Consider the following 124,721-nt stretch of genomic DNA (forward strand, 5'->3'; position numbering starts at 1 on the left):
GGGGATTTAGGATTAGGCACCCCTCCCGGGATGGTTAGGTTAGGGGAAGGGGGGGTTAGGATTAGGCACCCCCGGGGGAGGTTAGGGTTAGGCACCCCCCCCCCCCCGGGAGGGTTAGGTTTAGGCTGCGGGGATGGGGGAGTTAGGTTTAGGCCCTTACAGAGGGGTTAGGGTAGGCACTAGCGGGGGAGGTTAAGATTAGGCACCCCTAATGGAGGGTTTAGGGGGGAGAGGATTAGGTTTAGTTAGTATACTTACCGATCGGGATCTTCACTCCTGACGGTCTTCTGGTATCGGAATTTGAACCGCTGGGCATAGGTCCGGCGGTCATTCATACCGATTCCCTTCTGCAGTATTGGGCTGTTTGACTGAATGCAACTAACAACCCAATAATTTCCCATATTCTAATCATGATACAGTATATACAAACCGCAATGTGAAAATTGTTAAGCTCAATAAATTAACATTTGTAGACAATGGGAAATCAATTAAACGGAAGGACTGTTGCAAAGCTGAGACCTGACCAAAAAAGATAAATAATCTCTGGTGTCAGATTTGTGCCATCCCACCATATGAAATACATTTTTTTGTGCTAAACTTAGTAAGTCTGGACCCCGACAGGTGTTGTAAAAATGTGGTGAGATGCGTTCTAATCTGACCAGGAGAGGGTAGATTTCTTGCTTCCTCTTGATTATTCAGAGAGGTAAGGAGGGTTATCCACAAAGGAAATCACCGGTGTTTTAGAATGAAGTTTCAATTTATTTGGAAACAAGCCTATTCACCAGTTTTCATAACAGTTTCTCAGAAAATATTAACACACATAAGTTTGGTAACAGTTGGTTACATGGAATATTACACCCTGACACAAATAAAATGATTTATATTGCAGGAACAATGGAACTTAAGCTTGCAGGAGGAATGAATGGCTAGTCTAGCAAAATCTTACTACTAAGTAAAAACAGTAACACTCTATTGAATTTACCTAGCATAACCGTAACAGTAATAGTTGCTGCAATATCTAATACTCGCACTGTTTACAGTGTTTATTACACAAGTAGTAAACACCCATTTGTTGTAATCGCCTTTCTACAATGAATCACACATATGCAAGTAATTTATAGTCCAGATGTACAGTTGTCGTCCATTGGGGAATAACAGATGACCTGCCAAATAAGTTATTTGTCATATTTAGCCTAAAAAAAACACTATCCAATGTTCTTATATATATTCATATATATTTATATATTTACTTCATAAGCGAAGAGGGCTCCTTTTTATTTAATTTGTTGAGTGAGATTAAACATGAGCCTCTCCTTATGTACTGATAAATTAGGTTGTGTTTCTCCTGCTACAGATAAGCTGAGGGAGGCTGCTGATCCCTTGCTGGGTATAGGGAAAGGTACAATGCCTGTTGGTACACAGATGTCAATTTATCCCTGCGCTGCTGCTGGTACTAGCTCTCTGACGTGATAAATAATTATCTGAGGTACCTTAGATGATAATCACCTTCTAGCTCTGGATTTACTGTCAGCTAGAGATATATGATTACAGGGGTAAGGAGAGTTGAAAGCTACTTATAACATAGTTTATAGCTGCCTCTCCTCACTATAACTGCAGTGACCAGGCCGGTAATTATGAGCCCTCTATACCACAATCCTGCAGTGGGAAGGGCTGGGGGCTGCACCCTATGCTTCATTTCAATAGTGGGACCTGTGGGCCTGATTCACTATGGAACGCAACTGCGAATGCAATAGCGATTACGCATGCAGTTCAACTGCGATAGTATGCTAATCCTTTCCAATCTCTATGTCACCGCAGCACAACATAAGGATGTCCACCTTACTTTACACACATATGTAATGTTTAGCCAGACTGCAAAACCATCGGTACAACTGAGTACCATCGCAGCCTCACGGACACTTGCACAAGGTCTGACCTTACTCAGGAATTGCTGACTTCCACGCATGCTATCAGGCCTCAGGCTGCCTATGGAATCGCAATGGCTACTTTATGCATGCCCCTGCAATGGCGTTCAAACGCACCGACACGCCTGCGTTTCGCTGACCACCCCCCGCAGGGGCTGGCTGGCAACTTGCCAGCAACTTGACCAGCTTTTCTACTGGCGAATGCAATTTTAAAAATGGGCGTGACAATAATGTTGGGGGTGTGTACCACGGACTGATGACAAAGTAGTCTATACATGCCTGATTTTTGAACCTATATGGTACACATAATAATTACCTTTTTTTACTTCAATGACACTGAATTTATTACACTATAAGGCGCTTGTTTTCCAGCTTTTGTCAAATATACTGAATATATATTTTTTCTGTGCATCCTTGAAATTCCTGTGAGTGCCACCTACAGTTCTCTCTCTCTCTCTCTCTTACTCTCTCTCTATATATATACAGGGGCATCTTAAGAGAGGAGGGGGCCCGTGTGCACTCCCTGTGCGGGGCCCCCTCCTCTCTCCCCGGTGGCCGTCAGCAAACTGACGCGGCTAGCCAGCCACCGGAGCCTTAGTAGACTCCGGGCACTAGAGTGTACCTGGAGTCTACTGCGCATGCGCAGAACACCAGAAAATTGGCCGCAGGAGCCATTTTCCGGTGTCCTGAGCAGCAGCCATTTTCCGGTGTTCTAAGCAGCGCAGACACCCGACGTGAGACCATGGACAGGTAAGTCTAAAATAATATGGGTGCAGTGTGTATGGTGCGGGGCCCCCCTGAATCAGGGGAGGCCGGGGCTGGGACTATCACTGTCTCAGCACCGGTCACCAAGCAGCTGCATGTTTAAATTTTACTCCGGCCACGAGCCAATCATGGTTAATGGACTGGCAGTCAATCAGAAGCGGCCACTTGGCTGCCCCCGATTGGCTGCCGGTACACGAGCTGTCATTTGCTCACAGCCGCTGCTGAATTCAAAATGCCAGTGCCACCAGGTAGAAAGATTGGGGAAGGGCCCAGGGAAGGGACCGCCGCAGTCACCAGAGCAGAGCAGGGTGAGGCGGGCAGAGTGCTGTGGTGTGAAGTATGCTATGAGCTATGGTGTATGGTGTGGTGTGCTGTGGCTGTGAGGGAAGGTGTGCTTTGTTCAGGAGGAAGTGGGGGTATGGAGATATCAGGGGGCTCAGGATTTGGGCCTGCCTAAGTAAAGCCTGATATTTCCATACCCCCACCTCAAAATGTCCACTTCGACCACATATATATATATATATATATATATATATATATATATATATATACAGTCAGGTGCATAAATATTGGGACATTGACAGAATTTTAAAATTTTGGCCCCTATTCACCACCACAATGGCTTTGAAATTAAACAAACAAGATGTGCTTTAACTGCAGATTTAATTTGAGGGTAATTACATCCAAATCAGGTGAACAGTGTAGGAATTACAACGGTTTCTATATGCGCCTCCCACTTTTTAAGGGGCCAAAAGTAATGGGACTATGAACTCAAAAGCTATTTCATGGACAGGTGTGGGCTATTCCCTCGTTATTTCATTATCAATTAAGCAGGTAAAAGGTCTGGAGTTGATTCTAGGTGTGACATTTGCATTTGGAATCAGTTGCTGTCGACTCTCAATATGAGATCCAAAGATCTGTCACTATCAGTGAAGCAAGCCATCATTAGGCTGCAAAATCAAAACAAACCCATCAGAGAGATAGCAAAAACATTAGGTGTGGCCAAATCAGCTGTTTGGAACATTCTTAAAAAGAAAGAATGCACCGGAGAGCTCAGCAACACCAAAAGACCCGGAAGACCACGGAAAACAACTGTGGTGGATGACAGAAGAATTATTTCCCTGGTGAAGAAAAACCCCTTCACAACAGTTGGCCAAATCAAGAACACTCTCCAGGAGGTAGGTGTATATGTGTCAAAGTCAACAATCAAGAGAAGACTTCACAAGAGTGAATATAGTGGGTTCACCACAAGATGTAAACCATTGGTGAGCCACAAAAACAGGAAGACCAGATTAGAGTTTGCCAAACAACATCTAAAAAAGCCATTACAGTTCTGGAACAACATCCTATGGACAGATGAGTCAAAGATCAACTTGTAACAGAGTGATGGGAAGAGAAGAGTATGGAGAAGGAAAGGAACTGCTCATGATCCAAAACATACCACCTCATCAGTGAAGCATGGTGTTGGTAGTGTCATTGCGTGGGCATGTATGGCTGCCAATGGAACTGGTTCCCTTGTATTTATTGATGATGTGACTGCTGACAAAAGCAGCAGAATGAATTCTGAAGTGTTTCGGGCAATATTATATGCTCAAATTCAGTCAAATGCTTCAGAACTCATTGGACGGCGCTTCACAGTGCAGATGGACAATGACCCGAAGCATACTGCAAAAGCAACCAAAGAGATTTTTAAGGCTAAAAAGAGGAATGTTATGCAATGGCCAAGTCAATCCCCTGACCTGAATCTGATTGAGCATGCATTTCACTTGATGAAGACAAAACTGAAGGGAAAATGCCCCAAGAACAAGCAGGAACTGAAGACATTTGCAGTAGAGGCCTGGCAGAGCATCACCAGGGATGAAACCCAGCGTCTGGTGATGTCTATGCGTTCCAGACTTCAGGCTGTAATTGCCTGCAAAGGATTTGCAACAAAGTATTAAAAAGTGAAAGTTAGATTTAGGATTGTTTACTTTTGGCCCCTTAAAAAGTGGAAGGCACATATAGAAACCGTTGTGATTCCTACACCGTTCACCTGATTTGGATGTAATTACCTTCAAATTAAATCTGAAAGTCTGCAGTTAAAGCACATCTTGTTTGTTTCATTTCACAGCCATTGTGGTGGTGAATAGAGGCCAAAATATGAAAATTCTGTCAATGTCCCAATATTTATGCACCTGACTGTATATATATATATATAATATATACAGTATATATATATATATATATATATATATATATATATATACATACAAACATACATACTCACACACACACATACAGTCACACTTAGGGCCTGATTCAGAGCCGAACGCTCTGACCAGAGCGCACGCTCTGAATCAGTGCCCTCCTCCCTAAAAATGGAGCGGCCTCTTGCACGCTCGCATAGCTGTGGGCTACCACCCACAGCTTATGCGAGCGTCCATGATGATGGTCGCGATGGTCAAGACTATCGCGACCATCGGGCTTGCGACGAGACCCTGCGGTAGGGTCTCGCTGCCGCAAGCCCTGGAGTGATTTTGGCTCTATCAGAGCCAAAATCATTCAGACTATGTCAGTGGGGCCGGACCCAGATGGTAGGCGTTCCCATGGGAATGCCTTCGTCTGGGCAGCCACGCCCCGGCACGCCCACCAAAGGGGGCGTGCTGTCACTCACCATCGACAGCACGCCCCCTTTGGTGCGAGACCCCGAGCGACGTATTCCTCGTCGCTCGCCGGGTCTCGCGCATGCGCCCAACATCGACCCGCTTGCGAGCGTCCTTCGCTCGCGAGCGGGTCTGAATGACCCACTTAGTCAGCACACACATGATTTAAATAACAAAACAATGCAAAGTTTATGCCACTGTGTCACACTACATATATATGACCCACTCCACCCTCCACTTACCTGGTATGGGTGTAGAAGACATGAAGCAGGCACTCCTCATCTCTGCCCTCTCTCCTCCATGGGTGTAATAAAAAAATAATTTTATCATTCAGCTCCTCTTAGGCTGTTCCCACTTCCCCGATAGGCCACGACCCCTTTCCCATTCTCCAGCCTCTTGGAATTGTGGGTAGGGAACCTGTCTCCCCATTGGTCGACAGTGGCCATCTTTTTTTAGTCTGATATGGGGGCAGCCATTTTATTTTAGCCCCTGTTATTTGAATCGGATCGCTATCTGGGCAAGAGGCACGGGAGCCAGAGCATCGCATCCTCTGCCTGCCTGCCGCGGCCTTGTGGCCCTGAAACACTAGAATTGTACCGGCCCGGGGGGCAGGTGGCACCATGCAACCCCCGGCCCAGCCCACCACTGACCCCCTCCCCCTGTCACCACCCACAAACGGCACTTCCTGTCAATCACTCTGTGATGGGTCTGCGTAGACACTGCGGTCGCAGTCCTGATCACAATGGCCAGCTCGCACACTACGATGCATACGCATGTGCAGAATGCAACAATCGGCCGATTGTGTGCGTAATCGCAGTTGCGATCGATAATGAATCTGGCGCTATGTTCAGTCAGATGTAGGTGCAGGAAGGAGGTGAGTGATGTGGATGGTGTGACCTCGGTTACTGAGGAATCACCTCCTTCTGACCTGGTGCTTTTTACCATCGATGGTGGAGAACCAGATGGTTTCCCTCTATCGATGGAAAAGCACAACCGAAGGTTTTTTTTTTTTGTTGTTTACAAGGTGCCGGGACATGGAGCATAGCTCTGGCCCCGACACCCGCAAAGCCCACGGGCCAGTCAGTCAAGGAATATTGATGACCATCGGTTGGTGAAACCATTGATGGTCATACATGGCATAGTTGGTTACTATCAATGACCACTTGCTATTTTTTTATTGATGGTAACCATCGATGGTATCCACACCGATGGCCATCCCTAATACTGCCACTCTCACACACGGCATCTGTAGCGCAGCTCCTGCTCTGTCCTCACAGTTATCTCAGGACCCTCTGTCACTGCCTTAACAGGCCAACTCCGCCCACTCCAGCTAGTTCCAGCAGGTTCTGAGTAATGTGACCTGCTGCTGACTCACCATTGGTCCAGCAGCTGGGCATTTTATAACCTCCCTCCAGTCCCTTGGTTCTCTTTCTTGGTGCAGAGAATAAACATATTTTTGTCCATAATATTGGGCTAAACTATATACAAATGCTTACGCTCACAGGGCCTTATTCAGACCCGGTCGCAAGCGCTGAGGGCTCGCAACCAGGTCGATGTTTGCCCACTGGGCATGCGCACGTTGGAGCCGGCTCCGACGTGCGCATGCGCAAGACCCAGCTTGCGACGGTCGCTCCATTGCTACGGGTCTCGCACCAAAGGGGGCGAGCTGTCGGTGGTGATTGACAGCTCGCCCTGTTTGGGAGGCGGGCAGGGGGCATGGCCGGCCAAACGGAGGCGTTCCCGATGGAACACTTGCCGTTTGGGTGCGGCCCCACTGACATCAGCAATGATGTCAGTGGGGAGCTTGCTGCTCAATTAGAGCAGGAAGCTCCCTGGGGCTTGCCGAGACCCAACCTTAGGGTCTCGTCGCAAGCCCCGATGGTCACCCTGGTCAGTCGCTAAGCTGTGGGTGGTAACCCACAGCTTAGCTAGCGACCAGGAGGCCGCACTTAAACAAACAAGCGGCCGCCCTCATTCAGACAGGAAATGTTTCCATATATTGAAATTTGCTTATGTACTCTTTTTACAGCTATATATATATATGTTTCTTAGGGCACTCTTACAAAGGTGGTATACCCAGGTTCTGTGGTATCACATTAGCAATGCTACTTTTTCAACAGTGGCATAATTTCTCTCATGTATATTCAGTTTACTACTTAAATAAAAGAGGATGCTCTTCACCATGTTTTGTTTGGGGCAACACAGCTCCTGTCCCTACATCTGATGCATCTGTCTGCATGACAAATTCATTTTTAAGGTCAGCTGTCATCAAAACTGAGTGCACAATGCTACCTTCAAGACCTGAAAAGCCTTTGCTGCCTCAGGATTCCACCTAACCACAACTGACTGTTTACCATTGGCAAGGTCAGTCAAAGGGACAGCAATGGATGCAAAATTGGGTATAAGTTAGAGATGTGCGGTTCGGTTCTCCAGAAATCTGAATCCACCCAAATTTCGTGAGTCCGGGTAAGTCTGAGTAGCGGTTCTGATCTTTTTTGCAGTTCGGAATTTGGATTTTAAATCTGAATTTCGGGTTTTTTAATAAATCCAGATCCATTACCAAAACAGTTGAGAGTGGTTTTCCAAAACCAAAACACGAAAATGAATCCACATCCAAAACCAAAACACAGGGGTCAGCGCACATCTCTAGTATAAATTTCTATAATAACCTGCACAGGGCCGCAATTAGGGGGGGCTGGAGGTGCACGTGCACTGGGTGCGACTCTGCACCCGCTGCCAGTGTCCTCCAGCCTGGTGCCGCAGGGAGGCTCCAAGCTGGACGCCCACTGAGATTTTATTACCAGCGGGCGCCCGGCTCCTTCCCTGTAGTGCCGTGGTAGCCGGAGGCTGGAGTTCTCTCCTGAACTCCAGCTTCCGGCTCTCCCCACGGGCACTATGGGTGACACGTCATGACGTCTCTCCCATAGTTCTGAAGAGCAGCCGGGCGGACCGGACGGTGGACATAGGAGCGGGCTTTAAGGTAAGTATTGTTTTTTTTTGTGCAAGTGGCACTACAGGGGCATTACTATGGGGGCATTACCATATGGGCACTACTACAGGGGCATTACTATGGGGGCACTACTACACGGGCATTACTATATGGGCACTACTACATGGGAATTACTATGGGGCATTACTATATGGGCACTACTACAGGGGCATTACCATATGGGCACTACTACAGGGGCATTACTATGAGGGCATTACTATATGGGCACCACTACAGGGGCATTACAATGGGGGCACTACTACATGGGAATTACTATGGGAGCATTATGGGCACTACTACAGGGGCATAACTATATGGGCACTACAAAAGAAGCATTACTATGAGGGTATTGCCATATGGGCACTACTACAGGGACATTACCTCAAGGGGCATCACTATAGGTGCACTGCTGTAGGGGGCATTACTATAGGTGCACTGCTGCAGGGGACTATACTATGGGGGAATTACCAGGGGCAGCGCCAAATTACTGTCTTGTCCCGGGTGACAAAAATCCTAGTTTTGTCCCTGCCCTGTGATACCTAAAAAAATACCTCTTATAGCCCCTTATTTAGGGGTCATGACCCATTTTGTATTGCTTCAATTTAATAAATTTGGGGCTTTATCAAACCTCTGCCTATGATGTATCCAAGATACATCACCTCTTCCATCCCTAAGCAACACTTTTTTGTGTCGGCTGTCAATCCTGATTCACACTGCTTGTACCCGAGTGAGACTATAGATGACTACATCATAGAGATAAGCAGCAACATGGTGAACCCTTAGAATTTTATCTATCATCCTCTGAAAGGAACAGATCCTCCGGTACAGAAAAAGCTGTCTTTTCTTTTGCCTTGTCATTCAATGGTATTTGCCAGTACTCTTTAGTTAAGCTTAGAGTGGTTAAGTACTATGCCGTTCCCAGCCTTATCAGTAAGGTCATCCACACAAGGCATTGGGTAGGCACCAAACTTAGATACACTACCCAATTTACGAAAATCATTGCAGAAGTGTAACTCTTCAATTATATCTAATTCACCCATTTCTTTAATTTCTTTAGATACCAGTTCTCATTAAGATTCTGGTATTCTAGATGGCTTTATGTTAACCATAACCCCTGGTTCAGTGATTCTGTCATGTTTAATGACTGTTGTTTTACCAGGTATGTCAGAAAACAAATCTCTATTTCATATGAGAAATGATTTAGCCTCATACTGTTGAATAGATAAGACGGTTTTGGCAATTGTTACTTCAGGAACCAAAGGTACTGCAGTTACCAGATGGACCAGGACGGCTGACAGAGCTACTCTATCTCTCCAATGTTTTATAAGGTTTACATGGTAGATCTGATCTGGCTTTCTTTTCCCAGGCTGCTGCATCTTATATTAATGCAACCAAGTGATAGGTGCTCAGGAAGAAATAAATAAAAAAAGATACGTTCCTTTATGGAGTTTAAAAGTTCATAGTCTTTCAGGTACAGTATGTTCCTCAGTCCATCAATGTTACCATTCGATTGGTGATAGATATGAATGGGGCACTTCTATTTGTCCATAGTCTTAAATAATCCCATAAAAAGTCTCCAATTCTTCTCCTCCTTAGGAAGTGTTAACGTCAAGTTTTATTAAAATGCTGTACTCACATCTTAGTCCTGATTGTAGGAGCTCAGCAAATGTGGTAACATAAGTGCCGGTACGGTATGCATTGCACTGTAAGTATAGCTGTGGGGCCTGTGGTAAACTGAATAAAAGTCTGCACTGCAGAGAGCACCATTCTACTATTTGGACTGCCATGTGAGGGTATGACAACCTGCTATTGTCATGACCAGGGTTTCGTGGCGTGGAGGTTGTGGTCCTTGCCGGTGGGAGCGCTGTGGCACGGTCCTTCCAGTGAGGGAGCTGGTGTATGGAGACTGGCATTGGGTGTATGTGGGGGTCTGCCAGCATTGGACCATCCTGGCAAGGGAAAGTCTAGCACCGTCTCAGCATCACAGGTACATGGGAGCGGCCATCTTGCCTCAGGTCATGTGACATAGTGGGCCTATCCTGATGTGTCAGGTGATTTCTCCAGCCACTAACGCTCTGCTGCTGGGTACTTAAGAGGGTTTGGAGCTCCCTGTAGTTGCCAGTGCAACGTGTTTCACAGTGTCTGCTTTGTGAGAGTTCCTGCACTCCTGGACCTTAGTCTTGTGCTCCGATGCTTGCCCTAACTCAGTGTTGGCTAACCTTGACACTCCAGCTGTTATGGAACTACATAACCCAGTATGCACTGCTACAGTTTTGCTATTAGGGCATGCTAAAACTGTGGCAGGGCATGCTGGGATATATAGTTCCACAACAGCTGGAGTGTCAAGGTTAGCCAACACTGCCCTAACTCCTTGTTGGCCGCTGGCTTCCTGCATAGCTGTACCACTGCTTTGCCTTGCTCCACCAGACCCACTCCTGCCTGAACCTGTCTCCTCAGTTAACCCATTCCTGCGCAGTAATCTCTCAGCATTTCTGGATTTCTCTTCAGCCAATATCACAGCATTTCTGGATTTCCCTCCAGCCATTATCACAGCATCTCTGGATTTCCCTTCAGCCATTGTCACCGTATTACCAGATTTTCCCTCAGCCATTATTACAGCATCAGCATTACTGGATTTCCCTCTCAGTTACTGTTCAGCATACTTGGATATTTACTTCACTTCCACTGCCTAATTAGACTCACCTGATTCATCTGTCACTGATCTGGACATTTGTTTACTTCCATCCACCTCAGTCTCCTTCAGTCACATATTACTCTATCATTACTGGACTTAAGTATATAATTGTTCATGTCTACCAACAGTCACATTAAATAACCCACCTTTCCGTTTAAATCAGTTCTGGTGTCTGCTCCTGTTTCCACAACAAACACAGGGCCTGATTCAGAGCTGGACGCTATTTGCGGACGGTCGTTCCTAAAAAGGGCCGGCTATTTAAATTAAGCGCTCGCTCATTGCGGTTTGTTGACGCCTCTATGTCTGAGCGAGCGAATGAAAAATGCGCTCGCTATTTTGTAAAGACGCCCCTTTGCCGTTCGCATCACACGTCATCTCCGGTATTTATTTGATTAATCGGGTACATTGAAAGGTATCTGAACTGCTCGCAGTGCTTGTGGTAGGTTTATCCTACCGCAATCACTGCGAGCAGTTCAGGCTAAAAGACAACCAAGTGACGTGGTCGATGACGCTCCTTTACTAATTATGCACTCCCATTAAACGCCCTTTTTACCGTTAGGCACGCCTGCGTTCGGATCTCCACTCCCCCGTTTTCAAGCACCTTCCCCTGTTACCACCCACAAACGGTACATTCTGTCAATCAAATTAGCAGCCCCTCGCTGTTTTGCGAGTGCTCGATTTCCGATCGCAATGACTGGTTTGCGCATGCGCATTACGACCCATACGCATGCGCAGTTGTGTGAACATCGCTCATAGCGAACGAGCGTCCGCTTACGAGCGGCTCTGAATCAGGCCCACAGGTCCTAACAGCTATCAGGCTCTACTGGGGTTCCATCAACCTCTGTTACATTCTCTCTACCTTTGGCCAGAGCAGTGGCGTAACTAGGGTATTTGGAGCCCAGGGCAAATTTGAAAAGGGAGCCCCCCCCCAACAACCCGAGATGTGCGTGGAAAAAACTGGGCGTGGTCACTTAAAAATGGGGCGTGTCAACATTACACACCCCTTTATTTTCACGCTGAACATTCCTATCCATATGCACCTTAACCCCAGTAGTACCCCTTATACAGTACCCCCAGTATGCAGTTGTGGTCGCTCTTATGCAGGCCCATAGTAGTGCCCCTTATACGGTATCCCCAGTAGTGGTCCCCCTTATACAGCCCCCAATTAGTTCCCCTTACTCAGTGCCCCCAGTAGTGGTCCCCCCAAATGCAGTGCCCTATGTAGTGTTCCCCCTTATGCAGTGCCCCCAGTAGCAGTCCCCACAATGCAGTGCACCCAGTAGTGGTATCCCCCCAGTAGTAGTCCCCCCCCTATGCAGTGCCCTTTATATAGTGCCCCCAGCAGTAGTCCCCCCATGCAGTTTTCCCAGTAGTGGTCCCCCTTATGCAGGCACCCAATAGTGATCCCCCCTATCTAGTGCCCCCTGTAGTGGTCCCCGCAGTGCCCCTAGCAGTAAGCCCCTTATATAGTGCCCCCAGCAGTAGTCCCCCCCCTCCCATGCAGTGCCCCCAGTAGTGGTCCCCCTGATGCAGGCCCCCAGTAGTGACCCCCCCTATCCAGTGGTCCCTGTAGTGGTCCTTCCTGTTATTGCCCCCAGTTGTGGTACCCCCAGTGCAGTGCCCCTAGTAGTAGGCCCCTTTTATAATGCCCCCAGTAGTAGTTCCCCCCAATTAGTGGTCCCCAGTTGAGGTTCCCCCTCCCAATTAAGTGCCCCCTGTAATAGCCCCCCCCAGTAGAGGTTCTCCCAATAATGGTGCCCCCAGTATTAGCCCCCCCCAGTAGAGGTCCTCCCAATAATGGTGCCCCCAGTAGTAGCCACCCCCCTCCCCCGTTGTGCCCCCAATAGTGCTGACAGGTTTTTTAAAAAATATATATAAAAACATACTTACCTGAATCCACGCTGCTGCTCCGGACCGCTACACCGCTCTCGCCGCCGCCGCCCGCCAGTCCACCCGTGCTGGCGCGCTCAGCATAATGGGAGAGACGTCATGATGTCATGACGTATGTCCCATTACCCACTGCAGGAGCCGGACGGAAGTCCGGCTCTTGCAGTGGGTGCTACAGCAGTCAATGAGAGTCTATCTGACTCTCATTGGCTGCTGTTTAACACACGCATCGCCGCCAGTGCTGGCGGCGATGTGTGTGTTATGCACAGCCTGAGCCCACCTCCTGGCGCTATTGGGCAAGCGCTCAGGGGGAGGGAACGGGCTCAGGTGTGCAGCACAGGACCGGCGCTGGAAGCCTAGCACCGGTCCTGTGTAAATGTGTAGCGCTGACCGCACTCACTGCGGTCGGCGCTACACTGGTGGCTAACTAGGGCGGGCCAGACCGTGGCCGGCGGCGCCCCCCCGTGCCACCGGTCCCACGGCACCCAGGGCACGCGCCCTGCCCTAGTTACGCCACTGATTAGAGGAAATGCTTCTTACTGCTGGATGTGGAGATGGAGGAGCAGAAGGTTGGGGCTCAGGAGATGCAGGAGGAGGAGAGTGTTGAACCCTGGGCATAGACAGACTTACTCCTGTGCTGTACCAGGGCACCTGTGCATCCTAGTCTGGCACCCTCCAGCCCTGGCGCACGTGACATCACACCGTAATCTCTTAGGGAGAAATAGAGGCGCAGGAAGGTACATTGTGGTTCTTAGATATGCATCCCACAAAGTAAAACAAGGTGGTGCTGTACTATCTGGGGGCCAACCATGCTGCCCCCTTAGTCTTGTACCCTTGGCAGCAGCGCTGATTGCACACTCCTCATTATGACCCTGTTCTACTCTGCTGCCATGTCTCTTATTTCTATCTTAGCTATGATTTTACTGATCCATCTTGGGGTTGTCTTTACCATTAGTGGCAGGGTGGTAGGTTACCATTAGTGGCAAAGTGGTGGGTTATGATTAGTGGCAGGGTGGTGGGTTACTGTTAGCAACCTACATATGGTCACTAGACGACCCCTGAGTGCTGACTGCACACTAGCTGTAGGAGAGTAGTCACTGCTACCAGCAGGCTCATCAGCACCGGGAACCCCTTACTTCTGCCTGTTGCTGGTAACTGTGTGTCACAACTCTCGGGTAGATAATGGATGCAACCCGTATTTAGGGAATTGCGTGACCTATTTCTGAGGCACGGAGCCTAATGTGCCGGCGGTATTTACCAGGGACCCTCGCAAGAATGTTTGGACTTGGCTGCGTCCAACACACAGGTCGCGGCCCCCAGAATAGGTTCAGGATAGGTTTCTGCTGGGAAACTCTGGATAGAGCATAGAGAATATTCAGCGTAGTCGACAGGCCGGGTCAGAACCAACAGACAATACGGTACCAGGGAGCAGACGAAAAAGCGGGTCTCAGGGAATAGCCGAGGTCAGTACCAAATATAAACGCAGTACCAAGTAAGCCAAAGGTCAGGAAAGGAGCCTATACTCTGTCACAGGAGCGCTCCAAGGGACTTCCTTAAATAGGCAGGTTTGAAACTGGCGCCTACTGTGACGTCACCCCTACATGTGTATGGCCCTTTAAATATCCTTACAGGTCGGCACGTGCCCTCCTAGGAGCCGCAGCCGCCTGTAGTTCACCAGCCGCCCAGCAGGGGGAGCCATAGCCATCCTCCATAGATGCCGCACACACGAGGAGTGGGCGCCGGAGACACACTGCCCGGAACTCCAGCATCGCCGGACCCGGTAAGTGACAGCCAGTGTCCGGCGCGCTGTGACACTGTGGCTGGTTCCTACTGACCGCTTTGGCTCAGGACTACAGGGGAGCAGGCAGACAGTGGACTCAGGCTTTGGGTTTAACACAACTCAGCTGGCCAGGATTAGAGTGTTTGCTCTTATCTGTAGGTTATGGGATTACAGCAGGTAATAGGTGTCATGCAGAATATTGTAGGAAGAATAGTGCTTGTTGCTCATATTTAAATAGACCTTATTTCTAGTGATGTATCACCAGGTGGAATACAAGAATGCACACCCACAATATAGAGGCTCTTTATATGGTATACAATCGGGAAACCGGCTACCTTAATACCGGCAGCTGGGTTAGGTTTAGGGCACCCGGGGGGGATTTAGGGTTAGGCACCCCCCAGGGAGGGTTAGGGTTAGGCTAGCGGGAGGGAGGGTTAGGGTTAGGCACCCCTGGGGGGGATTTAGGGTTAGGCACCCCCCCGGGGGACATAGGTTTAGGCAGTGGGGAAGGGGGGGATTAAGGCTAGGCACTTGGGGGGTAGGTTAGGGTTAGGCACCCCTAAGGAGGGTTAGGGTTAGGGGGTTAGGTTAGGTTAGTTTATACTTACCTAGGGACGATCGGGATTTCCAGCGCTGTCGGGCTTCCGCTGCCAGGCTCTGCTCATCTGTCAGCCAGGCGCTGCCGGGAATCGAACCGCCGGCCATGCGGCCGGCAGTATTTCATACCGATTGCCTTTATATACAAATTCATATTCACATAAGCACTTTTACAATTTTCTAATTCTAGTGGATGTGTGAGTGAGGTGACCAAACTAGTGCAGGGGCTGGACTGCACTGAGCCAACCAATCAGAACTAGGTTCAAGTGGGCAAATGGAGAGAGGCTTATGATGATGTAGAATTAATTTCTTCCCTGATCAGCCATGAGGGGAGACCTCCCTCTTACACACAGGATAGCTTACAGCACAGGGATATTACATATTAATGTTTAGCATAAGGGAGTAGCTCTGGCAACATGAACCAATTCATTATCTAAGATTTCATGTAAACACAATTTATTGTACAGTAACTTGGAATTGCCAGAGCTGCATGTTTAATAATTTCATCATTGTCCCTATTACCCCTAACACGGATGCACAGAGACAACCCCTGGTGTGCATTCACACAAAGCAATGCAGTGTCCTCCCACTACCTGGTTGTGATTTCCAATGGAATATATTTAAATTGTATCCTTATAAATATGTATAATAATATTGCAATAAATATCCACTTCTCAAACAACACTGAGAGAAGCCAGGAGTTACAGCAAGAGTTACTAAGAAGGAAAGAAATATTACATAATATACAGTCAGGTGCATAAATATTGGGACATTGACAGACTTTTCATATTTTGGCCTCTATTCACCACCACAATGGCTTTGAAATGAAACAAACAAGATGTGCTTTAACTACAGACTTTCAGATTTAATTTGAGGGTAATTACATCCAAATCAGGTGATCGGTGTAGGAATTACAACGGTTTCTATATGTGCCTCCCACTTTTTAAGGGGCCAAAAGTAATGGGACAAACTAAACAATCCTAAATCTAACTTTCACTTTTTAATACTTTGTTGCAAATCCTTTCCAGGCAATTACAGCCTGAAATCTGGAACGCATAGACATCACCAGACGCTGGGTTTCCTCCCTGGTGATGCTCTGCCAGGCCTCTACTGCAACTGTCTTCAGTTCCTGCTTGTTCTTGGGGCATTTTCCCTTCAGTTTTGTCTTCATCAAGTGAAATGCATGCTCAATCGGATTCAGGTCAGAGGATTGACTGCATAACATTCCACTTTTTAGCCTTAAACTCTTTTGTTGCTTTTGCAGTATGCTTCGGGTCATTGTCCATCTGCACTGTGAAGCGCCGTCCAATGAGTTCTGAAGCATTTGACTGAATATGAGCATATAATATTGCCCGAAACACTTCAGAATTCATTCTGCTGCTTTTGTCAGCAGTCACATCATCAATAAATACAAGGGAACCAGTTCAATTGGCAGCCCATGCCATGACACTACCACCACCATGCTTCACTGATGAGGTGGTATGTTTTGGATCATGAGCAGTTCCTTTCCTTCACCATACTCTTCTCTTCCCATCACTCTGGTACAAGTTGATTTTTGTCTCATCTGTCCATAGGATGTTGTTCCAGAACTGTAATGGCTGTTTTAGATGTTGTTTAGCAAACTCTAATCTGGTCTTCCTATTTTTGTGGCTCACCATTGGTTTACATCTTGTGGTGAACCCTCTATATTCACTCTTGTGAAGTCTTCCCTTGATTGTTGACTTTGACACATATACACCTACCTCCTGAAGAGTGTTCTTGATTTGGCCAACTGTTGTGAAGGGGTTTTTCTTTACCAGGGAAATAATTCTTCTGTCATCCACCACAGTTGTTTTCTGTGGTCTTTTGGTGTTGCTGAGCACTCCGGTGCGTTCTTTCTTTTTAAGAATGTTCCAAACTGTTGATTTGGCCACACCTAATGTTTTTTCTATCTCTCTAATGGGTTTGTTTTGATTTTTCAGCCTAATGATGGCTTGCTTCACTGATAGTGACAGCTCTTTGGATCGCATATTGAGAGTCGACAGCAACTAATTCCAAATGCAAATGTCACACCTAGAATCAACTCCAGACCTTTTGCCGTCTTAATTGATAATGAAATAACGAGGGAATAGCCCACACCTGTCCATGAAATAGCTTTTGAGTTGATAGTCCCATTACTTTTGGCCCCTTAAAAAGTGGGAGGCACATATAGAAACCGTTGTAATTCCTACACCGTTCACCTGATTTGGATGTAATTACCCTCAAATTAAATCTGAAAGTCTGCAGTTAAAGCACATCTTGTTTGTTTCATTTCAAAGCCATTGTGGTGGTCAATAGAGGCCCAAATATGAAAATTCTGTCAATGTCCCAATATTTATGCACCTGACTGTATATTGTTATACTAAATACCACACTAAGGACCTGATTCAGACCCGCTCGCTCTGAGCGATTTTCGACCATCTGCGCATGCGTATAATTTGCAATGCGCGTGCGCAAGCCATTCATTGCGATCTGACTTTGGTAGCTCATAAGCACTATCAGGTCACTGCTTTGAGTGACAGATAGTGCCGTTTGTGGGTAGTAACAGGGGAAGGTGTTTGTGAACGGGGGAGTGGATGTGCGAACGCAGGCGTGTCAGGCCGCCAAAACGCTGTTTAAACGGCATGCATAATTAGCAAAGTAGCATCATTGTACATGTCACCTGCATGTATTTCAGCCAGCACTGATCACTGTGCTTGCGGCAGGCTAAGGCAACCCCAAGAGCTGTGAGCAGCTCCTATGGCTCACGATGGTTCCGATTAATCCTTCATTTCCCGGAGATGACGTGTGTTGCGAGTGGCAAGGGGGCGTCTTCAGACATTTGCGAGTGCACTTCCCGTAGCTCGCTAAAACATAGTGGGCGTCCTTACGCGATGCACTGAAAGTGCTTAATTTAAATAACCGGACCCTTTTTGCCAGCGAGCGATCGCATCTTGCGAGCGGGTCTGAATGAGCTCCTAAATACTTTGCTTCTTATTTACAGGACCCTGCAGAGGTAGACAGTGGACACAAGACAAAGGCCATCATAGTACGTCATGATCATATGTGGCCTGTTTTATTTTTCATCTAAAGCAGTGTTCATCCTGCCACCTGTCATCTCTACTGTAACAGCCTCCTCACTGTGCTCATGGCTGCCTCATTTAATATCTACCCAGCAGCCCCCCTCACTGTCTCAGGCTGCCTCATTTAATATCTACTATAGCAGCCCCCCTCACTGTCTGAGGCTGCCTCATTTAATATCTACCCCAGTAGCCCACCTCACTGTCTCAGGCTGCCTCATTTAATATCTACTATAGCAGCCCTTTTCACTGTGCTCATGCTGCCTCCTTTAACATCTTCCCCAGCAGCCCTCCTCACTGTGCTCATGGCTGCCTCCTTTAACATCTACCCCAGCAGCCCTCCTCACTGTGCTCATGCTGCCTCCTTTAACATCTACGCCAGCAGCCCTCCTCACTGTGCTCATGCTGCCTCCTTTAACATCTACCCCCACAGCCCTCCTCACTGTGCTTATGCTGCCTCCTTTAACATCTACCCCAGCAGCCCTCCTCACTGTGCTCATGGCTGCTCCCTTTAATATCTACTACAGCAGCCCTCACTGTGCTTATGCTGCCACCTTTAACATCTACCCCAGCAGCCCTCCTCACTGTGTTTATGCTGCCTCCTTTAATATCTACTACAGCAGCCCTCACTGTGCTCATGGCTGCCTCCTTTAACATCTACCCCAGCAGCCCTCTTCACTGTGCTCATGCTGCCTCCTTTAATATCTACTACAGAGGCCCTCACTGTGCACATGGCTGCCTTCTTTAACATCTATTCCAGCAGCCCTCACTGTACTCATGGCTGCCTCCTTTAACATCTATTCCAGCAGCCCTCACTGTACTCATGGCTGCCTCATTTAACATCTATTCAAGCAGCCCTCACTGTGCTCATGGCTGCCTCCTTTAACATCTACCCCAGCAGCCCTCCTCACTGTGCTCAGGGCTGCCTCCTTTAACATCTACTCCAGCAGCCCTCCTCACTGTGCTCATGCTGCCTCCTTTAACATCTATTCCAGCAGCCCTCACTGTACTCATGGCTGCCTCCTTTAATATCTACCCCAGCAGCCCTCCTCACTGTGCTCAGGGCTGCCTCCTTTAACATCTATTCTAGCAACCCTCCTCACTGTGCTCATGGCTGTCTCCTATGATCTCTATGCCAGAAGCCCTACTCTCAGTGCTCATGGCTGCCCCTGTGATCTCTATGCCAGAAGCCCTCCTCTTAGTGCTCATTGTTGGTGTGTGGCAATGGAATACCATAGGTGTGCAGCGGGAGGTCTCATACATTAAAGATCATCACAGGGAGTTACCTTACAATCAGACAGGATGAGTCTTGAAAGATATAACTTCTTTATATAGTACTGGGTAGCAGGATCAATATAAAGATGACAAACATCAGCTTTTAGTAACAGCTTCTTAAACACAACATGTTTATCACATGAGCTTCATGGCTCACTTTCATTTCTCGTTAGGTCTCATTTCCTAGAGCACACATGGGAGAAGAGGTACAAGCAAGTACAGGAATATAAAGCAGATAAACAATACACATGTATATGAATAAATCACCATCTACTGTCCCTCCAAGATAGGTACATGCATATGAATAAACCCACAGTCTGTTGTACATATTCTCAATAGACTAGGGGGTCTATTTACTAAGCAATGTTAGGAGACAGAGTGAAAAGTGATAAGGTGCCAGCCAATCAGCCCCCAAATATTATTTTTCAAACACAGCCTGTGAGATGGTAGTTAGGAGCTGATTGGCTGGCACCTTATCAATTTTCTCTCTGTCTACTAACACTGCTTAGTAAATAGACCCCTAGGTTTCTTCAAATAAAACCATTTTAGATGTAAATCTCCAATGTCTGTCCCTGACAAGAGGTTTAGGGCCTGATTCAGACCCACTCGCGAGCGGCTGTCCGCTCGCAAGTGGGTCGATGTTCTGCACTGAGCATGCGCACGACGGAGGGAGCTCCGTTGTGCGCATGCGCCAGACGCGACGAGCGAAGGACTTTCCTTCGCTCGTTGTGTCTGATCAAAGGGGGCATGCTGTCGATGTTGATTGACAGCACGCCCCCTTTGGTGGGCATGCCGGGGGCGTGCCTCCCTGACGGGGGCGTTCCTAAGGGAACGCCTACCGTCAGAAGCCGGCCCACTGACATCACTAGTGATGTCAGTGGGAGTGATTTGGGCTCTGATAGAGCCAAAATCACTCCGGGCCTTGCGGTTGAAAACCTCAACCGCAGCCTCCGGCTCGCAGTTTCGATGGTCGCGATGGCCAAGACCATCGCGGCCATCAAACTGCACGCTCGTATAGGCTGTGGGTGGTGACCCACAGCTATACGAGCGTCCAGGAGGACGCTCCATAGTTATGGAGGATGGCCCTCATTCAGAGCGTGCACTCTGCTCAGAGCGTACGGCTCTGAATGAGGGCCTTAGTCAGGATATCAGCTGTCATATCTTCTGTTGGACAATAGTTCAGCTCTATAACATCTTGTTCTTGTAGATCCCTTAAAAAATGATGCTTGACATCAATATGCTTGGTCCTTGGATTCACTCTTCCGTTTGTGCTAATGCAAGGCATCCTTGATTATCCTCATATATCTTGATAGGTTCTTCTTGATGCATTCCTTGGTCTGATAGTAGTTGCATTAACCATATCACTTCTTGACTTGCCTGAGCCGCCACGATATATTCAGCCTCTGTAGCTGACAGTGCTATAAAAGACTGTTTCTTGCTTGTCCAGCTGATTAATCCTTTTCCGATTGAGAATAAATATCCACTTGTGGATTTTCTATCATTTGGGTCTCCAGGCCAGTCTGAGTCAACATATCCTGTTATTTTGTGACTTGTGCTTGCTGAGAGTTTAAGCTTCTTGTTAATTGTTCCTTTGAAGTAATGAATAACCCTCTTGACTGCGTTCCAGTCCATCTGTGTTGGGATCTTGAGCAGAAAAGTTTCCAAACCAACTGCTGTGTAAATATCTGGTTTGGTGACAGTTGCAATGTATAGCAATTTACCTATAGCTTTTCTATTTAGATTATTTTCTTGTAACAGTTTACTCTGATTGTATGATCCCTTTACATAACTTGTCTCCATAGGAGTGCTTGCTATCTTTGCTTCTTGCATACCTAATTATTATTATCATTTATTTATATGGCGTCACAAGTGTTCCGCAGCGCCTTACAAGGTACATAACCAAAAAGTGACTTACAGTAAAATACAATACAATGAAGGACAAGGACATGCATAATATACATTAATACATAGGTGGCCATAACACCCAATTAAGCAACAAAGCATAGGCACCAAGTGTTAGGTGTCCTAGTGGTGAGTAAGAAGTAGATGAACATAAAGTAAGGAGAAGCACAAGAGGGTAGAGGGCCCTGCTCGCAAGAGTTTACATTCTCAAGGGGAGGGGCAGATAGATGGCATGATACAGATGGGGAAGACAGGGAGGAGGGTTAGGATGAGAGCTGGAAAGCTGGGGAAGACAGGTAGGAGGGTTAGGGTGAGAGCTGGAAAGCATTGATGAAGTAGTGGGTCTTGAGAGCCTGTTTGAAGGATTGTAGAGAGGTGGAGAGTCTGATGGGGAGAGGGAGAGAGTTCCAAAGGTGGGGAGCAGCATGGGCAAAGTCTTGGAGTCGGGAGTGGGAGGAAGTAATCAGTTGGCATGAGAGGCGGTGTGCATTTGTTGAATGAAGAGGGCAGACAGGAGAGTGAAGGGAGATGAGGTCAGAGATATAAATGGGTGAGGAGTGTGTGAGGGCTTTGTAAGCAAGTGTGATAACCTTGAATTGGGTTCTGAAGGGGAAGGGGAGCCAGTGGAGGGCTTGTAAGAGAGGGGAGGCAGATGAAGAGCGTTTGGAGAGAAAGATGAGTCGAGCGGCAGCATTGAGGATAGACTGGAGTGGAGAGAGATGGGAGTTGGGGAGGCCAGATAGGAGAAGGTTACAGTAATCCAATCTGGAGATGACCAGTGAGTGTATTAAGGTCTTAGTAGCATCCTGGGTAAGAAAGGGTCTGTTCCTGGAAATATTTTTAAAATGGAAATGACAGGACTGTGAGAGGTTCTGGATATGTGGTTTGAAGGAGAGGGAGGAGTCCAGAATAACTCCAAGACAGCGCACTTTGGGGCTAGAGGAGATAGTTGTGCCATAAATTGATAAAGAAATAGTGGGAGGTGAGGTTATGTGGGAGGGTGGGAAGATGATCATCTCAGTCTTAGACATATTAAGTTTAAGAAATCGCTGGGACATCCAGAAAGATATAGCAGAAAGACAGTTGGAGATACGAGTGAGGAGAGAGGGAGAGATATCAGGGGAGGAAAGGTAGATCTGAGTGTCATCTGCATAGAGATGATAATGGAGGTCAAAAGAGCTGATGAGTTCACCTAGAGAGGATGTATAGAGGGAGAAAAGGAGTGGTCCAAGAACAGAACCTTGGGGAACACCTACTGTGAGAGGATGTGGGGGGAAATATAAGTCATGAGAGGAGACAGAAAAGGATCGATCAGAGAGGTAGGAAGATAGCCAGGGGAGGGCAGTGTCACGTAGACCAAGGGAGTGAAGGATTTGCAGCAGGAGAGGATGGTCCACAGTGTCAAAAGCAGCAGAAAGGTCAAGGAGAATGAGTGGAGAGTAGTGGCCTTTGGATTTGGTAGCAAGGAGGTCAATGCTGACTTTAGTTAGGGCAGTTTCTGTGGAGTGGAGAGAACGGAAGCCAGACTGAAAAGGGTCAAGGAGGGAGTGGGAGGAAAGAAAGGTGGTAAGGCGGTTGTAAAAAAATAAGCTCAAGGAGTTTGGATGCAAAAGGTAGGAGAGAGTTGGGTCGGTAGTTAGCTACAGTGTTAGGATCAAGAGTAGGTTTTTTAAGAATGGGGGAGACAAGGGCATGTTTGAATGCAGAAGGGACAGTGCCAGATGAGAGGGAGAGATTGAGGAGGTGTGCAAAATGGGAACAGGCACAGGGAGAGAGGTAGCGGAGGAGACGTGAAGGGATAGGGTTAAGGGGGGAGGTGGTAGGGGGGGAGGACTGGATAAGGGCCATGACTTCCTCTCCAGATACAGGGGAGAAGGATGTTGGTGTAGGTAAAATGGAAGGGGAGGGATGACCCGGGAAAGGAGGAGGTGTAGTGCTGGGGGACTGGTGGGATATAATATCCTGACGTATGGAGTCAATTTTAGATGTGAAGTAGGAAGCAAAGTCAAGGGCAGAGAGCAAGGAGGGAAGGCGAGGAGGGGTTGGGCAGAGGAGGGAGTTCAGGGTGGTGAAGAGACGCTGCGGATTTGAGGACAGAGGAGATGAGGTGCTTAATTCCTCAATGGTTTCCTAAATCTTGTATTTCTGACTTAATGTGTACATTCCATCATCTTCTCTTGAGACATGTATTCCCAGGTAATGCTTTATGTTACCAAGGTCTTTTGTTTCAAACTGACTGTTTAGTTCTTGCAGTAGTTAAATTTCATCCCCTTCTTGTTCGAAACAAACTAGCGAATTGTCCACATAAATTAATACACAGAACCATCTTTCTTCTATTAACTTTGTATAAAGACAGGGGTCCACTTTACTTCTGATGAACCCCTTCTCCATCAAGACTTTGTTTATCTTTGTATTCCATCCTTGTTAAGCTTACATACATGATCTGGTTCTTGAGAATTCACAAACCTGGTGGTTGTTCCGTGTACAGTATATGTCTTCTCTTAGTTCACCATGTAGAAAAGCTGTCTTCACATCGAAATGTCTCCCTGCATACCTTTTATGGCTGCTGTTAGGAGAAATGTTCTAATGGTGGTGTGCTTCACAACTGGAGCAAACGTTACATCATAATCTTCTCCAAATTTCTGTGAATATCCTTTAGCAACCAGTGTTGCCTTTTATCTTTCTACTTATCCTTCAGTATCATACTTGACCTTAAAAGTCCATTTACATCCTATGGCCTTTTTATCTACTGGTAGTTTGGTCAATGTCCATGTCTGGTTGTCTTTCATTGAGTTAATTTCTTCCTTTGCGGCTCTTAGCCATTTCTGTGCTTCTCTATCTGGAAAATTAGCAATTTCTTCCCATGAGGTTCTCACATGTTAACTGCTTTTGCTTTGTAAGATAAACGTACGGGGGCTTTTCCTTTCTTTTCTCTTGAAGAGCGTCTCACACCTTCTGTTACACTTTCCTGAGTGTTGCTGGTATCTGTCTTGCGTTGTACCTCGACTTCTTGGGTGATCTCTACTTCATCTGTTTCTTTGGATTCTGTACTTTCCTCTTCAATTGAGTTTGCTGGAATTATGACATCATCTCTTGTTTCTTCCACAAATGTCACACTGTTACTTATAATAATTTTTTTATTTAAAATTCTGTAGCCTTTTGAATGTTCACTGTAAACGACTAGAACTAGAGCAAACTGAATCACCTGAAGTCAATCAAATACAGACGTCCTCAGCCAACACCCGGCGCTCAAAAGAACACAGTTCTATATGTTATATAATATAACAGATGTAATAAAAATATAATATTATATACAAAAATATATCTAGATTATACAGTATATTAAAAATTGTGAATTTATCACAGTACACAGTGCTGCAAAGCTTAAATGTCAGCTTGCTGTTCTGACATAAAAAAAGCTACAACCATATAAACAAAGATAAGCTGCGCTACTGTGGCGGGATAGTAACATGTGCTTGATTGATCAGAAAATCACATGAGCCTCTCTGAATCAAAAATAACCAACAACATTTATTAGACATACAATAACACAAATTCATAAAATATAACTCTTTGCATAAGAGTATAAATCACAGTAATACAGTTGTTGCAACAACTCACATGGCCATTTAAAAATATCCGTTTAATAAATCATTGCCCATTATGGAATTTATGTCTTGATTTTGGGTTCAATTTGTGAAAATATAAACGTTCAAATGCTCACCATTTTCCACATGCAAAATGTGCTTTAGGCTGGGTTCATTACTGTGGCATAGCTCATAGGGTGTTTTTCTTAGTGTTTTGGAGAGTAGTCTGTTTTGAAGATAAGTGGCTGTTGTTGCTGCTTCGCTCCAATATTTACCAGGTAGTCCTGAATCTGTAAGCATACATCTTATCATTTCTGTCAATGATCTGTTTTCCCTCTCAGGTACACAGTGTTGCTCTGGTATGTACGGTACTGTCTTCTGATGCTCAATGCCGAGTCCTCTTAAGTACTGTTCTATTTTCTGCCTGGTGAACTCAACTCCGTTGTTGCTGCGAAAAGCTAGCATATTCCTCTTGAATCTGTTTCTGGTCATGGACACATAGGCCCTCATTCAGAGCCGGACGCTCTGAGCAGAGCGCACGCTCTGAATGAGGGCCGTCCTCCATAATTATGGAGTGTCCTCCTGGACGCTCGTATAGCTGTGGGTCACCACCCACAGCCTATACGAGCGTGCAGGTTGATGGCCGCGATGGTCTTGACCATCGCGACCATCGCCACTGCGAGCCGGAGCCTGCGTTGATGTCAGTGATGTCAGTGGGCCGGCTTCTGACGGTAGGCGTTCCCTTGGGAACGCCCCCGTCTGGGAGGCACGCCCACCAAAGGGGGCGTGCTGTCAATCAACATCGACAGCACGCCCCCTTTGATCAGACACAACGAGCGAAGGAAAGTCCTTCGCTCGTCGCGTCTGGCGCATGCGCACGACGGAGCTCCCTCCGTCGTGCACATGCGCAGTGCACACCATGGACCCACTTGCGAGTGGACAGCCGCTTGCGAGTGGGTCTGAATGAGGCCCATAGTCTTTGCAGCTTGTCTAAGACTTTGTCTTTACTTTGTATTAGATAGGTGACTGTGAACCTGGAATAGTCGTCAATAAATGTCAGCATATACCTTTTGCCTCCTGATGTGTGTATTTTCATAGGTCTGCATACATTATTATGTACAAGGTCTAGTGGTCTTGAAGCTCTGCTTTCGCTTTTCTTTGGAATTGTCACCCTTGTTGCTTTTGCTTTTATGCAGCATTGGCATTTCATAATTTCAGAACAATCTGACACTGTGAGATCTTTGGCTAGGTCTCTTCTCTGCATTTCCTTTATGCAATCTGAGTGTCTATGTCCTAATCTTCTAGGCCACATGTGAATTCAGTCACCATGTTTCTGTGTACTTAGCTTTGCCTGCTGCGCTGCGATATCCAGACAATATAAATGTTCTTCTATTCTGGCTGTAGTTAGCATTTCTCTTCCATTTTGGATAAAACAATTGTTATTCTGAAACTTTACAGTAAGTCTTTTTTCTACTAAATTCTTTACTGACAATAGTGCTCCTTCTAGCTTGGGAACATATAGTACATCTGTTATGGGTATCTGTATGTAGTTGCCATCACCCTTGGAGCATAAGAATTGACCATTCCCTTTTCCTTCTGCAATGATATTTGTACCATCTGCCAGGTAGAGAATTTCTTTATGGTTTAAATCAAGTTTAGTAGTATCACATTTGAACCAGACCCTAGAACTAGCCCTTGAGGAAGTAGCTCCAGCTACCCATCACATTCCACGTAGACTTATACGTCAACCGTGGCATTCCAAATTCACAAGACACCTACAAAAACTCTCACGTAAAGTAGAAGGTCAGTGGCGAAAGTCTCATACTCGAAGTGACTTCCTCACATATAAGACGATCTACCACTCTTATCGTAATGCACTGGATAATGCCAAACAGACATATTTCCAATCTGTTATCTCTGTCCAGGCCTCTAACCCCAAGCGACTTTTTAATACATTTAAATCACTTCTTACCCCTCCGTCACCCAACCCACCTGCTACTATCAGTGCTCAAGATCTTGCTTCCTATTTCAAGAACAAGATTGATAATATCCGAAATGAAATGGTATTACTTCCTCAGCCAGGGTCTTGTTCAATTCCCTACCTGAACTCAGTGGCACGTTCTCATCATTTGACCCCACTAATGAAGATGAAGTTTCTACACTCTTCTCATCCTCCTACTCTACTACCTCTCCTCTTGATCCTATACTCTCACAAATCAGTAAAGTTCTGTCTCCTGTGCTCATTCCACACTTAACTAAAATCTGTAATCTCTCTTTCTCTACTGGTATCTTTCCATCACTGTTCAAGCATGTAGTGATCACTCCCATTTTGAAAAAACAAAATTCTGACCCTAACTCTCTCTCAAATTATTGTCCTATCTCCCAGCTATCTTGCCCCTCCAAGCTACTGGAGAGACTTGCCTAAACTTGCCTCACACCCACAACTTATTGGACCCACTTCAGTCAGGCTTTCGTTCCCAACACTCCACCGAGACAGCACTGACTAAGGTAGTAAATGGTCTGGTCACTGCCAAGGCTAAAGGCCATTATTCACTTCTAATTCTTCTAGATCTCTCTGCTGCCTTTGACGCTGTTGACCACTCTCTTCTCATACAAACACTACAATCCCTAGGTCTTCAAGACACAGCCCTTTCTTGGTTCTCATCCTACCTATCTAATCGCTCTTTCACTGTTCGCTTTTTTGATTCTACCTCCATTTCGCTATCTCTATCAGTTGGAGTACCAACTGGAACAAGGCTCAGTATTAGGTCCTCTGCTTTTCTCAATATATACCACCTCTCTTGGCAAACTAATCAGCTCTTTTGGTTTTCAGAATCATCTGTACGCGGACGATACTCAAATTTACCTATCCTCCCCAGATTTGTCACCATCTGTGCTGGTCCGTGTCACTGAATGTCTTTCTGCCATTTCATCTTGGATGTCATCTCGCCACTTCAAACTTAATATATCCAAAACAGAATTAATTATATTTCCACCGGCCAGTAGTAGTTACCAACCTGATATCTCTATTACTGTTAACAACTCGACAATCAACCCCACCCCACAAGCTCCGCTGCCTAGGTGTCATCCTTGACTCTGAACTGTCTTTTGTTCCCCACATTCAATCTGTCTCTAAATCCTGTTACATACATCTAAAAAACATAGCCAAAATTCGACCATATGTTACGCAAGAACTTATGCAAAAATCTCTAATACATGCACTCATTATTATTGCAATAGTCTCCTTATTGGTCTTCCCAAAAACAGGCTCTCCCCACTACAATCCATTTTGAATGCAACTGCAAGGTTGATCTTTCTCACCAAATGTTCAGTGTCTGCTGATCCACTCTATCAGTCCCTTCATTGGCTGCCGGTCTTCTACCGTATTCAATTTAAAATACTTACACTAACACATAAAGCTATTAACCAAACCACACCAATATACATTTCGTCACTTATCTCAAAATATCTTCCAACCCGACATCTCCACTCTGCACAAGATCTGTCTCTCATCCCCGCGAATTACTTGTTCCCATGCATGGTTACAGGACTTTTTTCGGGCTGCACCCACCCTGTGGAATGTCCTCCCACACACAATAAGACTTTCCACTAGTTTCCAAACATTCAAGCGTTCTCTGAAAACTCACCTCTTCAGACAAGCTTATCAGATTCCAGTACCGCCCACCTAACCTTTCATAGCTTCCCTATCTAACTCCCTTCTTATAGTAAACACCTATCACATCTTCGCTTTCTTCAATTTAACATCTTCCTAACCCTAGGCCAACTTTCCAGTGTGATTGGCTTATACAGCCCACCAAGAACATCTCCAATCAAGCTAGACCAATTTGCAATATGTAGCACCTATCCTTGTGTATCAACACCTATTTCCCTTTAGATTGTAAGCTTGCGAGCAGGACCCTCTTACCCATATGTATGTCTTTTATGTATGTATGTCTTTTACAACCCAGTATAATGTTAATGTTGATTCAAATTGTAAAGCCTCAATGGAATTTAAGAAACTGTTAATAAATAATAAATAAATAAGTCCTTGTTATTCATCATGTGACTCCTGAATCTACATACCACTTGTCTGACAATTGGGCTGCTGTCGCTTTAAATGTTCCTCTCCAATTGTGTACACTTGTGTCTGTAAGTGTGGTTTTGGCTCTTTGCTTGTATAATGTTTCGGATGATCTGTACTGTTCTGTCTTCCATATTGTGTAATCTTTCTTTAGGTGACCCACTTTTGTGCATCTGAAGCATGCTCTTGTTTCCCTAGTGTGTGGCTTTATATCCGCCTATTTAAGTGCTTTCTCTGTATCACTATCAGTATTACACACTGTAAGCTCCTTTCTGCATTGATACACCTCTATGAGGGATAGGTATGTAATACCGCTGGACGCATGTCCGGTGGTTCTAATCCCAACGGCGGAAGATCGGCAGTTAAATTGCCAGATTATACTGTAGATGTCGGAAATGACCAGCGTGCGCACGCATCTCTGGTCATTTCCGATAAAAAAGTGCACGATTTCTATCGTTCATAAATCATTGGCAAAAATGTCTAAAACGACCAGCTATGCACGTGGCCGCTGGTCATTTAGACATCTACAGGTATTATCATACAAACAAGCTGGTCAACCTGACGAAAACGTTAGGTTGAGCAATGTTAGCAGATGATTGATGAGTCTGCGCTGAATGACTGCTTGTTCAGTGCAGTCTCATCACAGACTGACAGACGACTGCATGATTGCAATGTCATAATCGGGCACTTTTCAGCATGTCTAGTGGATGGGCAGCATACAATAGCTAAGAAAACTGCAGTAATGTATATAAAATACAGTACTGTAGATTCATACTGTATACTGTTAAACTACAGTACTGTGTAACAGAATATGGGGTCTATTTACTAAGCAGTGTTAGGAGACAGAGTGAAAAGTGATAAGAAAGTGATAAGGTGCCAGCCAATCAGGTCCCAACTGTCATTTTTCAAACACAGCCTGTGAGATGACAGTTGGGATCTGATTGGCTGGCACCTTATCACTTTCTTATCAGTTTTCACTCTGTCTCCTAACACTGCTTAGTAAATAGACACCTGTGTTTTTAATTTACTGTACACTACTGTGTTTGACCATACAGTACAGTACTTACAGGTACAGTACAATCATTTTTGTTTACTTTTTCTAGTTGGCATCATGCAGTGACCATTGGCAAATCAATTTTATTTTCATCTTATCTAAAAACATATACAGTATTAAAAAGGTGTGATTAACTGCATACAGTACAGTATATTACAGTATGTTAGGTTAAGTAAAAATTCTCATTCATTTATAAAATTGGTGTTTGTGTGTAATTCAGTCTTTAAGTGCGTCTGAGACCCAAAACGTGGATCTGTCATTGCAAGGTACAAAAAGTCAATAACACACAGATGCAGGGGCATATCTTCCTATTGGCCAGGATTGCCCTCACCAGGGGTGCTGGCCGATGGGGGTTGCTGCCCGCAGTCATATACAGTATCCCTGTTGCCCATCCCAGTGATTTCCTGGCTGCCCGGCACTTACGGTACTATACAGTACAGTACACATTGAGGGCTGTATTCAATTTAGGGGTCTATTTACTAAGCAGTGTTAGGAGACAGAGTGAAAAGTGGTAAGAAAGTGATAAGGTGCAAGCCAATCAGCTCCCAACTGTCATTTTTCAAACACAGTCTGTGAGATGACAGTTGGGAGCTGTATGGTTGGCACCTTATCACTTTCTTATCACTTTTCACTCTGTCTCCTAACACTGCTTAGTAAATAGACCCCTTGGAGCGAAAAAAACGAGATCAGCTAAAAATGTTTCGCCAATTACGTATTTTCGCCAGGTGGAAAATTATCGCCGTATTCAATTTGAAAGACTTTCTGCCTAGACGGAAAGTCAATGCAATGTACAGTAATATGCGAAAAAAGTTTTGCCTACTGTATGAATAGAGGGCGGAAAAAAGTGCTGAATTGGGGTGCAACGTTGCAGCCTTCAAACAGTCCCCCAAAGGTAAACTGCATCAAAAATCTTAAAAAAAACACTTAAGAACACCCCAAAAATCACTTTCATTTTGGGGGTGGAAGAAAAAAAATTTGGATTGGGGGACAAAGTTAAATATTTAGTATATATAATGTACTGAGTTTAGTAAGGGTTGGATAACAATACTGAACTAGTGGAGAATTAAAAAAAAAAATTTTTTTATTAAGGTCTAGAACAGGCGGGACAGGCAGGTAGAGAGACGAAACACCTAACCGCTCGTCCACAAGCCTGTCGTAGCAAGACATCCTACTTTACTGTAGCTGCATTTGACTCCCAACCCATTGAGCATGCGCAGTGCTGTGATCTTCCATACGCCATGGAATAGCGCTACATGATGTATGGCTTGGCTCCACTGGGCATGCGCCAGAAAACCCATTGCAACCCCTCCACTGGGCATGCACCAGATATCCCATTTGTAACCCCTCGGAGCTGGCTGACAGCCACCACAGCGCCAACCGAGCTGACATTAATGCAAGTTTACGCTTTAAACGCACAGTCAGTTTGTAATGCAGAGAGCTCTCTCTCAAACAGACCCCTCTACCAGTTTCTGACGTATGAAATCACTATAGTGTTCAAGTCTGGGATAGCGCCGACAGTGCTGACAGCTAATAAGCATCTATATAGGGTAGTACAGTATATACTGTACAGTAGCAGCACAGAGGCAGGTAATGGAGTTACACATACAGTACTGTACTGTAGCAGCATTGCAACTAATAAAATAAGATTGGCCATCTTGACATCTACGATGAATTACTCAGGCGTCTGTAGTGTAGTGGTTAGAAATCAAACCACTACATTGCAGGCGTCTGTACAACCCGTTTCCGGGGTTCGAAACCTGGAAGGTTACACTTTTTATTATTTTTTATTATTATTATTATTATTATTATTACACAGTCAGCGTGTAACACGGAGATTCCACTTACACTGTGTGTGAATCATGACCCGCCGACAGCAAATAAGCATCTATGGAGAGTGTAGTACAGTATACTGTAGCAGCACAGAGGTGGGTAATGGAGTTGCACACAGCAGCATTGCAACTAATAAACAAGATTGGCCATCTTGACATCTACGATGACGTACAACAAACTCAAGACAGGTGCAACCTTGGTATTGCAGGCGTCTGTAGTGTAGTGGTTAGAAATCAGACCACTACATACAGGCGTCTGTACAACTCTTTTCCGGGGTTCGAAACCTGGAAGGTTACACTTTTTATTTTTTATTATTATTATTATTACATAGTCATGGTTACACTTTTTATTTTTTATTATTATTATTACACAGTCAGTGTGTAATACGGAGATCCTACTTTTACTGTGTGTGAATCATGACCTGCTACTGTATGATCATCCATACACCATGGCATAGCGCTACATGGGTATGGCTATGGCGCGGCGCCACTGGGAATGCGCCAGAGATCCTATTGCAACCCTTCCACTGGGCATGCACCAGAGATCCCATTTGTAACCCCTCGGAGCTGGCTGACAGCCACCACAGCGCCAACCGTGCTGACATTGATGCAAGTTTGCGCTTTAAATGCACAGTCAGTTTGTAATACAGAGACCTCTCTCTCAAACAGAGCCCACTACCAGTTGCTGGTCATAAGAAATCACTATAGTGTTCAAGTCTGGGACAGCGCTGACATTGACGCAAGTTTGCGCTCTAAGGTACAGTATGTATCAAAAATCCCACTTTCGCTGTGTTTGACTCCCGAAGCACTGGGCATGCGCTCCACATGTACTGTATTGAATACTGAATACTGTAAGTGAAGATTTTAAAAATAATAAAAAAGTAAATAAATAAACTATATTTTCAAGGTCTCGAACCCACGGGACAAGAAGATGGGAGAGGCAGTGAGACTAGGCATTAGACCGCTAGGCCACATGCTTCACCCATTACTAAAGTTGTAATTGTACAATGTCTAAGTCTGGGACAGTGCCAACAGTACTTACATTGGTGCAAGTGTGCAATTTCAACTGCACAGTCAGTGTGTAATACAGAGCTTAATTATTTAAAACTTTATTAGACATTCTTCTACCGCTTTATTATACATTCCTGATTCCATGTGGAAAAAGCTGTAATACTGTATAGTGTACCGAATCACCACTTCTGTCAGCCAATCATCAAGGGTGATACAGAACATGCATTGGAAATCAGACGCATGCGCTATGTAGTTTAGGAAAAGTGACACCTGGTGGGCAAAAAGTTGTATTACACGTTATGATTTTTTTCCAGCGCTACGCTACATTACTAAACTTTCTGTGTGGTGTGCCTCTACAACTTAACTGTGGCCCCTTCCCCTCTTTTTCTGTAGTGAATACTGAATAAAAATAATTATTTAGATGATCTGCTAGTTCTTTGTCTCTCTCGATCATATACTCACCCTCTGTCTTATGTCTTATTATTTCTCCATTTGACTTCCTCTTTTCACTTATATACTTAAAAAAAGTCTTGCTCTCTTTATCCACTGACTGGGCCATTTTCTCCTCAGCTTCTGCCTTTGCACACCTGATCACCTTCTTAGCCTCCTTCCTTCTGGCAAGATACACCTCTTTGTCATTATTATTTTGGGTCTGCTTATATTTCCTAAAAGCCATCTTTTTTAATTTCACACTAGTTGATACCTGTTTTGTAAACCACACTGGCTTCATTTTTCTGGTGCTTTCCTAACCCTTTTAATACAAAGGTCTGTAGCCTTTAGTATAGCATTTTTTATTTTTTCCCACCTCTCCTGCACTTCTTCCAAGTTCCTCCAATCTGCCACTGACTCAGTAGTACCCCTTTTACACCAGATCAAAAACCTGGGTTTTTGCTGGGTCTACCCAGGTCGCAGCTCAGTGTAAATGGGTCCCTGAAAAATAACCTGGGTCAAGTGACCCTGCAATCCAACCCAGGTAGCTACCAGGGTTGGACCCAGGATGGACCCGGGTAATGGTGCAGTGTAAACGGTGCAACCCGGGTTATCTGACCTGGATCATGCCTAAAATGAGCTGATTGGTGGCTGTGGAGCAGTCACCTCCCACTTTTAATGACCTCACAGGTTTAGCAGGGCAGACCTGAGTTCAGTGTGAACAGGGCTGACCTGGGAGTAACCCAGATGAAAGGTGCAGTGTAAATGGGTCTGACATGGGTCTGACCAGGGTTGGAACCATGTCCAAAAACCCAGGTCGGACCTGGGTTTTTGGTGGAAAAGAGGTATTACACATCTCTCCATCTCTGCAAAGTCAGCAGTCCTAAAATCTAACACTTTTGTTTGTGTATGGCATGAATTGAACCCTGTCTTTATACTAAACCATACTGCTTGGTGATCGCTGGATCCTAGGTTCTCACCCACATTTATGTAACACCCTCTAAGGGATGGTATTTGTAAATATACCCCTCTCAGTGTTTGTTAGAGCTTGCTTCCTGTTGTAGATATTACATGCCTGAGACCCTGGGATCAGTTTTCAGGTAAAGGAGGGGCTGGAGAGATAGACACGCATGGGTGGGAAGACTGGGTGTGTAGCTGGCAGAGCAGAGGGAGGAGGGGGAGAGAACAAATGGGGGTTGGGAAGAAGAATTTGGGAGAGGGGAGACATCTTTGGGAAGCTTCAGAGCTGGAAGCAGAAATGTAGCCCTCGTGCTCCCCTGGCAGGGGGAGATTGGCGGGGCCGTGGTGACTGCCACGATGCCCATCTAACGCCAAAGGAGAAATAGGTCTGGAGTGAGACCACTGAGATAAAGTCTGTGAGAGACCACAGAGAAAGAGCTGGAAGGTTGCAGTGTGAGCCGCCCAGTGAAGTGTTCAGCACCCATGAGAGGGGTAAGAGACGCAAGTATATGTGTTGAAGAGATGGGGAAGAGGAATTTCCCAGGAGCTTTTACTGTTAAGGTACCAGAGGAGTCCCTTATGCATAAAAGCCACCCAGCAGCCATTAAAGGGGGGGTCACTGTGGTAGCAGTGTGGCTATAGGAGCCATTCCTGTAGGATAGGGATGGGCAGCAGCTGAGCGTCTGATAGCTGCAATAGAAAAGTCTGTATATTGCTGTCCCATGTGAAAGAGAAGGGGAGCAGAGAGAGGCAGACTGTGTATGAGACACTCTGTATATTGTCTTAGAAGAGACAAAGGAGAGGCAGAGTGCAAAAGAAGTTATGTGAGATGTGTGTGAAGCTGTGGAACTACAGGCACCAGCCAGCATAGGGCCAGGTGGACCTGCATGTATGAAGTGAACTACAGGCACCAGCCAGCAAAGGGCTAGGTGGACCTGCACGTATGAAGTGGAGAACTACAGGCACCAGCCAGCGAAGGGCTAGGTGGACCTGCACATATGAAGTGGAGAACTACAGGCACCAGCCAGCGAAGGGCTAGGTGGACCTGCACGTATGAAGTGGAGAACTACAGGCACCAGCCAGCGAAGGGCTAGGTGGACCTGCACATATGAAGTGGAGAACTACAGGCACCAGCCAGCAAAGGGCTAGGTGGACCTGCACATATGAAGTGGAGAACTACAGGCACCAGCCAGCAAAGGGCTAGGTGGACCTGCACGTATGAAGTGGAGAACTACAGGCACCAGCCAGCGAAGGGCTAGGTGGACCTGCACATATGAAGTGGAGAACTACAGGCACCAGCCAGCAAAGGGCCAGGTGGACCTGTGTGGGTAAAATGCAAAGCATTCATTGTGACTATGCTTAAAGACTGTGCTGGTGAAGAAGAGGGTGATGTAATGTAACCATATCCATAAGATTGTCATATACCATCTGACATGCCAAGTATATGAGCTGGAGGGAGAGGATATTCTTGTCCTGTAAAGTCATGTGCAGGAGGAGAGAAATAAATTGGTTTATTTTTATAAGAGAAGGTCTGGTGCCCAAGTTATTCAATAGAACTGTTGCTGCATGTGTCTATCTATACCTGTATCTATATGTGAGACTGTTATAAAGCCTGCATGGGCAGGGACCCCCTTCTCAGGTATTGCCCACACCCTGGAGAGCTAGCCTGAGGCAATAGGAGGTGTATCACTCCAAATACACCTATGTACCACACCGCACACTGAAGGGGGGTTACAAAATGGCGCCCAACGTGGGGCTCGAGCACAGTAAGATGGAAGAAGTGCTCGCAGGATACAGAGACTAAATGCGGTAAATCCAGCCGGAGCAAACCCCTTGGTAGATACCGTGTCTGATCTTCTCTGGGTGTCCCAGCGAGACCAAGGGTTCAGGAGGCGGAGATTGACCCCATTGTTTAAAGTTACCAGTGTAACTTCGCTGTAGGACAAAGTGTCAAGTACAAAATGGTGGTAGTGCCAAAGTGTTTCAGAGACTGTTTAAAAGCAGAAGCACATGTGTGAAGTTTTCTTGGGACTTGTAGTGCCGTTCATCCCATCTGCGTGGGAAGCGAGGAGAGCAAGCTCAGCGGAATTGTTGTGTGTTCCTCCAGAAGTTGGGGGGAGCACATGTAAAAAGTTGCCCAGCATTAGAGAAGAGCTGGGGGGAGTGCACCCTGCACCCGCAAAAGTTTGGGGGTATTGGGAGGGGCCACGAGAGCCACCTGTCTCCTTTTGACCCGAGGAGGGGAGGAGACTAAACGGGCAGGCCTGGCAGGTACTTCGTTGTATGACATTAAAAATTTCATTTATAACTCATGTATGAACAACCGTGTTTGAGGACACCCGTGACTCTTGTGTTATTATACACATTGGGGGTAGTGGGATATATTGTTGGAAATGTGAATTTTTTTTTGCATACTGTTCACTGCTAATGTTTTTTTCCATGCAAATGTGATCTAATGTGATTTTCACCACTGAGATTTTTGTTTTATTATGTGGTGTGACGTACGAAATTGCAAGGTTTTACATGTGTGCACCAGTGTAAGTCGGGTGTGCCTGCATGTGCAAGTGATTAGCCAGGTATACCAAAATAATGTATATATTTTAAAGCATACCTACCTAATGGGGGGAGTATGTAACACCCTCTAAGGGATGGTATTTGTAAATACACCCCTCTCAGTGTTTGTTAGAGCTTGCTTCCTGTTGTAGATATTACATGCCTGAGACCCTGGGATCAGTTTTCAGGTAAAGGAGGGGCTGGAGAGATAGACACGCATGGGTGGGAAGACTGGGTGTGTAGCTGGCAGAGCAGAGGGAGGAGGGGGAGAGAACAAATGGGGGTTGGGAAGAAGAATTTGGGAGAGGGGAGACATCTTTGGGAAGCTTCAGAGCTGGAAGCAGAAATGTAGCCCTCGTGCTCCCCTGGCAGGGGGAGATTGGCGGGGCCGTGGTGACTGCCACGATGCCCATCTAACGCCAAAGGAGAAATAGGTCTGGAGTGAGACCACTGAGATAAAGTCTGTGAGAGACCACAGAGAAAGAGCTGGAAGGTTGCAGTGTGAGCCGCCCAGTGAAGTGTTCAGCACCCATGAGAGGGGTAAGAGACGCAAGTATATGTGTTGAAGAGATGGGGAAGAGGAATTTCCCAGGAGCTTTTACTGTTAAGGTACCAGAGGAGTCCCTTATGCATAAAAGCCACCCAGCAGCCATTAAAGGGGGGGTCACTGTGGTAGCAGTGTGGCTATAGGAGCCATTCCTGTAGGATAGGGATGGGCAGCAGCTGAGCGTCTGATAGCTGCAATAGAAAAGTCTGTATATTGCTGTCCCATGTGAAAGAGAAGGGGAGCAGAGAGAGGCAGACTGTGTATGAGACACTCTGTATATTGTCTTAGAAGAGACAAAGGAGAGGCAGAGTGCAAAAGAAGTTATGTGAGATGTGTGTGAAGCTGTGGAACTACAGGCACCAGCCAGCATAGGGCCAGGTGGACCTGCATGTATGAAGTGAACTACAGGCACCAGCCAGCAAAGGGCTAGGTGGACCTGCACTTTTGAAGTGGAGAACTACAGGCACCAGCCAGCGAAGGGCTAGGTGGACCTGCACATATGAAGTGGAGAACTACAGGCACCAGCCAGCGAAGGGCTAGGTGGACCTGCACGTATGAAGTGGAGAACTACAGGCACCAGCCAGCGAAGGGCTAGGTGGACCTGCACATATGAAGTGGAGAACTACAGGCACCAGCCAGCAAAGGGATAGGTGGACCTGCACATATGAAGTGGAGAACTACAGGCACCAGCCAGCAAAGGGCTAGGTGGACCTGCACGTATGAAGTGGAGAACTACAGGCACCAGCCAGCGAAGGGCTAGGTGGACCTGCACATATGAAGTGGAGAACTACAGGCACCAGCCAGCAAAGGGCCAGGTGGACCTGTGTGGGTAAATGCAAAGCATTCATTGTGACTATGCTTAAAGACTGTGCTGGTGAAGAAGAGGGTGATGTAATGTAACCATATCCATAAGATTGTCATATACCATCTGACATGCCAAGTATATGAGCTGGAGGGAGAGGATATTCTTGTCCTGTAAAGTCATGTGCAGGAGGAGAGAAATAAATTGGTTTATTTTTATAAGAGAAGGTCTGGCGCCCAAGTTATTCAATAGAACTGTTGCTGCATGTGTCTATCTATACCTGTATCTATATGTGAGACTGTTATAAAGCCTGCATGGGCAGGGACCCCCTTCTCAGGTATTGCCCACACCCTGGAGAGCTAGCCTGAGGCAATAGGAGGTGTATCACTCCAAATGCACCTATGTACCACACCGCACACTGAAGGGGGGTTACATTTACATCAGATATTCTGTCACAGTTTGTGAGTATCAAGTCCAGAATAGCATTTTTGCGAGTGGACTCCCTCACTAATTGTTTGAGAGATGCTCCCTGCAGAGAATTTAGAAAGTGGCCACTTCTAGAGGAACTTGCAGCAGACACCTCCCAGTTTACATGAGGTAATTAAATTCTCCCATGATTATGACCTCTCCTTTTAAAGCCATTCTAGTAATGTCCTGCAATAGGTACTTTTCCAGTTCCCGTCCCTGTCCAGGTGGTCTATAGATCACCCCAGTGCGAATAATGTCCTTGTCCCCCGTTTCTATAGTCACCCAAAGGGCCTCAGTTGTTGCTTCAACATTTTGTATTATAGTAGCAATTATGTTGTTTTTCACATACATAGCTACTCCTCCTCCAATCCTCCCCATGCTGTCCTTTCTAAATAGAGTATAGCCTGGTATAGCTATGTCCCAGTCATGATTTTTTATTACACCATGACTCTGTAATTGCTACAATATCTAGTTCATCCCTTGTCATTATTGCAATTAGTTCAGAGACTTTATTTGCTATGCTCCTGGCATCTGCACACATAGCTCTAAAGCTGGCCACACATCTAAAGATTATCTGTCCAACCTGCCAACTGGTTGATTGGTTGGAATGAAAATCTGGTAATATATGGGAGTAAATGATGATCAGCAATTTGCTCCTAAATGCCAGAAAACCAATGAAAATGGACATTCAGATAAATTTGTTAAATGTTTGATCTAAACAATTTGTTCAAACAGCAGTTTTTGTCAATTTTCTGGCATTTGGGAGCAAATTGCTGATTGTCATTTCATACTTTACCAGATTTTCATTCCAACCAATCAATTAGTTGGCTGGTTGGATGTTAAGTTGGTCTAGTGTATGGCCAGCTTTAGAGTTTTGCTTGTGCATTTTCTTTTCTGAGACATGGTTCGAGAGTATATTTCAAAATGACAATGGTCAAGATGAATTTTGGTATTACCTGGTCTCAGATGTTGTTCAATGTTTTTTTAACTGTTATTTAAAAAGTTTCTTCACTTCATGAATTTCTGAACTCAGACAACTGCCCCCATAACTGAATGCAAAGATAAATTAGGTCTGATTAATATAGGCTACAGCTGAAGCCACATGACCATCTAATCAAAGGAGTTGAATTACCCTGTGTTAAGTAAACAGTAGGCCAGTGTTGGCTAACCTTGACACTCCAGCTGTTGTGGAACTATATATCCCAGCATGCCCTGCCACAGTTTTAGCATGCCCTAATAGCAAAACTGTAGCAGTGCATGCTGGGTTATGTAGTTCCATAACAGCTGGAGTGTCAAGGTTAGCCAACACTGCACTAGGCCATAAATGACACTTCACTGACCAACATCTTCAAACTGGCAAAACCAATTACAAGCATGTACAATATTATACACATACTTTTAAATACACAGCTAATTTTGCATTAGTGCAAATATAGATTAGGAGTTGTAATTTGCAGGATGGCAAATAAAATAACATACATTGCATAGACAGCTGACGATGCATGGGGGTTAATGCAGAGTCTGGGACTTGTAGTATTCAGCAAGGAAAAATCACATACATTGCCTAGACAGCCAGGCCCGCTGAGAGCTGCGGCGGGCCTGGGTAATAGGGGGCGTGGCCTAATCGCGGGAGGTGCGGCCACGCCCCCTGCCCGAAAAAAAAAGATATGCAGCGCCGCGAAGCAGCGCTGCGCGCTGGGGAGGGGGGCGCTCTGAGCCCCCTCAGCCGGGTGCAAAGCCAGGGGGGGGCGCGATCAGTGTGATCGCTCCCCCCACAGGCTTAGGAGACTGCTGTGGCTGCTGCTCAGCAGCCACGAGCAGTCTCCACTGCAGCTCAGCACACGCTGTGTGCTGGGCTGCTGTGAGGGAGGGGGAGCGGCGCCGGGTAATCTGTACCCACTCCCCCCCCCCTCTCGGCGCCCCTGTAGACAGCTGACGATGGCCTGTCTGCTATGCCTGTCGCCCATGGCTGAGTTGCCCTGTCTGCTATGCCTGTCTCCCATTTATTTATTTATTACCAGTTATTTATATAGCGCACACATATTCTGCAGCACTTTACAGAGAATATTGGGACACTCACATCAGTCCCTGCCCTAGTGGAGCTTACAATCTATGGGGTCTATTTACTAAGCAGTGTTAGGAGAAGTGAAAAGTGTAGAGTGATAAGGTGCCAGCCAATCAGCTCCTAACTGCCATCTCACAGGCTGTGTTTGAAAAATGACAGTTAGGAGCTGATTGGCTGGCACCTTATCACTTTTCACTCTACACTTTTCACTTCTCCTAACACTGCTTAATAAATAGACCCCTATATTCCCTATCCATGCACACACACATACACACTAGGGTTCATTTTTGGTAGGAGCCAATTAACCTACTAGTATATTTTTTGGAGTGTGGAAGGAAACCGGAGCACCCGGAGGAAACCCACACAAGCACAAGGAGAATATACAAACTCCACACAGGTAAGGCCGTGGTGGGAATCGAACCCACGACCTCAGTGCTGTGAGGCAGTAATGCTAACCATTAACCATTACACCATCTGTACTGCCCTCCCATGGCTGAGTTGCCCTGTCTGCTATGCCTGTCTCCCATGGCTGAGTTGCCCTGTCTGCCATGCGATTTGGCTGCAATTGTATCCATCCATTTTTATTCAGCCTGGCTGTCATTATGTCGTCTTATACGCCTTGTACGCCTTGGGATTTTGCTTCTACAGGGGAATACCCCGAAGGAGGTATAGCTACAATATTCATAGAGGTGGTAGCCATGGAATACCCTGTCATCTTGTCTCTATCCTACTGTGTGATGTTACTGTATGCTTCCATTGTCTCTGCACTTATGCTGTATTTATGCTATGGATAGCTGTCATGTACTGTACCCATGCTCTGAAAATGTTTTGTTTTTATGCTTACCCCTTGTGTCGTGCAGTGAACAATTTGAGGCTCCTAATAAATAAAAGAGGGTGTTGTGCGCTTCCTCCTTGACAAAAGGGCCACCGCACACCCTGCACCCTTTATAGATAGGCCAGTGAGGAAAGCCATCTCATTCACCCAACCTTCCCCATTTACCAAGCTAACAAGAACAAAAAAACTACTAGGTACAAGCAGATACAGCCCCCTCCCAGTCAACCATGACAACCAAGAAAAACAAATGCTCAATAATGATATTAGTACATATGACACAACTTCCTTACATCTGCAAATCCTTGGTTTGTCCTTTATAATTTCATTGTTATTCAATTTATGTATCCATTTGTCTTCATTTTTTATTTATTTTGCATTTCTTTTTGTAAAATGTCATGCATCGTAGAAAAATAATCACACAAATCAACCCTATCAGGAGAGCTGCACAGAAACACACAGCTGGGAACAGCCAGGAAGGGAAGAAAGGAAGACAGAGGGTAATTGGATGTAGTTCCAGCACTAAATTACTTTTTACAGCCTGTTTTCTTCTGGCTCTTTCCACCTTACATATCCAACTGACCATACCGTCTGCCTCCCCCCTACCCAGGTCATGGTAACTGCATCTGACCCTTCTATGGATGCTTTACAGGTTAGTAACCCGCAACTGTATACACTCAGTTAAACGTTTGACGACAAAACAAATAATAAAGCAACAACAGGTTAAAATATAATTTCCCTGGAAAGACATTTGGTGAAAGATGTTTCTGGGCTTCAAGTTCATATACTCTGTGTTGTTGTGCACTCCAGATCCCGAGATTGGTGCCAAATATCTGTTGTACTGAATAGAACATGAGTTATATTTCTGCCTTAGCTTGCTGAAAGCTTTATATCAACTTTTATAAGCACATTGCAGACTTAATCAGTGTTACTACCAGTGACAGATTATAATAAAGACCTTTGAGCCATAACACAGAGACTTAAGCCAGGTACAGTATACACTTAGCGATGTGTACCCAGCGCTGATGGAACGAAGGCGGGGGCCATTCGGCAGCATGGCCCCTGCTGACCATATCGCCCATTGTACCATATCACCTAACCCTAACCTTCCCGACAGGGTGGGGGGTTCCTAACCCTAAGTCCCCCCCGGGAGCCCCTAACCTTACCCTCCCCCCCCGCTGCCCAGCTTACCTTTGATCGGCGTAGGTAAAATGACAGGCGTCTGGATTTCGACGCCTGTCATTAGACCCTTGCCGGGATTACAATGTTGGGAAGCTGGTGGTCGGCATTTCGACAGTCGGCTTTCTGACTGCATCCCCGACATATGTCTAGTGTGTATCCAACTTTAGACCATACTCATTTATATCATACTTATATACTTTTTGGATCTCTCCTCCAATATATCCCAGAGGGGATGTCTAATGTGATTTGTGCCTTCATACATCCGGGAAGTGAGGTCCTGGCCACTTTTGAAGAAAGTGCTCTGAGAGGGTGACCTACAGTACTCTACAGGAAGTTTAGGGAGTGCGGGCTCCCCAAAATTCATGCGTCTCCCTGACATACCTGGAGAGTAGGTAAGTATACCCTATACATTCTCACTGACCAACTCCTTATCCTTAGTGGAACTGGACGCTGAGAGAGATTCCCAAGGGCGTCTCCATTTCTGTATTATAGTATTAAACTATATTCTACTACATTTGTTTTACAAATATCTTACTATTGTGCATCCTGATACATACAGTAAGCATCTCATTAATATGCCCACTTTAGACTCACATGTCAATATAAAATGGTTTGTAGCAGAAATTTTCGAACTAGCAAATCTTATTGACCAGATTTTATTGAATAGGGGTATTAAGAATATCCATCACTGCAAAATTAAATTGATTTTGCTTTCCTACAGCTGCTGACAATGCATTCTTACCTTACTGTTTCCAGCAGCCATACGCAAAATCACCACTAAAACAAAGAAAAGTTTAAATAATGGAGTCTTGTGGCAAAATATCAAAGATATTGCTAACAAAGCAGAGAGTCTATATTTCTTCTGCAAGCTATAGTGTAAAGAGATCTCTAGTTTCCTACTTATAAATTATTTCAGGATAACTGATAATTATTTTATTAAGGGACTAGCAATATTTTATTCTTTATTGGACTTAATTGGTGGTGGTTGCTTTTAGTCAATATTGGACTTGGTCTTTTTTTCCTATGAACATATATGATACAATTGGCACGCATGTAATATACACATTATTTACCGTTTAAGCATACTAGCCAACGTTTTGGTTGCACCCCTCTGTCGTGACACGGCGAACGCATCATCGTAGGTCCAGACTGCTGGATAAAGAGCTGGAAATCACACCAGAAAAAAAAGAATGGGTTTCTCATAGACCTGATTCCTAAAATTACAGGCTTATCTCCTTTGATTACATTAAAACAGGGCCCAAAATCTGTTTACTAACGTAGGTTTGGCATTGGACTTTAGCAGGAAGTTGTGGACTGAAGATGATCTTTACCCTCAGCATTTTGGGGGAGAGTAGGAAAAAGGAGGAGGAGCCTGGAGCACCTGGTCCTGTGGAGGCCCCAAAGACTTGTGTTTAGGACACCCTTGGCCCTGGGCTCTCAAATCAGAAGGTTGTGCAAATGTTTCACCTCAACCGCACAAACCTCCTGCATCTTTAGGAGTACATGAGAGATAATTTAATGATGCTGAATCAACAGACTCATGAGCAACACAAATATTGAGATACATATAACCACTAGTGGTGTGATTGAATATACATTGGACTATTGAAGAGTAGGCTCAAGTGTCTAGATATCTCTGGTGGTGTGCTTCCCTATGCCACTGCAAAGGTATCAGCTATAGTTATAGCTTGATGTCTACTGTACAATCTGACCATATATCAAAGCAGGCCGTTGACTATCTCAATAGACAGCAAGGGTCCTTGGACGATTAGCTGGATGTGGAGGGGGTGGGTTGGCACATCAGCAAAAGAATCATTGAAATTGACTTAACATGTAAGTGTTGTAGAAAGTGCACTAAGCAGTAAAATTAATAAAAAAGCCTTTTAAAAAATACTTTTTTTCTTTCCTTATTTTACAGCTTGGCTTATTTGTGAAGATGCTGCTATTGCTATTACTTCTACAAACATTGACTATGTGAAAAGGAAATTAGATTGTCAGCTCTACTGCAAAGGCATTGCCTAATTATAGTTTGAGGACTTCACCGAGATGGAGATAATGTAGTTGCTATATAAAGAAAGATATTAATACAAGTAACTATGGTATAGGTCTATTTATGTTATTGAAGCAAAATATAAAGTTTCAACTTACAATTTTAATATTAACAAGGAGGTATATAAATTCTACTGATAAAAATGTTTGTTTTGTTTCAGTAACTGAAGAAAGTGTTTGTCTTTGCACTTTGTAGAGCTTGGTCCTTATGGGAGATAGCTACTGTGGCTTCGGGCCTGATTCAGAGCCGGACGCAATTAGCGCTCGCTCGTCCAGAAAATAGGGGTGGCTATTCAAATGAACCGTTCGCTCTTTGCGGTCTGTTCACGCCTCTAGGTCTGAACGAGCGAACAAAACTTGCGATCGTTTTTCGGATAAATACGCCCCCTGGCCGTTCGCATCCTACGTCATGTCCGCTATTTATTAGATTAATCTAGTACATCGACCAGCGTATGAACTGCTCGCTATTTTTGTGGTTGCTTTTTGCTACCACAATCTTGCGAGCAGTTCTGGCTATAAAATAACCCAGTGACGTGGTCAATGACGCTGCTGTTTTAATTATGCACACCCTTAAAACGCCCGTTTTGACCTTTAAGCACGCCTGCGTTCGGATCTCCACTCCCCGTTTTCAAGCACCTTCCCCTGTTACCACCCACATACGCCTCATTCTGTCACTCAAATTATCAGGCATTCGCTATTTTACGAGCACATGAATTTTGACCGCACTGACTGGTTCGCGCATGCGTATAACGATCCGTACGCATGCGCAGTTGGGCAAGCATCGCTCGGAGCAAACGAGCGGCCGCTTACGAGCGGCTCTGAATCAGGCCCTTCATCCTCTGTCACCAACTCCCTGCCTTCCAGCTCCAAGAATATTGGTTAATAAGAATTTTACAACTGTCAAAGTCAATGTAAGATCACAGCTAAGACAGGTCCTAATTACTGGTCTAATCACATCACTTATCCCGTGGCCTTTGTGTTCACACATTAGGCAGCCAAGTTCTGCTGTTTTCATCCTCTTGTATCCAACCCTATTACATCACCAGAGAAAGAGATAAAACATTAATAAAGTGCTTTTTTGTTCCGATTTTCCACCAAATACTCTTGTCTAATCTCTTTATCCACTATTTTAGCTATACACAGCATGCTTCCATACGCTGCTAGGACGAGGACATCATTTATCACAAGCTGAAAATCGTGTTCCATTTCTCAGTAGTCTCACTGAGGTTTCCATAGCAACCCAGGGACCATTGTGCTGCAAATCAATTACTGGAGTCTTGCTAGAATGTATTTTATCGTGACGCTGGCGACTGAACGCAGACAAATAAACAGCAGATACCTTATCAGATAATGTACAGTTTTATTCAGATGCAATTGTATTTGTTTGCTTTTATTGTTGCTGCATAACAGTGCAATACCTGAAGGCATCTCTTTTCTGTCTGTAATAAATGCAACGAGAAAGCAGCTCTAATAGTAGAAGATTTTATATGAGGACTAAGGGCCTGATTCAGAGCCGCTCGTAAGCGGCAGTACGCTCGTTCCGAGCGATGTTCGCCCATCTGCGCATGCGTACGGTTTTTAGTACGCATGCGTGAACCAGTCAGTGCGGCCGAAAATCGTTTGTTCGCTATATAGCGAGAGCCTGCTATTTTGAGTGACAGAATGAGGCGTATGTGGGTGGTAACAGGGGAAGGTGCTTGAAAACGGGGAGTGGAAATCTGAACGCAGGCGTGCTTAAAGGTCAAAGCAGACGTTTTATGGGTGTGCATAATTAATACAGCAGCGTCATTGACCACGTCACTGGGTTATTTTATAGCCAGAACTGCTCGCAAAATTGTGGTAGCAAAAACCAACCAAAGAATAGCGAGCAATTCATACGCTGTTCGATGTACTCGATTAATCTAATAAATAGCGGAAATGACGTATGATGCGAGCGGCCAGGGTGCGTTTTTATTAAATAAACGAACGCATGTTTTGCTCGCTCGTTCAGACATGGAGGCGGCAACAGACCGCAAGGAGCGAACGGATCATTTGAATAGCCACCTCCTTTTTCTGCCGAGCGGCTCTGAATCAGGCCCTAAGTGTAAATTGATGCATTTGGGGAGAAAGAATCTACAGATAGAGCCACGTAGGGTGTATTGTGCCGAAGAGACAGATTGGGAGTGGGATGCCTATTAGCAACAATTGTAGAATGAGTACATAGCAGAGCAAGACACAAGGCTGAGAATTCTTGGCTGTACAGGCAGAAGATTTAGCAGTCTTGATGCCGGCTGTGCAGAGCACTATGATGGCCAGAACGGGTAAGATATTGCCGGCCGGCGGACACGTTAGGCAAGTGGTCTAATAGCACAGCTCGCCATCTCAAAAAGAGATAATAATCAGATCAAAGTCACTCTGAATTTTATTGGGCATGTTGCAGATTGTTGCTGGAAGACAGACCCAATATGCCTGTGTGATCTAATTTAGCAGTGTAAGCCTGAATAAGTCAGATTGTTCCACTTGGCCAGCCAGCCAGTTTGGCCGGATCTTAACAATCTAGCCAGCAATGTGTGCAGCCAATTTAGCAGTGACACTGTGTTTCGTTTACACCCTTTACATCCCAACTACTTTGTCTCCTCTCACTCCATCTTCAATCCTGAGCAATTGGGCATCCACCCTCTACACTCCACCGAGACTGCCCTGACTAAAGTGACCAATGATCTACTGACAGGTAAAGATCATTCCTCCATAATATTCCTCCCTGACCTTTTCACCACCTTACAGCTATCACCGTACAATGCAATCGTGGGCAGGACCGGATCTAGGGGTGTTCGACCAATGCGGTCGAACATTGGCGCTACCCATAGAGGGTGCACCCCTCCCCAACATCCCGATTTCAGCGGGACAGTACTCGGGAGGTTGGGGACCCCCACCGCCTCAGCTGTGCGGTGGTGCCGGACCCCGGAATCTGAATGGATGCTGCGTGCGGCTTTGTTTGTGGGCGCAGTCTGGAGAGCCTGCACAGGGTACTCCGACCCCTGGAGCTGGCCCTGATCGTGGGGAGAGGGAGGGGTTGCGGGGGGGGGGGTTTGTGATCACAGGGTGTGGTGGGTGGTGGTGTCTTGGACACCTTCTCACTGTGAAAAATAAAGCTCTGTCCCTGCAAGTTATTTTTGATGCATTCTTGTCATGCGAATTTAGGCCAAAATATCACTCTACAACTGCATTTCAAATGCAGATTGTAGTAAATAGGGGCCTTTATACTGCACCTCTTAATGAAGTATTACACTCCTTCAGCTTCCATTACAACATCTATGCATACAACACCCAAATCTACCTCTTCTCCCTTTTGTTCTCTTATATCCCATGTGTCCAACTGCATCTCTGCCATCTTCATTTGCATGTTCCAATGCTAAGTAAATCACAACATATCCACAGCTGAGCTCATCATCTTATCTCCTACCCCTGTCACTACCCCAATCTAAACAACAAGAATAGACAGCACAATCTAAACAACAAGAATAGACAGCACTGGTCTAACCCTAAACACTTACAATAAACCTGGGGAACAAAAAAAAAAAATTTATTTTCTTGCCAAGGATTTAAGATCGGTTTGAGAGTACTCGCTGGTCCTATTTTCGCATTAGATCTTCTAGCTGAATTGGCTCCAGTTTTCAAATTAATGAAAAATTATCAAGTTCAGTTATTGTCTCCATTTGAAGTACCTTACTAGTCTAGGCCGCTTTACTTAACATAATCAACTTACTTTTGCTTTTTTAACAACTATAAGACACATAACACATTCAAATCTCCTCACTAACGCTGGGAGAAGGCGTGGCCATGCACTGCTGGGACATCCTCACACCACAGCCACGCCTCCTCCCAGCATACAGGGAGGAGCAACACATAACACATTCATATCTCCTCACTAACGCTGGGAGGAGGCGTGGCCATGCACTGCTGAGCCTGCTGGGACATCCTCACACCACAGCCACGCCTCCTCCCAGCATTCAGGGAGGAGCAACACATAACACATTTATATCTCCTCACTAACGCTGGGAGGAGGCGTGGCCGTGCACTGCTGAGCCTGCTGGGACATCCTCAGATCACAGCCACGCCTCCTCCAGCATACAGAGAGGAGCAATGCAAAACACATTCATATCTCCTCACTAACGCTGGGAGGAGGCGTGGCCGTGCACTGCTGAGCCTGCTGGGACATCCTCAGATCACAGCCACGCCTCCTCCAGCATACAGAGAGGAGCAATGCATAACACATTCATATCTCCTCACTAACGCTGGGAGGAGGCGTGGCCGTGCACTGCTGAGCCTGCTGGGACATCCTCAGACCACAGCCACGCCTCCTCCAGCATACAGAGAGGAGCTACACATAACACATTTATATCTCCTCACTAACGCTGGGAGGAGGCGTGGCCATGCACTGCTGAGCCTGCTGGGACATCCTCAGACCACAGCCACGCCTCCTCCCAGCATACAGAGAGGAGCAATGGAGAGGACCGAGTGACGCAGTTAGCACTCCTCCTGTTCCTTTGTTCAGTCCTCTCTCTGTCCCACCACAACCAATTTCCCGCCATTTGGGCTTGTTTTGTTCAGTACGTCCTCGGCTTTTGTTGGGAGTTAGCACCGAATGTGTGAAACAAAACAATTTTGCCGGAAAAATGAGTTCTTCTCAGAGACGGTGTACTAACAACCCTGATGTTTTTTGTTATATTTGTGGCAAATACAGTGTTGCAAAAGAAAGAAAAAATATAACTGTATTGGTAAAACAAGCATATCAGGCTTATTTTGGACGTCACATAAGCCAGTAAGACAAGATTTGGGTGCCCACAAAGGTTGTAAAACCTGCGTGGAATCACTCCTCAATTGGACTAAAGGTGTTTGAAAAGGATTTAATTTCGACATACCTATGATGTGGTGTGAGCCAAAAGATCACTTGAGTGGCTGCTATTTTTGTGCTGTAAATGTGAAGGGTATGAATCGATTTAAGAAACGCAAATGGGAATACCAAGTATGAAATCTGCATAAAAACCGATACCACATAGCGAAGCTTTACCTGTACCATCATTCAGTTCTTTGTGTGAAGTTGAATGTGATGATGTAGAAATGTTAAATTTATCCAGTGCAAGTGACAGCACAGATGAAAGTGAGTTTGAAGAAAGTTCCTCTACTCCAAACAGATTTTCTCAAAAGGAACTAAACGATTTAATTCATGACTTGAATTTATTGAAAAAAGTAGCTGAGCTTTTAGCATCCAGACTTTAAGTAAAGCACTGTCTTGAGCTGGATGTTACTATAACGTCGTATCGAAATAGAGAGCAAGCCATACTGATGTTCTTTAGCCAAGATAACAATCTTGTGTATTGCAACAATATGCCGGAACTTCTCCAGATGATGGGCTTCCCAGAATATCGACCAGAAGACTGGCGGTTCTCTTTGGATAGTTCGAAAAGGAGCTTAAAACACATTTTACTGCACAATGGGAATACATTTGCATCGATTCCTATCGGTCATTCAACAAAACTTAAAGAACAGTATGAAAATATCAAGTTAGTCTTAGAAAAAATATTGCTTATTCTCAGCATCAGTGGTCTATTTGTGTCAATATAAAATTGGTAAACTTTCTTTTTGGGCATTAAAGTGGATATACTAAGTATCCTTGTCACTTATGCTTATGGGATAGTCGTGCAAAACAAAAGCACTGGCAGCAAACTGTATGGTCTCCAAGAGAAGTTATAACTGTAGGAGAAGCCAACATCATTCAATAGCCCTTAATTGACAGGAAAAAAAATCATACTGCTGCCTCTCCATATCAAACTGGGGGCCTGATTCAGAGCCGAACGCTCTGACCAGAGCACTCGCTCTGAATCAGGGCCCTCCTCCCTAAAAATGGAGCGGCCTCTTGGACGCTCGCATAGCTGTGGGTTACCACCCACAGCTTATGCGAGCGTCCATGATGATGGTCACGATGGTCAAGACCATCGCGACCATCGGGCTTGCGACAAGACCCTGCGGTAGGGTCTCGGTGACCGCAAGCCCTGGAGTGATTTTGGATCTATCAGAGCCAAAATCACTCCCACTGACATCACTTTTGATGTCAGTGGGGCCGGATCCAGACGGTAGGCGTTCCCATGGGAACGCCTCCATCTGGCAGCCACGCCCCCGGCACGCCCACCAAAGGGGGCGTGCTGTCACTCACCATCAACAGCACGCCCCCTTTGGTGCGAGACCCCGAGCGACGTATTCCTCGTCACTCGCCGGGTCTCGCGCATGCGCACGGCGGAGCTCCCTCCGTTGTGCGCATGCACATTTGCCCAACATCGACCCGCTTGCAAGCGTCCTTCACTCTAGAGCGGGTCTGAATGACCCCCTGGGTTCAATGAAACAATTTGTAAAAGCAATGGACAAGTCAGGCGATTGTATCACGTACATTTGTCAAACATTTCCATCTCTTAGTATTGAAAATTAAAGGCAGGGATTTTTGACGGCCCACAGATGCAGGAACTGGTGAAGGATCCAAATTTTACCACATCTATAACTGATACTGAATCTGAAGCATGACTGAGTTATGTGTCTGTCATTCAAAATTTTGTAGGCAATTACAAGGCAGACAACTATCATGAATTAGTCCACAACATGCTAAAATGTTTCGAGAAAGTTGGTGCCAACATGAGTATTAAAGTAAATTTTTTGTACAGACATCTAGATTACTTCACGTCCAATCTAGGAGATTTAAGCGAAGAACAGGGTGAACGGTTCCACCAGGATATTCAGGTAATGGAAGAAAGATATCAAGGAAGGTGGGATCGTCACATGATGGCCGATTATGGTTGGAGTCTGCAGAGGGACTGTCCGCAACAAAAATACAAAAGAAAATCCTACAAAAAACGATTCTCATAGCTTCCTAACACTTATGTATGTAATTATCCTGTCTTTTTATAACATTTTATGAATCAAATTTAATCAGATTAAAAAATATATCTTTTTAACATTGTTTAATTTAATTTTTCATAAATATTAAAGACATATGCATATCTCAAAAACTAGAGCCAATTGAAAAATAAACATGGCATATTCATGATCAGGAGCACAAAATTCATCGAATTGACTCTTAAATCCCTGGCAACAGATTGACTGTTCCCCAGTGTAATAGACTGGTTATCAAGAGGCAGATATTACCAATAAAAATTAATTTAATAGACAAAACAATATACAATAAATGTTACACAATGAAAATACAAATAAAAAGAAATGAAAGTTAAAACAAGAGAGCATGTGTGGCAATGACCACCTCAGATACATTGCAAATGGCCAAATCGCAGATAAAAAATAGTCTTCATAGGACCAAGAAAGTAGCACAAGTGAATGGTAATTACCACCTAGGGAGAATCCAGGTGGTCAAAGGCTCAATGTCCCACATAAAGGAATCTGTGACTGGCAGAGCACCACGGTGGGATGAAACAATAATCCTGGTGATATGAATCCCACAACTGCTGCTCACTGGACAAGGTGGAATAATGTGCAGTGAACACACAGATGGATGGTAGGATGGTGCTGGAGGAGAAGGTCCAGATGAAATGAGGAATAAGCTGGTCATAAACAGCGGAGCTCAAGCCCTTGTGCTAATCGGATGGTTGGCAGACCAGTATTCCTGTGTGACCGGTCAGTTGGGCTAATCAGTATCAGTGAGGCAAGGTGAGGCACGTTATTCCACCCAACAGGGTTTACTTTTAGGCCAGCATCAGATCTGCTCCTCTCCAGATTTGTGGATAGCGTGTAATATAATTATCACAGTTGTTTAGGATATTACCATTACTGAATTTCAAAGCGCCGGAGTTGTCTAGACTCCTGTCTAGTCTGTCTCACTGTTCACAACAACACACTCTCCCGAGTCCAGCATGCCTGCTGCCTACATGTCTTCCCTCACACATCCAGTCCATTGCACTGTCTTGTGACCTCCTTGTTTTACACATTGGCAGAATACACCCATCACTTTCTGAGGACCGTACCAAACCCCTTATCCTTTCCCTCATTATCTCTCATCTTGACTACTGCACCCTCCTCATATCAGGCTTTCTCATCACCCATGTATCTCTGTTCCATTCAGTTCTAAATACTGCAGAAAGAGCTATCTTTACCATTTGCCATTACACATCTGCTGGACCATTCTGCAATTGTCTACATTGGGTTTCCATATCCTCCAGAATTCAGTTAAAGTTAGCCACCCTCATCTTCACATCTCTCACCTACTGTACACCTCCCCCTCATACATCACTAGCCTATTAGACCTGTCCCATACCTGCTCCTCACCTTCTCTATGATAAGCACTTCTCACAAATGTCTCCAAGAATTCTCCTATGCTACACCCCTCTTATGGTATTCCATACTTCACCTGACCAGACTGGCCTGAATCTTGTACTCTCTCAAATGCCACCTCTATAATGTAGCCTACCCTACCCCACCTGTATGGGGTCTACCATCATGTCCCTCTAGCTCCTATTGTTCTAGAATTATTGTTTCCAACAAGATTTTAAGCTCTCGCTGGCAGGGCCCTCTCTCTCTCTTGGATTTTGAATTGGTACCTCACACTTTCTACCATGTGCATTTTGAGCTGCAGCTGTAAACCTACAAACATAGGCACAGATTACAGAGGTCAAACTCAAGTGTCAGGCTGCAGCCTGGGATCGGTCATTACTCATGTCTGTGATGGCGTCTTCAGGCTGAGTATTCTGCCCAGGGACTGCTAGAGCGTTCATGTGTGCATCCTGGTTGCTGAAGGTGCAGTCCTGGGTGCCGTCATGTTGGTTCATGTCATCTGATCAGTATCCTCATATGGCAGTTCTGCGGTCGGTCAGCTGATGTCTCTGGCCAATGACCAGCTACCAAGGGGTATTTTAGGGCACCTCCTGCAGCAGGAAGTGCCCTAAAACTTTGCTCCAATAGTGGTTTCTACTGTGACTGCTTCTCAGGCTCCGCAGTGTTCCTTCCCAGTGAACCCTCCTTGTGACTACCATCGCTGTTCAGCTATTCATTCCAAGCGCTGACTACCACCGCTGTTCAGTGTTTCATACCAAGTACTGACTACCACCGATTCTCAGTGTTTCATATGTGTTGGCTGCCATCACCACTCAGCATCTCATACCAACTATCGCTTACCTTTGATTCTCAGTGTCTCATTCCAAGAGCTGACTACCATCAATTCTCAGTGTCTTATACCAAGTGCTGGCTACCATTGCCACTCAGCATCTCATACCAACTATCGATTACCATCGCCACTCAGCATCTCATACCAACTATCGATTACCATCGCCACTCAGCATCTCATACCAACTATCGATTACCAACGATTCTCAGTGTCTCTTTCCAAGTGCTGACTACCATCTTCACTCAGCATCTCATACCAACTATCGATTACCATCGTCATGAAGCGTCTCATACCAAGTCCTGATTACCATCGCTATTCAGCATCCCATACCAGGTGCTGATCACCAGTGCAACTCACAGATCAGTCTTTGGAGCATCATCCTTGCTCATCAATGCTTATATAGTCCTCCCATATCTAGCTCTGTGTTTTCTCCAGGTACCTGCCTCAGGGGCCGTGACCTGATCACTTGGTGCAGAGAAACCCACATCTCGCTTGGAGGGGTCAATGGTGAATACCATCAAGTCTACTAGACTCCGTGCCCTGGGGTAGGTCTCGCCAACATTTGGGAGAGATGTATGAAGAGGACGTATATATTGCCTTCCCGTTTCCACTCACACGCTAACCCTTAGCCCACCGGCCCAAGTTCCAGCAGTTGTAGCCTATATACATCCGGGTGTGACAGTTTGTACAGTCCAAATGGAAGCTGCTGAGTTTCAGGGTGACGGAGGCCTTTAGAGTGTTCTCTCTCGCTTGGAGGCACAGGAGACCGCCCAGCAACACATGGGGCAACATCTACAGGAAGTCTCTAACCAACTTTTTTCCATTCTCTCAGTTCTGTCCGTTTCTGGTCCGCCTCAACACGGACCCAGAAACCCTCCAGTGGTCCCTGCTGTTTCTAAGTCTCGCCTCCAATTGGTTCCTCCCAACCGCTTCGACAGTACCCCAAAAAATTGTAGGGGTTTTGTCAACCAATGAGAGATCCATTTTGAATGTTTACCCCAGAATTTTCCCAATTGGCCACAGACGGCCGGAATCATCCCTGTGATTTCCTCTCAAAAAAATTATCCTGCAGAAAAGAATTACACTCGAAAGGCAGAGTTCAAATTTGACTGTATCTGGAGTAGATGGCAGAATTCCAGATATGCTCTCCCTGATATTTAAATGTTTGCTGTGGTGTTATTTTGGGTTTAGCTGTATTTTTTTTATTTTCAATATAATTGTCACACTGATCAACTTTTGTATGTTTACGTGTGGTATCGGTGCAGGCTTGGGAGAAGCTCCTCTTCTCCCTTTCATTATTTTTTTATTTATAATATTTGACAGTATAATGTGTATTTGTTTTTTTGTGGGATATGTTTGGTATTAATGTGCAGTAGATGTCCTAATCATTATATAATTGTTAGTATATTTCTGTGTTCAGGACTGAACTAGAGTATACATGTTTTATATATGTGGAGTATTTATACAAAGATGGGACTCTTTATTCTAGTATATTATTGTATGGTTGTATATGTATTGCTACAAATGTGTACAACAATGCCTTGTGTCCATTTATTTGTCAAGTTACTTTATGACTATTGTATTTTATTTTTGTTTTTCTGTTGGTAAATTGAAATTCTAATAAAAAGTACTCAATTTAAAAAAAGAAACAGCGGGGATCACTGGAGGACTTGTGGGTGCGTGTTGAGGTGGACCTGAAACGGACAGAACTGAAAGAATGGATGAAAGCTGGTTAGAGACTTCCTGGAGATGTCGTCCTATGTGTTGCTGAGCGGCCTCCTGTGCCTCCAAGTGAGAACATTCTGAAGGCCTCCATCACCCTGAGACCCTGCGGCTTCCATTATGGCCTATAAAAAGTGTCAAGCCTGGATGCTTTTTTGGCTTCAACTGTAGGAACTAGGACCGGAGGGCTAAATGTAGCAGGTGACAAGAAACGGGAAGGCAATATATACGTCCTCTTCATACGTCTCTCCCAGGTGTGGGGGAGATCTACCCCAAGGTGCGGAGTCTAGTCCACCTGATGGTTTTCACCAGTAACCCCTCCAAGCGGGATGTGGGTTTTGCTGCACCAAGTGAACAGGTCGCGGCCTTTTGGGTAGATACCTGGAGAAAACACAGATATAGATATGGGAGGACTATATAAGCACTGACGAAACAGAAAATGTAAAGGAATGGAATGGAGTCACTGAAGTTCCAGTTGTATAGACTGACAAGAGATTTGATAGAATTTAGATACAAGAGACCCTAATGCAGATGAGCGATGGATGATACTCTGGAGACTGATATGCTAGTCGCGATGGTAGTCAGCACTTGGTATGAGACGCTGAATAGCGATGGTAGTCAGCTCTTGATATGAGACGCTGAATAGCGATGGTAGTCAGCTCTTGGTATGAGACGCTGAATAGCGATAGTAGTCAGCACTTGGTATTGGTATGAGACGCTGAATAGCGATGGTAGTCAGCACTTGATATGAGACGCTGAATAGCGATGGTAGTCAGGACTTGGTATGAGACGCTGAATAGCGATGGTAGTCAGCTCTTGGTATGAGACACTGAATAGCGATGGTAGTCAGCTCTTGGTATGAGACGCTGAATAGCGATGGTAGTCAGCACTTGGTATTGGTATGAGACGCTGAATAGCGATGGTAGTCAGGACTTGGTATGAGACGCTGAATAGCGATGGTAGTCAGCACTTGGTATGAGACGCTGGATAGCGATGGTAGTCAGCTCTTGGTATGAGACGCTGAATAGCGATGGTAGTCAGCTCTTGGTATGAGACGCTGAATAGCGATGGTAGTCAGCACTTGGTATGAGACGCTGAATAGCGATGGTAGTCAGCACTTGGTATGAGACGCTGAATAGCGATGGTAGTCAGCTCTTGGTATGAGACGCTGAATAGCGATGGTAGTCAGCTCTTGGTATGAGACGCTGAATAGCGATGGTAGTCAGCACTTGGTATGAGACGCTGGATAGTGATGGTAGTCAGCTCTTGGTATGAGACACTGAATAGCGATGGTAGTCAGCACTTGGTATGAGACACTGAATAGCGATGGTAGTCAGCTCTTGGTATGAGACACTGAATAGTGATGGTAGTCAGCTCTTGGTATGAGACACTGAATAGCGATGGTAGTCAGCACTTGGTATGAGACGCTGAATAGCGATGGTAGTCAGCACTTGGTATGAGACGCTGGATAGCGATGGTAGTCAGCACTTGGTATGAGACGCTGAATAGCGATGGTAGTCAGCACTTGGTATGAGACGCTGAATAACGATGGTAGTCAGCACTTGGTATGAGACGCTGAATAGCGATGGTAGCCAGCACTTGGTATGAGACGCTGAATAGCGATGGTAGTTAGCACTTGGTATGAGACGCTGAATAGCGATGGTAGTCAGCACTTGGTATGAGACGCTGAATAGCGATGGGAGTCAGCACTTGGTATGAGACGCTGAATAGTGATGGTAGTCAGCACTTGGTATGAGACGCTGGATAGCGATGGTAGTCAGCTCTTGGTATGAGACGCTGAATAGCGATGGTAGTCAGCACTTGGTATGAGACGCTGAATAGCGATGGTAGTCACCACTTGGTATGAGACGCTGAATAGCGATGGTAGTCAGCTCTTGGTATGAGACACTGAATAGCGATGGTAGTCAGCACTTGGCATGAGACGGTGAATAGCGATGGTAGTCAGCACTTGGTGTGAGACGCTGAATAGCGATGGTAGTCAGCACTTGATCACGAAGGGAGTACACTTGGAAGGAACACTGCGGAGCCTGAGACGCAGTCACTGTAGAAACCACTATAGGAGCGAAGTTGTACAGGCAACTTCCTGTTGCCGGAAGTACCCTAAAATACCCCTAGGTAGCTGGTCATTGACCAAGGACAGCAGCTGACCGACCGCAGAACTGCCATAGGAGAATACTGATCAGATGACATTAACCAACATGGCAGCACCCAGGACCGCACCGCGGCAACCAGGATGCACACATCAAGGCATCAGTCCCTGAGCAAAATACTCAGTCACTACCCATCTCTACGCCTGACGTTCGGATGCCTAGGAGCCCGAAGACGCCATCGCAGACGTGAGTAACAGCCGATCCCAGGCTGCATCCTGACACCATGTTGATCCACAAATTACTGGGTCCAAATGCTTGCCCCTGCAATTTGATTTTCTGTGTGAAAGGGATTTATTTGGGAAAAGCAGCAATAAAGTGATACAAAATGCTTGACTAAACAGTCTGCCAAGAGATTAGACCATTAATACTCAACATTGGCAGACTAGATGGACCAATTAGTCTAAATGTATGTTCTGTATTTCTAGTGCAGGTAATGATGTTTGGATGCGGGTAATTACGGTACCATCTGTTTTGGTTCCACCCAGTGACCTTTGTTTCCTGATGACTAAACTATTACAGTCTAAGATAACCTGTGCCTGTGACATTCAGGTCCCTTCATTATATCAGTACAAGGAGTCGTCTCATTTAGCAAATTGCCAATCACAACAAGTAGGAAACACTAAACAGTATTTAATACAAGTGGATCAGAATCAGGCAGGATGCAGTGGCAAACTTGGGTGCATGTATAACATTCCATGTTCCAACATCAAATCTGGCTGTAATACCAATCACATACAACCAGAAGACATATGTCAGATTTGGTCATGATCTGTGGCAAAATGTGCCCTGCATATGGTCGTTTGGTGGGGCAGGTCAACTAGATTCAAATTTCAAATTAATTAAAACAGCCCTTTTCGAAGGGGGGAGATTACCTACAAAGATTCAGTATTTCCAGAATGTAAGAAAAGGTGACTGCAGCATATATTGGAGATATCTGCTGTCGTCCCTCTATTTTTGCTCGCAAAAACAGTCACCATAATAGGTTTCTATGGGGGCATCTAAATTGTGAAAATTACAAATCTCCAGAAAGTGTAATTTTCTATAACTTAAGCCCGATTTGTTTTGGCTAATGACCACTTGCATATGCTCAGTCCAGAGACCACAGTAACACAGCCTGCAGGGTGGGGTCCTATCAGAACCCCTGTATGTTTTTTGGTAAATTCCAGTGATACATAATTACTAATTGCTGAGATAAGCAATGATAAAAAATGATTGTTATAGGGACCAAAATCCAGATTTTGACAAATACAGGTATGCCCCTAAAGGCCCACATACACAGAGCGATATAGCGGCCGATCCGACGGATTGGAACGATATCGCAGCTATATATAGCTTAAGTGATTATCTAGCTGTGAAATGGACATTTACTATGTCAATAAAAAAAAAATCTTGATGATGTGAATGACTACGTATTATCTGTATAGAGCTGTGTAATCCTTTAGCACTATACTGTATCAAACCCGCCAACATGACCCCTTCCACCAGGTACAAGTTATCTGCTCCTGGACTTCCTACTTCATTTATGATTGCAGTCAGCGCCGGCCGGCCCATTACGCCAGGTACGCAGCTGCGTACCGACCCAGGATATAAGGGTGTCATCTCCGAGTCCTGAGTCCCGCCGCTGTGCTGCCCCCCACAGCCGCCGTCAGTGTGACAATTAGTCACACTGACTCATCGTATGCCGCAGAACACTGCGCAGCTAGTGCCGCAGGTGCTGCCTGAACACCTCTCACATGACAGTCTGGGGCTGGGCACTCTCATCTACTCAGCTCCTCCCCCTAGTGTGACAGCTTACAAGAGTGTGCCTGCCCGTCTTGTGGGGGAGGAGGGGCCTCTCTCTCCCTTCTCCTCAGCTCCTCCCCTTTCCACATTCCAACCCCAGCTACCTCTCTCTGACTGTGCTTGGACGCCTGGGATCTGATGTCACGATCTCATGACCATCCCCTGCGTTATGTATGTCCAAGGAAGAGCCATCCACGTGCTGCAGCACTGCAGTTCTGGGCACAGGTAAGACATTTTAAAAACCCTGCATTTGTCATGCAGTGGCTGTCATCCTCTCCCTGTCACCCAGTATTGGCACCCTCTCCCTGTTACCCTCTCCCTGTCACCCAGTATTGTCACCCTCTCCCTGTCACCCAGTGCTGTCACCCTCTCCCTGTGTGTTTTTTTTTTTCATGCAAATCCAATGTGTTTTATTACTTTTATGTGGTGCTCATGTGTGTGTGTTTTTTCTCATGTGCGGGTCTATGTGTGTTTTCTTTTCTGCAAAGCCTATGTGTTTTATTTTCACATGGGGCTAATATGTTTTGGGTTTTTTTCATGCAAAGCCTATGTGCTTTATTATTTCCATGTGGGGGCCTACAGTATGTGTTGTTTTTTTTTCCTGTTGTGGCCTGTGCATGTGTTTTTATTTATCATGTGGAGCCCCACACAGTGGGGGTTAATGTATGTTTTTTTTTCCCCTGTTGGGTCCATTGTATATTACTACTAAGGATTTTGCATTGATGCAGGAGAAGGTCCATGTGGGGTAACACCATTAGTTACTGAACTCGGTTACACCAACCCTAGTGCCGCCACTCAGTATAGTATAACATTATAACTAGGGGTGAGCGGGTTCGGTTTTACTCGGTTTTACCCGGATCTTTTTATTGGCTGTCGCCGAACATGTGTTTTGGATAGCGAATGAAATCGAGCCAAAGTTGCGGTAAAGTGGCGATAAGAACCGAGTAAAACCGAGTAAAACCGAACCCGCTCACCCCTAATTATAACTATGTGTAATATAAAGCTGGTCTTTTGATCTACAGATTATCTTTTGTCATTGTTAAATTATTACATGAACTCCCGATATTTCACACACCGAAATATGAGGCTTTTTTCAACAAGGGGGGCGCCAAAATCTATATCCGCTTACCAAAAAAATTAGGTTTGGGCCGGCCCTGATTGCAGTCATCTGTGTTAAAAACTCTCTTCTCTTCAATTATACCCCTTTTACAACAGAACAAAAACCTGGGTTATTGCCGGGTCGAACAGGGTCGGGCCTTAGTGGAAATGGCTCTAAAAATAACGACCCGGGTAAGCTGACCCGGCAATCCTAATAATAATCCGGGTCGGAGCGCTGTGTAAATTGTGTCTGAAACCGGGTCCGAACCGGGATGGACCCAAGCACCAAGTCCTGGGTCGGACCAGGGATTTAGGTGTAAATGAGGTATTAGGGGTTCATTCAGACCCACTCGCAAGCGGCAGTACGCTCGCATGTGGGTCGATGTTTCCCACTGCGCATGCGCACGACGGAGGGAGCTCCGTCGTGCGCATGCGCGAGACCCGGACTGCGACAGCCAAGCTGTCGCTACGGGTCTCGCACCAAAGGGGGCGTGCTGTCGATGGTGACTGACAGCACGCCCCCTTTGGTGGGCGTGCCGGAGGCGTGCCTGCCAGACGGAGGCGTTCCCATGGAGGAGGGCCGTGATTCAGAGCGAGCTCTCTGGTCAGAGCGTCTGGCTCTGAATCAGGGCCTTAGTCAGTTCAGCACAGGTGGCTGCAATCATAAATTAAGTGGGAAGTCCAGGAGCAGAGCATTGTGTACCTGATGAAAGGGGTCATGTTGGAGGGTCTGCTATAGGATAAGAAAACCTAAATCCTATATTAAAGCAAAGCAACCCTTCCCAGGTGTTCCCAGCCGATTGAGGGACCTATTCATCATAACTAAAAACTCGATGGAGGTAATTAGGTGTAGCACTCGCATGGAGTTCTACCTAATTACCGAAGGAATTCATCATTCCTCCTCTACATCAGTATCTTTTCCCAAAAGCTGTCATTTTTGCGATGACAGAAATAGACACTTTTCCCTGCCTGCTCTACCTTACCGCAGGTGTAATCAGTGCTGCGCATGGGCCGTTACGTTCACAAAATCGGCGCATCCACAGCACTGCCTACAGCTGCGGTAATTCAGTGTCCCCCCTCCCCCCATCTCCCTGTCCCCCACCTACCTGGCCACTGCAGCCGCGGACCCCTACCTCCCGTCTGAAGAGGAGACCACAATAAGTTTCAAAAAAATATTTTTATTTATTTTATTTTTTGTAACTTTACTGTGTTCTGCCAGGAGAACAACAGTCGGAGCAGCAGCCGGAGCCGGAGGAGGGACCAGGAGTAATGGAGGGAGCCGGAGGAGGACCTGCCCAGCTGTAAGCAGGTAAGTGTAACCCGCTATACGCCACCTGAGAGTGGATTATAGTAACATGATCAAATTCCGAAAATACATAATTTTCAGAATTTGATGAATAGCCTAATTTCTACATCCCTATAATAATGTACTAATGTATGGGGAGTGTGGAAATTAACGCAGGCGGACTGAACCAGGAGATATCAGTGATATCTCCTGTGTTAAGTGTGTCAATGAATACTAAAATAACAGTAATTAAGGAAAATGTCCTTAAAACCGTTATTTTAGTGTTGATGAATAGGCCCCTGAGTGTTAAACACATGAATCAAAAATAAACAAGACCAAATTAGGTTTAGCTGTGTGTGTGAACTAACTGTTCTGTGTATTGTAATTCCCAGAACTCTAGGCTCCTCTTCTGCAACTTGTTACACTGCATTATATCTGGAATGTATCTGAGTACATTTGCCTGTCTTTTGTCATAAAGAGTACACCATGTAATTACTTACACAGCCAAGTTATTCTCCTGTAGGGTTTATTTCCATTTGGATACAGCATGCAGACCTCCTGATTACATATTTCACCAAGGACACATTGCTCTGCTACTGTTTTTCCTACTTATTCTACCTTGTAATAACCTCAGCTCAAATAGTTTATGTTAAATGTTATTTTTTATTACCAGCTAAAGAGATTTTTCATCTTCTCATGACGTTAACTTATTAGCTTGTAAATGCCCTTCTGCAATTTTTACTGATACCCATTTTTTTTTAGCAGTGTATTGATAACATGCAGCTGTGTTTATTGTGTTGCTGTGGGATACAGCACAAACCTGTTCCCTGGATACAATTGTATCAGATACAGAGAGCTCGGCTGTGTCGATGTCGGACGCAGACACGCAGAGGAGAGATCTTTTTGTGACTCCGTATTCTCCAAAGCCGCACTAAGCACGTGCTGCGATGGATCACACCAAAGATTTATTCACAAAGTGAGTGGCAGGTAGTCAGCGTTTGGGGGAGGTATTGGGGAAAGACACAGGACTGTAAGGACCATTTTCAGGGCGTGCTCTAGTGAGCCTCTGCATGTCCCTTCATAGCTGGAGAGGCTCCAGCGTCTAAGTACAGCTGCTCTGCCAGAGACAGCTAAAGGTGCATACACATACACACACACAACGATATTTTGAACGATAATTGATAACGATATTGTTCAATCGTTCACTTTCTGAGTTAAAATGATGAACGATTATCGTTCATGCACGTTCACGTTTGTAGTTCAGTCAGACTGACCAACTGAACGATTTTCATTAAGGAAATATGCAAAAATCGTTTGTAGTTCAAAAAAATCATTCAGAATGGTGCATACACACGGTCAGATTTTTCCTTCAGATATGAATGATAACGATTTAAAAATCGTTCAGTCGTTCATATCTGAAGGAAAATCGTTCATATCTGACATGCCTGAACGATGGACGATCAACGATGCGCGTTCCCGTTTGTCAGATAACGATATTTGACATCTGATGGGTTTGCAGTCAGACTTGGACGATTCCATTCATTTTAATGCAGTCAAAAATCGTTCAATCGTTCAAATCGTTCAAAACTTTGGTAAAATCGTTCAAATCGTTCAGTCGTTCAGTCGTTCATCTGACAAATCTGACAAGTCTGACAAATCTGACCGTGTGTATGCTCCATAACACTTGAAAAAAATCTGACAGAAAATCATTCAGAAAATCGTTGGTAACAAAATCGTTGTGTGTGTATGCAGCTATAGGCTTAATCAGAAGTTCAACGCAGAGCAAATGTTTTTGCTTTTGTACGTAAGAGGCAATTGCGAGACGCAAGTCGTCCTCCCTTCCATCAGGTGGAGGAAGCTACGAATCTGCATGCATGAGCCTTGCTTTTACCACCTGCTGGCTTATTAACATATTGGCTTACTAACAAACTGCTGAACTGTGCTATTGAAAATAACCTGCTTAATTAATAACCTTACTGCTGCCACTAAATACTTCTGCATACGGATGAACTGTCTGAATTAACTGTGCTCTGCTACCATAATCATTGCATATGAAATTATTAGGAATTAATGCCAATTTAATGAGTACATGTACTGTTTGTTGTTGGTAATTATTTTCATCCAAAGAAACGATTTTCCACCTGTATTTTATATTTTTATATGATATTGATTGAAGTAAAAATATTTTAAATCAGCAGCTGGTCATAGACCGTGGGCCTGATTCAGAGATGTACGCAGTCCCCTGTCGGTGGTAAATAACCAATGTTTTGGGGATTGTGCATGTGCCAGGGCTGCTGTGCTCATATGCTTCAATACCACTGTGATTTCAGTCACAGTGCCCTGGATGCCGCAACCTGATTGGCTGGGGAATGGGCTGCGAAAGGGACTATTCCCCAAAATGGAGGCATGTTGCCAAGGTCAGGGTCTGCATCTTCCTAGGTAGATTTCCTGACGCCGGCAGAGGAGTTCGGTCGCCCATTCTGAATAAGCACTTAGGGCGGGATGAACTAAGCATCGCAACCGCAATGCGGTACATCCAGCCTCTTATCGGGTACATGCAGAGATGAATTACCCTGGTATGTACTAAGAAATGTGATTAAAATTGCAAAGGACAGCTCTCCTACCCCCGGTGGGACGGACCCAGAAGTCCCTCATGCGCAGGAGGACGCATGCACCGCGTAGGAAGATTGGATCCCTCTCAGGGGGTGTCCCGATAAGAAGCCCTCAGGCTTCTATTGGGTAACGCCACCTGAAGATGGCTTTATCCACTGGGACGAAGCACCAGTATGAATCGCATTCCGGTGCTTAGTACATACAGTATGAGAAACGCGGTAAAACCCCTGAAAATTGAATTTTCGGTGATTTTACAGCATTCTTCAGTTTAGTACATCCCGTCCTTACTCGGATGGGCGATGACTGCGGCCATCTGAGTAAGTGATCACTCGGATCTGGTTTTTCTTCAGACGTCTCCTGGGCATATTTTAGCCGCATCAGCGATGCTATTAGCGTACAACTCTGAATGAGGCCCATTGTGTGCTTGAGTCCGGGTGAATCATGGGTTAAAAATACTTGTGTGTATATATATATATATATATATATACTGGTCAGAGGGGACAATGGGATGGTGGCAGCCACTGTGTAGGCCTGTGACTTGTACTATAAGGAGCTCAGGAACCCAGCAGGGCAGTGCGGCCTGGCGCTGACAGTATGGAGTACAGCGGCCCAGCAGGAGGAGCAGTAGGGCTCAGCTACCCGAAGATGAACAACACAGACTGTACGTCTCACCTGGTAATGAACTACTTTTATCTATATCGATGCCTATGGGAATGGTTAGTGCTTGAGTTTTCTGAATCGCGTTATCGTGGCCCCACCCCTTGCTTCACAAAGCCATTAATCTCGGCATTGCGAAGAGTGGGCAGGGTCACGATGACGCGATTGTGCCAAGTCACGCCCCTGCTCCGACCCCAATGCTATACTATCGCTGAGCCCTTTTCTGGCATGTAAATAAGGGGCATTACTGTATGGCATAATTTGAATCGGGGGTATTATTGTGTGGCCACGACCCTTCCACTTTTTGGGGCAGGCACTGTCTCTATTTTAAAATTTGGGGGGCACAAATGCTGTTTTTGGCACAGGGCCCCAAATGTCGGCTTACAAAAGCTGTTGCTTCGTAAATAAAGACTGAAGACCTCCTCACAGCATAGTGCCGCTCTCCAGGTAGTTACTTCAGCTCTGCCCCGACCAGCTGCCAATCGCTTCCCACTGTCACCGGCCTTACCACCTGACACTGCTCATGTGACCTGCTCCTGACCTCTTGAGCAGCTGCAGAGGCTGCTGGGAATTTTGGTCTACCTGTCTAATGATATACACATGTGCTGTAGCGTGCTGCAGGGTCAGACACTTTTTATATCTATCTACATATTTAAAATTATCTTGGGTGTGCCACATTTCCAGAATTTCCTCTTTTTCCCTTACATTTGAAATAATGTCAAATGCGTGTAATGCCGGGTACACATTACCTGGCCCAGTGCCGGAACTATCGTTCTGGCCGCCTGGTGACGGTCCCACCCCTTTGCGCTTGATGTTGCACATAAGGAGCAGAGCCTCAGCAGCACCCAGAACTCCAGCAGTAGTGCAAGACAATCCGGCAGCAAACAGGGCAGGGACACTACAGGCAGCACTGCTGCATTAATTTTGGCTGCATGGTGCCATTCCAGGCACCCTGCAAGCCAGAAGCAAGGGTTGTGGGGTGGCACTAGTGCCGCCCCAACAGCCTCTGCGCTTTGTGCGACGGCCCCGGTTGCCCATAGCTAGTTACGGCCCTGACCCGACCCGCCAATCCGATGCGCGATGGAATGATATATTGGGCGGCCGGTACACACTGCACGATCTGGTGTCTGACCACCTGATACATTGCTCACCTGCACCATTCACCTTCTTGGTGTCGGCAGCTGAGTCGCTCCATCTGCCGTGCATGCATGGCCGATGGAACACCCACGATGTCGCCGCACAGGAGCGCACATAGTGCATACTCTAGATGATCCAGACGATATGTCAGTCCAATTCGCTATATCGTCCTATTATTATCCTTTAGTTATATGGCGCCACAAGTGAGAAAACGTAACTGTAATAATTAATGTGGTATAGACTAATACATAGCCCTGCATAAATAGTATCCAATCATAATACAATCATGATAGTTTTTCCTTGACTTGGGGTCTATTTAGTAAAAGCAGTTATATACAGCTAAACATTTTCTGCATTTTTTTTTTAGCAGCAGCATTTACATAAAACTACTGTATCTGCTGGGACAGGCCATGGGAAAGGACCCAGCGAGGAGAAAAGGTAGCTTCTAGATTTACATACTTGCCTACCCTCCCGTTTCGGCCCGGGAGCCTCCCGAAAACCGGGTTCCGCTCCTGGCCCCATTGGAAAGGCAGGCGAACCTCCCGGTGGCCGCCGCCCTTCCCCGACCCATCCGCAATTACCTGTAGCAAAGGGGGGGACCGTGAATCACTTAATTTTGCTCCCCCCCCTCCCCCCTGCTTCACAATGCCTGTAATATCGGCATTGTGCAGCGGGGCCAAAATGACGCCCCACCAACAAATGCCCGTCATCTGTCTAGCCACGCCCCCTTGTGCCAGCCACGACCCCTGTCCTGCCGATCTGGCTGCTCCCTACTGGAAGGGGCAGCCAGAAAGTCGGCAACCATGGTCTAGATGCCCTTCACGGAGAGGACTGGAGATGTACGAAGCCCAGAAACGGTATCAGCGCACGTTATGTGTGGCTGATACCGCTTCTCCCTGATGTATGATCGGGGGTCTGGGTTGTAAATGACAGGGGCGCATAGCGAGATAGCAGCGCCGAGCGGCAGGGCCATGTACGAACGGTCATACCGCATGACCGTTCGGCCGGCTGTAGCTGTCGTTATCGACAGGTACAGCCTGGCGTTAGCCTATCCCCACAGCAGGGACAGCGCTGTCCCTTCTGCCGGCTCCACGCGGGGATCTTGCGATACTTGCGAGATCCCGCACATGCTCAGTGGAGCCGGCCGGGACAGATACACAGCGCATCAGCACTAGGCTGAAGCGCTGCTGTCTCTAGCGGGTAGCGCCGGAGGGGGGAGTTAACGCTCCCCCTCTCTGGCCGATGAGATGTTCTTACATCTCATCGGTAGTGCTTCCTGCTTCGCCTCGGTAAAGAGGCGAAGCAGGAAGCGGTATAGCGGCACGTTAAGTGCCGCTATCATACATGTACCCCACTGTCATTCCCTACCATTCACGTGGACATAGAGGGGGAATACAATCTTGTGGCGAGCGAAGTGACCCCAAGAGGGGACAACTTTCTTCTTTAGGTGGTCTTTATCGGCATGGGTTCACACTTGTGCCGTCACTGCACGTCACTTCCAGGTCTCTAGCACGAAAGGGAAATAAGCTCTACCGAGGAGAAAGCTGCCCTGCATTCCCTGTCTTCTCAAATGCTACATAGATATTTGAGCACAGTGTGTACGCGCATCTGTCATCTATATAAATATTTTGTGCAGAGTCCCTATTGAAGCCTATGAGATCTATGAGACTGTGTACATAGTACAGACAAAGCTTTCTCTATACTAGATATAAAATTATAGTTTAACCGTTCTAGAGCAAAAATGCTGGAGAAAAGCCTTTTTGTAGTTAAATAATACCCCTTACTCCCCAGACACAGGCATCATCAGCAGCCATACCAACAAACGCCACACCGATGACACCTAGTGGCTGCTGCTAGTACTGCAGGCTACGGAACTAAGAGCTGCTCTCATTTGTTTCCGGCGGGACTGTTTATTCTCAAGCACTGTTGAAAGGGGAGTGTTATTATTGCGGCAACAAAATGATGTCTAATTATGTGAGTACATATTTGTTACAGCTGTGTGTTCTGAGCTACCTTGTGTAGGAATCAGCACTATCTGTGTTTGGGGAAGCCTTGTGCTGCTGTATTTCATGCATGGTGCGTGGCAGCATTGTAGAACTACAAGTCCCAGCTCTTCCTGCCATGCACACAGGTAAGTATATGCCCCCACAGCCTGCATGACATGTGCAAATTCCTCCATGGCTCATGTGTTCTGCAATTGAGTAATGAATGATGTGTTAGGTGCAAACAGACAGGTTTCCAAACATTGTCAGCACAGCAACCCAGGACGTAATGGGGTAGATGTATTATAGCGGCACTTAACGTGCGCTGATACCGCTTCTGGGCTTCGTACATCTCCCCCATTATCTTTTATCACGTATGCACCTAATAATTGTATGTAATATTGGTTGTATACCCTTCTGTGTCTGGTAAGTGCCCAGGTATTGCAGGGTCCATTAGTCCCGACTGTCCGGTTGCAACGTCTAACCCCCTGGCACCTATGTCAGAATTGTTGGGACGTCCCACCCCCTGGCACCTATGTCAGAAATGTTGGGACGTCCCACCCCCTGGCACCTATGTCAGAAATGTTGGGACGTCCCACCCCCTGGCACCTATGTCAGAAATGTTGGGACGTCCCACCCCCTGGCACCTATGTCAGAAATGTTGGGAGCTGTGTCCAACCCTCGGTGGTGAAGCAATAGTCTCTTTAGCAGAAAGGATGGGGAGCTGAGGGCCGCGCTCCTGGATGTTGTTGGGAGGTATTAGTGCATATGGGCCCTCATTCAGAGCCGTACGCTCTGAGCAGAGCGCACGCTCTGAATGAGGGCCGGGCTCCATTTTCATGGAGCGTCCTCCTGGACGCTCGTATAGCTGTGGGTCACCACCCACAGGCTATACGAGCGTGCTTTGTGATGGCCGCGATGGTCGAGACCATCGCGACCATCGAAATTGCGAGCCGGAGCCTGCGGTTGAGGTTTTCAACCGCAAGCTCCGGAGTGATTTTGGCTCTATCAGAGCCAAAATCACTCCCACTGACATCACTAGTGATGTCAGTGGGCCGGCTTCTGACGGGAGGCGTTCCCGTGGGAACGCCCCCGTCAGGGAGGCACGCCCCCGGCACGCCCACCAAAGGGGGCGTGCTGTCAATCAACATTGACAGCACGCCCCCTTTGATCGGACACAACGAGCGAAGGACTTTCCTTCGCTCGTCGCGTCTGGCGCATGCGCACGACGGAGCTCCCTCCGTCGTGCGCATGCTCAGTGCATAACATCGACCCACTTGCGAGCGGACAGCCGCTCGCGAGTGGGTCTGAATCAGGCCCATGGTCCCCAGATGACTATAGGATCATGATTGAATACATGTATAGATGCAGAAGTCCATATCATTTGGACCCTATCAGTGTGTATGGTGATCTTTCTACCATACTGAGAAATCCAATGGCTGTAACTCATCCGACTTGGCACTGGGTAATAGGAATGGCCCATGTGTGGCCCTCCTAAAGACGTATGCCCATTGTATAGAACCCTTGCGCTCCGATGTGTTGATTACCTTTTGATATTTGGCCGGTATTATTGAGTTTGGTAATATTTAATATTATCCTTTTAATTTATAAGTCACCAACCTATTACGCAGAACTGTGCAGTCCCTGACCAAGTGGAACTTGGTGTAATGCTCTATACCCCACGCACTTATTGCAGCTACTTATCAGTGTGGTAAACATACAGTACAAAACACACATGTAGCACGGATTGGAATTGGTCACACAAAGTAATGGTGCTGCAAGGTGTGGATCCACCTGCTGTGAGACATAGGCGTTTGTGTATATAATATAACTGTATTTGTTCCAACGACCTCATAGCCACTGACAAGGAGCATTGTGGGTATTTGAATGCCATCTATTCCATTCACTTTATTAAAAAAAATAAACATTTTGCGGACAATGGCGTGACCTAAACCCAAGCGTATGCCTGATATGTGAACTTGTGTGTACTTTACATGTCAATCAAACTCCTGTGGTTACCTAAAATGTTAAAACGTACATAGGACACTGGGTGTTTCTAATGTAATATCATTGATGAGTCTCAACCTTATTCCTTCAGTATGTTTCCTCCTTGTACTCCCAGATGTAGCTTCTCCTACCCTGATTCCCATGTAAAGGAAAGGACAATAATAGGGACTAATACAGGGTAGTACCCTTAGATAATACCACTCACATGATACCGCACTGCGCACACAGTGGGTCTGAGCTGCACGTCATACAGTCACAATTTCGGTTGACTGCAGCATAGTAAGTCCTATGTGCCTGCCCGTATTCAGAGGAAAGCATGCATCCAAAGTCTCTTTAAAGAACACTGTTAATTATCCAACAAAAGCAGATTTTTTTTCACATCCTTTTAATAATGCGCAACATTTTAACCAGATGTGTATAAGCCAGGGCTTGACAAATTTTTCTAAAATCTAGGAGCCAGGATGAAAGTGTAGGAGCCAGACCACTGTGCGCCCCAAAAAATTACAGGAGTGAGTGAGGAGCATAGCTCTGTGTGTTATGCAACTGTTATACATACTATACTAGGCCACAAAATGGTCACAGTTGAATGGATACAGTAAAATGGAGGCCCCCTCACTGCTCTGCACAGCTCACCTGCTCCACCCTCCAGTAATAATGGACCACATTTCACATAAAACAATGGTGCCAGAAAGTACAACAAAACCCCCTCCTCTCATGGTCACACCACTATCCCTCTGAAGCCGCTCCGCAATCCCTGGCCACGCATAGACCCTACTACCAGAGAGCTCTATGCAGCCGCAGATAGGAGACAGTAGACAGCCAGGACGTACAGGAGGATCAGCATAGACTGGGACAGACAGCAGGGATCAGAGCAGGCCAGGATGGAAGGAGTCTTCAGTGCAGGCCGAGACGGACACAGGCACAGCAGTCACCACAGGCGACACTCAGCACATGCACTCCAGTTTATGATATGAGCACCGCAATACTATAGGCACAAATCTCTGCCAGAGCTGATGAGGATCTGCCTCCTCCCTCACTGCAAAATCTAGTAGACAGGCAGCAAAATCTGGTAGCCATGGCGACTTGGCCCCCGGGATTTGTCGAGCCCTGGTATAAGGGGAGAACATGCATTAAAAACACATATGATATATTTGTCTTTTTTATTTATTTATTTCTAACATCTACAAATTACTATTAATTTGGCATATTTAGTTAACTCCTATTCTACCAATTAAGTGGCTCTACTCAAATGTTTCACACCTTTTTAAGCGATTTACATTTCTATTTCTACATCTACATGTGAATCTGAAGCCAGGAGTTCATACAGCGGGAGGCATACTCCATTTTCTGCCGGAAGCCGAGCTGTAAGCCGGAGAGTGTAGGATACTCTATTGTCAGTGGACCATTGCTGGCTATTGCGCTACTAACCGGGGCTTGAGATCGGGATATTCCAACTAGCCATCGGAGGCTTATACAGTGCTAATAAGCTGCGGGACATATAGTGCATGGATGTGGTAACTATCGGCTACTCGTAGACTTATTTCTACCAATTGCCAAAAGAGGCAATATATGATAATAGAAATGATATCCATTAAAGAGGGCATTTACATCTACAGTATTATGTTTGCACATACTTGTGCTATTAGGATCCTTTATTATTTAAATGTTATTGCATGTGTATGCATCTGATTACAATTTGTTCTATTTAACATTTTCTAATGATAGATTGTATAAACCTATTGGAATTGTTTGCTATATGTAACTTATTGATGGGCGATTGTGTCAATAAATGAGATTTTGATCTTTTTACTAAAAGGAATTTGATCATCATTGTATAATATAGGATTGCGCAGCCGATTTCTAAACTTGACTTCTTTGTAAAGACTGTATTCTATATGCTATACAATTGCTGTTGGCGTTCCTGTTTGATCAGTACTGGTTGAATTGAATAATATTTCAATTTATGGTGAAGTTTTCGGCCAAGTCTTTGTCATTCAACTTGTTCTAATTAGAGATGAGCGGGTTCAGGATAGTCGGTTCTCATCGCCAAATTATCGCAAGTTCGGATTTATCTTATTGGCTATCCAAAACACGTGAGAGCTGGATAGCCAATATGATATATAGCCAATATTCGAACCTCTCATCTGTATTTCTAAGTGGTTTTTATTGAACATTTTTTTGTGTTGAATCTAATGTTTTATCTCTTCTGCTATAACTAGGTACATGGTTATGGAGGATACGACTCAGACTTTAGTGATGAGGAGGGGGACCCTGACACACATAGCAGGAATAAACGGTAAAGGTTTTTATGCTGATAAGTTTGTGTTTGTATTATTTTGATATTTAGTGTTGTGGATAGTTTAGCTGCCAAGAGCAAACAAACCCTTTACAGACATTAAGGTGGTGTCCGTCCTATCTAAAAATGGCCATCGCTTTGGCTCCATCCCAATCCTGTTGTAAATCCTGTATTGGCTGGGGAAATAAAGAGCACTCCCAGCAATACTTGAAGATGCATTATACGGACAAAGGTATTCAGACAAAATTTTGGAGTGTTTCTGTGGGAATTTGTGCCCATTCATTCTGTAGAGCATTTATGAGGTCAGGCACTGATGTTGGATGAGAAGGCCTGGCTCGCTATCTCCGTTCAAGTTCATCCCAAAGGTGCTCGATGGGGTTGAGGTCAGAGCTATGTGTGCACCAGTCACGTTCTTCTACACAGAACTCATCAAACCATGTCTTTATAGTCTTTGCTTTGTGCACTGGGGCACAGTCATGTTAGAATAGAAAAGGGCCTTCCCCAAACTGTTGCCACAGAGTTGGGAGCCTAGCATTGTCCAAAATGTCTTGGTATGCTAAAGCATTAATATTGCCCTTCACTGGAGATAAGGGGCCTAGCCCAAACCCTGAAAAACAGCCCCATACCATTATCCCCCCTCCACCAAACTTCACAGTTGGAACAATGCAGTCAGGCAGGTAACGTTCACCCGGCATCTACCAAACCCAGACTCGCCCATCTGACTGCCGAACAGAGAAGCGTAATTTGTCACTCCACAGAACACATTTCCACTGCTCCACAGTCCAGTGTCTGTGTGCTTTACACCTCTCCATCGGACGCTTGGCATTAGACTTGGTGATGTGAGGCTTGCATGCAGCTTCTCGGCCATGGAAACCCATTCCATTAAGCTCCCACCGCACAGTTTTTGTGCTTACATTAATGCCAGTGGAAGTATGTAACTCTTCTGCTATGGAATCAGCAGAGCGTTGGCGACTGTTACACACCATGCGCCTTAGCAGTTGTTGACCCCGCTCTGTGATTTTACGTGGTCTTCCCCTTCATGGCTGAGTTGTTGTTGTTCCTAAACGCTTTCACTTTCTAACAATATATCGCTTACAACTGACCGTGGAATATCCAGCAGGGTTGAAATTTCACGAACAGTCTTATTGCAAAGGTGGCATCCTGCCACAGTGCCACGCTTCCTGCCACAGTGCCACGCTTCCTGCCACAGTGCCACGCTTCAAATCACTGAACTCTTCAGGACGACCCATTTTGTAGCACAAATGTTTGCAAATGGAGACTGCAGGGCTAGGTGCTTTATTTTATACACCTGTGGCAACAGGTCTGATTGAAACATCTCAATTCAATAATTAACAGGTGTGGCCAAATACTTTTGCCCATATAGTGTATTTAGCTATATGAATAGAGGATGCGGAGCTGCAAGGCATAAACGCATCATTATTATGTTTATTATTAGGGTGCATTTGATATGCCATAGTACTTTAAATCTCCATCTTGTCCATTATGTTCCTAATTTTGTATTGGGTGGGAATAGCACATCCTGTGACCAATCAGATCAGTGAAATGGTCACAGCAGCAGCAGATGAGTGGCCTGACCACGTGGGCGGCAGTGACGTGTTTGTTGGTGTGATTGGAGAGAGAAAGGACAGGGCTGCATGCCATGAGGGCAGTGTAATGATGTACTGTGGGGAGTGGAGGTAACCGGAAGCTACACTCTGAGACTCTGATAGTAATGATAGCACACTGATGCGAGAACCCCTGTGACGCCAGGAAGTCTGTGTCCATGGACGAAGACTCTGGCTTCGCCACTCCCGGAAAATGGTTGCAACAGTTTCTATTGTTGACAGTTTATCCATATCAGCTTTATGACATGAGACATTATCGTGTAGACCTTTTGTCTGTCGACATTGTGATTGCCGACATGGCATTTTATATTACTTTATATTATGCGTAAACTTAGGAAAGGGTGTCTGCCCTGTCTATGCCTCCTGCCCATCATAATTATCAGCGCCCAATGTTATACCCCACTACTCTGCACATGGCACGCTCCCAATGGCTATTGTATTGCTAGACAATGGTCACACATAGGACTGAAGGGTGAGAGTCGTCCAAGTGTTGCCTGATGTAGACTTAGATGCATTTTATGTTTAAAAAGAAAAAAAAAATACTGCAAACTGCTGAATTCTGTGTTTATGCAGAGACTGAGGATCACAGGATACCTCCAGCTCTGCAGTAATAATGTGCCTGTAACAAAGGTATAGCGATGCGGCCTGACCGGGTCAGTAGGAAGTGCTAAAATCACATTACTCAGTTATTACACAGTATAATACTGTAACGAAGTGTCATAACGTAGCATAGAGTTGGTAATATATGCAAATGTCAATTGCATACAGGCCCAAATACAAAATTAAATTACAAATGAAATTCAATTGCCCAATAAAAATCAAATTGGAATCTTAACCTCCGTGTTCTGAATGCACATATCCCATTAGGAAGAGGAATAGATGGCCACACTTACATATAGTATAGCAGCCATACTAACGATTTATATAAGATGGGAGGAGCCAGGACACAATCAGCCAGTCAGAAGTGCTTCCATTCTGCCTCTCTATATGACAGCAATCTGTATATGGGCAGAAGCATATGTCTTATGTGTACGCCATAGAGATACATATTTTACACATATACAGTGCCTTGCAAAAGTATTCACATCCTTGGCTTTTTACCTTTTTTGTTGCATTACATCCTGTAATATTTTTTTTTATTATCTGAATTTTATGTGATGGATCTGCACAAAATAGTCTAATTTGGTGAAGTGAAATTAGAAAAATATATATAAAAAATAATCTTTATAAATAAAATTCTGATAATTGGCATTTGCATATGTAATCACCCCCTTTGCTATGAAGCCCCTCACAAGTTGTGGTGCAACCAATTACGTTCAGAAGTCACATAATTAGTGAAATGAAGTCCACCTGTGTGAAATCTCAGTGTCACATGATCTGTCAGTATAAACACACCTTTTCTGAAAGGCCCCAGAGGCTGCAACACCACTAAGCAAGAGGCATCACACCATGAAGACCAAGGAGCTCTCCAAACAATTCAGGGACAAAGTTGTTGAGAAGTACAATTCTGGGTTGGGCTATAAAAAAATATCCAAATCTTTGATGATCCCCCGGAGCACCATCAAATCCATCATCATCAAATGGAAAGAACATGGTGCCACAACAAACCTGCCAAGAGAGGTCCGCCCACCAAAACTCACAGACCGGGCAAGGAGGGCATTAATCAGAGAGGCAGCACAGAGACCAAAAGGTAACCCTGAAGGAGCTGCAGAGTTCCACAGCAAAGACTGGTGTATCTGTGCATGTGACCATAATAAGCCGTACACTCCATAGAGCTGGGCTTTATGGAAGAGTGGCCAGAAAATAGCCATTACTTAGTGATAAAAATATGACGACACGATTTGAGTTTACCAAAAGGCATGTGGGCAACTCCCCAAATGTATGGAGGAAGGTGCTCTGGTCAGATGAGACTAAAATTTTACTTTTCGGCCACCAAGGAAAACGTTATGTTTGGCGCAAACCCAACACATCCCATTACCCCAAGAACACCATCCCCACAGTGAAACATGGTGGTGGCAGCATCATGCTGTGGAGATGTTTTTCAGCAGCAGGGACTGGGAAACTGAGTCGAGGGAAAGATGGATGGTGCTAAATACAAGGATATTCTTGAGCAAAACCTGTTTCAGTCTGCCTGTGATTTGAGACTGGGACGGAGGTTCACCTTCCAGCAGGACAATGATCCGAAGCATACTGCTAAAGCAACACTCGAGTGGTTTAAGGGGAAACATTTACATGTGTTTCTGATGGCCTAGTCCACAGGTTATCAAACTCGGTCCTCAGGACCCCAAACAGTGCATGTTTTGCAGGTCTCCTGACAGAATCACAATTGCAATAATTAGCTTCACCTGTGGATCTTTTAAAATGTGTCAGTGAGTAATGAGTACACCTGTGCTCTTGCTGGATGACCTGCAGAACATGAACTGTGTGGGGTCCTGAGGACCGAGTTTGAGAACCACTGGCCTAGTCAAAGCCCAGATCTCAATCCAATTGAGAATCTGCGGTCAGACTTGAAGATTGCTGTTCACAAGCGGAAACTATCCAACATGAAGGAGCTGGAGCAGTTTTACCTTGAGGAATGGGCAAAAATCCCAGGGGCAAGATGTGTCAAGCTCATAGAGACTTAACCAAAGCGACTTGCAGCTGTAATTGCTCAAAAGGTGGCTCGACAAAGTACTGACTTTATGATGATGAATAGTTATGCACACTGAAGTTCTCTGTTATATGTTGTTTGATTCACAGTATAAAAAAAAAACACAACGTCACAGTTGTAGGCATGTTCTGTGAATGAAATGATGCACACCTTCACACAATCCATTTTAATTTCAGGTTGTGAGGCAACAAAACATGAAAAATGCAAAGGGGGTGAATACTTTTGCAAGGCACTGTATATCCAACTTTGCATGAGGCCCTTTGTGGCTAATCTGGCTGAGTATAACAGCAGAGTGTAACCATCCATCCATATCCCTCACTGTAGAAGCAAAGTGACCCAGGCCTGTCTTATCCGCCACCAGTCATTGATGGTTTATGAGCAGAAACCGGAGCTTTTGTGGTGTCCATTCCCTTTAGGTTCCCTAATTAGGTTTGTGGTCACTAATGCACCTTGGAGACCTGTCAGCACCGCTCTGCAAACCACATAAATAACTTTACCTGATTACACTGCGTTGTTTATTCGCTCAGAGAATCACAATATACTCTCTAGTTATGGAAACAAGATTTTCTGTAACCATGAGCAGTGGCTTGTGGTACTGGCATCACCAGCGCAGAATTAGTATTGTCCTTGTGTGATTTGTAGGGTACACATGATGCACCGAGAACTCCACTTAATTTAAATGGATTTAGTATGTATTGCCATATGTATTTTATACAGGTAATTACCTCCTCTCCCCATATGCAAACAGCTCTTACACAGCTACCGGGTAGATGAACCCCCCCCCCCACATCCTTCCCGGTGCTGGTTACACTGCAGACACTGCCAGGATTGAAAGTCTTCATTAAATGTATACTAAGCCCGTGTTACTGTGCTAGCAAGGGGGAATTTATTTATTAACTTATTTAACAGTACACGCGTATTCCGCTGCGCTTTACAGAGAGCATTTCCGTCATTCACATCAGTCTCTGCCCCAGTGGAGCTGACACTCTATATACCCGATCACATGGACACACGTACACTAGGGTACATTTTAGTCAACAACCAATTACCCTACCAGAATGTTTTTTTTTTTTTTTTCCTTTTATTATTTGGACGAATATTCAAGACTAATTAAATGTATTTAGTCATTCAGAAATATATTTTGCTGTTTAGTACTGTGTAATGATTTATGTGAAGCATTGGTGTCGTATACTTCTATTATATTATATCGCTTTGTTTTGTGTAGGTGATAAGTTAAATTTTTATTACAGCATGTATTACTTTCCCTGCAAATGTTACTTGCAACCTCTTTTTATGAGAGTTTCTGTTTATTAACCCGCTCATTGGCGATGTTTCCGGGTTGTCCTTTCTCAGAAGTACAAAAGATGAAGCCTTACTTAAGAAGCCGTTCCAGAAAGAAAGAGCTGGGAAGGTGGCTCACAGAGAGGTGGCAGAGGCAGAATGGGACAGGTACGGTGCGCTGATGGCTGTATGTTATTACACAGTGATGCAGGCTATACATTCAGTGTTTTCTGTTTTCTCACCATATAGGGAGGAAGCCCGAAACCGCAGATTTCACCTGATATCTATGGATGCTGTATCCTTTGTCCGCTGCCCTGAGAGCGGTGTTACACGTTCCATAATATTCTTCCCCAGCCTCCCACTCACAGTGTTATGACCTGAGAATAAATCGCTGTTACTTGTAGAAAGATCAAGTGAAGGTCTAAACTATTTGAAAAAGTAATTGGTAGATGAATAAGATCTTTTTATGTATATAGAATATATTAGGGTCATTAATAGATTTTATGTTTGGCCAACTAGTGGCGGATTTTACCTAGGTGCTGCAGACCACACAGTAAAATCCACCACTGCAACCAGTAAGCCCCAGTCTGACTCTGCCTGTGCATTGTCTGAGAATGGCTCCCTATTGGAAGCACTTTCTGCTAGTAGCACACTGGAATGTCAGTGCCAGGGGAGGTACAAATTCACCCTGGGACTGTCAGTCTGGACTGCCGTTAGCAGAAAGCCCTTCCAATGAGAAGCACTTCTGCTTCTATCACGCCAGCAATACCTGGCTACTATGGGCTGCAGCTGATGCGTTCCCTAGAAGCCAAATTTTGTGAACATGAGCCTTTTTTTTTTTTTCCTCCTCCCTGTGTATTTTTTTATTTTTTTTTGTACATGCCGGGATCTCCATCTTGACTGAAGATGACTCTTCGTGCGGACCCGACCTGGGCTGCAGCCCTTCTCTATTTTAAGAGTAAGAGCCACCACTGATGCCAACACACTGCTCAGCGTTTGACAATGTTTAATCATTCACATCAGCCCCTGCACCAATGAAGCTAAAGCTGCCCATCCACTAGAAGACGGGCAAAAGACTGCATGATTATAGACCTTGTAATTGTGCAGTAATTTGTCTGTCTGTTTATTATGTGATGTGCCTACACTGAACGAGCAGTCGTTCAGTGTAGGAACATCAATCATCTGCTAACATGCTGTCGTCAGGTTGACTAGCATGTTTGCATGATGATAGATGTCTTTTAACGACCAGCGGGCACGCGCGTCGTTTTAGACATTTTAGTGAACGATCTACAAACGATTAATGAACGATTGAACGATAACTACGTCGTTGTCGTTCAATCGCTCAATTTAATCGCCTAGTGGATGGGCAGCTTTACACTCAAAATTTTGTAGTACACACACCCTCCGACCAACCATGGCATGCTAACTCCCTACAGCTAGTTCCTTTGGTCACGACAGAACCTATTGACCTAGTACAGTATGGCAACAATGTTAACCACTGCGCCACGGTGTTGCACTATACCCATATTTTAGGATTCAGCCAAATGCTGAAACTTTCAAAAGTATTGGGCCACATACAGCACCTAATTCCTTTCTTAATTTGTATATCAAAAATGAAGTAAAGCGGCCTAAACAATCTGCTTTGTAGTTGTAGTATCTCTGGGCCTGATTCAGACCAGCTCACAAGCAGGCCGACGGTGGCCCAGTGCGCACGTGCGCGAGCCCCGGAGCCAGCACAAAAAGCACTCGCTCCGGGACTCACTGCAAAAGGGGCGGCTGTCGATGTTGATCGACAGCTCGCCCTATTTTGTAGGCGTGGCGGGGGGGTGGCTTCACAAACGGATGCGTTCCCATGTGAACGCCTGCCGTTTGTGGGCGGCCCTACTGACATCACCAGTGATGTCAGTAGGTGGACTTCCTGCTCTAATAGTGCAGGAAGTCCACTGGGGCTTGCGGCAACGAGACCCTACCGCAAGGGTCTCGTCGCAAGCCTGATGGTAACCCACAGCTATGCGAGCGGTCAAGAGGCCCAACAAAAAAAAAAGCACACGCCCTGATTCAGAGCGAGCGCTCGCTTTGTGCAAGTGGCTCTGAATCAGGCCCTCTGCCCCATTGCCTCTTATGTTTTCTTTTGCGTTTTTCTTTTCTTCATAATTTGTTGTTACAAATGTAGATATAAGTTATTATAAGCAGTATTTTTTGTTTGTTATGCATAATAAGCAGTATTTGTCTGTTATGCATAATAAGCAGTATTTTTTGCCTGTATTATGCATAACAAGCAGTATTTTGCCTATATTATGCATAGCAAGCAGTATTTTGCCTGTTATGCATAATGAGCTATATTTTGCCTATATTATGCAGAATAAGCAGTATTTTTTGCCTATATTATGCATAACGAGCAGTATTTTGCCTATATTATGCAGAATAAGCTGTATTTTTCCCTGTTATGCATAATGAGCAGTATTTTTCCTAAATTATGCAGAATAAGCTGTATTTTTGTGTGATACAAGTTCCCCCCGCACCCTAACACTAAGCTCACAGGTGCCATTATTCTGCACTTACATTGCCACGCCTCTACATTTACATAAAGTGCCACTGACATTGTAAAAGGGGCTGATGGCACAAAACAAGATGGATTTATGAACTTTGCTTTACCAAGTTGTGTGTTACACACATACAGTTTGGCTCTACGGGGTTATAGGTTCCGAATTTCCAGATGCAGAGCAATTCCGTTGGTCTTGGCTGCAGATTTAAGTTGACAATTAGTGAAATGGCCATACAGCCTGGTTTTGCCATTTAAATTATTCCCACGCTGAATCTGCAGAGGAGAATGCCGGAATCACGCTCGATTTGAAAACTCTGATCTTATTTCTATTTCTGACAGATATTACTGTGTAACCTCTATTCCCACCTACAGATGTGTCATACACCTAGCGTCTATACGCCATATAGCGCTAGATGCTCTAAGAGGAGTAGTGTACCGTATTTTATTTACACTTTGCGTCTTATTAGCACGGCAGACGCAGCAATACACCACTCGCAGTACTAGAGACGCCGGGCTGTGACTGTAGCTGTACAGGAATTAGTATAACACACTCATACTGTCACAGATAAAGCACAACGGGACTTGGCGAGAGAAGCCGCAGCCGCTGCATCGTAGCTCTTCATACACCGATTCAGACGCCGTCAAACACAGATGTACATATGTCGCACATCACATTGATCAGTACAAGCCAGCAATGTAGCTTTGTCACTCTCAGCTGATTTATGTATGCGAGTAAGACGCACATTTTGAGCGAGAAAGCTGATCGGCGTGGCCGAGTTGCCTGGGACCTGGCGAGCAGAGGGGCTATTTGCCTCGTCTTGAGTAGGAGGACACATCTGTAGATGGTTCAATTTGTATTAATCCAAAAATGGGTAAAGTAAGCAGATTGCCTAGAGGCCATTAGTGCTGAATAATGGGCACAGGATGAAAGATTACTTATTTAATATAAAGTGAGTTTAGTTCCAGTATTTACTTTCTTTTTTCCCCTCAAGTGTCCAAATGTGCGATTAATTTGTTATACAAATGACATCATATCCTGTTACTCAGTAATGTGATCCAGAGTATGTTGCCGTCATACAAGGCTGGGGGGGGGGGGGGGGGGGGGTTTATCACTTTGGCTTTTCTATAATTTCTCTGCAAAATAAACAAAGCGATTTTGGCAGATCACACAATTGTTGCACTGATTTAACGGATACAAAGAAAATCATCCGTGGTTTATGCAGACTGTGCACACTGTACGTAGTAGATGAGAGACATAGAACCCACTAGGTGACCTACAGTAAGCCCTGATGGGCAAGTACAGGATCCGTCCCTTGTGGGCAGCATTGAGCCAACAGGCTGGACTTGCAGAATAGAAGATAGAGTTAATCAATAGATCAGATGGAGACTGAAACGATGTATTATACATATTCTGCACAAATAGGATTATCCAGCCAGTCACCAGACACCTGCAGTGCAAATGAGTAACGTGGTCCAGGGAAGACTTTCTCCTACATACACGGGTCACTATGAGAACCAAATCCCAATGTGCACAATCCTATACATGAGCATGCCCCTCTGCAGCAGCACACACACACAGTTCCCCTCTCTATAACGCTGGTCCTTGGACTACCTACAGCACCTGCTGTCTGCTTCTTTCCCTTCCTGTAGCTGCAGTAATCCCAGACAACTACCTCCCCCAATGCACTGTCCCCAGTGCTCCTCCACACTGAGCAGGTCCTCACATCAGTTACTGTATCTCCTACTAGCTCAGAGCTTCATCCACACCTAACCCTCCTGTGGTCACCTTCTCCCTATGCTCCAGCTCTCTTCCCCCCCCCCCCCCCCCCCCCCAGCATATTGTGAGTACTTACATCTCAGTCCAACAACATGGAATAGCCTAGGCCATAGTAATGATATGGGGTTTATGAGCCTAAATACAGATATGAAGGCTGTAGTGTGCTATATTGTACTCTATAGCACAGTCCTTTATTCCCAGGATAAATAGTGTAACTAAAGGTGTATAAAGGGGAAAAGCTCTAATGATTGGGTGGAATGTGAGCAGAGTGGGGTGTTATGGATGGGGCCCATTTATATTTATATCCAGCTGCGCAGCCTGAGTGATGTCACACGGGCACTTTTATTATTAGTGCTTATTCAGTTATTTACACTTTATATCACTGCTAAGAAAAAGCGCTACTATATAAAATGAATTGCTGCCTATGTAAAGCTATATTCTAGCGTCTATAACACTGCATAAATGTGCCCATGTGGCAGCAGCTCAGCCCCCGCTGTAACCTACCCCTGTCTTCCCTAATGGGTATTGGTGAGTTTATCCAATGCTAAGGAACCTTGTCAAGACTGTCATTTTATTTATGTATTTATTTAACTAGAAGTACCTAAGTTTGCCAGACATCAGAAGTTCGTAAATGACTACATTCTGTATTATGGCGGAAAACTGCAAGACTTCCAGCTGTCCAAGTAAGTGCATTCTGTTATTAAGGACAGAGAACTACTAAATGTGAAGTTATGCGTCTTAAATAATAATATATTTTGATTATTTATTTTTTTACTATTGAAGAAACCCATCTTGGGCGCCACACCTGTGTAAGGTACGGTCACTATGATATACAGATGTGTCCTCATACATCTAGCCTCAATACACTTCAGCACGACTTGCCTGGCATGAGTGAGCTGCCAGGCCCTGTGCTAGCATCAAGCGTCTTTTTGGTGTCTCTTTTTTTTTTTTTTTGCCAAAAATGAGTCTAAGGGCAGTATCCGATTAGCCCCAAACATTGTTAGAGCGCTATTGGATCCCCGCAATCGGCGAAAAAAGGGGATTTTTTTTATTGCCAATTATCCCCGTTTTTCGCCAATGTTTTTTTTCACCCTATCCTATTATTTCAAATGAAATATGATATATCTCACGAAAACACATAGGGTCCGCAATAAGCTGACAGATCTATGTGTCTTCACCTTTTTTTGGGTGAAAACAACGGCACACATCAGGTCGACGCTCGCAAAAAGCGAGCACTTACTCTGAAGCAGGGCGGGCACTTGTTTTTTTAGTTGCGGCCTCTTGGCAGCTCGCATAGTGTCTAAAATGTCTTTAGTGCGGTAGATTTATGCTCCAATCCTGTTTATGATGATTTCCAGTCAAGTGATACAGATAATGGACTCTAGGTCTGATTCAGCAGTGGACAGAATTGCAGAGGTGCACGCAGGCATATAATGTAGTGTGTAGTGCACGCAGGCAGCTTTGCAATTCCGTTCTTGCAAATGCAGCAGAAAGTGTATGACACCCCTTCTGCATTTGCGATCCCAGCACTGCAACAGAGGTCGTAGCCTGGGATAACCATTGTGACCATGGTGGACGGAGCCGGCCTGCTGAGTAAGCTTCATCTTACGTAGGTTGGCTGGCTTGTGAGGCCAAGAAAATGCGTCCGTTTCCAGGAACACCCGCCCGTCACCCGCCCTCGCACTACCCCTTAAATGCCTCTGTCTAATTGACAGGCCCAGTTCACGCAGGACCAGTTCTGCACATTCGCAGATAGAGTCCTGCGCACGCACAGATTCCCGATAATCAGGAATCTGCGTTCAACATTGCACTTACCTGCAATGCTGAATTAGCACCTCTGAGCACTATTTCTGAATCTACCATTAACGACCACCCCCAAATTACTGCTGCAATATGTTCCCTAGTATAAATGCCCCGGAATGTTTATTTCTGTCTAATATAGTATGTATTCCTCATTGCCACGTCTCCTTGCCAGTTGCCTAATGTACTAATATTGATACTTTGCTTACTCATGTTTGTGTACAAAAACCATGGCGGTGCAAAATAAATGCATTTTAACATAGATGTCGGTGTTCATAAGACGTAATCTTTCTGTTTGCAGAGGAGACCGTAAAACAGACTTGGATGTTATACGAGAGAACCACAGGTTCCTCTGGCAGGAAGAGGATGAAGACGAAATGACTTGGTAAAATCAGTAATTATAGATATGTTTGATATTCACCTGCAACCCATAACATCTGTTTACTGGACTAGAAGATGAAATATACTGATTTTATATGGAAAGATTTGTATTGTACTATTTTTATGCTTGTGGATGACCACTGGCTTTGGAACTTGGGTGGAAAATAGAAATGATTACGTGCATAGAATGCTATTTAGTTGGTGGCAGTGTGATTATGATTTGGAAACTTTAGAACACCCTGTATTACATGTACCATTTACATGGTCATTAAGCTTTTTACTGCAAGATTTCAATGCATTTTCCTGCAGAAGTGCATCTGGAGGGTGCAAAGTGTCTCCCGTTACAAGTAAAGTACGAGACTCGTTCTGTGGTTCTCTATGAAGCAGCCGAGAGGAAAGGGCTGTGTGCCGGACTGCATAGCCAGTAACGCCTCTGATACGTCACTGCTGATCCACCAGTGACATCCTTGTAAAATGTTACCATTAGGTCTTAGAAGGTGCTTTTCAGTAAAGCGCTCGGACTAGGCAGAGAGAGGGTAATATATTTGGTCAGAAGCTGCAATTATAACATAGTTGTATTTACTTTCTATTAACGTTTCTGAGTAAATCTACTTTTGGGCATAAATATAATAAAGCCAGAACTAAATGATCTATCACCTGCTCTGTACAGTGGGCCTGATTCAGACCCGCTCGTGAGCGCTGAACGCTCGCAAGCGGGTCGATGTTGCCCAAGTGCGCAAGCGCACGACGGAGGCGGCTCCGTCGTGCGCATGCGCGAGACCCGAATAACGACAGCCAAGCCGTTGTTATGGGTCTCACACCAAAGGGGGCGTGCTGTCGATGGTGATTGACAGCACGCCCCCTTTGGTGGGCGTGCCGGGGGCGTGGCTGCCCAGACGGAGGCGTTCCCATGGGAACGCCTACCGTCTGGGGCCGGCCCCACTGACATCACTAGTGATGTCAGTGGGAGTGCTTTTGGTTCTGATAGAGCCAAAAGCACTCCAGGGCTTGCGGCAGCGAGACCCTACCGCAGGGTCTCGTGGCAAGCCTGATGGTCGCGATGGTCTTGACCATCGCGACAATCATTTTGGCCGCTCGCTATAGCTGTGGGTGGTCACCCACAGCTATGCGAGCGGCCAGGAGGCCGCTCCAAAAAGGAGCAGGGACGGCCCTGATTCAGAGCGAGCGCTCTGTCAGAGCATCCGGCTCTGAATCAGGGCCAGTGTGTGTAGTCCCTGTCTGTAAAAGACTGTTATTACTCTGGGGCAGGCAGACTCCGCAGTAACAGGACCCACAGATGACAGACTTGTAGTTACAGGTGATCAGTGGTGTGATAGGATATAACGGGAATGTAATGATGGGTTGGGTATAATATCCAGGCTGTCGGGATGCCGCTGGTCGTAACGCCAACAGCGGCATCCTGACAGCCTGAATGCCGACACCCATAGGACGCTATGGTAAGTACTTTTCTAACTCCTACCCTAACCCTAATGCACCCTCCTCGTGCCTAACCATAACCTCCCCCCTCTAGTGCCTAAACCTAACCTCCCACTTTCTGCACCCTAAACCTAACACCCCCTCCCTGGTGCCTAATCCAGACCTTCCCCCCCCCCCCCTCCCAGTGCCTAGACCTACCCTCCCCCTAACACCCCGCTACTTACCTTCGGGATGCCGACTGTCGGGATAGTGATGCCGGGATCCCGACCTGTCGGGATTTTGGCGCCGGTATTAGACCGTCGCCATCCCGCACGCTGGGATGCCGACTACATCCCGTTATGCTTTGTCCTACTGTATATCTGCTACAATGTGGCATACTGTACATGTGGAGTAGAGATGGGAGGTTATCCATAATACCCTCATAATTCCACATTACTCTGTAACATAGATGCCATGGGGCAGTACATTTACCTTCTGCTTTATAAGAAATGATTCACTTCAGAGACCGTTGCTCTGTAGTGCAGTGTATGCAAATGTCTAGTGTTCTCCTCTAGTATTCATGGCTCAGTGCCTATAGCTGGATGCAGGCATAAACCTTAATGTGTTCCCTCATAACTCACCTCTGCAGGCAAGTAATTACAGCTCACCAAGGACCTGTGTAATCTGGCTGGACCAATATGCGCTTATCCTTATGTATCAATGCCTATACTATAGACTGTAAGCTTGCGTGCAGGGCCCTCTTACCCCTCTGTCCATTATTACCCAGTCTCGTTTTTATTACTGTTTTGTTCCCAACTATTAAGCGCAACGGAATATGCTGTCGCTATATAAGTAACTGATAATAATGACACAGATCATTTAAGGGACCCATAATGTACTTTATAAGTCTTCTCTGTAATGTGTAAATGATCAGTTATTGGATTAACTCTTCATTAACATTTAATAATGACTTACCAGACTACATTAGCCTTCTGATTGGGATCGATGCTCGGCAGAGCCAGTAAAACATAATGCTTCCTAGAAATAACCGTCCCAGACCGAGATATAATCTCTTCCATCAGCGACTGAACATTATAACATGTCTCGCTCTGTGCATCAATGCTGTGTAAGTGTCTTTTCTAAGTACAGAGAGATGTGGGCATTTTCCTTCTCAGCTAATATAAAGCTTTGTCATTCTGTGTGACAGGGAGAAGAGGCTGGCAAAGAAATACTATGATAAATTATATAAAGAATACTGCATAGCGGATCTCAGCAAGTACAAAGACAACAAGGTTTGTGGATGTAACAGTTATGTGTTTGTGCATTGTATTGTATTGTGCATTGTATTGTTGCATTTTTACATTTGTGCATTGTATTGTATTGTGCATTGTATTGTTGCATTTTTACATTTGTGCATTGTATTGTGCATTGTATTGTTGCATTTTTACATTTGTGCATTGTATTGTGCATTGTATTGTTGCATTTTTACATTTATAGTGTATTTAAAAAAAAAAAAAAAAAAACAGAATGAGACCACAAAATTCAATTACAGATGGAATATAACTAGTGTAAAATTAATTGCGTGTCGTTTATACAATAGGAGTACGTTTTTAAAGTGTGAGCTGCCAAATATGATCTGTTACAAACATTCCAATCCAAGTGTAATAGGCTCAGATGTGGTGTTCCCAGGATGGATTCTGTATGTAATGCCGGCTGTCGGTATGTCTCCTGTCACAATACCGACGGCGGCATCCCGATGGTTGGTATCACTATGGACGCCCTGGACTTACCTCGTACGGGCAGCTGTCCTTCTGTGTTCCGGCGTCAGGATTAAGATAGACGTTGAAATACCGACGTCTATCTCCCCAGCACAATTATTTCTACTTCAGGGTCCATAGGGTATCCACAGGATACCTTGGGGTATAGGTGTGACGTCAGTCGCTGGGCACCATAGAGTTAAGCTTTTCAGCCTCCCAGGATGCACTAGGGTCCCCCTCCTATACCCCGCCCCCGAGCCAAGGCACCTCAGTTTAGTTTGGTGCCCGGCCGGCGTCGGGTGCACCTGTCGGAGTGGGGGCTAGAAGAGCCCCTGAAGCTTTCTTCAGTGCAGCTGTGGCTGCACATCTGGATGTACAGCATGGACAGTCAGTCCTGACGTCCATGCTGTCTTCCCTACACCCCCGCCGGTACCAGAACGCCGGTACCGATCCGGGGATGCTGGTGAGCATCTGGGGTCACAGCTAGCGGTGACCCCAGATGTTCCGGACCATGGCCGGATCCAAGGGGGACAAAGGTAAGCAGGTGGGTCCCCGCTGGTCACATGGTCCTAAGTCCCCAGGCAGGGGGCTCCCTGGGGACTGGCTGCAGCGTGGAGCCAGGCGACCAACCTGCGCTTTCCACTACCCCCTGGGACAGCGGACCGCAGCAGAGCGGTAGCGCTGCGGCGTCCCAGGGGTTAAATGCATGCCAGGGGAGCGCGCCTTCCCTGTCTCACAGCCGGCGCCTCCCCCGCTGCACACAGCCCTCTCTGCACGCTGCCGACTGGTCCTGTGGCAGTGCTCCTCCCCCAGGCCAGCCTCCTCTCTGCTCCTCGGCGGCCATCTTCTCCAGAACGCATGGTGAACGCTGCTGGAAGTGCTGGACGGAAGCATCGTGGTCTGGGTCCCCCCGCATACCTCTCCTCCGCTGTGGTCATGTCTGTGTATGCAGCGCTGTGTCCTACCAGGCCCTGTGTCTGCGTAGTTGAGTGATCAGCGCTGTTAGTGCAGGAATTGATTTTCATTGTATGTGACTGTGCTAGCACTGCTGCCTGTAACTTTTCTCTAAACTGTCAGCTTTATTACTGTCCCTGTTCTTTCTGCTAAGCCCTTGCGGTGCGGTGCTGCAGGGTGGTCTCTCGCCTATTTAAGTTATAATTGGTGAGAGAGGTCACATACGTGGTGCCATCATGTCCGAAAGTGATTTTCCCCTCCGGCTACAGTGTACTACGTGTAAAGTACCGTTAGCGGAGGGGGAGGGTAGCGCGGAGGGCCTTTGCTGGCAGTGTTTGTCCATGGCGCGGCCTCTTACGGTTACAGCACCGGTACAGGAGCCGCCCTGGGCTTGTTTCACTCAGGCGCTTACAGCCTTAGTGGGCCAGTTAGCTCCGCAGCCCGCGTTTACACCGATGGGTTTATCCCAGCAGTCAGTGGTGTCGTCACCCATGCAGGGTTTCCCACGACAATTGGTGGTACCCCACAGTCTCCCTATTTCCCCGCTCCCGGTTTCTCAGGAGCCAGCGTGGGTTAACTCCCTGACGAGTTCTGTACAGCACTTGTCGGATGTGTTGCAAGGGGAGTCTGTGATGCGGCCGCATAAACGGCCGGTGGCGTCTCTGTCGGCTCCTTATGAGGATGACTAGGGGACGTCTGATGATGGGGAGATTCTGGATCCTTACGATCAGGAACCTCTCCATACTAAGGACGCTGATGCCAAGCCCAAAGTATATATTCCTGGACTTATTCGGGCGGTCCGCACAGCCTTGGTGATTGAGGACGAAGTTCCCCCAGCGGCTAAATCTAAGTATGCCTTTTTCAAAGATGTGAAGGGCGATGCCACAGTCTTTCCTCTTTCGGGTCAGTTGGTGGACCATTTAGAGGAGGCGTGGAAACAGCCTGCCAAAAGGTACCAGCCGCAGAGATGCCTGGCGGTGGCTTATCCGTTCGCGGATAATTATTTTGCAAAGTGGGAATCCCCTCCACAGGTGGATTCTCACGTGACCCGTCTTGTCCGTAGTGCCACATTGCCGATGCCATCTATGTCCTCCCTTAAGGATGCTACGGACCGCAAGGTGGAGATCTGCCTGAAGTCCGCTTATTCCCTTGCGGGGGGGGCAGCACGACCGGCTATGGCCATTTGCTGGGTTGCCAGAGCGATGGAGCGCTGGGCGGATTCATTAGAGGCTTCTTTTGATTCCGACTGTGTGGCCGAACAGACGGAGTTGATTGGTAATCTCCGTGATTCGGCCGCTTATATCAACGAGGCGGCCCTAGACATTAGTACTCTGGTGGATACCCTATGGACCCTGAAGTAGAAAATATGAGATATGGTAAGAACTTACCCTTGTTATCTCTATTTCTACGAAGTCCCGCCCTGTCGCACCTGTGCTGCAGATGGGCTTTGCTCTGGTCACCGGTTTTCCGTCTCCCTCTGGTGAGAATGTGATTCTTGTATGTGTCCAGATCTTTGTTCTCTCTCTACCTTCTCCACCTTCGGCCTATGGCTTGATAACTAACTGAGGTGCCTTGGCTCGGGGGCGTGGTATAGGAGGGGGACCCTAGTGCATCCTGGGAGGCTGAAAAGCTTAACTCTATGGTGCCCAGCGACTGACGTCACACCTATACCCCAAGGTATCCTGTGGAACCCTATGGACTTCGTAGAAATAGAGATAACAAGGGTAAGTTCTTACCATATCTCATATTATTGCCTTTTAAAACTAATTGCTGCTTTAAGTCTAGCGATTATACCTCCGGAATTGCACCTGGAAAAGCAAATCAGAGTCTATTATATTTCGGCCTCCTTGTGTGACAGAGAGTGATATATCTTAGTAGCCCTTTAAAACGGTTTATGGTGACAAAGGACTGATAGACACTATGTTATAGCGGGGAGGGGGGGGTGTATCACCTACTGCGCACTTAGCTGCGACCACTGCACACAGAACACGGAATGTACAGAACATGGGGAATTCTGTGAGCTGACAGCAGAGAAGGCAATTACACTACCATATGTATCAATCATCTCCATGGTAGCATGCAGTCATGTCATGTACAGGGGTTTGCGCCAGCCACCATTGTTCTGTACGACAGGTTTTTACTACTCCAGGTTAATTTCTAATCCTTTTACTTGTCTCCAAGTCACAGACCTAAAGGCAATACTACAATCTGGCGTATCATCTTTCTTACTATATTTACATATTTATTTTTTTCCCCTGTTGCAGATTGGGTTTCGATGGAGAGTTGAGAAAGAAGTGATCTCTGGAAAAGGTATGATGATAAGAGGTCTGTGACTGTGAACATAGCAGCCTGTATTCTGTAGGGCAGAAATGGCATCAGCGGCCTGGATGTAGATCTCTATGGGAGGAATCCTCTCGCACACGCAGATTTGTGCACACAACTGTTTAGATTTGGAATGATACTATATTCTTGTGTGTGCTGGTAACTTCATGTAATCAGGTAACCTCTCTTGAACACAAACACAATAAATATGTGTATGTACCTATTGTAAAACATTTCAATAAATATATATTTATAAAACCTACTGTAACAAGTAGGAACAGATACAGATGTAGCCAGCAGCATCATTGCATAGTGCAGCAATCGCCAAGCTGCGAGCACTTGCAGCCGGCGATTACCCCATTGAAGTCTATGGTCTGCGCGTGTTATGTGCTCACATCGCGGCATAGATGAGTGTGGCTACATTTGTATGTAGAATTGTGCACAAAATACTGGTGCTGTACAATTGCTCATACATGCAGAATGGGAACAGATGCTGACCATAGCATGATGTGACATGGCTTTGGAATTTCGCTACGCTCGCTGTGCTTTAATTGGATGAAATGTCTATTGATTGTCGGCTGGTTTTGCTCTTCCATTGCAGGCTGATGGCCACAGTCATCTCATAGTGTTGCCTTCAGGCAGGGGTGGGGAACCTTTTTTCTGACAAGGGCCATTTTGATGTTTTATATATATATATATATATATATATATAAATAACATTATTTGCGGGCCCGTTGCAGGCCATACCCCTCTGTGTGATATCACACGGGGACGGGGCCACAATCGCCAGTCATTGCAGCAATGCCTGGAGCATCCTGAGGATGCTCCGGGGAGCTGTAAGGGCAGCAGTGTGACCGTCTGAAGCTTCCTAAGGACGCTCCAGACGGCACTGCTGCATAGATTCTGGCCACAGAGTGCCATTGTAGGCACCCTGCTATCCAGATGAGGCTAGCAGAAAAAAGCTCAGAGGACCAGACCAAATGATTCTGGGGGCCTTATACTGCCCACGGGCCTGAGGTTCCCCATCCCTACCTTAGGGGTACAGTGTTGTCTATACCAGTCTTCCTGGACTGATGTGAGTAGGGGGAACCACTGTGTTCCTTCCTGGCCTTCCAATCACTGCACATCAGAATGCCGAGACTGGGCTCAGCTCATTACAGGAGCAAATCCAATGATTTCACAGATGCCCAGTGTCAGCACAAATCATACCAAATCAACATAGATGTAATAGCTCTCTGTGCTACATAATGCTTCCATTATCTGTGTCTTTTGTTCTCTAGTTTATTAGAATGAGTACAGATCAAGGTGTAGTATGATTACAGTATTTGTCTAATTTTAACAATCCCTACTAATATATGGAACACTCTATTTCGAAATAGGGGTGTTACTAAAAGTAATACAGATGCAGATTTTACACTGCCATCAGCGTTACAGTGCTGAACAAAAGTGTTGCCCTTATTGCTTTGAAGTAGCTGAGTGCACAGAGATGCCATTAGTGAACACTGGAGGGCAGTGCAGGCCAGTAGGCTATGACATCATTTGAAATTTTACATAATGTTGTGTTTGTGAATACCCAGCTTTCAAATACAGTAATTGCCAAGATATCTTCTATGGAACAAGCTTCATAGGAAACATTCTGATTCAGTAATGTTCCTTTTTAACACTAAATTTCCATACTGGAAAAACCACAGCGGGCACAAATGTACATGTGACTGGGAAGTGTAAGATATCATTAATGATGTGAGAGAAGTTTTGCCGCATGCTGCTAGATGTTCTATTTCTGTAACAAATTAGCGGCACCCAAGTGATACCTGTGTGTGTTGGGGAGGGTGGGGTATTGTATGGGGGTTTTATTCAATAAAAATCTAGACTAAAATTGGGCACAATGGATCTGGCATAAGTGCCAGTGCGATGGTTTACAAGTTACAGATCTAGAAATGAATTTGTAGTTACGAGTGGTGGTCAGATTTGTCACCATCAATATTTAAAGGACTCCGTCCCCTCTCACCCAAATAAGAGAGTGAGTCCCTCATTCATCCCTATTAGTACTCCTGCTTAGGCTTGGAATAGTGGTCTCTATAACACGTTACATAGGGGCGGATTAGGAGTTGTAGCTGTGACTTTGTGCGCATCGGCTGTGCAATAATATGTCATTTGTGTAAATTGACGCCTCCTGCGAGCTTCTGTGATCCGCTGCTGCATCCGAGGACGCGGCGATCGGATTACTTGCGTAAACATCGGCCATCTGAGTTCCTCAGGATAGCCATGAAATTCATGCTGTCGTAAATGACGTTGCATTAGCAGATACTGGCCTCAGCACACCCAGAAAACAGGGCCAACATGCCCCTGTGTTTTGGGCCGCTGCCACCCCTTCCCCACCCTCAAACAGCTACAGCCTTACAAACATGCTGCAGCTCAGGGGGCACTGCGACCGTCGTCAGAGACACTGATTAGCACGTGCGCAGTACAGCAGGATCTGTACTGCACATGTGGTAATCTGTGCATGTGCCGGTCGGCAACCATCGCAGTGGTGCGCACACCATTCGGCCACCACTCGGCATCAGGCCCATAGTACATAAAGGAATTCCTGCTAATTCTGAAATGTGTCGACCTAGAGGCATTTCTCTTAGTGAGGTCACTGGCTGACCAGTTACACAGGATTGGCCGTCTGGTGTTGGTGGAAGAGCCGGTGCGGCAGCCACTCTCTGTGCCATGTTTTACAGAACATTGATGAAAAATAAATTGCAGTAGCTGTGTAACTACATAGAATAGGGCAGGTTTCCCTTTTACTTAAGCCGCATGTCTGTCTTGTAATTAAATCTTATCTGTACTTTGTCAGCTGTCGTCAGAAGTGACAATATGTAACTGATCCCTTTTTCTACTTCAGGGTCCATAGGGTATCCACAGGATACCTTGGGGTATAGGTATGACGTCAGTCGCAGGGCACCAAAGAGTTAAGCTTTCAGCCTCCCAGGATGCACTAGGTCCCCCTCCTATACCCCGCCCCCGAGCCAAGGCACCTCAGTTTAGTTTGGTGCCCGGCCGGAGTCGGGTTCACCTGTTGGAGTGGGGGCTAGAAGAGCCCCTGAAGCTTTTTCTTCATGCAGCTGTGGCTGCACATCTGGATGAACAGCATGGACAGTCAGTCCTGACGTCCATGCTGTCTTCCCTACACCCCGCCGGTACCAGAACGCCGGTACTGATCCGGGGATGCTGGTGGGCATCTGGGGTCACAGCTAGCGGTGACCCCAGATGTTCCGGACCATGGCCGGATTCAAGGGGGACAGAGGTAAGCAGCGTGGTCCCGCGGTGGGTCCCCGCTGATCACATGGTCCTAAGTCCCCAGGCAGGGGGCTCCCTGGGGACTGGCTGCAGCGTGGAGCCAGGCGACCAACCTGCGCTTCCACTACCCCCTGGGACAGCGGACCGCAGCAGAGCGGTAGCGCTGCGTCGTCCCAGGGGTTAAATGCATGCCAGGGGAGCGCGCCTTCCCTGTCTCACAGCCGGCGCCTCCCCCGCTGCACACAGCCCTCTCTGCACTGTGCTGACTGGCCCTGTGTCAGCGCTCCTCCCCCAGGCCAGCCTTCTCTCTGCTCCTCGGCGGCCATCTTTTCAGAAGCATGGTGAACGCTGCTGGAAGCCTGCATTGGAAGCATCGTGGTCTGGGTTCCCCCGCATACCTCTCCTCCGCTGTGGTCAGGTCTGTGTATGCAGCGCTGTGTCCTACCAGGCCCTGTGTCTGTGTAGTTGAGTGATCAGCGCTGTTAGTGCAGGAATTGATTTTCTTTGCATTGTATGTGACTGTGCTAGCGCTGCTGCCTGTAACTTTTCTTCTCAAGACTGTCAGCTTTATTACTGTCCCTGTTCTTTCTGCTAAGCCCTTGCGGTGCGGTGCTGCAGGGTGGTCTCTCGCCTATTTAATATATAATTGGTGAGAGGGGTCACATACGTGGTGCCATCATGTCTGAAAGTGATTTTCCCCTCCGGCTACAGTGTACCACGTGTAAAGTACCGTTAGCGGAGGGGGGGTAGCGCGGAGGGCCTTTGCCGGCAGTGTTTGTCCATGGCGCGGCCTCTTACGGTTACAGCACCGGTACAGGAGCCGCCCTGGGCTTGTTTCGCTCAGGCGCTAACAGCTTTAGTGGGCCAGTTAGCTCCGCAGCCCGCGTTTACTCCGATGGGTTTGTCCCAGCAGTCTGTGGTGTCGTCACCCATGCAGGGTTTCCCACGACAATTGGTGGTACCCCACAGTCTCCCTATTTCCCCGCTCCCGGTTTCTCAGGAGCCAGCGTGGGTTAACTCCCTGACGAGTTCTGTACATCACTTGTCGGATGTGTTGCAAGGGGAGTCTGTGATGCGGCCTCATAAACGGCCGGTGGCGTCTCTGTCCGCTCCTTATGAGGATGACGAAGGGACGTCTGATGATGGGGAGATTCTGGATCCTTACGATCAGGAACCTCTCCATACTAAGGATGCTGATGCTAAGTCCAAAGTATATATTCCTGGACTTATTCGGGCAGTCCGCACAGCCTTGGTGATTGAGGACGAAGTTCCCCCAGCGGCTAAGTCTAAGTATGCCTTTTTCAAAGACGTGAAGGGCGATGCCACAGTCTTTCCTCTTTCGGGTCAGTTGGTGGACCATTTAGAGGAGGCGTGGAAACAGCCTGGCAAAAGATACCAGCCGCAGAGACGCCTGGCGGTGGCTTATCCGTTCGTGGATAATTATTTTGCTAAGTGGGAATCCCCTCCACAGGTGGATTCTCACGTGACCCGTCTTGTCCGTAGTGCCACATTGCCGATGCCATCCATGTCCTCCCTTAAGGATGCTACGGACCGCAAGGTGGAAATCTGCCTGAAGTCCGCTTAGTCCCTGGGGCAGCTCGGCCGGCTATGGCCATTTGCTGGGTTGCCAGAGCGATGGAGCACTGGGCGGATTCATTAGAGGCTTCTTTTGATTCCGACTGTCCGGCCGAACAGGCGGAGTTGATTGGCAATCTCCGTGATTCGGCCACCTACATCAACGAGGCGGCTCTAGACATTAGTACTCTGGTGTCTAGAATTTCTTCAGCAGCGGTAGCTGCTCGTCGCACCTTGTGGCTGCGATCCTGGAAGGCGGACGCAGATTCCAAGAAGGGTCTGGAAGCGTTGCCGTTTACCGGAGAAGTTCTCTTCGGTCCGGATCTGGATAAGATTGTGGCCTCGATGGCGGCTGCCAAATCGGCTTGTCTCCCGTCGGCCGCTGCTCCTTCTGGTTCTGGACCATCGTCCTTTCGGTCATCTAGGGCCCAGGGCAGGCCCAAACCACAGTCGTTTCCTCGTCAGGCTGGCCCTAGGAAATCGGTCAAGCCCCGGAAGCAGGCATGGAGTACCAGACGTCCGGCCCCCAAGCCAGATGACAAGCCTGCGGCCTGATGGTCCGGGCCTCCCTTTGGGGGATCCCAGGGTGGGAGGCCGCCTGCTGCAGTTCGCCCAGTGTTGGTCGGTCACTACGACAGACACTTGGGTTCTGGAGGTGGTCTCCCACGGGTACGCCCTCTCCTTCCGATTCTTCACCACGGGTCTACCATCAGACCGGAACAAGGCTACGGAGCTGCGGAAGGTATTGCACACTATGCTCCAGGCTGGAGTTATAGTGCCTGTTCCATTCTCCAAGAGGGGCCAGGGTTTCTATTCAAATCTTTTTTTGGTACAGAAACCCAATGGGTCGTATCGTCCGATTCTCAACCTCAAAGCACTCAACAAGTCTTTGCGGGTACTGAAGTTTCGGATGGAGACCCTACGGTCCATCATTCTGGCGCTGGAACCTGGGGACTACATGGTGTCATTGGACATACAGGACGCTTACCTGCATGTCCCTATTCTTTTGCGCCATCAACAGTTCCTCAGGTTTGCAATCCGCAGCGACCACTTCCAGTTTCGGGCGTTACCTTTTGGCCTGGCGACAGCACCACGTGTTTTCACCAAGGTGATGGCGGTCATGGCGGCTTCTCTGCGGCTGCAGGGAGTCCGCATGTTGCCGTACTTGGATGACCTGTTATTGGTGGCGGGATCTCCAGAGCTCCTGTTACGCCACTTGGACCTGACCATTGCCCTGCTGCAACGGCACGGCTGGCTAATCAACTGGCAGAAGTCCACTCTAATCCCATCTCGGAGGATTCTGCATCTTGGAGCCTTATTGGACTCGGGACAGCAAAAGATCTTCGTGACGGAGGACAAGATCTCTGCTTTACAGTCAAGGGTGCGCAGTTGTCTGCACAGCCGCCTGGTGTCTCTACACTCGGCGATGAGGTTACTGGGCTCCATGGTGTCGGTGTTCGACATGGTGGAATATGCCCAGTTTCACTCCAGACCTCTGCAGCACCTGGTCCTGTCAATGTGGAACGGGCTGCCTCAGTCTCTGAAGTCCCAGACGATTGTGTTCACCCCGGAGGTTCGCCTGTCCCTTGCGTGGTGGTTACAGGCGACCCACCTCAGCGAGGGACGTCCGTTCTGGGTTCCAAATTGGGTCCTGTTGACAACGGACGCCAGTCTTCGGGGCTGGGGAGCAGTTTCGGGTCCACATCTGTTCCAGGGCAGGTGGATGCCGACAGAAGCGGAGCTTCCAATCAATATCTTGGAACTCCGTGCGGTCTTCAATGCTCTCCAGCAGGCACATCGGTTTCTCCAGGGTCACCCGGTACAGGTCCAGTTGGACAACGCTACCACCGTGGCCTACATAAACAGGCAAGGAGGAACCCGAAGCCGGGCGGCTCTCGTAGAGGTGTCTCGGATCCTGATTTGGGCGGAGCGCAATCTTCCGGCCATATCAGCGGTCTTCATCCCGGGAGTGCTCAATTGGGAGGCGGACTTTCTAAGTCGCCAGGACGTTCATCCGGGGGAATGGTCCCTGCACCCGGACGTTTTTCAACTACTGGTGGACAGATGGGGTCTTCCAGAGATCGACCTCATGGCGTCCCGGCACAACAACAAGTTGCCGGTGTACGGGTCTCGCACAAGAGACGAAGGGGTGTCTCTGGTGGATGCTCTGTCCGTCCGGTGGACGTTCCGGTTCGCATACCTGTTCCCTCCGGTCTCCCTTCTTCCACGGGTAATCCGGAAATTCAAACAGGATGGAGGGACGCTCCTGTTGATAGCTCCCGCGTGGCCCAGACGGCACTGGTTCTCCAGACCTTCAGGGTCTGTCCGTGGACAGTCCTCTGCGGTTGCCGCTACGACCGGACCTCCTGTCTCAGGGTCCTTGTCGTCACCCGGACCTGACTCGGCTGTCTTTGACGGCGTGGCTGTTGAGACGGCCATGCTGAGGTCCCGGGGGTTTTCCAGCTCTGTGGTGCGTACCATGTTGCGAGCTCGGAAACCGTCTTCCGCGAGGATATACCATCGCGTGTGGCATACGTTCTTCCAGTGGTGTCGACCGAGAGGTTATGCACCGCGGGAGTTTCGTCTGTCTCTGATTCTCGCCTTCCTGCAAGCGGGACTAGATCATGGGCTTCGCCTTGCTTCTTTGAAGGTACAGGTTTCGGCCCTGTCTGTCTGGTTTCCCCGTAGGATTGCTACAATCCCGGATGTGCGCACCTTTATGCAAGGTGTTGTCCGCATTCAGCCGCCCTTTGTTCCACCTATGGTGCCTTGGGATTTGGCTGTGGTCCTGAGGGCTCTCCAAGGACCGCCGTTTGAACCACTGGGATCAGTGGATCTTAAATGGCTAACAGTTAAGACTGTTTTCCTTCTGGCTATTGCTTTGGCCAGACGTGTTTCTGAATTAGGGGCTCTTTCTTGTAGACCCCCTTTCTTGGTTTTTCATGGGAACAGGGCAGTACTCCGCACTCGGCCTGAGTTTCTTCCCAAAGTTGTTTCCCAGTTTCATGTTAACGAGGAAATCGTTGTTCCGGCCTTTAACTCACCGGGTCTTTCCGTGGGTGAGGCCTCTTTGGATGTTGTGCGGGCCTTAAGGACTTATGTTGGCCGCACTTCTTCGTTTAGGAAGTCGGACGCTTTGTTTGTCCTCTATGGCTTCCGTAAAAAGGGTTGGCCTGCTTCAAAGCAAACTTTGGCAGCCTGGATCCGTATGGCTAATTCTGAAGCTTATCTTCATGAAGGCCTACCGGTTCCTCCTTCTCTGAAGGCTCATTCCACTAGGTCTGTGGGTCCTTCGTGGGCAGCTCGACGTGGTGCCTCTGCAGTCCAGATCTGCAAGGCTGCTACGTGGTCCTCTGTCCATACCTTCGTGAGGTATTACAGGTTTGACACCTTCGCCTCTCAGGATGCTTCCTTCGGGCGACGGATTCTCCTTTCTGCACAGGAGCATCCCTACCCTTAAAGGATACTACTTTGGGACATCCCCAAGGTATCCTGTGGATACCCTATGGACCCTGAAGTAGAAAATATGAGATATGGTAAGAACTTACCCTTGTTATCTCTATTTCTACGAAGTCCATAGGGTTCCACAGGACTCCCGCCCTGTCGCACCTGTGCTGCAGATGGGCTTTGCTCTGGTCACCGGTTTTCCGTCTCCCTCTGGTGAGAATGTGATTCTTGTATGTGTCCAGATCTTTGTTCTCTCTCTTCCTTCTCCTCCTCCGGCCTATGGCTTGGTAACTAACTGAGGTGCCTTGGCTCGGGGGCGGGGTATAGGAGGGGGACCTAGTGCATCCTGGGAGGCTGAAAGCTTAACTCTTTGGTGCCCTGCGACTGACGTCATACCTATACCCCAAGGTATCCTGTGGAACCCTATGGACTTCGTAGAAATAGAGATAACAAGGGTAAGTTCTTACCATATCTCATATTATTTCTGGCAGAATAACTGATAAAATGCAGTGTTTGTGGGTGACGTCTATACAATATTCTATTCCCTTCATGGTCTCCTCCCTGCTGCAGAATATTATTATTATTATTAGCTGTTACTGGTCTCGGTGTCTCCCTTTGTTATCCTTGAAAGTCATTGCATGTTGTTTTTTTTTTGTTAAAGTAACCTCTGGTAATCAGAGCTGACACGATCAGCGGGTAGTTACAATTCAGATGTTAAACAGGATAAGTGTCCATCTTCTCTAAGCAGATTAGACAACTTCACATGCACTTGTACTGTATGGGGAGACACGCAGGGAAATGCATTTATGCAGGCAAATAATAGACTACAACAAAGAAGATATCCTGCTATCCATGTATAAGCCTGGATATAGAAACGTGTGATTATGTAAGATCACATAATTACATCCTTCCCCAAATAAATGCTACTGCAGTACTTGCGGCATTTCTTGTATGACTTCCACAGAGGTCCTTTTATAATTAAATTATGTATAGGAGCCATGCTTATATATGTAGTGCTTGTGTTTTATCATATACATGTGTACTAACCTTTAGTTATTCTTGGCATATATTTTGTAATTAAGTCCCGTGTTTATCGTGTAAACCGTATAGGTGCGTGCAAACCACGTGGCTGCGCTAGGCTACGAACTTTTCTCATATTAAACATTTCTATCCATTGGAGCTTTTTGCTTTTGACCAGTATTGGTAACAAAGAGGCAACGTATTAAGTGGTGTAGATGAGGCCATGTATTATCCATCAGTGAATGTATATGGTGTTAGGAGCTGCCATATGTCGCTGAGGAAAACCTCACAGTGGGGGGATCTCGCAGAGCTACCTGTTAGCGGCTTAACCCGGAGCACTTTCAGGTTAATCTTTCAGGAACTGCTGTGATTTCTCCTGCCACAACAGGACCTGGATCTAGCAGCTGACAAATACGTTGTATTACCAGTTCCTGTGTGCGGCATAGACGGGCATCATGTAAGCTGTTCCTGAGACCATACGCCATGCACTGGCTAGCACTGTTGGTTGGTGACTAGTGTGTAGAGTCCCACCCAGTAGGCAAGTAGGCCACCTGGGATGATTGGTTAGAATGAGAGGCGGGGCGGCAGAGCCTGGCAACGGGAAAATAGGAAGTGCCAGGAAGATGTGCCAATAATCAGCTGATGAACTTAAAGGAAAACTGGTCTCATGATCTACAGTACTTATGTTTTCCCTGAGCTCTGTTCTGATATTCATGTCCCTATCGTATGTAACATACGTGGCAAGTTTTATTCCTCTGTAATATCCGTCTTATCCTGTAGCTGACATATCTGTAACATATTAAAAAGAGGCATCTGAACCAAATGCAATAAATGTTTTTTGTTTTTTTTTGTACAGAGCTAAATTGCACGGTTTGGTTTTACAAAATTATATATATATATATATATTTTTTTTTTACTCAACGTTTATAAATATGCTGCATTTTGGGTATTGGTGAATATTGTTCTCCACTAATGCAAAAGTGCAGCCAAAACTAGCTAAAATCAGCAGTAACACAAAGGCTTATGTATACATATATATCGCAACCTGAGGTAATCTTGGGGGATGTTTATATGGTGAGTCAGCCTGCAAATGCCCCTTCAGTACAGCAAAGTTCAGCGTGTCACTCAACATAATGTAATGCAACTAGGACTGTAAATAAGCATTACTGATCTATGCAGGGTGGAAATTGATGTTTACATTCTATTTTCGCTCAACATGGCTGCCTCACCTGGTACACTTGTGGACTCGATGAAAAATACATGGACCTGACTATTATGGTGGGACCCTACTCCTAGTGTTAGGAGGCTGCAACCACCCATTTTGTGTCATCTCTTCTAGGCATAACCTATTCACCCAGGGTAATCCTATGTAGTGCGCCCAAGATGGCTGCCTCATCTGGTACCTTTTGTTGGTGGAATATATGACTCGTCAAAGTTATTTCTCAAAATGTCTGCACCAACCCTGCAATATGCTTATTGTGCTCTCTAGGTTTCTGGTTTTCTATTTTCTGCAATACCTAATCCTTGAACCATGTTTTCTGATGTCTGTAAAGCGACTTTGAGTCCTGCAGGAGAAAAGCGCTATATAAATAAAATTTTTATTATTATTTAATGCACTGCAGGCTTAATGTCCAACATAGTCAGGAAAAAAATGACACTGTCTATGTTCACCAATCCCCCCTAAAGCTGCACAGAGTGATCACGTGGACAACCTAGCGGCGATAATATAGGTCAGTGATCCCATCTTATAGCTCTGTCTGAAATGCTTTCTGTGCCGCTATTGGATGGAATGCAGAGCATTGTGTAATGCGGGCTCAGGGTTATGTACACACAGGTGGTGATATCACATTTACACTCTAATTCTCTCTTTGGTGCCTTAGGATTCCATTACCGGGTTTTGCGGCATATGTGTCAAGCTGTTTTTTACAAGACCTGTAGATAATGCAGTTTCTGCATAATTTTACAAAAATCTCTGGCAGAGTTCTAAATAGCACTTCAGATCGCAGTCCCCAGTATTATTAATGGGGACTACGATTCGACCCCTATGTACTAGACTCCAAAAAGCGAAGCTTTTTGGAATTTGGCCCCCAGTAGTTTACACCATCTCCAGATGATGGAAACCGCTTTTAAGCCGATTGGAGACTTAGCAGCAGGTGAGAGATCTTTCGATCGCTCTCCCGCAGACCCCGGCCAGCTCCGGAAGCTGACACTGTGCGCATGGAGTAATAAGGCATTGGCTATTGCTAATGAGGGAACTTTGTTTGGCCATCTTCAAAAGTTAAGGTCCAAATATGAATATATATAACTATAAGCAGATGGGCCTAAGTGCAGATGTAGGCTGAGTGGTTACGTTTTCCTTACTTCTGTATATAATGACTCTACACCGTACTGGGGAACATGTGCCAATGCCAGATGATAAGCTGGGTGGTTGTTGCGGAGCAGTCTCTCTATTCCACAGGTTATCGCTGATGAACGTGTTTCTCTTCTTTCCGCCGACATAAGGTCAGTTTTGCTGTGGGAACAAGCGCTGTGAGGAAAAGGAAGGGCTGAAAAGCTGGGAAGTGAATTTCGGCTACCTGGAGCATGGAGAGAAGAGGAACGCTCTTGTAAAGCTGAGTATGTTGTCTGTCTTGTCAGACAGTATTATTATTAGTATTATTACATTTTATTGATAGGGCACCACAAGTAGTCCACAGCGCCGTACATACATCAATCGTAGGACAGTACAGGGTACACAGAACATTACAATACAGTAACCAAAACATAAACCGCACAAGTAACAATTAGCACCACAATTCTCCATACACAGTACAGCTGGGAAGGTGAAGGCTGTCATTGAAGTGCTAGAGAAGAAGGCTGTGAGACAGTAGGGAGGAGGACCCTGTTCCTAGGAGCTTACAATCTAGGGGAGAGGGGAGACAGACAGATAACATGAGGCATGAGTGTGTAGAGGGGGCTGGAAGTAGGCGAGGTGGAGGTGGCTGAGGCAAGATGGTGGGGAAAGGCATCATCTGCGGGATATTCATGGTCATCATGGTGTATGTATCCTAATGCATTGTGGGAAATGTGCTATGGGACTACTTCTGTGGCCTATAACAGATATAGGGATAAATTTACTAAGATGGGAGTTCTATTAAGAAGTGATGTTGCCCTTAGCAACCAATCAGATTCAACTTCTCATTTATCTAGCACCTTCTAGAAGATAATACCTGGAATCTGATTGGTTGCTATGGGGAACATCACTTCTGAATAGGACTCCCATCTTAGTAAATTTACCCCATAGTCTCAGCTCAAACTTCAGTTTGGGGGGAGGGGGTGTTTATCTTGTGAAATGTTTTTAAATTCACCAGATTGACTGTGTAACTATACATAATTGTTGCAATTAGCTGTATGGTAGCAGCTGCAGCATGCATAGAAAGTGACAGCAGCAGGTACTTCATACTGTACATGTCCTGACCTAGTAACCCCAGGAAGGTTTTACGTGTTTGTGAATGTTGCATAGTGTACTACATGCCTCTCTACCCTCCCAGCATAAAGTTTGATTGCTGCATTTGGCAGATATAAGTGGGGGAGGAGGGGAGTGTAACATCTTGTGTGAAGCCAGTCAGATGATTGACACGGGGACTAACCAATCATACTCCACCTCCCAAGGTGGCTCCCTCCCACTTATCAAATTTCTGCAGCCTAATCTCTGTCAGATACAGCGATTAAACATTGTGGCGGAGGAGCGGTAACACCCGTCAGATAGTGACAACTGGTATATAGCAAACATTATTATTACATAAGTGTACTAATTGTTGAATCTGAATTTCATTCTGTTTTATGGACGCTATAATCACATCTAAAAGGCTTTTAACATCATTCTTTTTCTGATGGTTTTTTTTTTAAATCTTTTTTGTTTTGTACATTTTTAAATGAATGTTCTTGTCTTCAGTTTGCTTTACCAGTATAGTTCATACCAGTGAGAGTTCCTTATAATCATATACAGTCATTTTACAGTGAGGAATGTTCTATCTTGCATGTATTCTTTATGATTGCAAACTTATTTTGTTCAAATCCATTAATAGCAATATAGATGGAAAAGCTTTTTATAAAGAACTGCAGCACTTCACAGTATACAGGTTGAGTCTCCCATATCCAAATATTCTGAAATACGGAATAATTTTAGCATGACCGAGATAGTGAAACCTTTGCTTTTTGATGGTTCAATGTACACAGACTATCTAAGGCACAAATTATTAAAAATATTGTATAAAATGACCTTCAGGCTGTGTGTATAAGGTGTATATGAAACATAAATGAATTTCATGTATGTACACAAACTTAGCTTGAGCCACAACATTATTGAAAATATAGTATAAAATGACCTGCAGGCTGTGTGTATAAGGTGTATATAACACATAAATGCATTCTGTGTGTATATTGGGGTCCCATTCCCAAGATATTTCATTATGATATGCAAATATTCCAAAATACCACTGGTCCCAAGCATTTTGGATATGGGAGACTCAACCTGTATTCAACAAATCTTGGCTTTAATTAACTTTAACCACAATTTTTTAATGGAGGGGTGTCTGTCAGTTGCACACAGGATGGACTCACAGTAAATGACCAGTATTAGCGGAATTCATGGAAAATTTGGTGCAAAATAGAAGCACAATGAGTATTGCATTTTTTTAAAAAGAGCACTTAATATTCATTTAATTTGTGAAATTACACAATTTAAGTATATACTTTCCTAATAATAATGCGTTCTGTATTATTTATCTCATATGCTTCTGATTAGTAATGCACTGAATAGAACATACAAGGAAGAAGCATTAAATATTAAGTCCATAATAAGATTTGTACATAAGCCGCTAACAATTAACAAATGGTCAACTTCTTACAGGACTGTGTCCGGAGTGTTCATACAAACTGAATTTCCACCATAGGTATGTTACATTATTTATTTTTCACCAGTTATTATATAAATGCAGCAGCTGCTGCCATTATATATTGGCTGAACTAATATTCTTTTGAATACACTTGGGTGACTAAAGGGCCTATGTATCAAAGCTTGATGTGAGATACAATTGAGAGATATATATCACCAACCAATCAGCTCCAAACTATCATTTCTTATACACAGCCTCCAAAATGTAAGTTAGAAGCTGATTGGTTGGTGATATATATCTCTCAATTGTATCTCACATCAAGCTTTGATACATATCTTATACATATCTTATACATATCTTATACATATCTTATACATATCTTATACATATCTTATACATATCTTATACATATCTTATACCTTAGTGTTAGGGACACCCAGGATATTGGTTCAACTCACAATATGGCTGCCAACATTGTGAGTAGTCAACAGGTGCAGTTGAGAGTAAAATTATACAAAATAGAAATATTAACAAAATTAAGAATAACGTCATTTATTTCGATTTTCCGCTCTTGTATGTTTTCACGATTTTTGGTTGCAGTACCACCCACACCTAGCATTTATTTTGGCGCTATTGCTCTTGTCACAGGGGTAAAGTACAACAAAACCTCGCTAATACTAGACATTATATATTTATATTGCATCATAGGGTCCTTTGTAAAATATATATATATATAGGAGAACCTTTCTCCATACTGCTTGAAAATCGAAAAGCAACTGTCTAAATAGCTGCTGTGAACTATAACCTATATTTGTACAGTTACCTGTGTAACAATTTTCCTGTCCCAGTGCTTTAAGATTACTAATGTATAACCTTGCAGCATTATACAAAGCATTATATGGCCATTGCAGTTATCTGTGGCTGTGTTTCCAAAGAGAATAAACATTGACATTTAATAATTGATATACTATAATTGATATACTATAAAGAATATGTAATGAAAGGGTATAAGCATGTACAAGCAAAGCACGCACTGCATTTTAAACCAGAATCTTTAACCCAGTTGTGAGAACTTATTGTCAGTTATTAAACCTGTCTCCAGAGAAGTGTTGGGAACGATCTTATATATAAAATTCATTGGTTTGTTTGTCTGTCCGGCTATGCATTCCGACACCTCTGCACCGATTGGGATGAAACCAACACGAGGTGGTCCAGTTGGACCTTGCCAGGTTTTAGGGGGGTTAGGGTCGGACCTCCTATTGGTGTACGCTGGGCAGAACTGTGACCCGGGGAGCCTGTTCTGGGCCTTCCACTGGATGGATGTGGATGAAAACTTCAGAGGGTTGGCAATTGGTCTGGGATGCCTGGCTTAATAACTTGAAGATTTTACTTCAGCTAGTAATTATTATAAATTGCTGTCAGTAGTATAATTATCACACAGAAAATTACACATTAATTCCCTTGGTACTGACTGACCTTCAAGTTCCACCTCGTTCTTAGGGATTTACCTTACCTGCGTGTACAACACATGGCTTTATCTCCTTCATTGCTTTGTAATCACAGGAGACGAGAGGTCCAGCCAAAGGCTAAGAAGAGAAAGCGGTCAGAAGATGCAGGAGAATCATCCAGAAAGAAGTCTAAAGGTCCCCATTCCCATAAGAAAGTAAAGGATAAAGGTAATACTGACAATTGTGATTTATTGTATTGGGGAAGTAGTCAGCATCCCGACAGTCGGAATCCCAGCATGCACTATACCACCTGCGGGTTCCTTACGGTCAAAATGCGGACACCTTCAAACACTTGGAGTTAGGCTGCGGTAGGGGAGGGTTAGGGTGCCGAAGAAGAGGATTAGTGTTGGGCTGTGGGAGGAGTGGGTCAGGCTGCGGTAGGGGATGGTTAGGGTGCCGAAGAAGAGGATTAGTGTTGGGCTGTGGGAGGAGTGGGATAGGCTGCGGTAGGGGATGGTTAGGGTGCCGAAGAAGAGGATTAGTGTTGGGCTGTGGGAGGAGTGGGTTAGGGTTAGGCTGCGGGAGGGGAGGGTTAGGGTGCCGAAGAAGAGGACTAGTGTTAGGCTGTGGGAGGAGTGGGTTAGGGTTAGGCTGCGGGAGGGGAGGGTTAGGGTGCCGAAGAAGAGGACTAGTGTTAGGCTGTGGGAGGAGTGGGTTAGGGTTAGGCTGCGGGAGGGGACGGTTAGGGTGCTGAAGAAGAGGATTAGGCTGCTGGCGGTTAAGATTAAGATGCAGACACGGTAGATTAGGATTAGCCTTAGAATACTTACTGAAAATCGCCCAGCATTTTATCTGTCGTGATTCCACTTATGTCATTTTGACTATCGGAATTCTGACCGCCTGGATGCCGTACCCGACCCTTGTATTGTGGCTTGACCTGTGATCGAATAAAATTTGGTAAAACTAACTGTTGATCATATGAGAGGCCATAATGGATCGTTTTAATGCATTTGGGTGTGTGTGGTCATGTCCCCACAATGGCTAATCAGACAATATGACAATTTAACAACCAAAATCCCCAGTTAGACCTTTAACTAATTGAAGTGGCTACTTGGCCGGAATCCCGCTGGTGCCCTCAAATCACAGACTATCACATATGATACTTTGTGTTACGCCAAATAAAATTACAGGCCATTATCGTCTGTATGATGCTGCTGTATACACATGTTTGCAGAACAAGTGTGATCCTTCCGTGGGTGCCTCCCTTGCTATCGTGCCATCTGTATCCTAGCAACGCCAGGCAGCAGATAGCCCACACAGATCAGTTCATCTAGGTTCTGTTCCCCAGCTTTAGTAACTCTACTATGTTTTTTTAGAAGACCACCATTTTTTGCTCCTTAGTTGAGCACCCCAGAACTACGGTAACATTTACACCCCACTATAGCGTTGCGAACAGACTGTTGTACCCTCAGGTGTTCTGTGTGTAGGTTATAAGACTACACATGTGCAATGATCAGAATGCCAGAACCTGGCTGGCATGTGTGTATCAGCTATAAAACCCCGCTGAAGGGGTTACCTCCGTTTGGAAACTGTCCTGCGCACACCCATAGACACTTCACCCCTGCAATATGCAGATGTGTCCTCATACATCTTGCTCCAAACAGCCATTCTAATCGCACCATGCCGTGGCGTGACTCAGTAGCGCAGAGCATCTACCGTGCGACTTTTTACCTTCAAATGCATCTTATTCACACACAGATGCGAATAGCTAGCACAAGCAGCTTCTGCTGATTAAAATGATATCCCCCCCCCCCCCCTTGCTTCAATATCCCTAACCGTTATCATAAACGTTTTCATGGGCTGGAGGGGGATGACTCGAGCGGGGGGGGGGGGGGGGGCTGCTGGCTTTCCAAATCCTGGCAATGCCACCCAGAAACTCCCATTTAGCTGAAAAGATGTACAAGTCGGAGTCGCTCATAAGTTCTTAATGATGCGCTTGTAGCCCAGCGACACATTCACAATATGCTAAATGCAGGCGCATTGGAGCGTGCGTGCGTGCTGAATCTGGCCCTTCCACATTCCATGTGTAGTCCACATGGGGGCCCCATGTCTGACAGTGGCCAGGACCCCCCATGATGGTTTTAATCCAGCACTGTATAGATTGATGTAGACCGTGTCAGCAGATGCTTCCTGCTTGGTATTCTCTCATCTCTCTGCTGTATAGCAACGGGAAGCAACAACCCCAGCACATTATTGTTGTTACTGTAATTATTAGTGAGTCTTAATCATGAGTGCCGACCGTCATTCTGCACAGTATACAGTTAATTCCTGAGGAGGGCACCGTGGTAGTACAAAAAAAAAAAACGAGTCGTCCTGGGGTCTCTCGCTCTCTGTCCTCTCACCCCATGTGGGCAACTGGGAGGTGACAGTTAGTGTGTGTGTGTGTGTGTGTGTGTGTGTGTGTGTGTGTGTGTATGTATAGATATAATATATATATATATATATATATATAAATGAAGATGGCACTCACCGATATAATGCAGCTTATTTATTCCAAAAAATCATTGTAGGCTTACATACAGGTAGCGACGTTTCAGTCCCCAAGCGGACCTTTTTCAAGCAATCAAGCCTTTACTTGCATAGTGGCAAACGGGTACAGCTCCCCTCAGCGTAAAATCCTACTTACCTGGTGCCCGCCTAGCCCTTAAATGCCGTTCTCATGGTGCTCTTGCCGCTCACAAATCGCGTGTGTTCCACCCGGTGGAACGCATCACCCGGAAGTCACTCCACTTCCAGACATGTGATATCCAGCTAACAATGCTGGATTAGTCCACACGCGGTGGAGCGCATCACCCAGAGGTCACCCTGCTTCCTATCAGGTGATCAGCGTACGTGGGGCAAGTTAAAGTACATGAACTTCACAAACTACAACACTATGGCAGCTACTGACCACGCCCACTTGGTGATCCAATAACTAACAAATACTAGGGCAGAGTGTCAATATACAAACACCCATAGAGAAGAACATAATATGTCATACATCTTTAGGGTAAATAGCATAGAGTGGCCATAAGGAATAGCGATTCAAGGGATAAGCGGGCATCAAGACCCTTGTAATCCTTATTCAGCATATACTACACAATGGACAAAAACTACAATATACACAACAATCTGATAGATAGATATATATATATAAAAATTGACTTAAGTGGAGGAAAAGACCTACACATACAGTACTCCACTAAATGTATTTTGTATTAGCCCAACAAAAATATTATAAGGAACCCGTATAGAGATTCCTTTGAACATTTATTTCATATAATGGCTATTATAGGATCAAAAGTATAGCCTATAGTGTCAATGTGATAAATAAGAACGGAGAGCATTGTGTTCATTCAGTCCCCTAGGTGAGATCGTATCCAGTCGATATATCCAACGTGCCTCCAGTCTATGTAGCATAAGTTCACGATCACCTCCTCTTGGAGGGGGGGGGGACCCAATCGATTAATCGACATCTCAGGGCTGATAGCTGGTGGTTGTTACTCTGCCAGTGTCTAGCTACTGGTTTATCAGATGTACCTGCTGCAATAGCTGTACGGATCAAACTTCTGTGATTCGCCATCCTTTCTCTAAAGTTTCGGGTAGTAAGGCCCACGTATGCAAGCCCACATGGACATATAATCATATAAATGACATGATCCAATGTGCAATAGAGATTATGCAGGATTTTAATCGGTTTGCCACTATGTGGGTGTGGAAATGTCGCACCCGTCACCATCAAGTGACAGGTCACACAGTTGGGACATCTGAAGCAGCCCTTCCTAGTTGACTTCAACTAGATGCATCATCAGGCTGGCTGTGTGGTCGCATCAACAGTTGTTTTAGGTTAGGGCCCCGCCTGTAAGCCATCATAGGTGGGTGCTGCATGTTCTTCTTCAGTGTGGGGTCCGATGCCAATATAGACCAATTCTGTCTAATCGATTTATTTATCTTATTAGACTTGTTATCATATCTGCTGGTGTAGATCATCCTTTTGGGGTTAGTATGTTCGTCAACCACCGGCCTGGTTGTGAATTTGGATCTTGCTTTTGACAAGCATCTCTGGATGGTAGACGTAGTATATCCACGTTCCAAAAAGCGCCTTTTCATATCCAGAATTTGTCTCTCAGCAGTATCTTCCTCAGAGTTTAGTCTCAAGACCCTAAGGAACTGTGAGATCGGTAGGCTCTCCTTTAGTCTCGGGGGTGTTGACTGGTTGCAAAAAGTAACGTATTGCGGTCAGTTTCTTTTCTAAAAAGCGTTGTTCAGAGTTTGCCATCTTTCTTATATACAGTCACATCCAAAAAATCAATGTGATCCTTATTGATGTTAGCAGTGAATCTAATTGGGCTTGATAGTATATTAAGGTAATTTACCATCATCCAGAATCTTTCCTCTGTGTCACCCCATATCATAAAAATATCGTCAATGAAGCGACTATAATGCAAGATAGCATTACCAAATTTGGGTAAGATGTTAATACTCTCATAATTATGCATATACATATTTGCATATGCGGGCGCCAAATTACTGCCCATTGCTTCCCCGAGCACTGCTTATAGTACTTTTTTCCATACAAAAAATGGTTCTCACTCAGTACTAACTCCAATAGTTCCAACAAAAATTCCACAGGTGTTTTTTTTTGTCCTGAGCCATAGAGTATTTCACGTACTACTGTCATACCTTCCTCATGTGGTATGTATATAGTACAGTATATAGAGATGTCACATCTAGTGTGGCCAAAAGGGTCCCATCTCCTATACCATCAATCACTTTAATTTTGGACAAAAAATCACCAGTGTCTTTAATGTAACTCAGGGTTGTACATACTACAGGCTGTAAGAAACTGTCTATAAACTGGGCTACTGGTTGGAGTATAGAGCCCTCGGCTGAGATGATTGGACGTCCCGGAGGGTCCTGTAAGGTTTTATGGACCTTAGGTACAGTATAAAGAATCGGACACCTGGGGTGTTCAACAATCAAATAATTACTAATCAGATCATCTATCCAACCAAGGTCTACAGCTCTTTGGATGACTAAATCAACTTTCCTTTTGATGGTACTCATAGGGATACCCAGGCAGGGAACATACGTAGTGATATCTTTTCACTGACGTTGTATCTCTTTATCATAGTCCACCCAATTCATCAGCACTACAGCCCCACCCTTGTCTGCCGGGCGTATCACCAAATTATGATTATTCATCAGTGATCTCAGGGCTAGACGCTGTTCCTTACTAAGGTTATCATATGTATATTGTTGGTCATTTTTCATAATGTCACTCTCTGTAATCCTCAAAAAGGTCTTAATGGACGCATTAGCTGATTGTGGGTCAAAGTTACCAGGTTTTTTAAATTGACATATTTCTACACTTTCACATGAAGAATCATCAGAAAAATACTCTTTGAGACGCAGCTTCCTCCCGAATCTATAATGATCCACCTGGAAATCAAATGGATCATGAGATAGAGTAGGGACGAAGCTCAAACCCAAGGTCAATAAAGAGGTCTCAGCCTCAGATAGCCGATAATCTGAGAGGTTGAAAATTAAATTTAGATCCATCTCCTGCGACGGCTTCTTCTTATGACCGCCCCTCCTCGGGTGCGGCCTCCTTCTCTTGGGGTAGGGGGTCCTTCCCCTGACTCCGTCCCTATACCTAAAAAACCACTAGGGGGTATATTGTCGGAGTACTCAGTTTCTGAGGCAGTCGCGGATGAGGCGGAGTCAACTGTGTCTAATGTACCAGTCCGTCTTACTCTCTGTGTTCTATGGTATGGTTTACGTCCAGTGTTACCAGTCAACCATCTATATACTTGGTGGTTAGCATAGTCGTTATTAACTGTATTGAGCTTTTTTCTTTTAAAGGAAATCAGATCAGTCTTATACGTATCTATCTGAGCCTGTAATTTAGAGCTCCAATTTTTGGTCTCATCACTGTATAATCGCTGTGAGCTACATAGATCAAACTGCGCAATATCTGATTTAATCTGGCCTAGTTCAATGCCAACCTCCTCAATCACCAGTAGCATTAGATCTAGGGCACATTTATTAAGAACACCACACCATTTCACACAGAATTTGGGGTTATTACGGCCAATAGTGGGAACATTATTGACCCTAAAACCCCTAGGGATTTTCTTGGATCTAAAGTACTCCGACAAGAACTGCCCGTGTAAAGTTAAATCCATCTCACGTCTCTTCATGCGTAACAATTTATAGTAAAGGTCAATGGGTTTCTCAGCTGGTAAACTACTAAATTCATGTTTATCAAACAAGACCTTCTCCGCATCCTCATCTGTCAATGAGCAAAGAAAATGTTCTGCTTCAGATAATAAACAGTCATCTAGAGCAATAGTTTTTTCTTGAGACATTTAGAAAAAAAAACACAAAGGTAAAAATAACAGAAAGATATGTTATAGTGTTACTCTCTACAGGAGATTATTTGCACGCAATATTGGATCCAGATGTATGACATATTATGTTCTTCTCTATGGGTGTTTGTATATTGACACTCTGCCCTAGTATTTGTTAGTTATTGGATCGCCAAGTGGGCGTGGCCAGTAGCTGCCATAGTGTTGTAGTTTGTGAAGTTCATGTACTTTAACTTGCCCCACGTACGCTGATCACCTGATAGGAAGCAGGGTGACCTCTGGGTGATGCGCTCCACCGCGTCTGGACTAATCCAGCATTGTTAGCTGGATATCACATGTCCGGAAGTGGAGTGACTTCCGGGTGATGCGTTCCACCGGGTGGAACGCACGCGATTTGTGAGCGGCAAGAGCACCATGAGGACGGCATTTAAGGGCTAGACGGGCACCAGGTAAGTAGGATCTTACGCTGAGGGGAGCTGTACTCGTTTGCCACTATGCAAGTAAAGGCTTAATTGCTTGAAAAAGGTCCGCTTGGGGACCGAAACGTCGCTACCTGTATGTAAGCCTACAATGATTTTTTGGAATAAATAAACTGCATTATATCGGTGAGTGCCATCTTCATTTAATATATATATATATATCTGCTGAAGAGCCCTGGACCCAGGAGGAACAGCTGGTGTGCACCCCATTGCTGTATTGATGTTTGGTGTGAGTGCTGGACATTGGACTATATATATATATATATATATATATATATATATATATATATGTGTAGAGATATATATGTGTAGAGATATATATATATATATATATATATATATATACATATATATGTGTAGAGATAGATATATATATATATATATATATATATGTGTGTGTAGATATATGTATATATATGTGTGTATGTGTATATATATATATATATATATATATATATAAATAATAAAATATTGCAGCTAGTCGTTTGGTTCTATGTTTTATAAACCTATTTGTGCATTCTGTTTTGTATCAAAATTTTGCATTGTGCTATCATGGCAGCTTTCAATTAAGGCTATAAAAGGCCTAGTTTGGTGTGGCTCACAGCCAGCACCTGTATAGATGTGTCCCTCTGTATCTAGGAGGTGAGTACATTTGACTGCAATGTAATGGTGTGCTGGGCATATATGCTAGTCTAGGGACCTGCAGAAAAATGGGGTCCCTTGATGCTGGGCTGCAGGCTTAAATGCTTTGATCAAATCATGATAAAATCCCCTTTGTTTTATTTGCTGCACACACATAAATTTGCAGTATATTATTGTTAGTGCCGATAGCAAAAGTTTTTCTGTTTTGTATACATACAGTCAGGTCCATAAATATTGGGACATTGACAGAATTTTCAGATTTTGGCCTCTATTCATCACCACAATGGTTTTGAAATGAAACAAACAAGGTGTGCTTTAACTGCAGACTTTCAGATTTAATTTGAGGGTAATTACATCCAAATCGGGTGAACGGTGTAGGAATTACAACAGTTTCAATATGTGCCTCCCACTTTTTAAGGGGCCAAAAGTAATGGGACTATCAACTCAAAAGCTATTTCATGGACAGGTGTGGGCTATTCCCTCATTATTTCATTATCAATTAAGCAGGTTAAAGGTTGAGTTGATTCTAGGTGTGACATTTGCATTTGGAATCAGTTGCTGTCAACTCTCAATTTGAGATCCAAGGAGCTGTCACTATCAGTGAAGCAAGCCATCATTAGGCTGAAAAATCAAAACAAACCCATCACAGAGATAGCAAAAACATTAGGTGTGGCCAAATCAACTGTTTGGAACATTCTTAAAAAGAAAGAACGCACCGGAGAGCTCAGCAACACCAAAAGACCCGGAAGACCACGGAAAACAACTGTGGTGGATGACAAAAGAGTTATTTCCCTGGTGAAGAAAAACCCCTTCACAACAGTTGGCCAAATCAAGAACACTCTCCAGGAGGTAGATGTATATGTGTCAAAGTCAACAATCAAGAGAAGACTTCACAAGAGTGAATATAGAGGGTTCACCACAAGATGCAAACCATTGGTGAGCCACAAAAACAGGAAGACCAGATTAGAGTTTGCCAAACAAAATCTAAAAAAGCCATTACAGTTCTGGAACAACATCCTATTGACAGATGTGACAAAGATCAACTTGTACCAGAGTGATGGGAAGAGAAGAGAAGGAATGAACTGCTCATGATCCAAAACATACCACCTCATCAGTGAAGCATGGTGGTGGTAGTGTCATGGCGTGGGCATGTATGGCTGCCAATGGAACTGGTTCCCTTGTATTTATTGATGATGTGACTGCTGACAAAAGCAGCAGAATGAATTCTGAAGTGTTTCGGGCAATATTATATGCTCATATTCAGTCAAATGCTTCAGAACTCATTGGACAGTGCTTCACAGTGCAGATGGACAATGACCCGAAGTATGCTGCAAAAGCAACCAAAGAGTTTTGTAAGGCTAAAAAGTGGAATGTTATGCAATGGCCAAGTCAATCCCCTGACCTGAATCCGATTGAGCATGCATTTCACTTGATGAAGACAAAACTGAAGGGAAAATACCCCAAGAACAAGCAGGAACTGAAGACATGTGCAGTAGAGGCCTGGCAGAGCATCACCAGGGATGAAACCCAGCGTCTGGTGATGTCTATGCGTTCCAGACTTCAGGCTGTAATTGTCTGTAAAGGATTTGCAACAAAGTATTAAAAAGTGAAAGTTAGATTTAGGATTGTTTAGTTTGTCCCATTACTTTTGGCCCCTTAAAAAGTGGGAGGCACATATAGAAACCGTTGTAATTTCTACACCGTTCACCTGATTTGGATGTAATTACCCTCAAATTAAATCTGAAAGTCTGCAGTTAAATCACATCTTGTTTGTTTCATTTCATAGTCATTGTGGTGGTGAATAGAGGCCAAAATCTCAAAATTCTGTCAGTGTCCCAATATTTATGGACCTGACTGTATATGGCATTAATATTGCCATGCTGCTGGTACCATGTATGATATGGGTAAAACAGAGCGCGGGCATATTTCTCTTTTGATATAGATAGAGATATAGATATAGAGATAGATAGATATATATATATATATAGATATATCTATATCTAATAATAAAATATTGTAGCTAGTCATTTGGTTGTATGTTTTTTATAAAACAATTTGTGCAACAGCTTTGTATACAGAAATATCTTGACTTGCTCTATTTTAGCATTTATTAGTGTGTCCTTTTATATTTCATGTTGTGTACGTTCGTTCCATCTGGCACACAAGTCACCATAACTTAGAAGTCATTTGTAGTGCAACATTGTAGGTACAATAATCTTATTTCCAACTTTCATGAAAAATGTGACTTCTATGGCGGAAATGCAAAACTTGTATCCGAGCAACATTACCAGCTGGTCATAACGTGTCTATTCACATTTGTTGCCTGGAAATAAACCCAGGTCATTTATCAGAGTCTGTATGTTGTTTTCTTTCCCCAGACACGTCTTCAGCCAGACATGAAGATTCCAGTGATGGCGGTACGCTCATTATAATTTATGCTGATATACCTCAAGTCTTTATGGAAAACTCAGAGATTATTGGCGGGAAATGATTTGTTTATTTTTTCGTAAGTTGGATTTTCAATTACAGATCAAGCAGAGATTAATATGTAAAACAAAGGATAGGAATACAGGGTTTGTTTTATTTAATAGCGTAAATAGATGACTCCTATTCAAGAGCACATACTTCTGGGAAATGCTATTTAAATTTAATTTCAACATTGTTTGTCAGTGGCGTTCAGAGCATGACAAAGGCCATTGTCGATCCATTTTTGGCAACGACAGTCAGACTTTTGCCTTTGGTGCAGGCAGGGGCATCACAATGTTTTTAGGTATGTTGGGGGGCAAGATATAATTTCACTTTGGTGCCCCTAAATTGCTGAATGTCGCTCCCTCAGGGGCAGCTGGAGTAACCCGTCAGATCAGTAAGCCTGAGGGGTCTCTGTCTTTGCTGACTTGGCCTCTGTATGCGGACATCACTGCTCTCTTCCAGTCTCCTCACTCACAGACACAACACTACCGCACAGCTCCGGGAACACATGCAGCCAAACACGTGTCCCATACAGACAATTTATCTAACCAGCACCGGGAGAGGAGAATGGTTACCCACGTGTTGCCGGGAGTTGTAGTTTCCCATAAGCTTAGGAGCTTATCACTACAGTGCACTGAGCCTCGCTCTAGGACTACAGAGACCATCATGCAATGCGAGTTCGCAATGAGACTGGCTCGCAGGACCCTACTCGCACTTAATAGGGTGCACACACACGCCACTGCAAGTACTCTGTAGGTATAAACTAGGGATGTGCAGGCTCGGATAGGTTCGAGTTTGCACGTGGAGTTCGGATTTTTCCCTCCAAAAAAACGGAACTCAGAACGAGGCAAAACGTCATCTTACATGGACGAACATCATCATTCCTGGTCTTTTGTCCAGGAATGATGATGTTCGTCCATGTAAGATGACGTTTTGCCTCGTTCTGAGTTCCGTTTTTTTGGAGGGAAAAATCCGAACTCCACGTGCAAACTCGAACCTATCCGAGCCTGCACATCCCTAGTATAAACCAAGAAAAACAATTCAAGGTTGAAAAACATATATACATATCAAACGCCACAAACTTTGCTCCATCTGGCCGCCTTATGTACAGACATGACCACGCACGTATAGTGACTACAACGCCAGGCTCCACCCAAATACAGACATAGGGACTCCCAATCCCTCCTATCCAGCAATTCATACAACAGCTAATGATGCAATACGTTTAGCACAATAGGTGCAGTACACACAGCGTTCATGCCACACATGGGAATTATTATCAGACACCACTACACACCCAGAGGGGGTGTGTAGTGCTCAGGCTGCACCTTATAATGGCCAAAAACCAACAACAAAAAAGTTCTAATACTATAGGAGGTGTCAGTAGTGTGTACAGTATTGTGAGTTGACAAATATGGTAAAAAATAAACAAATATGCAAAATAGTTTTCCCTAAACTTTATCCATGTTACATACAGGTGTATATGTGTATCCATCATAGTAACTACCTTACTGCTTCTGTTCATTACAGGGGCTCCATCTTTCCTTAGCATTCAGCAAACACATTCCCAGCAGGAACTGCTGCCTGGCTCTGATGCATCTCTCCCATGAGGCTGCTGCTGCTGATCTACTTCATGGGTCAGAGAAGCATGAGCTCCACCAATCGCAGCTCAGCACATGCCTCTCTGACCTTTTGTGTGGTTGTGTATATATCCCCTTCAGTTAATGTACCTGGACGTGAGGGCGGAAGTGCGGTTCTGTGCCCTTAAAGCGCTGTTATTTTCTCTCAAATGTAGTATCTGGCCACCAACAGTAGACATATGTACTCTCGCGGGCTCGCCACGCTTCGGGCATGGTGGCTCGCTTCGCTTTCCACTGGTTACTATTCCCAATAGATGTCCACGTGGATAGTGAATGATGACGTCGGGGTACATTTACTGAAGGGGATCTATCACCACCCTTTTTGTGGTGTCTCCTAGGACTTACTCCGCTCTCAATAATGCAGTGCACTCAGCGTGCCCCTGGCACCTCTCTCAAAAGTGGCCCCCTTGCCTCCCCCTGTTCTGGCACCTATGGATGCAGGTTAGGATTTTCCGCTCAGTATAAGGAGTATCTTAGAGATTGGACAATGAAAAAAAGAGGGTTACTCATCTGCCAGAAGTCTTCTCTTCTACATAGTGTTGGCGTATTTGCATATTATGTGATTCCTCCCACACCCAAATCCAAGATTTCCCCCATCATGCCCCCATTCTTTTGCCAAGTCCAACCTTCTTCCAGTCTATACAGCATTACACCTGAAGAGACCCCTTTCTTACTAAAACCTTTCTCTTACCTCGTCCCTCATACGTACCTCCCACCCATCTTGTTTCATCCCAGTTTAATAGATGAAAGGACACTTATCTGCCAACAACAGACCTCTTGGACATCGTTTGCTATAAATAGGGGTAGATTTGGTTAAAAATATAAACTAGGTGTGGCTACCCGAGGTAGAGGTTTGGTGAGAGCTGCGGCTCCAGATGATGGCGCCCTTAGCCCTATGAAAGCTCTTCCATAGAGTGTTGTTGCTCAGCTAAGGGCACCCTGTTGGGATGTACTTCATATCCCGGCTGTCGGGATGCCGGTGCCAGAATCCCCACCATCGGCATCCTGACAGTAAGTATTTGGGTTAGGGGGAGGTTAGAGTTAGGCCTCGGGAAAGGGGGGGGGGTGGGTAGGGTTAGGTTGTGGGGGGGGGGGGTTTAGGGTTAGGCTGTGGTGAGAAGGGTTAGGATACTTACCTGTAGGTGTCGGTATCCTATCCCAGTCGGGATGTCGGCATCGGGTTTATGACAGCCGGGATCCTGAGCGCAAGCATCCCGTACCCAACCCATCCTGTTGTGCAGTTGTTAGGAGAAAGCTTAACGTTGCAGAGACAAATGGTCTGGTGCAGATTTGGACAGAAATCAGGTGCATTGTGTGAACGAAAATAAATTCACCATTACTTACAGGTGTATTCATCTCCTGTTGTGCCACTAGTCTTCGTTATCATCATCAGTGTGCACTAGAGCCACCCTAGACTAAATGCAACATGTACTTTACAAAATCTCTAATCTGTACAACCCTCACTTTGCCTGCATGGGAATCCCCTACTATACCCTAGTTACAGAGGAGTAATAAGTGGACATATGAGTGAAATGAGTCCACATACTCTGTTCCTGAGCATAGTCTGTGTGAAACCAGACATCACCTTCCATCATCTAGTGTACATTATAATCACCATCTGTCCCAAGGTGTAAACTTGCACTTCAGGAAAGCTCTCTCTGGATTGGCTGACACATCAAAGGGTGAGGGCTAGTGATGTCACAGCATCTCAAATGAATGGAGTCTCAGCTTTTTGACCTCTATTAGAACCGTTTAGGACATTGTCATAGGTGGGACGGCTTCAGCTGCCTGTAATGGCGTAAGGAGGCAATACTTTACTCCGACAGAGCTGTAGGTGAATGTCTGGTTAACACTGAACTTTGGGCCTGATTCAGACCCACTCACGAGCGGCTGTCCGCTCGCAAGTGGGTCGATGTTATGGACTGAGCATGCGCACGACGGAGGGAGCTCCGTCGTGCGCATGCGCCAGACGCGACGAGCGAAGGAAAGTCCTTCGCTCGTTGTGTCCGATCAAAGGGGGCGTGCTGTCAATGTTGATTGACAGCACGCCCCCTTTGGTGGGCGTGCCAGGGGCGTGCCTCCCTGACGGAGGCGTTCCCACGGGAACGCCTCCCGTCAAAAGCCGGCCCACTGACATCACTAGTGATGTCAGTGGGAGTGGATTTTGGCTCTGATAGAGCCAAAATCACTCCGGAGCTTGCGGTTGAAAACCTCAACCGCAGGCTCCGGCTCGCAAATTCGATGGTCGCGATGGTCTCGACCATCGCGACCATCACAATGCACGCTCGTATAGCCTGTGGGTGGTGACCCACAGCTATACGAGCGTCCAGGAGGACGCTCCATGAAAATGGAGCCCGGCCCTCATTCAGAGCGTGCGCTCTGCTCAGAGCGTACGGCTCTGAATGAGGGCCTTTGTGTTTTACCCTCACGGTTCTTATCTGTGGGTTTTCATTTTTGGCTTTAGGGTTCCTGTAAAATGTAACCAGGGTTGCTGTGTATCCTCTGACTTGGATTGCTGTATTTATATGCTTTGTTCTGCAGACACAGATGATGATAAGGAAGATGAGGGTAGTACATCCAATGACAACATCTGGAAAGGCCCCCAACAAGAGACAGATGAGAAAACCAGGTCGGTTACCACACTATCTGCAAAACACTTTTTTTTTTTTTTTTTCTGTATATTTGTATTATTTTGCTAGTAGAAATGGTGTGTGTCATATGTGTTCTGCATGTATTATTATTACAGTGCATTTGTTTTCTCATTGCAGGGAAGAAGAATTTGATGAGTACTTTCAGGATATGTTTCTGTAGATTTATCCCAGTGATCTTATTAAAGTTCTATTTTTTTAATCTTCTGTACTCACTATTTTTTGGTTTTGTCAGGTGTATGAGTGAGTAATGATGACAGATGCGTTCTAGTACCTATTTATCCCTTCAGGTGAGTGTGAGAGAGATGCAGAGAGATCGGGGTGGGGTGCGTATCATAACCGCTCATATTCAGGTGAGTACTGAGATTTATAGGTCTATTTACTAATCAGTGTTAGGAGACAGAGTGAAAAGTGATAAGGTACCAGCCAATCAGCTCCTAACTGTCATTTTTCAAACACAGCCTGTGAGATGGCAGTTAGGAGCTGATTGGCTGGTACCTTATCACTTTTCACTCTGTCTCCTAACACTGCTTAGTAAATAGACCCCTTAGGCAGCAGTTAGTGCAGTGGGTGTTTGGAATTGAAGCCTCAATTTTATGACTTTGGGTAGTACAGAGGCATCATTGCTGCAGTTGCGCCAAACAGCCCTTCTCGGCGTTCCAGGTACTGTGGTACTCTGCTAGCACCAGGTGCCTATTTTGCAGAAATTGACTCTTAATTGCAATGCAATGTACTAGGGCGCACCAACAGACTGTGCTGATTACTTTACATATACGAAACTTGAATATCTGTGTGTGACAGAGTCTCTGAATCTATGTATAAAGTGCTACAATTTCCCACGCCGAGTCCAGTTCTGCTTTATCTGAGACTTTTTGTACGTGTTGAAAACTAATACCTTTATGGTTAAAGTGGCGGCCCAGCGTCTCTACTACACTGCGAGTGGTGTTTCGCTGCGTCTGCGGCACCTCTCGGAGCGGCTCAGCCACGCTGTATGGCGTATAGACACTAGATGTATGAGGACACATCTGTGATGGTGAAACTGATTACATCAAATATTTATTTTTGACCGTCCTGTGGTTACTTTTCTTTTTGTGGTTATGAGATTATCGGTGATATACGATTTAACAAGCGTTAGTCTCTGACATGCAGCAAAATATTTGTTGATGAGAGAAAAAAGTGCGGTTGGAGAACGGGAACTAAATCTTAAATCTCAAAAGGCGATTAGCTTGCCCGCAGAGAAGTGTCATGGGAGAGCAATGAAGATATAATCTTAACTTCCTGTGTTTTTATTTTGTTTTTTTTCCCCCAAGACCACAGCTGTAACACGACAATCTTATAATAACTATATAATACATAACGGAAATACATGTTTATAGTATAGTCTACAAAGTAATACACATATGTACAAGCATCAGATACATTAGAATAGCTTGTAGAACTCCATCCTAGAGTCACATCTCCATAACATTCCAACCCTATCATTTGAACCCATGTCCAGACCCTCACACTCTGCAGCAGCAGTTTACCTCCGTGCCCCTAGAGGTCGCTATTTCCTGGCTTTCTGCTTGAGGCATCGCAGGGATATTGGCGCAAATATGGCTCTAGGGCCTATATCTCTAATTACTTACCTTCATTGTCCCAAGCAACTGTTTTTATTCTAATGAATTTCATCATCGCTTATTCAGAGACCGTGCATGCGTCTAAGGATGTCATGGCTGCTTCACTTTTTTGTGTAGTGTATCTTTTCAGAACAAATCTTTTATTTTTGTACACAATATACCCTTTACACTAAAGTCCTGGGTCCGACCCTGGATTTTGAACACTGGTCCAACCCTACAGAAAAGAGATTCTGACCTCTGGCGCTGGCACTCCACAAGCCGCAAAGAAAGGCCGTAAAATAAGCCACCTACTTACATAAACAGAATGCAAACAAAATTAACACCCTTCATGTCACTCCACAAAAAGGGGTGAAATAGGGTGACACGAAGGGTGTTAAGACTTTGTACATAAACGTTATCACACTATTGTATTTTTGTTTGTTTTTTACATACTGAAAAAAAACAGTCGGGAGAAATTCTACATGTGAAGGTTTTGGAACAATCCATAGCGCAATATTGTAAGACCGTTCTTTTTGTTTGCATACTGGTCCAACTCTGGTCGGATCCTGCTTCACACCCCGTTTCCACTGCACTTCGACCCAGGTTATTCTCGGATCAGCACCATTCACACTACACCCGTGTGCAATGGAACTCTTCTGCCGGCGGTTGGAGATGACATAATCTCCAAGCGCCGGGAAATACGGATCTCCCCATTCTGTAAACTGGACCCGGGTCGTCCGGCCTGGGTTACCCGTTTACACTACCCCTTCACCCAAGTCCTACCCGTGTCCAACCCTGCTTGCTTCCCTGGTTGGATTGCCGGGGCACTGGACCCGGGTTATTTGTTTGGGAGCCGTTTCCACTGAGGCCTGACCCAGCTTGACTTGGCAATAACATGGGCTTTTTACTCAGTAGAAAAGGGGTATTAGAATTTAGCGCGTTTCCTTTTAAAACCGGTTTAAATACTCCTGTTAAATGATATACATTTATGTGGGAGTTCTACTTTTATGTGCGGTATAAGAAATAGATTTTTTTTATTTTTTTAATGTAGATTTTTATGTATTATGTGATTTCTTAATGCAGTCTGAATATATCCTGTTTTTGGACTGGACTGGTGAATCCCTTACAGGAGTCTCTCGGTGCGGTTAAGAGCAGGTTTTACCAGGCAGGAATATGTTGGAAATAGTGGGATTCTCTAAGGAGAGCTTTAGGTTAATTCTTTTACATCTCGAAAGCTCTGTTAAATGCCAAATCCAATATACAACAAGCAGCTTATGTTTATGCAACTTGTCTGGCTCGGCTTCTAACAGCCAGAGCCTCATCCAGGTGCAATACGGAGACCTGGGACCTGACATCTACTAAACCTCCATACTGCAGCACACTCCAAATATTTATATAATGTGCTACATGGCAGCGATATTACACACCCTGTGCTGCTAATGTTGCAGAGCAGAATGTTGTCTTTCTATATTCTCCTGTACTAGCTGACAAATCCTATGGGCAAGATTTAGCGTTACAGTAAAATGTGTTTGTGCAACGTGTACAGTACAGTGTGCGCATCTTGTATTTAGTGCTGCACAATCCTGGCATTTGTTGCCCTTGCGCTTGGAGAGCCGGATAAGTGGCGCTAACGAGCCAGTGTAATAAGGTTAGGCCATTCAGACGCTCGTTATCACGGCCCTTTGAGATGGGCGTTTATTATGAGCCACCTGGATCCTTAGTTACAAGACTTACATTTTGCACCTACATAGACAAGGTGAACGTTGTAGAAGCTAAGATGTGGCATCTGTGCTTCGGGCACACTAA

At 45.5% G+C, this 124,721-nt stretch overlaps 1 protein-coding gene across 4 annotated transcripts; it reads left to right on the forward strand.

Annotated features, from left to right (window-relative positions):
• The first annotated feature begins 68,457 nt into the window (after positions 1-68,457).
• LOC148518874 (protein FRA10AC1) lies at positions 68,458-121,519 on the forward strand. 4 transcript variants are annotated; one of them, XM_088476981.1, is made up of 15 exons: positions 68,519-68,561; positions 71,888-72,090; positions 72,796-72,872; positions 78,501-78,596; positions 78,678-78,723; positions 83,357-83,433; positions 84,852-84,935; positions 87,555-87,639; positions 91,323-91,368; positions 103,207-103,320; positions 105,596-105,638; positions 107,145-107,257; positions 116,939-116,977; positions 121,211-121,298; positions 121,438-121,519. In XM_088476981.1, exons 2-15 carry the CDS (start codon positions 72,082-72,084, stop codon positions 121,478-121,480), a joined length of 960 nt encoding a protein of 319 aa, XP_088333107.1. In that variant the 5' UTR covers positions 68,519-68,561; positions 71,888-72,081; the 3' UTR covers positions 121,481-121,519. The 4 variants fall into 4 exon arrangements, with proteins under 4 accessions (XP_088333109.1, XP_088333107.1, XP_088333106.1 ...); XM_088476980.1 differs by lacking the exon at positions 68,519-68,561 and adding an exon at positions 68,598-68,718; XM_088476983.1 differs by lacking the exon at positions 71,888-72,090 and having other exon boundaries at positions 68,458-68,561.
• Positions 121,520-124,721: the final 3,202 nt, after the last annotated feature.

This window comes from Taudactylus pleione, unplaced genomic scaffold (assembly GCF_031769625.1).
Source record: "Taudactylus pleione unplaced genomic scaffold, aTauple2 ptg000198l, whole genome shotgun sequence".
NCBI classification, from domain to species: domain Eukaryota; kingdom Metazoa; phylum Chordata; class Amphibia; order Anura; family Myobatrachidae; genus Taudactylus; species Taudactylus pleione.

Excerpts from the sequence above, each read along its gene's own strand:
- LOC148518874 (XM_088476983.1), top strand. Across the intron at positions 83,434-84,851 it reads CAAGACTTCCAGCTGTCCAA|AGGAGACCGTAAAACAGACT; the intron begins GTAAGTGCATTC and ends TTCTGTTTGCAG. Across the intron at positions 87,640-91,322 it reads GCAAGTACAAAGACAACAAG|ATTGGGTTTCGATGGAGAGT; the intron begins GTTTGTGGATGT and ends CCCCTGTTGCAG.